This window comes from Chroicocephalus ridibundus, chromosome 9 (assembly GCF_963924245.1).
Source record: "Chroicocephalus ridibundus chromosome 9, bChrRid1.1, whole genome shotgun sequence".
NCBI lineage: Eukaryota > Metazoa > Chordata > Aves > Charadriiformes > Laridae > Chroicocephalus > Chroicocephalus ridibundus.
Genome location: NC_086292.1, coordinates 48,238,261 through 48,382,439, shown reverse-complemented (window position 1 = coordinate 48,382,439; position 144,179 = coordinate 48,238,261). Strand labels below are relative to the sequence as shown.

At 44.4% G+C, this 144,179-nt stretch overlaps 2 protein-coding genes across 2 annotated transcripts in view; one reads left to right on the top strand and one right to left on the bottom strand.

Annotated features, from left to right (window-relative positions):
• AAGAB (alpha and gamma adaptin binding protein) overlaps positions 1-21,540 on the top strand; it is a 22,034-nt gene extending 494 nt beyond the window's left edge. The window contains exons 2-10 of the mRNA XM_063345716.1: positions 7,948-8,138; positions 9,097-9,193; positions 9,969-10,058; positions 12,450-12,533; positions 17,297-17,379; positions 18,070-18,163; positions 18,954-19,058; positions 19,575-19,624; positions 20,146-21,540. Coding sequence (XP_063201786.1) covers positions 7,948-8,138; positions 9,097-9,193; positions 9,969-10,058; positions 12,450-12,533; positions 17,297-17,379; positions 18,070-18,163; positions 18,954-19,058; positions 19,575-19,624; positions 20,146-20,223 — 872 coding nt within the window. The 3' untranslated portion in view covers positions 20,224-21,540. The remainder of the gene's footprint in view (positions 1-7,947; positions 8,139-9,096; positions 9,194-9,968; positions 10,059-12,449; positions 12,534-17,296; positions 17,380-18,069; positions 18,164-18,953; positions 19,059-19,574; positions 19,625-20,145) is intronic.
• A 7,627-nt stretch (positions 21,541-29,167) lies between these two features.
• On the bottom strand, positions 29,168-106,687 carry SMAD3 (SMAD family member 3). The gene is made up of 9 exons (XM_063346210.1): positions 106,159-106,687; positions 48,966-49,159; positions 47,953-48,087; positions 47,171-47,245; positions 45,295-45,345; positions 38,265-38,477; positions 36,782-36,919; positions 34,305-34,449; positions 29,168-30,705 (listed from the first exon to the last, which is right to left on the bottom strand). Exons 1-9 carry the CDS (start codon positions 106,362-106,364, stop codon positions 30,582-30,584), a joined length of 1,281 nt encoding a protein of 426 aa, XP_063202280.1. The 5' UTR covers positions 106,365-106,687; the 3' UTR covers positions 29,168-30,581.
• Positions 106,688-144,179: the final 37,492 nt, after the last annotated feature.

Genomic DNA, 144,179 nt, shown 5'->3' with positions numbered 1-144,179 from the left:
ACCACAACCCACAGAGGGAAAAAAGGAAGCCCCACATCCCAAAACGCGTTATTACCCACCAACCACTTGCCATGTCTTAAGTGTGAATAAACTGTCATAAGTTATACCTGGACTAATTTCAGAATTGCCTTGAGACTGAATAAAAATAATACTTTGTTCAATAAGAAACAAAGAACAGATTCACAAGACCATAAGTTTTGCTGCTGGCCATTCTGGTCATTCACACAGAGTGCAAAAATGGCCTTGTTTCACTGGGACATGTCAGTGGCCCAGACAGCCCCTAGAACAAGAGGGGGGACACCAGAGCAACCGTAGTGGGTCAGGAGTACAGGCAAGGGGAAAACAAAAGGAGACTAAATACTGTCCCCTCTGACTTCATCTTTCCATTTTTGAAGTGAACAGACTATCTTGGACCCTGCGGATGGTAGAATTTCTGAAATTCCTGGTGGGTCTGAACTCTTGCTTTACTCAGGCTTGCTTTCATGCATTTTACTCAGGCTTGCTTTCATGCATTAGACTATTTGTTGTCCCAATGCAGAAGCACAAAAGAGGGAAAGCTAAAAAAATTCTTCCTTTCTGCAGTTGTCAGAATTGTAGATCACTATCTCAAGTACATAGGATTCATTCTGTAGGAAGTGGTTTTCTTGGAACCCAGTTCCCCTTTTTATGGCTTGAAAAAGGGAACGTGAGAGTAAGACCTGACAGCAGAGAAAACTTTGGTGGAATTTTTAGTAGTTCTAAAATCAGGGGAATTCCAGGCAGAAGCTGTTTAGATCTTGCTGGTTTTGCCATTACAGCTTCTTAGTACAGCCTTGCTTTTTAGGGAACTGTCATTCACTGTTTGATGTGTATACTACAATGTGTAACTTAAACGCCCCCACCCCCTTTTCTGGATTTGTTTTCAGCTGTTTCCGAGTAAGAAACTTAAAGACCTCTTAAAGCAGAGGGCTGCCCCCGGGGACTGGCTCACTCCATCTCATTAAACCACATTTTGAAACAAGAATAACAGTACAAGGTCTGCAGTCAAAGGCTACTCTGTCAAAGCAGCTGGGTTGATATTGAATTATTTAAATGATTCCACACCAAAGAATATTATTATTGGTTGTTGCTTATTTTTGAGGAAGATATAAGCAAGTTGGAAAGAATTATTCAAGGTTCCCGTAGGTTTTCTTTGATTATTTTTCATAGTGAAATTAAGCAAGTAAAAAAGGAAGGTGAGCAAAAAGCTTCACAGAAATGCTATTTAATCTTAAAAAAAAGTCTTTAAACTTAACTTCATATATATATATTTTTAAATAGTACTTACATTGAAATGTATAGTATTCCGCTATTTTCCAGTACCAAAATTGGAGTCTTATAGATAGTCTGTGTGTCCTCTAATTGGGTTGCTTTACAATAGACATTAAAATCTTCCTGAAAGAATCAAGATCATTTACTAAAATAAATACCATGAGAATTTTAAGTTCCTGCTTTGTATAACAAATGAAATGACACCAGATCCAGAAGCATAAGCAGAACAAACATTGTAAAACACTGAAGAACATACTGATAAGGACAAGGCAGCTGTGGCTGGGCTGAAGGCTTTTGGTGGGTTGAAACAAAATGCTGGTACAAGTCTCAGAACTTGTGTTTTTACAGCACGAAAGTGTCACGCCAGATTAAAGGCATTATTCGATAATGGTTTAGCTCAATGCTGAGAACAAGACCATTATATTAACACCTTGTTGCGTGAAATGGGGCCAAGTGGTTTTGGCAGAAGATAAACCCCCTTGTGTTCTAACACTCCTCACTGAGGTGGGAGGCTAGGTGCGGCTAGGTTTAAATTCTGAGTGATGCCCAATTCAGCACTATCAGTCCAATCGCGTTTAATATGTATTAAACTATTACGATTTGGATACGCTAATAGTGGACTGCACCTTCAGTCTAGTCGTGCTCCTGAACTAGCACGGCCTCTCTCAAGTTTTGGTCGTGTTCAGTGAGAATGCTAAACGACTAGCTACTTAAACAGTGCAGTTTATTTAAACAACAGATATACAGGTTCTTTAGGATTGCTGGTGATAAATACACTGTCTGCAAAGCACGTGCAAATAAAGATATTGCTAAGTATACAAACGCGCGACAAAATTATAAATGATACAGCCTGGCTATAAATGTAGGGTAGAGATTCTCTAGAGAAATTTCTAAGTCCCCAAGAAAGCGCTCGGTGTAATCGAAGTCTTACCCAAAGGCGTCCCTATGGGGGGGAAGAAAGGCTCAGCCCGTCGACTGATCCCGGAAATCAGCGGTGGAATTCTTTGCGGTGGTGTCTTCCCTGACATCCCCTCTCTCTTGGGCTATTTTTATATTTTTTTTTTATCTTCAAAGTGGAGTTTGAGTGACTTTAGTCATACGTACTTTTATTATGATTAATGTATTCAAGGAGGAGTGTTCACACCTCGGGGGCGGATAGCCTCCGGGATGGAAGTGTGTTTTGGTACATTGTGGTGAGCAAAGTTCGCACAAAAGGACAGCATTTCATCAACATTTGACGAAATGTTGGCTCGGGTAGCGTGTAGGCCGCTTATCAGTTCCGTAGTACCATCTCGTCCCCATATCTGCTATTCGTCACAAGGGAAGGCCACGGAACAAGCGTGTTCCCTTCCATCCCCCGTGTAGTTTCGCAAACAACCTTGTACAGGGAATCACAGATGTTGCATTCTTCGTGTGCTAGCTGTGGCTGTATTCTACCTCAGAAGCCTCTTGATTTTATGACTTTCGTTAATGTGTGAACAATGCTGTATTTTTGTATTCTTGGCCAATTTAGTAATTATTCCACACACCTCTGAGGCAGTACAGTGTTTTCGATACAATATATGTATGGTTAAATATGTTCTTAAATACCATGTTGGTTGGTAGGATCCATATAGCAATTGGGTTTTGAGTCTACAACAGACATATGAAATAAAGCCCTTACCAATATTATCACTGCTTTTGCCATTGTGTTGCCACATTTCCCTGATACATGCTCTTCCTAGGCAAGCCAATTTTACAAGTAGAAGTTTGGAGGTGTATGAGAACCCATTTCTCCTGCTGCCTGCCATAACCTTCCAGGCTAATTACAAGGCATTTTCCAGCGTTTTCATCCTGTTAAGTAGGAAATGGCTTGAGGATGAGAAGAATATTGTGGTACATTTGCTAGATATATTTTTATTGTTTCACGTTTCTGTGGGATGCCCCGAATGCTTAATTTCATTAGATACTCTGGCAAAACAAAGCTATTTAGAATGCATAGAATAGGATTGGCTTTTCATAGATATATTTATCACAAATTAAAACAGCAAATTAGATTGTTTTAGTTTTTAAAATGCCAGCCAACAGAAAAAATACTGTCTGATGTGATTATTTTATATTTTTTTTTGCCTCTTGTTTTGACTATTTACCACTCCCCTCCTCCCCCACGGCATATTTCTGAGTTCTCTTTAGTCCTTGTGTAATTTACAGGAGTATTTTTTATGGTGTATTCCACCAGGTGGCTCTCAAGGCCCAGAATGTGAGAACTACTTGGTGTACCTACCAACTAAGAGGATCTGGGATCATTTAGGGCATTGCAGAAAACTGAATTACAGTCCTATGGCATGTATTCGGTCTGAAAAACACCGGAAAGAGTGATCAATACCTTAATCCCTTTGGAAAAAAAACCCAACTTGCATAGAGGAGTTGTAATGATTCTGAAGAAATATTACTGTTAAACACAGAAAATAGTAGAAATGATTAAATAACAGTTGGGTATCAGAACAGGGAACACTGCTGCAAGAAATCTACATCTGGTTCTTTGATTATTATTTAGCTCTTTTCTGAAATATTATTTCTCATCTACAGTTCTTTTGAAAAAGTATTTGCTGCCTTGCATTTACAGAATACTTACTAAGCCTCTGTATTACAAAAAGGGATGCATGTTAGGTTTTACAGTTTTGACATGTCTTCTTCCTTGTCTCCTGAACCGTTGTTTGTTTTATCTTGTCTATATTAAATTAAAAGTCAACAAGTTTAAATCAGTAAAATGAGCAAAAATTTATGTAAATGGATATCTGAAATTAATTTCCAAAAGTATTGGTCAGAATTTTGTCCAATTTATTAACATTTATAGATACTTGTGAGTAAAGAAAGGACACAACTATAGAATTTGCTGAAAAACATAAGTTACTGACTGAAAGTAAAAAAAAAAAAAACCCGTTTCATCTGGACAGATTCCACAGAAGTTTGGAAGTTCATTGAGCTGTATGATACCAGTCACTATCAGTTACTGGATCGAGCCATGAACCAGTCTCGTGTGTCAGTTGCTGTTGTGTTCTTAAATGGTTTTCTGATAGAAAATGGGCAAAGCGAGTCATGAACTGGGATAAACTAGAGAAAGGTAATTGTCCATGTCCAACAAATGTGGTCATCTTAGTGTAGGCTGGCATTAGTGCGGGGGCTTTGGAGGTGGCATAGGTGAAGAGTGCCGCTGTATGCAGGAGGTAGCGTCCTGAGGATGATACTGGGACTGGCTCGGAAATGGTCTGTTTGGTCCCTAGCCTCAAACAATGCACTGTAGATGAAGAAACTTCTGTTGCTCCCAAGTGCTTCCATACAGAAGCGTTAAGACGCTGAAATACAGCGTGTCTTAGTATTCAGCAGTTATCGGTAAGATTGTTAAAGTTACTTCAGTAAGTGTCCAGCATTAGCAGTTGCAGTATTTCTGAGAGGATCTTGAACTCTAAATCATGTTTTTGAATGACACCAAGCAATGTTCTTTTGTGGCATGAACTTTTCCATACATGTTTTTAGTACTCTTTAATGGTGATGCATTTGGAATCTGTTTGCATTCCTGTCATCCAAACAAGCCACTTCTGCTCTATGAAAAGGCAAGCTAATTAAGTCAGCCCAGTAGGCCTGCCTACTGTTGTGGTCAAAGAGTGAGTCAGTTGGTTTTCCAGGCTCTTTGGATGGCAAACCACTGACACTTTCAATGGCTGGGGAGTTTAAAATTAAAAATGAGTAACTCACTAGAGGTAAGTTTGACAAGCCACCTCCTTTTGCCATACTAATTTTCTAGAAATTTATCCTTGTATCCAAAGAAAACTTAATGGGGTTTATGCAGATGAATATTCTCTAAATTAGATATGAAACTATTCTGGCTGAATTTACTGTTTTCATTAAAATACAGGCTGTCTTGGAAAGAAATTTCTGGAGACCACAGGTAGCATATGTAATCCTTAAAACTAGTTCCATCATGGAATATATCCTTGACAACTCAGTTTGAGTTGCAGCGTGTATTTCTTTTGTAGTCTCTGCTTGTTTACTCTGAAGGCCAAAAGCTAATTGGTCTAAGTGACTTTTGTGGAAGAGAACTATTCACAAGATACCCAAACTGCATTTAGTTTCCTGCCATGAGTAATCAGGCTGTTTTGCAGTAATTTGTTACAACCCTACATGCAGGCTGAGCCATAGCAAGTCTGAAACCTTTCAGAAAGTTCCTGCAGTCCTTTGAATTTAGTGTGCAACGTCCATTTTTACTGGGAGAGAAATTTCACAGGGGATTGGCAAAATCTCTTTGGGTGAATGCTGGGTAATCAGAAGCACAATGGGATGAAAGAAGACTGCTTAAAATACAGGAACAGTAGCATATAATGGGAAGTGGGACACATCCTCATTCTTCTAGCAGTACTTTGAGGCCTAAATTTATCCATGAACTCTTTTGTAAGGAAAAAAAAAAATCACTTACAAAGCAAACGTGAAAGTTCTCTCATATCAGCTTTTGAAAATCTTTTCTACGAAATTCTTTCCTTTTGTATTCTTGCTCAGGTGGCTAACTTCAGAGTCACTTTTGAACTGAATTCCTTTTCCTTCCCTGTTTTCCTCCCTTTGGCTTTGAGTCTTATTGCCGATTTTCTGTGTTTCAATAATTTCTATGGGCTCCTTTATTCTTAGCTTCTTATGGCATTGACTTGCAATTCTATTAGCTTAGAACTGATTTTTATTTAGTTATTTGACTGTCAAAACACTAGTGAAGGGAAATTTATACCACATTTTATTGAGCATTCAAAACCTCCAAACAAAACATCTGGTTTCCAGGGCAGAAAATTAAGATTATTCCTGCATTTGAAAAGCTAGGCAGAGGTAATTCCAGAAAGAAAAGGCATCCCTGTGTTTTGGACATGCAGAGTGGCATTGTCTGCCTTACTTGGTTCCTCTCCTGGTTACTGTAATTTTGTCCCATTATATGTAAGCAGAGTAAAAGCTACCTCCATTGGCCCTAATACACATTTAAAAGAAACCTAGTCTAGTAGCAATTTGCACATATTAGAGTCCTGTTTACCAAAGATACCAAACTAAATTATACCACATATAGCACTTACCAGGTAGTCATTCTTAAAGCTCCTGTTCCATAGCAGAAAAAACCCCCAAACTTGTCATCTGCCAAAATGCCTTTATTATAATAGAATATGTACATGAAAGCTATAGATTTTGTGAAGTGATGTGCTGCTATTTGATGATCTTTTTTACTCTTTTTTAGTAATTACACGTGTTTGTTTTGTTTGGGGTTTGGGTGTTGTTTTTTTTTTTTTTTTTAAATGAGTAGACTTGATGTATTTGTGCAGCCTCAATTGAAAAGCTTGGGTTTAAAGCTAACTGGAAAGCTATTCTTGTGTTTCCTTGGAAGACGGGTGCACAGGTGTTTGCTTTGTGTCAGTAGAGCGTAATACCAGCTAATACAGACAGGATAGAGATACCTGCTGCAAAGTGACTGTCCCCCCCCGCCCCCCCCCCCCCCCTTTTTTTTGTTTCCTCTCTTTTCCAGAAACCCTGACAGGAGATTCCCTCCCAGGTTTCTGTTTCCAAGGTCAAATTTCTCCCTCAGATTCCCTGTGTCCTCTCCTCGCTGTTGCAAATAATCCTTCTGGTTTAGAGCTCTCCTCTGTGCTGCCTTGTTACTAGTTAGATTTCTCAGACTTTGCAGTTAGTTGCAAAAATCATTGGACCTTTCTATGGCAATCTTGGCAATGAGTTTTTCCTGCCTTTTCATTGATAAGATACACATAATTTCAAATTACAACTATTTGGGGATGTTCCAGCATCTCCAGGGGCTGTGTCTCAATACCTTTAAAATATGACCCTTAAGACCTTTGAAAACCCTTATAGTTTAATTCTTCTTTTTCAGTAACTCTTCTTATGCTCAAATACATTCTAGGTGACTCAGTCGATTTAGTGTATAATTGACCTGTGTTACAGAGTGTCCAAGATAAAGTGTCCCTTTCCAGTGAGGTATAGGTTGGCTGCTGTGCTACTAACTATAATTCAACTCCACCAGGTGGCTGTCATGCTATGGCAGTGTGTGCTGTGAAGGTTGCTACCAGCACATGAAGGGGCAGTGTTTAACATTATATTATCAAATTACTGCCTTGGATTTTAATTGTCGAACTCCTGCATGGAGTTTAATGGGATTTACAACTGAATTGTAGTAACTTGGTTTATTTTTTCATTAGTTACCTTCAGGTTTCGGTCACAGTCAAACACTTCTTCACATCTGAACGAACACGCAAGGTTTGTTTCTGCTGTGATAAAGTCTAGGTATTCTCTCCATAATCCTGTTTACAGGTAGTGAGTTGAGGCTAAACCTTTAAAAGGCATTTCAAGCCAGGAAAAAAGCCTTGCTTTCTGACGCATTTCTGTACTGTATTTTACTTTGAAAGCTAGAAAATAAACTCTTTTGCAACTAAACTCTTGAAAAAACTCTTTTGAAAGCTTAATAATAAACTCTGGGACAGAGTAACAAATTGAGTTGAATTTTTAAAGATCTTAAATATGTACTGTTTTGTTATAGGAAGTAAAGATGGCTCTGTATTGGCATTGTACTAAGCTTCTCTAGACAAATTATTTTCTTGGTGCTAGTTTTATCATCAGTCTCATTCATTTTCTTTTATGCAGGTATCACAGGAAGAGATGACCTTACTGTGGGTGCAACTACAAGCGGAAGAGTGAATTTTTACCCCTGGACAATAGATAATAAATACTATTCTGCAGATATTCACCTCTGTGTAGTACCAAACACATTTCTTGTTACTGGAGATATTGCTGAATCTGTGCAAGCATTTGTTGTGTACTTCGACAGCACAATAGTAAGACTCTTCTGTTTCATCATATTGCTTTATGTGTATGACAGTTGCCGTATCACAGTGATAACCAAAAATTACATTGTTTTCATCTTGTGCCATCCATTCCTTTTAGGTTGTCCTATTAATTGTCAGTATATCAATGTTAAATTATGCCTGCTATCAATGGAAGCAGTTTCCTTCCCTTTTACTATCATACTCCAGTTGGAAGAGAGGTTTTCAGGATGCCAGTATGCCACTAAGTTAGGCAAATCCTCCTCCAGTTCACCACCTCCGGCTTTACTCCTAGCTGATGCTAGTTCAGAAAGGCTGCTTTCGGATAGCCAAGAATGAAGGCGATAATGTGAGATTCAATGCTATCATTTTACCCAAAATTGTTTCTACCAAGCTGGCAGCCGTGAAAACAGTGCTTTAGCAAAAGCCAGAAAGATTCCAAGATAAAAAAAAAAATCTCTAAATAAGGAACTGTTTTTCAGCACAGATGGGAAAGGGCGCATACCACACATTCTGCAAAGATACCTTTAACTAGACATCTCAGGGCTGTCTCAGAATAAACCAGAGCAATGGGAGTAGTTCACCAGCCCCCGTAACATCCACTTTAGCATAGAAGATAGAGTAGCTGCACCTTAAACCCAAGATACGCTTAAAATCAAATACTCACAACTAGCCTTAAGTAAAAATCTTTCCTAATCTTCACTAGGATTGCATAATTAATATTAAACATGAAAGGGAGGTCCAAGGCAGTAGGATCAACTCATCTGTAAGGTAAGTCAAGAATCAGAAGGAAGTTGTGTATAAGTCAGCTTCTCTGATTGGAACACAAGTGTATTAAACAGACTTGATATGCAGCCTAGCGTATTTTCTTACTTCATTGTATTCTAATAATAAATCTAATGATTTAAAACTAGTTTAAAGTATTTGAGGATGTATTCCAAAGAACTTTTGGGTTTTTTCCTCCATTTAGAAATCTGGACTTGATAGTGTCTCTGAATGGCTTCCCCTGACAGAAGAGTGGTTACCAGAAGTCATGATCCTGGTTTGTAACAGAGTATCTGAAAATGGTATGAAACCCAAAATTCCAAACTGACTTAGAATTATTAACCTTGCATAATAATTTATTTTCTAGTTAAATAAACACAATTGTTTCTCAAAATATCAGTGTGAGACTGGGCTTGAGATTTGATTGAGAACCAGCTTACTCTCGTGACTAGGATCAGAAGTCTTAAGCTAGTCATGTTTAAAACTGAATCAGAATTTTACAAGCTTGCTTAAAATGAGCTCTGTGTATCCCATTCCTAGTATACCAGCATGCGCTGCAAAGTGGCTATTCGTATTAATGAATGTACATCATCCTCTCTGGTGAAGAGTGAGGATGACTGTTGGTTGCTTGACTACAGTGGAAAATACATTCATCTTTTTTTGACCATTTGGACACTAAATATGCATGCTAGCTTTGGTTCTAGATTAGTATACGCAATGCAACAGCAAGCAGATATATCCCCATAACTTAATTCAGATTCAGACCTGGAGTTAACAGAAGTCTTCATTCACTGTGGCACTTCAGTTACGTTTCCCTTTGAGTACCTACTGCAAAGCCATTTGATTTTATGGTATTTGAAAAAAAAAAAACAATTCAAAGGAGAGATTTGTTTAACTGGAGTTTTTGGAATCAAATACAAAGTGAATGGAGGACCCATGCCAGCTACTATACGCTCCCACCCCATACAATCCAGAATAAGGAAGCAACTTTGAGGGAATAAAACGTAGCTAAAGATTCAACTGCTGGTATGTCTCAAATGTGTATATTTAGTACGCGTTTTTGTTTCCCAACTTTAGGTGTTAACAGACAGAAAGCTCAAGAATGGTGCATCAAGCATGGCTTTGAACTGGTAGAACTTAGCCCCGAGGAACTGCCTGATGAAGATGGTAGGACTGCTGCTTCTGTTTTAATTTTTAGAATGGAAAAGCAGACCAAAATATCTTCTAAACAATTGCAAGGGGCACAGCTTTATTTATGTGCTACGTTATTACTGCATGGAATGCTCCCAGTTGGTGAGGCTTAGTCCCAGCCATAAAAGGTCAGGAGGAGGTGGTTATTTCCTCCAAGAAATTCCATTTTCCTCCTCCCAAATACAGCTGCTGTTTATGTAGCACCTACATAAAAATAATATCTGCTCCTTTTTCTGGCACTAAACCAGGACTGTACTGATAGAATAGAAGCATTTATGTTACACTTTGGAAATAAATCTGAAAAACAAGAACCAGAGAGATGCACAAGGGCAGGAAAATTCTTTGTCTTTTTAAAAAAAGACTTTAAAAACTATTGTACATCCCAAGAGAAGATAGGCATTATTCAAATGGTGACATGATAGGCTGAAAAGGGGAGATTGTTGAAAACATTTTAGAATAGCATGCACTGTTACACAGGAAATAAACCAGTTTCAAAATCACTAGCTGACCACATGTTTATAACTTGAAAAAACCCATCGAGCAAAGCCAGGAGTGTGAGGCGTGATGTTCCACTCTTGAAAAGTGACTGTGCACTTCCGGACAGCCTTATCGGCATCAGCCTTATCTCCTTATTCCAGTGATACCAAAAAAAAAAAAAGAGAGTTTACATCTTACCTCTATAGACCCAACATGAGATGACCAACTCCACTTCCAGGCTTGAGTGGAATTAGTCACTAACATTTGCTCTATTTCAGGTTCACCAAGTACATAGCTGTCACCAAAAATAATTTAGTCTAAAGGTCTTCTAAGCTAGAACTCATGTTCCTCCCCCCTCACCCCTTTTAAAGGCCTAGATTAAAATTCTATCTTGACTAGCTAAGAACCCCCTTCTTCCCCCCACCATATTTTTAAAGATGCATTTCTTTTTGGCACTTCGTTAGTCAGGGAGGGAGGGATACACGTATTTCTTGATTTATAGAAACCAGAACAATTGGAAGTTGCTACCCTGTAGTCTAAAGTTTTCTTAGGAAGTGCTTTAAAAGGAAATACTAGTAACATGAAGTCAAGGGTTTGGTTTTTTTCCCCTATTGAATAATTGTTGTAAAGAACAAGCTATTTACTATTTAAATAATATAAGTAATGGGAATAATAAGAACTCAGTATGTTAATCTTTGGAGTATTAAGATACATGTTCTTTCCTGGATTTTTAATATGGTAGTTGATTCACTGTGACTCATGCACAGGAAGAAATGTATTCCAGTAAGTAATATATTTACCCTGTAAACGTGCTGTATGAATTACTTACAAAAGATAAAATGGACACAGTAAACATACTGGGCCAATAGCTGTTTAAAAATTATGACATTTCTGGCAGCTTATCACAAATGAACTGGAGCTCTTGCTACGCCGTCAGTCAGTTGTTTGTGCAGCAAGGACAGGAACTCTAAACTGAGACTCTGGATAATGACTCTGATACAAAACCAAATAGCAGTGTTATAGAGGGCAAAATATTCGATCTAAGGGGTCAGAGAGAGCTTGAAATTCATTTTTAAAGGCAGTTTCAATTATAGCACCTGTCCCGAGTCATCCTAAAAGAGTCTGGTTTTTAAGCAGTCACATTTTTGTATCCAAAGGGGTTTTGTTTTTTTCCCTATTGCTTTGTGAGACCTGCACAAATGTGGGAAGTTGACTAAACTGAGGAAATGGGAAAACTGACTTTATACAAAGTGGTGTCAGACCCATTCAGCAAATAAGTTGAAATCCAAATAATGCTTTTTCCTAGTCTTTCAAGTTACTGTAATTCACAGGATTACTGGAACATTTAGAGTTAGATGTTATGGAAATAGCTTTACAATGATCACTTTAATTTTTAACAGGCATCACACCTTTTTTAAATATTTGTCTGAAGTTCTTTACTTTCTAGAGGAAGAAAAAGTAATTCTAGCATGTATTTTTATGCCATGCAGCATTCTGAAAGATCTTGGGGTAAAAGATGCCTTGCTTTTAACAGCAGCTTAAAAATTGTTTATTACTATTAAATTTACTTGTATGTTATTTAGCAATGTAGGCTTCATGCTAAATATTTAACAAAACCCCACTCAGAATTTAGATCTCTCTCAAAAAAGCTGAGAGCTCACAGTTCATAATACCTGGAAGCATAGACCAAGAAGTGAGGCATTAATTGAGATTTGTTTGGCCTCTCATGAAGCAAAGGCAGAAAAATCGGTGTTTCCTAACAAAACAAGTCATTTCTATTTATTGTTATAAGATAGGGCAGGCATTCAGACACACACCTCCTCACTTTCAGGCACATAGTGGTTCTTGATCTAATTGTTAGGAATACAATGTCTTTGTCTTTTGGTCTAGATGATTTTCCGGAGTCTACCGGAGTGAAACGAATTGTACAAGCCTTGAACGCCAATGTGTGGTCCAACGTAGTCATGAAAAGCGGTATGTAACACAGGTTCCTCTTCCATGAATTCAGGAGAATGCAGGCCTAGAGGGCTTAGTATTTTTAGCAAAAGTTCAAACCAAGCAGCTGCAGTGCTAGTGCCACTGCATCAGTACAGAGAACTACAGCGCTCTTCAGCCTTTTACACGAAAGCCTACAATAGTAGGGTTTCAGGTCTTGCTTTCATTGTCCCTTGATGCATAGAGAAATTTACAGGCAATGGGTGAGATTGATCCCCATTTCAGCATCTGTTCCTGTTCCCTCTGTACTTTGTCTTGGTCTCTACCAATAACTTGAATTGAAATATTCCACTAATTCTTCAAATTTCCATGAGACATTAAAGCTTATTCCATCAAGCTCTAGCAGCAAATAGTTAGTCATTATCAGCTTGGTCTAAAAACTTATACATGGTTTAGTGTAGAAGTAGTAAGTGTTAAATTCCAAATTTGTTATATTTTTTTGAAAACAGTATTTGAAATAGGGATGAGAACAGCAAGTGCAGAGATAAGATTTGTCAAAGAAGTGATTTCAAATGTCTGCTGAAGGACATTTGCAAGAAGGACTGTCTTCCTACAGAAAACCCCACCTGAGCACATGGAAACCACAGAATTTATTGAAAACAGTGCAAAAACCAGGCAACCCCAGGTAACTTCCTGCAGACAGTTGATTATCAGCTAGAGCTAGAATTTTGGAAAAGCCACTTTAGGATTAGAGTCATTAGAAAGGGAAATGCTGTTGCTAGCCCAGAGTTACTGCAAGTGTAGATGCTTCCATTTACTTGAAAACCTTTAATTACCTTTCTAATAACACAAGCTGTTGCAGGAAATGGAGGAAGATTAAGCTCTTGTGGAGTGCTTGGCCTTACATTTCTTATTTCAGAAAGTCTCATCCCACGAGCTAGCAACCTTCCAATGTCTGTCTACTCCCTGATGTAGAATTTTCCACTGTTACGGCTTCTTCCTTCCTACGTCTTTCAACTGTGTAACGATATCAAGTGCTGAGAGGCTTCAGCTAGTTCCTGTAACTGCAAGATGGTTACCGGGACTCAGCGGAACTAGGATGAGAATTACTAAACCGATAAGCTTTTTCAATTTTATTTTTTTTAACGTAGCCTATTGAGTAATTCTCATACCACATCAGAATGAGGTTAAGGTGGCTTCTAACTTAATGTAGTCATTCTAGAGAAATAGGTAGCCATTTGAGATGGTGTAAAGTTATATCAGTGGTGCTAAAATGGTTTTCTTAACAGTATATTTCCTGCATTTGACTGATGCCACATTACAGAAGAACAGAACTTAGTCACATGTTCAGTTCTTCTTCAGGGGAAGTTCCTGTGCATCATTAATGTGTTCTCTAAAGGTCAGACTCCTTGAAAATCCAGATTTTCTATCACCACAGTACAGAAAGCACACAGCATTGATGCACGTTACTACAGACTCCTCAGGAAGTGAACTATATTTGGAAGCTGTTGCAGCCTGACTGTGCCTTCAAAGGGAGATTGTTGAGCTCATTTAACTTAAAATAAAACTTTTTACAACCTGGAATGTATCTTTTGTTTCAACTTCCCCCTGATCCTGGAAACTGGCCACCACGTAAATCAAACTCTAGTTTTTCTACTGAATTACCTGCTGGCCATTTAGAAACCACGCAGTCGTACTTCATGGGAAGATTTTTCATAGAGTATATTTGTGTAGTGGTAAATGCTTATAACGGTTTTAAGTGTAGCCATCCAAACAGCCAGCATTACAGCCTTGCCTTATTTCAGCTATTTGTTTGTATGAGAATTTAAGTTTACAGACAGAGCAGAAATGACATTTTTCAAGTACAAGCATTAAACCCATGTTATTTTAAGGTGTTTTACCTTAAACCCCAAACACTTCTCCTTAAGTTGTGTAGTAGTTTTGTCACACGCCTATTAAGAAAATTCTTGACCTTTTAATTTTTTTCTGTAATCATTAAATACATTCATTCTCACACCAGTTCCTAAAAATAGGTGTTAAATATAACCTAGTCAAGTTATAAATCTTTCTACATAAAGTAATACCACGTGCTTTGTGAGTAAATAAAGCAGCATTGTCTCCATGAGAAGAAAAACAAGCAGTGTTACCTGAGAGTCTCCGGAGGGCAGTTCCCTTTGGTAGGTGGTACGAAGCTGTTGTTTCTCCAGGCCTCGGAGCTCTCTTCAATCTGAGAATCGGGTGTTTTTCTTCCCCCTGTGCAGGAGGGCACAAGTGGTTCCTCAGCTAACATCTTCCCCGCAAAGGCAGCACACTGCGCTTCTCCTTATCTGTCCCCTGGAGAGCAGAGCTAGCTGACTGAGGTGACAAGAAGGGGAACAATTTCCTGCCCTCTGAGAGAGGCTGCTTAGCTACTGTCCTGCTTAAATACCTGCTTAGTGATCCCAGCTGAAGCTGGTTCCCAAGGGTGGGGCTCCTAATTAGCCTGGCTTTCTTTACAAACAATTTAACCTGATGTAGGGGGACTACTGAAACTTAGCTATTCAAACAAATTCTGAATTTTGACTTTTTAATTCCAATTTTATATGGAAGTCAGGATCACCACGTGTCAGCTAGCCAGACTATGGCGGGATAGTGGATAAAGACAGCAGAAAACATTTTGCTGTGAACCGAGCATATATGAATCTCAAAGCCATGCTCAGAGCCCAGCGTAGGAGAGCTCCCCAACTATTGATGGGTGACACCTGTGAAACCGTAGGGACTCCAGTGTAATGGAGCCACCAACTGTTACAATAAGTGGAGTGAGATAATTTTTGGCTTTGATGCTGTAAGAACACTGTGTAAGGCATCACCCACTTCCTGAATTGCACCCAGAAGTTGAAGTAACTTTTGCATCCAATAAAAAGAGTTTATAGGAAGGCTCTTTCAAGGGTGTGCCTGCAACCAAGTGTTATGTCTGCCACCTCCCTAACCACGGATCCAGAAACAAATAGCTGCTTTTCAGAGATCCCTGCTGTAGATTACAGTTTCTCTCTAACTGGGACAACGTTTTGTAATTACGCTGGCTGAGGTGATGTGTATGTGGCAGTGGCAGGGATGGAGCCACCGTCATTTCTCTTACAGGAGGAACTCTAATCATAGATAAGACAGAGGTACATGATTAGGTCACTTCATCCGCCCCTCTGCCAGTGTGGGAATGTTCTCTCTCAAGTACATTCTGGACTGCAGTGGCCAATCTGGCTTCAGATGACTCAGAAGCTGGCTAAATGTCGATCTGCACAGTTTCCCAAAAGACAGCTCTTCGCTCAGCCTGCTGAAACTTGGGGAAGCTACTTTGTTTTGGGTTGCAAGTCCCGATCTTTTATCACTCAATTGCCCATTAGTTTAGCTGGCCGACTTCACGGGCTTTCGCATGTCTTGCAACTGAACATTTCTAAGGCAATTCACTCGGCCAGACTGATTCACTTCTTCCCAAACCGTTGGCGACTGATCTGTTAAAGCAGTAAAACTGTAGGAACGAGCCAGTTGAAACAAATACCTGCTGGGGGGGAGCAGGAGGGGAGAAGAGGGCTGGGACAGGACACGCGTTGGCCTGAGTACACAGTGACGGTTATTAAACAGGAAATGAGGTCTTAGTAATTCCCTAATGAAGACATGTTTACATGTTTTCTAGATAGCCGATGGCTTTAGTTACACGTTCAACTCTTCAAAATGAAATTTTGTATAAATGGCAAGTAAATTTGGCCAGAGCATAAAAATTACATCATCTCAACATTTGAGTCTAGAGCTTAGTCATTAGTGTAATAATTTAGAACACTTTTTTTTTTAAAAAATGTAATATTAATCTTTCTTCTGGCACAAGTCATTGTTTCCTGGCTATTTGTAGTACAAAACTTAACGTTATTTCTTTTTTACTTGACTAAAATACTAAGACTTTCAGAAGAATCTCCTGAGCCCCTTTTGTAACTGCAAATATTTACTACTCAGCGCCAGGCCAGCTGAAAACATGGCTTAGAAAACAAACCACCTCATAATATTATGCATATATTTTTATTTAAAAAAATAAAGTTTTAAAAATACTGTTAGTTTAATTTAAAAATACTGTATGGCATCTATTGTCTTAGACGGTTGTTTAGTTTTAGGTTTGAATTTACTTTTTTTTTTAGGTTGGCTTTTTAAAATAGCATTGAAATACACAGCAGGTTAGCAGATGTGGAAAGCCCAAAGCACTTTGGAGTGTGAAGAAACGTTGGATTTGATGGCTGGGTCCTTCTGTGAATTCCGGACTAGGTATTTAAAATTGCCTTTGCCACGAGTGTAGTGCTCAACCTATTTAGACAATACGTGTTTAAGCAAAGGCACTTGTTGCATTTCCTTTACCTAACCACAAACGCAGCGCTGCTTCCCATGGACGGTGAAACCAGGTCCGCTGAGCGTCTGTAGCAGCAAATGCTGCATCTGCGTTTTGAAAACTGCCTTGTTTGGAATCAGAAGACATTCGCCAGACCAAATCTTAACCGAGTAGTGACTTCAAATAAGAAGAAAAAAGAGCTCACGTCTCTTGTGGCTCACACAGCTATTCCCTGTTGGTAATATTTAGCAGAAAAAAATGTTATTAATATAGTTTCAAAAAAGCTTAGAGAATATGAAAAATTTCTGCTTGAAAAATATTTTCAAGTGCACTGACACAGTTTTACAGGGCACTGTGCGTCTTCCCCGGCATATTCTCTATCCCATCTGGTCAGTTACAACTGTTTGCGATGATATTGCATCTTCTCTCAACCTAACAGCTGTTTTGTTTTCAGACAGGACCCAGGGCTTTGGTCTTCTCAGTACATTAGCAGGTGCGAACTGTAGCACTGGGTCAGAAGAGAACCAAGATACAGAAGTAAACAGTAATTCCTATTTCTTGTTCTTTGCTCGTACTGTTTCTCACGTTGCTCTTTCCTGTTGTGACACTTGGTGTGGTGGTGGTGGCAGCTGGCTTTTTTTTCCTTCTTTCTCAAGGGATGCTTCACAGCCTGTTGGAATGTATTTTAAAGGAAATATTTCTGCAGCCTGAAAAGCTGTCTGCCTTTTTTTCTTACAAGTCCTCCTGAGACAGTTGTTCCTAGGAGCTGTCGCTTGCTGTTTTTCGGGACATTGCCTCAGAACTCACCATTTTACCTGGAGATGTCCACTTGTGCGCTCAGTGTTGGGTGTCGATCACACTGACTTCCACACTGTGTAAATATTTTACCCCAGACAATATTTTACCCCCACTGGACCCAAGGAAAGAGAAAAGCTCCATTCAAGATGTTGTTTTTCAGTAACATCCAAGAGCAATATTTTGTGCTAAACAAAAACTGTCGCTTGATAGTGTTATTTAAAAAACAACAACAAAACTATTATAGAAAACGTTCATGTAGGACCTATGTAGAGCGTTGCTTTTCATAATACACGTGGTACAGGTTTGGCACAAGGAACAGTTTAAGATAAATAGTCAGTTTTTGAAGTCAAAACAGGAAGCACCTGATTTGCTGCTGATGCTTTTCAGGTGCATTATTGGATACTCTAATGTCTGTCTGTTTTCTGACAGGCCAATCCATCATCAGCGGACAGAGAAGAATCCCTTTTAGACAACAGAGAAGATGGAGCTAGCACAAACAGCCTTGATGTTGACAACATCGTAGGTAAGCTCTTTCTCCTCTTGGCAGATGCGTTGGAGTAGGCACCCTTGGCTGGGTTGGTCCCAGAAAACCACTGGATTTTTCGCAATGAAAAGTACGGCATAAACGTGCTTGCCAGAGCCAGTAGAGGCTGATTCTTTTGTCTTTAGGTGTTCTCCTTCTTGAAAAAACGGGCCCAGGTTTGGATAGAAACTGGAAACATTCAGATCTGATTTTGTGAAATCTTGATGCGTGTGTTGTGTATATTGTGTATATCTAGAAACATCTTTATAAGAATAAAGTTTGAAGCTTTGTGGTTGCAGAGAAAAATCATTACCATTTGAGCCAGCAGGAGGTGAGTGAAGTGCACGCTGCTTGAGTCAGTCCCAAGCTGTTTGGGTGTTTTAAGCTACAGGTCCTTAAATAATTGCACCATTCCAGGAGATGGGACTTTCTTACACGTTGTACGTAGAGACCTTCCAAAGGTTGGGTAGCGTAGTCTCATTACTCCTTAATTTACTCCGTGGCTGTTCCTAGACAGATCATTCTACAATAAGCAAGAAACCTTAAATATTGGATGAACTCAAACCCATTCTTGCAATGTAATGTATCAAAATTAATTACCCCTGTAATGATGCCATGAGTTGTATGATGAACAAGCAGCAAATCGAATGTTTCTTTCCCTCCTATGGGGGGGTGGAATTTGCAAACGGGATTTGCAGGTGTTAAAATACTTTTTTATCAGAAAGGCTTTCGTACCTGCTGATGCAACAGAGTAATTTACCCTAAACCAACCTATATGCATTTATTTCAGATCCCGTGTTAGATATGGACATTCAAGAGTTAGCCAGCCTAACCACGAGAGATGGTAACCTGGAGAACTTTGAAAGGCTTTTTTCAAAGCTGAAAGAGATGAAAGGTAACGGACCGGGGAGAGCGGTACTGAGCTGTATCACCTGTTCTCATCACTCGAAGGCACGAAAGCCAGCCTGGGAGTTGGGAAGTTTGTACAAATTCCTATTCTCCCGTCTGAGGTTCTTTATAAGTAGCTGATCTTTTCATTCATTTGCCCTTCATCTTGGTAGTGCTCTTGAAAGAAGTAGATAATTGCTCAGCTGGCTGCGGTCACACTGATTTTGTCACCTAACGCTACAGTTTTCTATAAACAAACCTGCAGACTTTTATTTTTTAAAAATTTCTACAACTGTGTGCCAATCTTGCAGTTTAAAGCTACAAATGTTTGGGATGAAATCCAGCGTGCTCAGAAGCATCGGCTTTCTGGTGTTTGAGAATTGCAATTGCTCTTACTAAATAAGATTCCTTCTTTATGATCTTAAACTAGTTTCTTGCTAGTCCCCAAAAACCAGCTGCAATAGGCGTTGCTCTCCCTGCTCACTCCTGAGGTTGATGACCTAAATCTTGTTCTTTTCCACAGATAAAGCTGCAACGTTGCCTCACGAACAGAGAAAACTACACGCGGAAAAGGTGAGGTTTTGAAATTGGCATTGAAATTATTAAAAATGGGGTTTTCCTGTCTAAGCCATAGTTACTTCTCCTGTAGAGTTCCATTGTTAAGAGTAACGAGAACAAAGCGCCCAGTCCCTGGGGAGACTGTCTGGTATCTCCCAAGGACTGAATAACAAACCTGGAATTTTGAAACACCAGAAAAAGCTTTCCCTTGCAAAATTTGTGAAATGAAGGCCCTGCCGTCAGTGAGGCTGTGAGCCAGCTTCCGCGTAAGTCAGTGGAAGAGCCTTGATCTCAAGGAAAAATGAATCGTGCCTTAATTAGCTCAAGTTCTGTATCACGTATGCCTCCCGTGAATTCGAAATTATTGTCTCCGGGTTGAAATTGCTTAACTTCAGAGAGGATTAGCACTGTACCTAGAAACACGGTTGCTAGATTTAGCTGCTGCTCCGTTTCTGGTTTTTGGATGGTAAATGCAAAATCTTCAGTCACTTGAGGGGAATTTTTCTCCCTTTCCTATCTTGTTTGTCTATTGTTAGGTGGCCAAAGCCTTCTGGATGGCAATCGGAGGAGACAGAGATGAAATTGAAGGTCTCTCCTCGGATGAAGAAAACTAAGTTCTTTTCGTAGCTGTAAGCGACAGAGCAGCCCTAAAAGAGCGATCTTTTCCTGCAATGAGCGTTTATTGCGAAAAGCCCCATTTAGCGTTAGTTGCTTACTTTGGTTAACGGATTCCTGGCATCACTGTAGTAACACATTCCACAACGCCCCCCGGTTACAGCGGTTTGGTCTGAGTGTTCATTTATTCTCTGATCTCAGAGAATTTTGGAAGGTGATGCATGCAGTTAGAGGAAATAATAATTAGTCTACATTTTTCAAATTAGCATTTTTGTTATTTCCTCTTTTGAGTTTAAATAAACAAATTTACTACCAGTTATCTTTCTACATATGGCTGGTGCTTGTTACGTGACTACTGAATTCTAAACTCAACATTTTAGATGTAGGCCTGTTTGATGGTTTTATGGAGCTTTAGAGCTGACTTACTAGTTAGAACAAACCAGATTTATATGAGCCATGAAGAGAAAGTTGCTGAATTGTACCCTGTTGTGGGCTGCTGTGCCAAGGCTGCAAGGTTAATCCTGCTGAGTGCCAAAGCTATTAAAAATGGCCCACAGGCTTTGAATGCGGTTCGCGTCTGTAAGTACAGGGTCCTTCCCGGGAAAGTCAGGTGTTCTGCCACACTCCGTGGGTTTCCATTAGAAACTAAATTTGGGATTAAACGCAAGACAGCTTTTTGCAAGACAGCTTTGTTCCAGGGGTGAAGTTCTCCGCCCAAACCTTCCGCAAGGCTTGGCCTCCGGGGCCCAGCAGAACGCACAGACCTGCTGCTGCGGAATTCTGTCCCAAATACCTAAAAGCTGTGATTTCAGAAACCCCACGCCGTCACCTGGTGCGTTTATTACAGGCTTGTGCTCCTGTATGTTCATGAGAAGGCACCAGAGTACAAGTCTCAAATTGATGCTTGGTGGTATCAAGGGTTAGAAGAAACTCCCTTGTCCTTAGATTTAGTACGTTGTCACCTTCTGCGCAGGCACGCAGCCGTGGGCTCACTGGAGAGCGTAAACAGGCGCGGCGCTAGGAAAACAGGGAGGAAGGCGTAGGCTGGTGAGGGAGAGAGGAGAAAAGGTAAATGCCGCCCTGTCTCCGTTTCTGCGACAGTCACCCGTCAGACAGGGTCAGCAGATCAACGGGAAGCGGTGGCCCCTGCTGGGTCCTTCCCGCCCGCTGTACCCTGGGAGACAGCACGTAGTTTCCCCAAGAGCATGTCCTTATCAATCTGAAAATAGGCCGTGTTAAGCAATCTTATTGGGAAATTTTGAAATTGACTTTGCCAATGTCTGTTTTTTCGTGTCAATAAATTTTGTGAGTCTTGAGACAGTGGCTTTCCATAAATTATTTGACGGTTTTAAATTCCGAAGGCACTTTCTCAGTGGTTCTTGACGTTTGCTGCCTCTTCTTTTAAGATTAAGCAAAGCTAAAATAATAGGCTTCTGGGAACGCAGTAAGTCATTTCCTGGGTGAAAACTGCAGCGTTTTCAACTCTTTAAGAAATAGAACTGGAGCTTTGTTAGTAGTTTGAAAAGCATTTCTCATACAAAGACTGAGTAGTAGCTCCGCCATAGTAAAATACCTATTTTTAAGAAGAAATGTTCCTTTTACAGGGATATAATCAAGGCAACACACCTGCCAGGGCCATCTCTTCCGAACTGAGCGACACAAAACAGCTGCCGGGCCTTGACGCGACTTTGCCGTCTCCTCCCATTCGCTCCTTCTTGTTCCCCAGCACAGAGGGCTGTAATAGGGAACTGAAGGTGGTTCCTTCCAAGTAGGGAACAGTTTTCCATGTTTGCGTCTTGGTAGCTAAAGACGACTTTTTTTTTTCCCCCCCTTTCTAAATATTTATTGTGCAATAGCGATAAATGGCAAAAGTGCAGAGTAAATTAATTGAATACAGTGAAGAAAATAATGCACTTGAATACTTTATAAAACCAATTCTTTATACGTGTGATATACATATGACAGTTTATTACAATTTAAGAAAATTATGTGAATAAAAAATGAAGTTCTTTGCTGCCTTTTTACGAAGTGGCAGCAGCTAAATTTCCATAAATATGCCTTATCCCAGGAATCGCAATTACCAGTTGGGGAAACACTCACTTCTTCAACCTGCTACAAGTAGGAGGAGATTTGGACTAGAGGAAATACATCCTGGAAAGAGTCACAGCTCTGGGTGTAGAGAGTGAGGAGAACAAGTCTCGGGAAGCGCCGAGCGAGTTCTGCCGGGACAAACGAGTGGGATTTGAGCAGAAGAACGAGGAGTCCGGTGCAGTCGGAGGTGGGCCTGGCAGCGCCATCCCGCAGGGACGGCAGCCGGGTTGCTGCTGCCTAAGATTGGCAAAACATTGGCGCAGATAATATTTTGGTGCAAATCTTCCTGACGTATGAAGAACTCTTTCAAACACGTTTTTTTTTGTCGTAAATGTGGGTCTTGTTCGTAGGCGCGATCTGTGCTTTGAAAAAGCACCCTTCACCGCGGTAGGAAACGGGGCTGGGGGATACTAGGAAAGAGCTTTAATGATCCTTAAAGAGTATTGTATTGTATTTTTAAAACCAAAGTTTACTTTGCTGGCAGCTTGGTTTTTGTTCTGTGAGTTGGTTGGTTTTTTCTCTGGAAAAGCTTTGGTTTTGGCTCCAGAATTTCTTTACAAAATAGATGTTACAGAAATGAATAAAAGGGGCATTAGTGGAAAAGGAAACCTGAAAGCTGTTCTGTCTTTCACTTAGTTTCTCCTTGTATGCCACGGCGTTGTTCAGCAACAACAAAGGAATTCCCATCTGGGTTTTAAATCTTTGTAACGGTTTTGAAGTTGTTGGCTTTCCCTGGGCCTGGCACTCCTGGTACCCCAGTGCTGAACTGGAACCGCTCTGCATCAGCTCCGCAGTTAAGTTAATGCACTGCGGGTAGACGTGGCGGCTCTTCCAGGTACAAACGGTCCCAAGAGCATCCAGCTAGACAGTAAATGAGTTCTGAGAGGCGATTCTGAAGGAAAACATGACAGTGCTTCAGTGAAAACCGGAAGGACCAGTTTCCGGCTGTAATATTTGCAAGAAAGCGCAAAGGAAAGCGCATCGCGTTAGCAAAGAGCATCCAAAAAGGCTCCCAGCAAACACTCCAAAGGCTGCAAAAGACCTTTAAAGTAAACAGAACTGAAGAAATCACAATTCCAGTGTCAGCCACGGCACAACGGAGTCGGCTACGATGCCGTATCTGGTGAAACACGGCTCAGGCACCTTTTACGTTCAGCTTGGGTAGTTTTTACTAATCCATCCTTAAATACAGCCAAAACATGCTACGATTTTCCTGGTCTTACAAGGCTTTTCATTGCAATAGCACTGCTCTTCTGAACTGGAGAGAAGATGTTGTTGTTACGCTCTCTGGTATGGATTTTGTTACCTATATGAAACAGTCCGTACGGCTTCTGAGGCCTGTCGTTCCTGTCTTGCTCTGTAGCCAGCTCGGTTTGCATTTCTTTTTGTGATTAAACTAGTTGTTAGGTCACTAGATATGTAAGAAATCGAGTGTTAAATTAAACTGCCAAACTCCAAGCAAGCCACGGTTGGCTTGTGACATTCCAACTCTAACTAAGGGCTACATAAATGTTGTGTTCAGTTAATTATTAAAAGGAGAAAATGTTGCTTGCGTACAATAACAGCAATGTGTATCTCAAACAGAACCAGATACTCTGATGGCGTTTTGGACTCATGGAAACTTTGTCCCGAACACCCACAATTAGAGTCACAGAGTCACCTGGGTTGGAAGGGACCTTTCCGATCGTGGAGTCCAACCATCAACCCAACTCTGACAAAACCCATCACCAAACCGTACCTCTAAGCACCACGTTCTGCCCGGCTTTTAAATCCCTGCGGGGATGGCGACTCCACCACCGCCCTGGGCAGCCTGTTCCAAGGCTTAATTAGCGGCTTTGAGATTTTTATTAGCAAACCTGTATTTTGCTTCAGCTTCCCATCTTCAGTGCAGACGAGAAGACTGCGATACTGAAATCCACGATGGATTCGGGTGACACCAGCAGAACCCGCAGCCCAGAGCTGATTTACTCCATCCCACTTGAGTTTTGGCAACCCCAGTACAAAACCTGGACGAGACCCTTTTTATTACCACAGTGTTGGAAAACTGAGTGGAAAAAGTATTCTCGTAAATCCTCCGTCAGGAAAAACAACACACACACAAAAAATATCTGAATTTCAGTGAAACCCGAGGAGGAACGTTAGGAGTTCACAGAATTAGATCATAGTGTGCCTTGGCTCAGTGAGCGATGCTATTTGGAGAATGCCCTCGCGGAGGCCAGCTGAACGCCGGCGGGTACGTATTTTTACCCCCCAGTAACAGCACCTGACCCGACTACCTGCCTCCTGCTGAAACGGCTGCTTCGCTGGACATTTCGGTCGCCTCCAGGCGCAGCCCCAGTGAGGACAACAGCAGCGGGGACACATCCAGGGCAGCCAGTTCTCTACGGCTGACCAGGGCGGGTGTGAAGGGCTCCATCTCCCGCCGCCGCCGCCGTTCCCGCTCGGTGCTGCTTGATTCCTGGCGACGGCGATTGCCCCCTCGAGCGCGCGGGGAGGAGTGGTGCCATCGCTGCAAGGAGAGGCCATAGGCTCGATAAACCCCTTGTAACAGGGGGCAATAACCTGGGAGATTAAGACGGGGAAACTTTTCCACTAGGAAGACAAGGCAGCCATGGAACAGCTTATCTGGGGAGAAGGGGGGTGGAATCTCTGTTCTTTAAGATTTTTCTTCAAGATTTCTCCAGACAAAAGCCCAGCTGACCTGATCTAGTGTTGGCAACAGTCTTGGATCAAGCACGAGGTTCAGTCAGAGACCTCCACTAGTCTCTTCCAACCCTCGTTTCTCTGATTTGATGAAAGTGGGGCACTTCTAAACCAGATCTGAGAGAGGCCCTGGTTCTCAGTAAGGTAACGCGTTGACTGGGGGATGCTGCCGAGCGGGACCACAACACGCGTCGTGCCGGGGCCATTCCCTGAACGCCTCGTCACCGGCGCCCCGCGGACTGGAGAGCACATTCGCGCCCATCCCCCTGCCTGACGTTGTTCTGCAGCAGCGGGCAACTGAGAGGCCAAACCCACGGCTTCGATTCCTCGACACAGAGACACCGGAGGTATCTGAGGGTCTGCCCCACAGCCAGATGCTGAGGACAAAGCAGTAAATACTCCACGGCAGCTCCCACGCTCCTGATAATGGAGTTTCCCAATTCGCAGCCGTAAGGTGAAAGTACGGCTACGGTTCAGTCCAGCGGGCAGACAGGGAATGTTCAGCTACGTCCGACTTTTCCAGCAGTTCGACAATAAATCCTTTGAGCCACAGTGCCCCACTTCGACTCGCCTCTGAATCCTGGTAGTTAAAAGAACTAGTTGCACTTTTTAAACTATTTTTTATATCTGGCTTTAAATTCTTCAGCAAAACTGTAAAAAGAATAAAGATCTTACCTGTAACCGAGATCTCGTGCGAATCACTGGGAACAACCTTCGTTACACATGCCTAAGGGTGCAGCTGTCTCTCAGTTATTTCTGGTTTCAAATCTCCAAATGCTGGCAGTTTATGTCCTTAAATATATTTTTACAATAATCCTTATTTTCTCATGAGCCTCAGTTTTCAAATCAAAGTTTATTAAAATGTCAAAAATAGAACTTACAGTTTCACATATGAAATAAGAGAGCATACATGGCACAGGCCTTTAGTAACAAAATAGGTGAATAATGCTTAACGAGCTAAAGCGGGTAGGTGACATCACCGGTCATTAACATACAATCTCGGGTTAAGAAAATCTAAACACTAACGCGAACATGCTCATACGTATCTATGGAAGGGGGAGCGGTTCAGTCCGGAGCGGAGGAAGTCGGCTGCCTCCATTGGGAGAGGACGAGACGCATCTCGGCAGCAGCGACTGGCGCAGACTCCTCTGGTCCCCACGGACTGGAGGAAACGCAGGATGAACCGAAACACTTACGGAGTAATACGTTACTGTCTTTTTAAAGCCTCGTAAATCTGAAAAGACCCGAAGAGCACAATTCGAGGCCCCGTCTGAAGGAGGAAACAGCAGCTCGGGCAAAGGCTCCTGCTGGAGAAGTCCCTGTTCCGTTTTATTGGCCGGGGTTTGTCGCTCAGGTCTGAGGCCAGTCTCTTGTTCTCACATCAGTAACCGCCTCATTTCTGGCAGCTGCCAGAAAGCAACGTACGAAACTTAATACTCTGAATCCTTAATTGCCCTTTCTGTTAAAAATTAAATATTTGATTCATCTGAATATTTGAGAAAGACAACATAAATACAAAGCATGTACATAATAAAAACCATATACTGAATTTCTTAACCATACCGCTCAATCAGCTACTATATAGTGACTAAATATCTCTCCTTCTAGCCTACCAGCTTATTTTGTGAAATTCCATTCCTCCTACCTATCCGGTACCTTGGCGACTGGGAGAGCTCTCGGATGTTGTGTGACGCGGCTGAAGTCCTTCGCTGAGCTGTGTTCTTCTCGCTCCTTGCGCTTGTTCCCGTCAGTAAGCAGCACGAGGCGCGGGTGTCAGTCCTTGCTGCTTGGGATGGAGTCCTGAATATTCTTCACCCCGCAAAGGAGTCCTCTGCGTGATTCAAACTATGCTGATCCTTAAGGGGAGAGGAAACTGATTTGTTTAACTCTTTCTCAAAGGTTCCCCCCAACCTTTCCACGGTTGGAGCCAGAGCTTTGGGGAAACGCGTTATGATTCGATTTCTCCATCGTTGTACATACGCGTGCTGGTTCCCGGCGATTAAATCAAATCCAGCACTGGATTACTTCTAAGACAAGCTTAACACCAAATACAAACTGCAATTCAATTCAATACATTAATAATAATAATAATAAAAAAAAACAACAAACAAAACCAAAAAACAAGTCACCACAGTCATTTAAAACCACAAGGCCATCAATATCATCTGCCAGCAGCCGGGCCCTTGTGTACGGCTACGCCAATTAAAAAGAGTCAAAGTTCCCGCTAGTGACTCTCTACTAGTAACAAAAATGTATGAAATCCTGGTAAAACTAGCCGAGACTACCATTAAATGAGAAGATATTCCAGTACAGACCTGTAATCTAAGCTAGGGCATGGCCGATCGCATACATTTGTGCTACATATCAAAGCTACTTTAATAAAGTTTTAGAGAAAAGTAAAACCAAGGCGCAGCCCCGTGCACCCCCGGGGCACCGCTGCCTGCGACGCCCCGCGGCCCCGGGCTGCCTCCTCCCTGGCCTGGGCGTCCAGAGGGACGGCGTGATTCAGGACGTGTCCCGCCGGAGGGGGAAGTCGCGTTCAGCTGCACAATCCACCGCAGCCGGGCACCGCTGAAGGCAGCTCGGCCCTCACGCCCCCCGCGTGGCGCCCCTTCCCCGGCCGCCAGCTTTTCGCGGGTACAGGACTTCCCAGTTGACTTCACAAGGCGACTTTAGAAACCCCGAAGCTTTTACGAATTAGCGAGAAGGCAAGCAAAGGGGAGGAGAGGAAATGGATACTTTAGCGAGATAATCTTCTCCATTTTATCTCCCTGCTGCTAGACCAGCTTACGTTTCCCATTTGAAGTCATTTACTTAAGGGACGATGAGGTGAGAGTAACCAAGTATTTTATGCATCACCTGAATCCTCTTATTCCAAAGGCATCTATTAAGAACGGTTAGCAATTAATTATCCGTTATCAAGCGGAAGATATAAATCTGGTTCCTAGCGGAAATCCAGGTCGAATTCCTAGTTTGGCTGAGGAGGTGATTCTGTGGGCAAACTTCGCATTAGAGTTCGGGTTTATCCCAGCTCGGAGCCTCCGGGTCAGGCCGGGTTCCCGCACACGCCGTCAAGTGGGATGAACTCTCCGAAAGTGGAATTTACGATGTCATTTTTGTGGCTGATGCACAAGGCACCACAGAGTGCAACTTCCTCCGCGATTATGTGGACAATGAAAACAGTTTGTTCACTAAAACAAGCAAATGCGACTTAAAGGCACTGGGGGGGGAAACCTGGGGCCACTGAACGTCGCAGGATTTCTTCTCCTCTCTCACTAAAACAGCAAGTCAAATACTTCCACAAAAGCCAGGATAAATTTTTGTTTGCAACTATGTTAGAAACCTGTATCTGAAAGTATTTCCCAATCCACAACGACAGACAGACCTGCTTCTTAAGTGGTTAGAAAATCCTGGTTTATACAGATGCTCCTATTGCAGGGGTCCGTGCCACCAGATCTAACTCAAATCAGACGCGCTGCCAGGAACTAAAGGAAACTACGACGGTCCCAGCCAGCCCCCAGCGCCGCGACGGACACCGCGTTGCACAGTGAAAGCTCCAGTCAAACTGCTGCAAGAGGACATTCACAGGCGCCTGTGTCATTCGGGAGCGCATCCACCCCCCAGAGTCTTCTTCGGAATTTCAATGTCATGCGCAAACGGTCACTGCTTGTTTCTGGAAGAAAACTCGCCTCTAAAGCTTCTCTTCCTTTGCCTGGGAAAACAAAGCACCAGCAACGAGCCTTTGTGTCCACGGAGCAAGGGGCACCTCGGACCCTGCCTGGCTGATGCCTTGGGTCCAAAACTGTGGGGTTTTTGCAAACCGGGTGGTGTGGGGCGAGAAATGGGGTGGCCTCAAGGGAACAAGCACGTGGGAAAAGCCTCTCCCTACACGGCGATTCCCGCTAAGTGTCCGAAGTGCCGTTCCAAGTCAGTACCCCGGGATGGGACCAGGACTCTCTGCAGCTCCAACCCTCAACGGGACACGCAGGAAAACTTCCGCCGGACTCGGTGGGGGCCGCGGGCATTCGCAGCTGGGAGCACAAGAGTTTGCAGGACTAAAGCCTTAACACAAACCATCGTAAAGTCCATCCGCGTCTCTCCTTCCCAGAGCCGGACCGAGCTTGTGTGTTTGTCTTTTGTATATTTAAAAAAAAAAAAAAAAAAAAAGACAAAAAGATTTCCATAGGAAACTGATTATCGTTTTCTCCCCTCCCCCTTCTAATATTTTGGCACAAATGCATATGATACTCAAAGCAGATATAAAGAAACAGGTAATTAGACAGCACTGACAAAGTTATGGGACTTATTTGGCAAATTTGAATTGTAAAAACAAGTGCTAAGGTTTTTTTCCAGTTGTGGAAGTTGTTTGCCATGACAGTTGCTGCAGGGAAAAAAAAAAAAATATTAAACAGTCTGGAGCATGTATATTTAAAACGAATGCTTTATAATACAAGTAAATACACACTCTCCCAATTTCTCCAGGCAAAACCACATCTCAGAGCATTTTAATCAGCTGAAAGAAGTTTTAAACAGAGGGGGTTTGTGTCTGAGATGTCCTGGTTCATGCGCAGCCACGTGTGGCAGCAGGGGATAACCTGTTCGACCCGTTCGCTTCCATCGCTGGAGCAGACCCGGACACTGAACCCGCTGAGCCCCTAAGACTTCAGAAGTGGCAGATACCGTTCAACGTACTGAGAAAACAGAATAGAAACTCTCCGTAGTTAATGCAAATAGACTGCACAATAACGACGGCTTAACGTATCCAGCAAGAGTTCCCCGCGTGGCAAAAGTCTGCCTGCGAGCAGCTCAGGCCGAAAGTCGCTGCAGCAATATCAAAAGGAGCCTTAAGTTTGGGCTTTCACTTCACGGCAGTCCGGTCTGAGACCCTCGGGGTGTCAGCTGCATCCCTCAGGCATGAAGCAAGACCCTGCCTCCTCCACAGCAGTCCAGCGTGGGAAATTCATTCCTTTTTGGGAACATCACTGGGGGAATTAGTTCTTGGGTGTGCTTTAAACGCCTCCTTTTCCCCCTGCTGCTGCAAACCCAGGGAGGATGGGCATGGATCAGGTGGCTGGAGACAGGAACGCACGAGCAAGAGTCATCCCAAAGTCTCACGGCGCCTGGCTTTTCAAAGATGCCCCGTGACACGAGCCCGGAATTGTGCGAGGCAAACGGGAAGTTTCCTCTGAGCCGTCGGTGGCGGCCGCACGCTCAGCACAGCGCGGAGCCAGGCGCAGGCAGGCGCGACACGGTGGGAGGGAGAGCGCTGGCTTCTCGCCGCTGAAACACAGTCCGGTTTTTTCGTCGGGATGAACTTCAGCTTCAGATTCCAACTGCATCGTAACCAAAGTGCTAACAGTTTCAGTGGAAGTGGCTTAAATGGGCATTTAGGTTAAAAACAAAACAACAAAAAAAGGAAAACCCACTTTTTTCTTTTTAGCAGATTTTTTTCCGCCTCGCTTCGATAACTGGGAATTTGTTTACTACGCATTTTGCTAAGGGTTAAGCCAATTCCATTTTCCAGAGTCTTTCTTTCCCCCCCACACCCCCAGGAGACGTTTCCTTAGGAGACGCTGGAACAACGAATACTCGGGGAGCCCATTTGCGTAAGGACCTTGTCCAGCCACTGCAGAGGACCATTAAGATGCAGTTCAATCCAGCAGGGAGTGCTGGTCACAGTCTGCCGCCTGCAAGAGAGGAGGGGTTGGGGGGGAGAGAAGAGCTTAGAAAAAAGAACAACATAAATATGACTTACAAAACCTCACAAATGTGAGAAGGTTTTACAGCTACTGAAGCATTCTTTCCTGCTTAGACAATAGTCTTGCACGTGGGGCCAAAGGAATGTCTCTCCCCTCTATAACACGCGTTTGGCCTATGCTGCCAACTTCTTTGAAAAACCCTATCTTCTCTCTTTACGTTTCTTACGATCCCAAGGGAGCAACTCACTCTGTAACCTACTCACTCCTCAGATTCCTGAAAGCAGGCGGCATCTTATTCCCTGAAAGGAAGGTGTTCATCTAAGCGAAATTCTTCACTTTTATTTTGCAAGACCTTGCCTCTCCCAACTAGATAGCAATGGAAGCAGTTTACCAAATCTGTTATAGTTCTCTATGTATAAGACGAGGATATTCTCTTTTTACCGTATCTTTGGATTTTAGCAGAGTGCGGAGGCGATGGAGAGAGATCACCACTCGGGCACTCGCTCAGGCTCCCCGCCGCAGCCGCGGGGCCCGCTCCCTCCTGCGGCCAGAGCTGCCGCCGAGCATCCTTTCCGCCCCGCGCGGGAGGACGCGCTGGAGGTCTGAGCCCTGCACCGCACACGCTGCGTACGGGGCACTGCCGACAGGCTGGCATTTCATCAGCAGCTGCCTCGAAAGAAGCAGAAATGCTGCGGGGTGTAAAAAAGTTGCAAAACCCATCAGAAAAGCAGGGACATGGTATTAAGCCGTGTGCTTCAAAATCCCCCAAGAGCTGGCGGCTGTGGCCAGAGAGCGGAGGCGATGCCTTGCTGGGTCAGCGCACACCGCGCTTTTACTTTCCCTGGCCACAAAGCACCTTCTCCCTCTCCTGTCTGCCTCGCGGTTATTCCCCTGGAGGCCAGACCCCGTGGAGCGTCTCCAGACAGTAAAGCAGAGAGAGAAGGGAGGAAAGGAGGGGAAGGGAGACCAAGGCACAGGCAAGGGGCTCTCCCTCCTCTGCCAAGCGATGGCCTAAGTCTTATTCCAGGCAGAGAGGCAGGGACAGCTGCTGTGGAGGAGGAGGATTACGAAGAGAGAGAAATAGCCTGGAAACAGCCTTGTTTTACACCCTCATTTCCCACAGAAGCTGTCCTTGGAATCTGTTTGTGGGAGGGAGAAGCCAAAGCCTGCGGGGCCCAGGGAGAAACCGCTGCTGAAGAAGGGACCTGCTGCTCCGTGGCGCCCTGCGCTCCCACAGCCCCCCCGGCCCCTTCCCGGCAGCGTGGAGGCTGCGGGGTACGGCCCTGCAAGGCCCGGGCCAAGGGCTGTAACCCCTTCTGTTGATGCACCTGCATCTCTCATCCTTTGAGCTGAAAACGGCAGCAGCTCCCTGCAGGCACCTTCCCATTCCCAGCCCCGGTGCGGCTGCCCGGAGCTGCCGGGGTCAGGCCATGCCCCAGGAGCGGGCGGACGGGCCGGGGTCACCCTGTACAGCGACCTCAGGGTGAGCATTTTGCATTGAAGGGTGTCCCGTGAGCCCTTTGGGGCAGGACAGGGAGAGGACACCACTCGCCCTGTCAGCTTCAGTCAAGAGCACAAACCTCTCGCGTCCCAGGAAAAGCTTAACACGGAGCGTTCCCTTTCGCTGCCTGAAACCAGCCCAACTCTGAGCCGCCCAACAACGGTCCCGGCAACACCGTGCAGAAACCCACTACCCGTGGGGGCTGCCGCGCTTCTGCCCTCTGCAAATCCGTCACGGCAAACCTCACTCTGCCTTCCCACCTCGACAGCCGACACGTTGGCTCCAGCCCTTCAGGAAGGCGAACCCTCAAAGCTCTCCGTGACTTCAGCTTGCTCCACCAGGCTGGGCAGGGGAGAACCTTTGTATCACAGGCTGCTTATGCAATCGGCTTCTCCCCCCTTCCCTCGGCCAAATCCCGGGCACACAAGAGCACTAAACACCCCTCCAATTAGACGGCTCAAAAGGCGAAGCAGCTGAACCAGAAATCACTGGAACAGAGCTCTGGATACAGCTCCCACAGTAACGTTTTCATATATGAATCAGTTCAACAAATAAACGTGCTCTGACAAAGGCAATCAGATGTAGTATTTTGTGGCAAGGAAATGAAGGAGCAAGAGAGCAGCTTGGCGCGGTCAGCGTGAGCATAGGGTTTCACTGACTACAATGCTCTAATGAGATAGTTGACTTTCCGTAAGTCATGCTCATCTGGATTTCATTACGAGCCGTGGCTGCAAGCCAGGGCTGAAATGCTCTGGCCCGGGTGCAGGACAGTTTCAAAACAAAATGGACTCCAAACATCTGGAGAAATGAAGAAAGTGGGAGAGCAACGCGCAGGGCCCAGGCTCCAGCTGATGCTGTGGCATCTCCCCCGCCGGCGGCAGGCGGCCGTGCAAGGGAGCCGCGGAGGCAGCCTGGCTGCTCCGGGAGGCACGGACTGCACCCGGGTCTTCACATCAGGCCACGGATTTAAGGGGTAGACACGTCAAGTAAGTATTTCAAAATCACATTTGGCTTAAATCCTTGCCAGCCTTCTCTCTCATAAAACGGCATTAATTTTCCAACGAATTTCGTCTCCCCGACTTGTACTATTAAACATTGATTTCACTCCCTTTGCAGCTTAGGGCCCTTTGCTGCTAATACAGCGGAGCAACAGCAGCACAAGCTACGGAGTCCTCCATCCCTCACACCGCCTGTCCCCGTGTTGTCAGAATAACCACATCCCCGACACCAAACATCAGACCCTGCTGCATCTCCTGTTTTATCTCCAGTATTCCCAGAGATCCAATTGCCCGGAGGAGCTGTGGCTGCCCCATCCCTGGAGGGGTTCAAGGCCAGGTTGGACGGGGCTTGGAGCAGCCTGGGCTGGTGGGAGGTGTCCCTGCCCAGGGCAGGGGGTGGAATGAGATGATCTTTAAAGTCCCTTCCAACCCAAACCGTTCTGTGATTCATATCGTTCTGGGAAAAATAGTAAACCTGTTTCTCCCACTGCCTCCGGTCACATTTAAGCAGCTGCCCTATGACAAGCACTAAGGAAAGGACAAGGAGATTTAACTATAATTTTGCAGCAACTCTAACAGTTCTTCCAAATATAAATTTTCAAGCCAGTCTGCTTTTATTTTAATCCCATTAGTCCCTGATAAAAGAAGCATCAAACCCAACCCATATCTATTAGGAAGCACTCACATCGATCCTGTCCTGATAACAGTGTAGTCATAAGACACTCAAACTATCAAACACACATCTAATTTCAAGGAAAAAAAAATAAAATAGTTCCTACACAGGCCATCTGGATTTATCTACTGTGCTTCAGGTAAAGCTTTTGGTTTGTACAACGCTGGGACCAAATACAGGTGGTCTTCCAGGTACATCACAAGATCTGTGTTTGCCACAAATAGGAGGGGAAAACCGAGAGACAAGATCAACACAGCCTCCACAACTCCGCATTACTGAAGAGACGCTGCGCTCATTTCCCCTGTCTTAAAAGCTGAGTAAAGCAGCTGCGCAGAATCCGACGCTAGGCTGCGGAATACCGGAGTGGCACTGGCAAGCAGAAGCACACGGCAAAGTTCCGTTCAAAAGGCCTGACCTGTATTCTGCTCCCCATCCCTTGACAAAGCTCATTCGAATCGTGCACATTCGGGTCAGCTGATACACGGCTTCGAAGCCCTGATTTACAGACTGAGCCAAGAGAGCGGCGAATTCCTGGTTGTTAAAAATCTTCAAGTTACATCCTGTGAAAAAAGAACACAAGAACAAGGCATTAGCTTAACCGGATTAAGGATGGAAAGAACCTCAATGCTGCCTTCCCGTTCCCTCAGCCCCTGTGACACTACACACAGATTGCTTAAACACGGCATTTCAGAAAAAGGAATCAAGGTGGCCGCATTTCCACAGCTCATATGCTGAAAAAGAAGAAAACCATGTTACAGGACAGGCAATGATGAATTCTAGTGCCCACACAGCAGACTGCGATCTCCGAGACCAGACCTGGGATCCCTACGTGGAACCTCCTTCTACGCCCTTCACAATCATTTCCTTCATATTGTAATTTAAAAGCCTAACTATGACCAAAACACTCAACAACGGCACTCGCTACGGGGCCTGAAAGAAAGGAACGCACGGGCTAAAAACAGGAACTTACTGGTGTTGGATTCACATGGTGTCCATCAGCAGAAGTAATGGAGAAGTTCTAAAGTGAAACCGCTCTGGCAAGCCAGAAACCAGTTATCAGGGTTAAAAAGGCTGGTAGCAGAGCTGTTTCGGCTACAATCCTCTCTTACATTTACCTATCACGTGCCAAAGAATTTTCCTTTAATACTGGAGTTTTCCCCCAGTGTTTAGTCCCAGCTAAAAGACTGAGAACAGATTATTTAACTGTTTTTAAAGGTGAAATTTAACAACATCCTTCACAGTTTAACTAGCTAACTAAGTACACAACTCTCTAAAAAAGTGTTGCTCTGCTTGCTTTCTCCCAGATAACCATAAACAAGTTAAACTCTGAAACCTGGCACGCAGCGAATGCTCAGTTGGGATTACATGGGCCAAGTCTGAAAAACAGCCCTTTGGACTGTGATGAATTGTACTTTTCTAAAATCACTTCTGAGCCTACTCTCTTGGGCTGGACTCATACTGTCATCTGTTTTGGGTCGAACTGAATATAGCACAGCGTAACCGCATGCAACAGCTCAGCAGCTGCAGAAACAACTACCCATTTTTGTGGCCGTAAAAGAAAGCAGAGCCCAAGAGCCGTGTATCTCGCAGGGAGGTTGAAGGGAAGCTGTGTCAGGCATGTTGCAGTCCGAGGAGGGAAAATAAGGCGGGTGAGAGCATCAGGGCCAGGCTGAGCGGAGAGAAAGAGCTATGGCAAGGGAAGAAAAAACTTGTTCACGATCAGATTGCCAAACTCTTCAGACTTCTGGGTTGGATGGGAACAGGTCTGCCCAGGACTGCGCCTGGGAGGAGCGGGTACGACTCGATCTCATCCACAAGGGAACGCAGAAACTGCTTCAAACCCAGCAAAGATCTGAAGATGAGTCTGAGAAGGCGGCCAAAGACTGCGGCAAAAGTGGGGAGAGCGGGAGTCCAAAAAATGTGCCTTAGATGAATCTACAGCGGAAATGTGGGTTGTTTATATCTTCAGATATTGACTCCAGCCGGGGTGGACTCTTGTGATGTGGCTGGAGAATTAAGTCATGTTTGCAACACTGGCAGCTGCTTCCTAAGCGTCCGAGAAATGAAACCCGCTAAGATGGGCCGGAGCTTGCAGCGTATGGATCTCTTCTCAAAAGACAGACAATCTTTATTCCAATATTTCTAAACAAAAAAGTTTGGTTTTTAAATATATACATACTTTTATCTGTAAAAAAATTAGCTTTTGTAAGCCTAGCTAAATAGGTACATTCCCTTTTGAATGGCATCCTCTCTTTGGCATTTATCTAACAAAAAAGTATTTTCTTCCCAGACAGAGGTAATAAATTCCCTTCTAATCTTTCAGCATGCTTTAGACACGTATTTGCTGTACTCAGAACAACAAGGTGCCTGCAGATGCAATTTCCCTAGAATAATGCTAATTCACAAGGGGGGGGGGATTTTATTACAGAACAGAAAAAAGTAACAATTTAAATCTATTATGGGTGAGTCTAAATTAAGAAAAATTTTCCTACATTCTATTCTTTTACTTAAAGACGCAAACAAAATTATAAACGTGACTATCAGATAATTACAATACAATAATGGACTGATAAAACACTGCACGAACAAGCGGCAGGTTCTGCTCTTAGTTCTGCTTCGACACTGAAGTACCGTTTCTTCCTCCTTGTCTGAATGTCGTGCCAGCAATCGTTGGAGCATACACAGCAGCCTCGTCTATCCTTCGTTCTACAACAAACGCCCTGCTCAAGTTATCAAGTTGCTTATAATAAGGCTCAAGTTTCTGATGATTGCCAAGAAGGGAGGTCCGCAAACCCATGCCTACCTTGACAAAGAGCCTGCTTCCCACAGCAAGTCCCCGTTTGGGAAAGGCAAAGCCTGTGTGGGATCACAGATCAGGCATTGCTTCCTTACCTGGTGGGATCTTGCAAACTGTTGCTGGGTGCCAGCCGTAGCGCTGATTGCAGTTGGGAGACTGGACAAAAATGGCACTGTCGCTAAGGCACTCGGCAAACACCTCGCCGCCAATGTAGTAGAGTCTTACTCCTCTTCCTAGGAAAACACACGGCACAGGTTTGCTTTAGCTTAGAACAACCATCTGCAAAATCTGCAAGAAGAGCTGGCAGAGACGCAGAGAACCTCTGCGCGAGACAGCTCTCAAAAAGCAGCTAAACTACGAATGATGGAAAATGAAAACCGTCTCTTTTGGCCTGCCGGGTGCTCCCGCTAGGGAGCAAGAAGCTTGCTCGGTGAGCAACTGGACCAATTTATAAAGTCAGAATCGCGCTCCCCAGCCCCAGCATCAACCACAGCCTGGACCGCATAAATTCACCACCTCACAGCCTGCTCACTCCCAACACATGTCGCTGATATTTTCCACACGAACGTTCTATCAGTTAACATATGGTTTTCAACCTTTTCTGAAAGTCACCGCAGCTGGATACAACTGTTTGTTTATTCGCTTAGTGATTTGGAATTAAATTATACAACGTTTTCAAATCATTGCCTTTTGCTTGAGATTACACTGTACACAAGGACAAACATACACTTCAAGTACAAGTTTGCACAAGCTATTAAAATCTCAGTTAATAAAGAAACAAATTTCAAGAATACATCTTTGTTGCTCAAATAAACATTTGCTGTGGTCTTACAGTCCTATCGGAAGAGCTTGCTTTCGTTCTTCCACAGAGCATAAGGAGCCTGCTGAATCTAAAGAGTGATTTCTGAATCTTGGTGGGTTTTGTGGTGCTAGAAATCATTTTAGAAACAAGTAAGGAAAGATTCTCCTGGGTGAAGTTGACTGCTCACGGAAAGGGTATAAAGGGGAGCAAAATCAGGACAAAAAGCGGTTCATTTTTGATAGAACTCAGCAGAAAACGCAGCAAAGCCTTTTATTAAAATTGTGTAAATTTGGGATATTCTATTTAGCACAGGCTTAACTGGAAATTAAATTGAATACTACCTTGCAGTATAAGTGGGAAAAGTGGAAATTGAGACGAAAATCAAGGAACTAGGTTTCCATTTAAAAAAGAACAGTTAGAAAATGAAATAGTGCAGGGGGAAAAGGAACAAACATGATTATCACTAACATCCATCCAAATAAAGAATAGTGCACGTAGAAGTTTAAATTCCATCTCTATTACACGCAGCAATTTCAGTGATGCTCAGGGCATTTTTTAAATTATATTTTTATGAAAAAAATACAAATTTATGAAAAAATACAGTTAGTGTTCCTTGATGGAAGATTAACCTGCGAGAACACCATGGATCTTCAAACATCGCAGTGTTCTAAAACTGCCCAAGCCGCATGCCGGTTAGCTAACTAAAAAAGCTTGACGGGCAGGTCTCTACCTGCCACCTTGAAAGACACCGATTAAAACACGGAAACAGAAATTACCAATGTGTCGTCTCGTGAGTTCCACTGCCGCGTTTCTGTTGACGTTGGAGAGCAGACCAAGGCAGAAGCGTTCCGAATTAGACGGGTCAGTGAAACCATCCACGGTCATAGAGGGCTGAGAGGCGTGGAAAGTCTCTCCCACTCGCTGGTTGAGTTCATAGTAGGATATCGAGCACCAGAAAGCTGGCTCGCAGTAGGTAACAGGCTGCAGATCTGCACAGAATAAAAAGCAAAATGAATCGCAGGCCAGCGGGGGGGGGGGATGAAAAAAAGCGACCGATTTGAAATATTGTTCTGCTTCATTCCTTGGCCTCACTTTCACCACCAAACTTTAATTACTTGACAGGTTTTAATGGACCGCAGCTAGAAAGTTACATCACCCCTGAAGCTTTTGGCACATGGAACAATTACAAATAGTCAAAGATATTAGTCACTTAACAAGTGAGGTGTCACTTAACCATCTTCATACCTGGAGAAAATTAAAAAAAACAACGCTTAACCTTACTACGAAATGTGGGATCACTTTTAGGGAGCCAGTGCCCTAAAAAGAGAAAAGAAAAGGAGAGAAAAGGAAGAAACACAAAACCTTAGAAAGAGGAGACCACAAAGCTGCTGTCAATAACGCAGGTCTCCGGAACCCGAATGCTCTGCGCTCACACCAAGCAGGCAGCAAGGCCAACTTTCATTTTTACTGGCTCTGTTACGATCTCTCTAGCACTGACGAAGCCAGTAGAGTTGTCTGCAATATGCACCAAATTAAAACCCAGAAAATTGTACAGAATCGTATTGGCATCAAAAGTGATTTAAAAATTAGATACTTTCTTCCAGTGCACTTGATCTCAGATTTTCAAAAGAAAATCCATTTCTCCAGTAGAAGATGGCACATCTCTCTACAAGTACTTGAAAGAACACTGTAGAAAGGCTGGTGCCAGTCTCTTCTCACAGGTGATTAGCGACAGAACAAGAGCAAATGGCTTCAAGCTGCAACAGGGTAGGTTTAGACTGGACATTAGGAAAAAATTCTTCACTGAAAGAGCGGTCAGACACTGGAATAGGCTGCCCAGGGAGGTGGTGGAGTCACCATCCCTGAACGTATTTAAGAGTCGTTTAGATGTGGTGTTGGGGGATATGGTGTAGGGGAGAACTTGGTAGAGTGGGGTTGATGGTTGGACTCGATGAGCCCAAGGGTCTTTTCCAACCTAAACGATTCTATGATCTCTTTTATTGGGCTTATGGTTTTGACTCAGCCTGTGGACCCAAGTAAAAGGCCCAAAGTTCTTGAGGACACTGAGGCGGAGGAAGCCTCGGGAAGACAATACTTCATAGGCACGAAAGGTGGGACATTCAAAGGGCACCGAATGACTTAACTGCTCCCACTGAGGCCAATGAGATTTCAGTAGAGGAAGGCTCAAGTCAAATATTCTTGGAAATACTGCACTAGACGGAGCCCAGTCCTGCTGCAAGCCAAGAATCTGCAGAGCAGAGGAGGTGGGAAGCAGTCTAAGCTAACTGATAAGTGCTCTATTCCCCACGCCCAATGCAAGAAATAAAAGCAAGAGGAGAATTCCCTCCCATCCTCCCCCCAGTTTACCACTTCATCCCCATTCAAATGGTGCTTAAAAGCAGAACAAAACAGCTTCCCATCTGGCCAAAGAGTTAACATCAAGAAGCAAAAACCAGCTTTTTCCATAGTTTTTCCCATCTGTTGCTCCTGCAAGGCTTAGGCAAATTCGGGGCTTAAAAGACCAGGTCAAAAAAAAAAAAAAAAAAAAAAAATCAAAGACAGGTTTTTAGCATCCCAGCCTCTTCTCCCACCAAAGAGGGTGTCTCTACAGAGGTTTGAGAGTCGTTTCTCATGTGGTACCTGCTGTTACTCCATAACCTCTAGAAACAGGTTGAAGCAGCCTGGCTTCAGCCAAAAGACATGCTGGTTTCCTCTCCAGTACTGTGGCGTCTGAGTTCCCAAAGTAGCTGATAATCAGAAAAAAATCTCTGGTTTCTGCTTTGTTCCAAGCTTTGCTGACAGCAAATAAGGCATTGAATAATCTGGGGAACTCTGTAATCCTTAGCAGATCTTCAAAGTCTGTGAATTTTGGAGCATATACCCATTCCCGGCTTCTTTCACAGTCTCTCTTTTCCTTAAGTATATCATCCAGAAGAAAAATCCTCTATCACAAGCAAAGCCTGATGTTCCTGCTCTCCTCGACACGCACCGACAAAAGAAAAAGCTTATCTTCCTCTTACAGAGAAGGACATAATGCTCACAGCGAAAGCTAACCGAAGGCAGCTCAAGAGAACAGAGGTCACCGCATCAATTTAACAATTTTATAGCTTAAGGCAAGCCCCTCTCCTGATATGCACTGCTGATACTGAACACATCCAGGAGTCACACCAGTTTACTGTCCCTGCCTTTTCCTCTTGTGTGACATATTGGGTTGTCCCACTGGAAACTGCCACATCAGGCAGATTTCTCCAACACCAGCCCCACTTCATCAGTTACCGGCACACACCGTACGTGACTGCGGCCTTCGCAGGTCTCCAGTGCAATTTGTACAGAGGTACAGTGAACACCAGCACTAAGCACAGCCTCTCAAGGTGTGTCCGCCCACTTCAGAAAACAGACTGTGCTCCACACGACTGTGCTTATTCCACAGCAAGCGCCTTTCTAATTGAAAGGCTGCTCAGCTCCAGAAAAATCAAATCAACTTTTGTTGATCCTTAAGTCATGTCCTCAGATCGGTGCTACTCAAGTTACAAAAACACCGAAGCCTGTGTTGCTCTCTCTGGTTTTGTGGTCCTTTCCTTCAGAAACCACCTCCGCTTGGTTGCGACTCAAGGGAACTGCGGATTCCCCACTGAAGGACGTACAGAAATTTTATTTTCAGCTTATTTGCAACTTGAGGAAAGACACAAACCAACGAATCTTATTTTGAAGAAAAACTTGTCTCTAAAAAATGCAACCAAGCTTTTAATGATGCTGCTTCCTCCTGTGATTTGTGGTCTTAGGCTTCAGCTTAAGCTGTCATGGGATGGGCGAGTTACCTCTTGTGTTAGAGCTGTCCTGAATATTCATTTTCAATTCATGGATTTACTGTTTGTGGAAAAGCAAGAGAATGTAGCTCTGCTAAAGCCAAAGAATCCGGAGGGGGTGCACAATCAACAAAACCACGATGCATTAAACCCAAGCAAATCCTGCCGGTATCGTCTCCATACAAGTTCAACCGTGACTCCCTCCAGCTTTGCTTTCACAAGTGTCCGCTGAGTCTTGGGATGCCGCCCATGTTGCATCTTCCCTACAAGATGAAAGTACTATCTGTTCAGCTGCAGAGGAAAAGAAATCTGCTAGCTGCTTTGCACGCTCTACAGTGTGTGCTCTAAGCGTAAGTGCGGTTGTTATCCTAGTTCCAGTTCATGCATTTGCTATCGGAAGTTACTGATATAACGTGTATCAGAAGTTACCGATATATGTCATCCAACTGCATTAGTTGCAGCCGCATTAATTCTAACTCCCTCCTCCAAAAGGTAAAGATAAACCGGTGTGCACACACCCCTCCCCGCTGCGCTCTGGGAAGGGCTGTCTTTTCCCTGCTTTGGGAAGTCGTGTTTCAACCCCGAGAGTAACCGAGGCTTATGGTACTGCTGGATTTGACCATAGGGTATGTACTTAGTCCACTTCCAGCTCTTGCGTCAAGTCTTCTGTGGGGGGCAAACACTGACAATGGATTTCCTGTACACCAAGGGACTGCCTCGCTCCAAAATAACAATACACATGCGACCTCAGGCCTGGCCCTTGGCCAGCGTAAACTCCCTGACTTCATTCCGAGTGTCCACATAATGCTGGCAACTCTCCTTTCTTTTTGGTTGTTTTCTGTATTTTCCCCAGTTCATATTTCAGTCAGAGAGGAGAGATTATTGGATATCTATAACTTCCATAGAAAGCTTGTGTTTGACAACTGAAAATTTGACAACTCGAAGTATGGACCAAAACTAGAATGCTACCAATTCAAATGCATGAGCTGAAAGGAGGAAAAAAAAAAATCCCACTACGTTACCTTGCAACACTTTTGTGCCTGTGAATGGAAAGATGAAACTCCTTCAATTCCTTTAATCCTGCACTACAGTCGTACACCTTTATGCTGAAATACATACATTGCACCTCAAACAAACCTTGCCTCTATTGCCCTAGTCGGTTTGCCTCATGCTAGTTTATTCCCTTTGTAGTTCTCTGGAATACGGCCATGGGATTTAAGTCCAAAGCTCAGCCTACACAAAGTAAACTGTCTGAGAAGTTTCAGGTAGTTCTGGTCACGTAAACGATCATCAATACTGTGACGTTACTTTCCTGATAGCAAAACTGCAAAACTCCACCACATTCCACTGCTGAGAGCTGGCTGAGAGTTTTCCTCATAACACACTGGTGTGTTTTTTAAATTTCTATTCTATTTTCTTAACAAACATACAGAGAAAGTCTGACAAAACTTCTGCAGATCCAAGTACAGCCCTAGACAATGGAGTGTTCTTGTTTATCCACAGAATCGTAGAGCACAGCAAAAGCAGGAGCTCTGCAGGTCAGCGGCTACCAATGAACTTCTGTCCAACTGGAGAGAGAACCTGCAAAGCTGAGAAGAAGTTCTGCTCTCACAGCCTTCTGTGCAACCCTTCTGGGCGGCAGAGACCATAGAATCACAGAATGGTTCGTGCTGGAAGGGACCTTAAAGATCACCTAATTCCACCCCCTGCCCTGGGCAGGGACACCTCCCACTAGACCAGGCTGCTCCAAGCTCTGTCCAGCCTGGCCTTGGAGACCATCAGGCTGAAGGTCTGCTGCTGCTTTCACCTACACTGCTATCAGCAGCTCCTTACTTTAGATATGCCATCTACACGGCACAATTTTGTCATTTGACAGTTTTAAGAGTTGCCCAGCTACAGGCCATCTCATTTATTATTTTGCAGCTTCCTCACAGGCAAAAATTTACAATAAATTTCCTAAGAGACAAGAAGTTCTTAATTTGTGTAACCTCTTGCCTAAGAGCAATAAATATTTGGTTTGCAAAACTTAAAGGTATCTTTTAATGCCGGTAAGTTAAAATGCTTTTCTGATGTCTGCTCCTTGGACTACAAAGAGATTCCTTGTGGTTACCCAGCTCCACCTGCCCCTACTTAGTTTTTGTCACCAGACAGCACATTAGACATCTGACAGGCCCATCAGCTACGCAGCATCTGGTAACATCCAGTGTCCTTGTTAGAAAGGATACGAACTGGGGCCTCTTTCCTAGAAACTCTTTTCTTCCTTATGTAAGGCAGATGCCACAGTCAACTTGCCAGGTTGGTTTTGTTACATGTAATTGGCTTTTTATTTTTAGGTTGAAAAAAAAAAAAAAGCTACAAATTCTCATCAACTCCTAGGCAGCACACTGGAGCGTAACGGATTCAAATAAAAAAAAAGGAAAGAAGGAAATAAATGTAAGTCAGCCATGTATTCTCTTCTTAGGCTTTAACAGCCTCTTCTTGGGCTTTAAAATTTAGTGGCACTGTGGCAATATATTCCATGCTTTTAAAAAAAAAAAAAAAAAAGGCAAAAACCCAGAAGAGACAAGAAATCCCCCCCTTCAGCAGCCCCAAGATATCCACAAGTCAGCCAATGACTGACAAATTTTGGAGCAGTGTCAAAGTACCCTGTGCCAGGATTAAAAGCATATGTAAACTTTATGGCTATGGTTATTCAAGAGTAATCTCAAGTGGCCTCTGTCTGCTGGCTTAATGAACATTCAGAGAACTGATCCTGCAGCTAGCCAGAGCTATGAGTGCTTTTTATGACAGACCGTTGAGAGCAATTTCAAACAGGGTAAGAGCTCAGACTGATGAGGATCAGACTTTTTATGTCTGCAGGTATGAGAATAAAAGGTAGACCAATTTGAGAAGATAACAGAGGTTCAGAGATAGCCACAAAACCTCTAACAGGTAAGGTAAAGGCAAAGGTCCAACTGCTATTCTTTCTTCTCCAGCATTCCTCCTATTTACTGTCTACAGGTTATGGAATGAATCAGTGACAGCTGTGGCCTGTTAGGACTGGATTATGCTCTCGTCCCCCAGGACGGAGCACCAACCAACTCACCTCCTCCCCTTTGCTCTGCTCAGACCATGCCCGATTCTTCATGCTATAATAACTTACACGCCTGGGCCATCAGTTGTTCCAGTGGTTTAGGGCACTGGGACTTGAGGGCTCTGAGCTGCTTTATCCCTGTGCGGTCTAGGGATGCCCCAGGCAGACCTTCCCTGGGGTCTGACACCATCCCAGCACTCGTAGTTTCGTTAGGAGTCCCCAGCCACTGCCACCCTCGAGGCCATGCCTGTCTGTGCTGTGACAGTGCACACTCGCTCTGCTGGGGACGTGGATTTGCTCCTGAGCTGGGTTTACGTGAGGATGTCATGCATTTGCTGCCCTGCAATGAGGCAGAGGATTGCCTGAGCTGGCGAAGCAGAGCAGGCAAATCCATTCTGTGAGCCTCAGCCCCCTGCCCACAACATGTGGATAGCAGCGCTTGCCCAATTATGAATGTAACACCAAGTTAATAAAAATAAAAAAATTGCAGGGCATTCTGGTACCTTGTAAAAGACACCAGCAAGCACTACAAATTTACAAAGTAACTTTCCGAGAGACAAAATTTAACCTCAAGCTGTTTCCTTTAAAAATGTAAGAACACCAGCAAAACAGGCAGACGTATTCCTTGCAAACTCATGTAATAAAAAAAAGCGCATTTTTGCTGCAGTCCTTCACTCTTTTTTTCTGGTATTTGTCTGCCAACATTTCTCATTTTTTTCTTGACCTCTCTGATGTAAGTTCAGATTTCTTTACTTCATATAAAGTTCCTGTGAACCACTGTTATCACAGTAAAGAGGATTAGCGGAAAGGAACATCAACAGTGATCACAACCCCATCAAAAGCCCGCAACCTCAAGAAATATCATCATCATTAAAATGTCGCTATCTTGCCTGTAATTACACACGGTTCTCAAGATCACATGCTTACCCAGATTATTATGTGCTGGAGACATAGGGTTTGGTGATAAGTTTGGAGAACCTGAAAAGCAAGACATTAAAATGATTAGTACGGCATCTGTACAAGGAAAAGCGCTTGCAGAAAAATCTTCAGTGCTGCCCAGGCTTGTTGGAGGGATAACCCACTTCTCACGTAAGTCTCTTTTGTGACACCAGCAGCTTCTCTGATGTTGATTACTCTTTACATAAGCTTCCAAATGCTATTACTTATGATATCAACTTCCTCCATCTGCAATAATGCCTAGCATCCTCATAATGCATTCACTTAAGCTTAACCCATTCATTTTCAAAACCGAGCATGCAGTTTTCTGTTTTACTTCCACTTGCAGTTATCAAAACTCCATGTACCCTCATGACAGCAACAATCAAACCGAATTAGATGGACGTTTACGAGCTTGATTTTACATTGCTAAGCATAAAACATAACAGTTGAAAACATACCACTTGATATCAACAAATCCTACTGGTTTTGGGACAATGGAGCATTGGATCAAGCTAAACAGAGCTGACCAAACAACTGTCAGTATTTTATCCCCAATCATTTCAATTTGGTCCACAAATTTTGCGCATATATTTAAAACATCTGCACTTGGATGTCCAGGGCAATTTCCACAGTCTCTGGAGGCTACCTGGATGCAGACAGGTGGTATAGCCCATTTTTACTTTTCCTCTCAAACTGAGTCTGGCTTGTTTCTTTAAAATTTGGGGGTTTTCTATAAAGAGAGAAGTCCATGAGAACTGAAGGGATACAGCATTTAAACCTAAACTGGGTATTTATAGCATCTTCCAGGCGAATCCTATTCCCGCCCACTTTCCAAAAAGCCATACATACATTCCACACGTCAACCACATTACCAATAATTGTATGCACTAAAATGGTTTGTGTCAATGGGCTTACGTTTGATGTAGACAAACAAACCCACACTGCCTTCCTCCATCTGTATAACTGCGGTGAAAGACTGCAAATCAGTCATCCCTCTTTTAGAATCCCACGTAAGCTCTACGGCTGAAGACATGCACAGAAACCAAGATATCTGTGTGCAGTATTTGCATCAATTAGGTTCCGCATATTTATCTTTATTTAAGTGTAATGTATTTGCATATCCCTCTTGTAAAGCCTCAGCACTTCTAACCAAGGACATGATTTTGCTTTTCAAGCAAAAGTTTTATGAATTTGGAAGTGTGATTCAGAGGTTCTTACTCACAAGCAGTGACACCACTCAGATCGACAAGATGCCTTAAACTCCCTGAGAGTCTGCCAAGTTACTCCCAGAAAGACGAGACCTGCATGTTATATTTTAAAGTGCTGGTACAGGTTATACTACGGCTTCTCATTCTAAACCTGATTACTTGTTTTCTTGGCAACGAGAGAGAACCCAGACGTGCCACTTTCTTTGGGATGTATCCACTAAACCCATTTAAAAGCAAATCTCCAAGTGATCATTTCAAATATAGTTAAACTGGACATTTCAGTATGCAAACAACAAAACGACCAGAAAAACGCCTCTGTATAAAAGTGCCAGCTACGTGCAAAATTTTCACATGGATACAGATGCATGGATGCAAATACAACACAAACTATCATCCTTAGATGTGTCTCCGCTCTTTCAGGCTCCTTAGAAGTATTTAAATTGATGTTGGGAAGAAAAGGAACACGTCGTACCTTTCACCAGCAGCTCTAAAACATACGGCCCTGTGCTTTACATGAGATGTCAGGCTCCATTTGCACTCCTACAGGGATAAAGTACCTCAAACCACCGTCTGATCTTCAGCGCCCCAAAGAAAAACTTAAAAAGAGTCTCTGATATGACCTAGAAAACTGCAGCAAATGGCAAAAAAGGACTTACCTGCATCCATGCTGGGGTTCATCTGGTGGTCACTGGTTTCTCCATCCTCACTCAAATAGCCTGGAGGAGGTGTCTCTAGAAGCATAAAATGATCATACTGTCATTGTGATGGGATGAAAAGTCTGGATTTTAGACACCAAAAACATTTACTTTGTTATTCGCAAGGAGCTAAATTTCTTTTTTATTACTTTTCTTCCTCAGGCTGCTGAGAGGAGGAGCTGGCACAACCAGGACTATAGGCACATCATATTTGTGAATAACAGAGGAGGGGGAAACAAAAAAAATCCGGATTTTCAGTCCCATAAAACTTTAAGCCATGTGGATGGTTTTCTGTCCACATATTTTTCCTTTCCTGGTGTGCAGCTGCATAGCTCGTCCATGCAAATAAGGTGTAAATTGCTTGTAAAAGAGATACATAAATAGAAGAGCTCAATTCCATCAGAAATTTAGAGAGTTTTACTCAAATTAAAATGGCTGAATGTCATTCAAATCTAAAGTTGTTAATGGAACATTCAGCTTTAGATTCCACAATAAACTGAGGATGTACTACTGAAGGGAAGAGGTGAGTTTAAAGACAATAAAACAAAACAAAACTATAAACAGCACTCTGTGTGTCTACGTTTACAGCTCTCAGCTATTTTTGTATAGGTTCCCACTCCTTAACTTCATAGTAATGATGGAAAGAAAGACTTCTCAGTCATCCAGTCCGGCATACATAGACACGATTCACTGTGCAATATGACCCTTTTCCCTCCGCTTGCTGTACGGAAGATATACAGTACCTGGAATGTAGTTGCTCTGTGGCTCGATACCTGCTGGGAAGTTAGTGTTCTCTGGAATAGAGTGGCTATAATCGTCTAACGGTGGGAACTCAGCTGGGATCTCTGTGTGCCGAGGCACCAGCACTGGAGGTAACACTGCACAAATGGGAAGGGAAAAAAATAGAACACCAATGTTAATAGCTTTAAAATAAAATGACTGAAACCCTAGAAAATGAAGAGAAACCAGTTTGGAGTAACACCCTTAAATACACGCAACACCAAAGTCGCTAATTAAGGGACACAATTTGATACTTGCTTCTGAAATAACAGCAGCAGTTAAAGATGCTATTCTTAACATATCTCAGCTGGGGACGGGATACGTGCTTATCTGAACACACCTCGTCTGTCTGCCCCTTCTAAGGCAAAGAAACAGGTCTTCTAGAAAAACGATGTAGGAGAAATTACACCACATAATTCAAAAGGAATAAATTTCACATAAAATGAACCAGCAAGGAAAGATTAGCATAAACATCCAGACTGGTTCTGCAGATTTGTACTGACACGCAGCAGAACTATCTGCAGTTCCAGATGAAAGTCTCTCTGAGAGGCAGGAGGAGACTTCAGAACAGGAAGCTCACTTGCGTTGGGAGCTATTCTTAGATCCGCTTCAACTTCACAGTAAGTTTATCCTTAATTTAATACCAACAATTAGGGATGCACAGAACACTGCCGTAGTTCATACTTGTATCTACTACATGTGTGAGTTGTTTACGTGCACACAACGCCGCATTAGGAACCTGGCAACAATGCAGCCTGCTCGACTTGGATTTTATCCATTTAAAATGGTAGTTCCCCCTTGAGTGCAGATTCATAAATTATTCTACTGCGTACAGTAAGAGATTACCATCAATAATAGATACACTTTGGTTTTAAAACCCTACGCCTGCTGCTTTATTCAAGTTTGAAATGCACTTACAAATCCCTACCCTTCCCTACCGAGCAGCTGAGGTACCCACACGCAGGCCCAGCAGTACCTGGGGTTTCCACTCTTTGGTAATGGTAAGGATTCACACAGACTTCATCCTTCTTCATGTTAAAGGCGTACTCGCACATCTCCATGGCACGCAGCTCATGGTGGCTATGAAGGTCCGGCCACCGCCACAGCCGGCAGTAGATCACATGGGGAAGACCCTTCCGGTGAGATACTTGCAGCCGGCCATCTAATGATCTGCACTCAGAACACAAGGACGATAGCAATTTAGACTGGCGTTAACACACGTGCAGCACTGACCACATCCCACCTGACGCCACGCAGGGGAACCTATCGTGAAGACTGCCGATGTCAGCAGGAGGCTCAACGCACGGGCTGCCCAGCGAACATAGCGTCCTGACGCAGTCCCTGAAGGTGCCAGTCACCAAAGCCCGCTGAGACAGCGCTGCAAGGAGGCATCCCGGTTCCGGGCTTCAGGCCAAGAAGTTATCCCTGAAAACTGTAAAGCGTTTCTTTTATATAACAGCCCTGCTCTGGATTTATTAATTTTCTGAAGAGAGGTTAATTTGGAGGCAACGACAAGAGCTCCGGCAAGGAGGACTACATCAACTTAGCGGTACTTCTGAAGCATCTATGTGCGTCCTAACGAACAGGCCATTCGCGCAGCTCTCTACAATTCATGCTGTGCACATGAAGGGATTACATCTTAAAATACGGGCTAATAAAACGGGACTTTTAAAATACAGAGAGACATGACTCATCCAAAAATTTACTAGAGATACCTTTTCTTTAAACGGTCTTCACAAACATGACAAACAAGCAAGGCTGCCGGTTTCATTTTCCAAACTGCAGCTTGAAAGCAAAAAATAGTTTTTTTCAGCATTGCTTACTTTTGTCTCCTCCAACTCATTTTTCACCTAATCTTATCCTCCGCCCAGAACAGCCTGTTCCTAGCAAACCTTCCTGGGAAGCAAGACAAACGTGTTCTGATCCTCCCCAGCAGAAGAAAGAGTTGGAGCAGGGTCTCCTCCATCCCGAATGAGGGCTCCACTCCCTCAGCCCCTAAACGGGAACTGCCCCCCAGGCACTTTCTTTCAAGTCTAACCCTTCATTTCCCTTGCTTTTCTTAATGACCGAAATGAAACACTTCAGGAGTTTGGTGACATGAAATATATCTATTTTTTCAATTTGTCAAAGAAAAAAAAAAAAAAAGAAAATTGAAATTTTACTTGGAATTATTTTCCTTGGTTCTTTGTATTGGCAGCCAATCTCGAAAAACCAAACCAAACCAAACCACACAAACAATTATTCAAACGGCGGTTGCGCTAGTCTTGCCTGCCCTAAGAGAGTTTTCCCAAAAGCTTCTCTGGCAGAGCTTGGTAACACGCGCACCTCTTGAAAACACTGCTACCACAGAGGAAGGCAAAACCCAACCAACTCGAGCTATTGCTGACGAGCGCTTGATTCAGGGGAGCAGGAAAACATGTCGCATAACTGTTACGTATGAAGCATATGAGGAGTCTCTGCCACCACTGAGGGACTTGGTGGTCCAGGTTACAAAACATCTAAAACCTGCAAGTTTATTACAGCCCTCAAAAATGCACAACGCCTACAGTTATTATCTATAGTGTGTATTTATAGTATGTATTTCTTCGTATTATGCCTGTTATTTACGGGTCACGCATTCTCTTCAGACTTCACTCTTCAGACTGCTCTGTGACAGGGTGACCAACCAGCTGAGTATCTGGCACATTCTCCAAGTGAGTTGTTATGCCAAGCTCCTTCCAAGGACAGGAAAGCAGAAATCAGTCTTCCCAGCTGGAAGACTCACGAGGAGGGTGCCAGTGCCTAGAACTGATCTTCTGTGGAAGGTGGGAATCTTGGTATTGATTTCAATGGGGTCAAGACCTGACTTACGTGACCCCTAAACTTGTCAGGGTGGAAAATTTTTGAAAATATCTATCAAAAGCGCGAAAATATTCACTAGATTTAACAAAAAGAGACTATGTTGAAACAAGTGAGGGTAAAGGAAAAAGAAGAAGCCTCAGAGAGATGATTCCGAGCACCCCACAGGAGACATAAACCGTGGCAAATGTTCTTACTCTTCCCAGTTCCCATCAGCAGCGGGTTACACCATGGATGGCTACATGGATGTACACATGGATACATGCACGGATGGACATCCCAGCAGCACAGACACTTGGGCTGAGGTTAGCAGCTGAGAGCGGGGCACTAACACAAAGTGTGTATGACTTTGGGATTACTCGCAAGGATGCTTCTCTCCCTCTTATAAGGGAAGAAACCCTTTATACCTACAACAAACTTCCCAGTCAGCCGGAAGGTAAAGCGCACTTCTTCCCATCACCCTGGGGTTCTTGGTAAAAGCTATGAAGTCTTTACAAAAGCTGAGCCAGTCCATCTACATTCCTGACTCACTCTCTGGATGGAGGGGCCCTCGTCACCCAGCTTAACAGAGCCCTTCTGCTGACAAAGTTCTCACAGGAGACAGTGGAGAGAGACATCAAGCCGCTCTTGTCTGAGCAGCCCCCAAATCCTGGACAGCCTCAGTGGGTATCTAAAACAAAAACAGCCTAAAAGCATAACATAGCTCAACCACTAGTATCAAAGCTGCTCATTTTTGTCAGGAGAGACCGCACGCTGCAGAAAACATGTTGCGCTTGCTGCCTACCACTGCTCATGGCACGAATGCCATCTATAAGGCAGAAGAGATAGACTTCTCTACAATCTTATCTAAAAAGACTTCCCAAAAGTGACAGAGCCATATGCTTTATTTTCAAATATAATAGCCTTCCCCACTCCCCCAGTAAGAAGATAAGGTAAAAGAAATTGTATTTCCCCAAAGCCCTGGGAGCTAATTATATTTTTATGATTGTGAAATCTCTCCTCCGGCTCTCTGTTACGGGACTTAGGACAAAACAACATCATCTGCATGTTCTTGGGAGGAACGTGGGTAAGCAACAGGGCAGCTTTATTTCTTTCTGCTGTCCTGCCTCAACCCTCAAGGAATATTTTTCTCCAAATCAACAAATAACTGGCATGGCTGAGATGGGACACAAGATCAGATGAGCAAACACTGTGCTCTACTAAAGGCAGCCTTCTGTGCAGATACAGAACTCCAATTCCCAGTCCATTGCAACATCTTTGTTAGCTAACTGAATGCCCATTCGTAGATGCAAACGCTTGATCAAGCACAAGAACCTGCTGGAGTAGCCAGTCACCTCACAAATGATGCAGGCTGACGTCTTAAAGGCAGCTGTGCCAAGCCGTGGGCCCAGCACGGCCTTGGTGAGATGGTCTTCCTCCTGTCCAACACATTCCCATTCCCACAGTCCTGCCCTATCTCATCTTCTTCCTTCCTTCGTTGGCTCCTGCCCCCCAGTATCAATCCACAAACTGGCTCAGGTCTCTAATTTGGCAGAAGACTATCGCCTTTTTCAGGGTTTAGCAGGCCATAACAGTTCTTGAAGGAACCTAATGAAAGCCAGAAGCTGGTGCAAGATGCTTTAGTGTACAATTTTGTTAGCACGCACCACAGCTGAGGATGCATTTTGACTGGCACACCACCTCTGGAGTCCACAGTCCTCCAGAGTGACCCAAGCAGGTGTCTCTCTTTCACATCCATACACAGAATAATCGGATAATAAACTCCATGGTGCACAACTTCTACCCTTTCTTACTCCTGTTCTGAAGGACAGTCTGATCCTGAAGGCTGAAGTATTCCAAAAACCACCCAAGAGCTCAGCACATCCAGGCTTCATTAAAATTAGCAGAATCTAAGCACCAAAATTTCTATTAGGCTACTGAATTCTTCCTCCCTCTTACCTTTCTTTTAACCAGATTCTCCCTGTACAATTGACTCGATACATTTATTATTCCATACTACCTAACAGGAGTTCTTCTAAAAATACCAAAGCTTCTTTGGCCAAAAGTTCAGTACTGGATGGTTCTCTCCAAAAGCAGCACCATTTATTTCGGTGGGACGCTATGTCTTCAAAGTGTCTCTATACTGTATGGCGGGATTAAACAGCAAAGGCTGTAAAGAGCCCTTCTTTTCACAGCGTCGATGTTTAGACCGAGCGGGTGATGTAGGCTCTCAGTGCCAGAGGGTGTTCTGGTACATCGTATCCTGAACTTGCAGGATAAGAATGAGAAAATATTATGATCCACAAGCCTTTTTACTAAGGGAAATATGATGAGCTGTAGTTATCACCGCCCGCGAGTGTGAGAGGATGTAGGTTATGAGAGCCTGCAAGATAAAAAACAAAGCCAGAACACAGCGAGATTGCGGAGCTGATACCAGTTCGCAGGGGTTTATACCAAAGAAACAAATTCAAGAGTGATTCAGGAAAACAAAATCCTGATGTGACAAGACAAAGAAGAAGCAGAGAGGAGGATGACAGCGGCTCAGCAATGTCAAGGATCAGCCCATTGTGAAGAACGGCAGACACCAGCACTTCCCCACCCGAGTGACGACTAGGTGGCCAGCAGAGCTGCTGGGTGGCTGTGCTGGGGCCGGAGAGCAGACTGATGCCTCACAGCGTGTTTGTCCCAGCCCGTGTTGCGGGTGTTAGCTATAAAGATAATGACTGTGCACCCATATCCTGCATGTAGGGTACAGCTCAGAAGGCTCAGAGCTTGGCAAAAGATGCCAAAGGAAAAGTTAGCCAAAGGCTTGAGGTTTACAATATGGTGCATTCAAACCTGATCAAGAGGTATCTAGTGGAGAGGTTATTCCACCTGGAGTACCACGTGCAGCTCGAGTCCTCAGCACAAGAAGGACATGGACCTGTTGGAACGGGTCCAGTGGAGGCCACGAAGATGGTCAGAGGGCTGGAGCCCCTCTGCTGTGAGGACAGGCTGAGAGAGCTGGAGGGGTTCAGCCTGGAGAAGAGAAGGCTCCGGGGAGACCTCAGAGCCCCTTCCAGTCCCTAAAGGGGGCCTACAGGAAAGCTGGGAAGGGACTCTTTATGAGGGAGAGGAGCAATAGGATGATGGGGAACAGTTTTAAATGGAAAGAGGAGAGATTTAGATGAGATCCGAGGAAGAAATTCTTTGCTGTGAGGGCGCTGAGCCCCTGGCCCAGGTTGCCCAGAGAAGCTGGGGCTGCCCCATCCCTGGAGGGGTTCAAGGCCAGGTTGGACGGGGCTTGGAGCAACCTGGGCTGGTGGGAGGTGTCCCTGCCTGGGGCAGGGGGTGCCACTGGGTGGGCTTTAAGGTCCCTTCCAACCCAAACCATTCTGTGATTCTGTGATTCTGTCCCTACGTCAGTTATAACCAGAGATAAAATAATACTGAATGAGGAAAGACAGACGGAGACTCCAGGAATGCAGTCAGGTAATTGAATTGCTTGCACAACAGCACAAGGCACGGTCAGCACAACATTGCAGCGTCCGTAAGAAACAAACAAAAAAAACCCTCAGGCTGAACACCTTTAGGATTGATCCATCCTCGTATGCTGTTACAAGGAAAGTTAAACACATGAAACTGCTGCTCCGAACTGTCCAGAACACTGCTGCTCAAAGAACAAAGGGCAATAGTGACTCTTAATAGCAAAAACAGAGAAGGGAGGAAAAAAAGATGATAGAAACACTGAAACCTTTTTTTTTTTTTTAAACAATCCTCTGTAACTCTCTGAAAAAGAGTGAGGAGTAAATAGGAGAGCATTACATTGCAATACAGGAATTTGATTTCCAGGCCTGATTGGGGTTTTTTGTTATTGATGTTTTGGGGTTGGGGTTTTTGTTGTTTTTGGTGGTGGTGGCGGTGTGTGGGGTTTTTGGGGTTTTGTTGTTGTTGGGTTTTTTGGTTTTGTTTTGTTTTTGTTCTAACCTGATGAATTTGCAAGATCCTGAATCAGAAAAGAAAAAAAACAATCCCCACACTTCAAAACATGCACTTGTTATTTATTTTTGTCTTTGAGCTTTTTGCAGATATCTTTCCTGTAGATGGATAATAAAACTCTTCCCTGCACCCGTTCTCCCTCTTTAAAAGTAAAGTTGAAATCAGTGGAACGCGGTAGTGCAAATTAAGCAGAGAGATATGAGCTGTAAGGTATTACAGGTATTTTTGTCAAAGTTGGAAATCTTCGGATTTACTCTGAGACCCATGCCCTCCCCTTACCTACTTACGCTCCTGTTTGCAAAGCCCATCAGTTTTATATCCCTGTCATTAATCCTCCAGGAGAGCAAAATGCCTGAAAGCTCAAGTAACACCAGCACGTGCAAAAAAAGGGGTAAGGAAAAGAGAAAAATAATCAGGAAGAAAAAGTTTAAGTTATGAATTTCCAAGGGGTTCTTATTAAAAAACCACAAGCAGAAGCTGGTTTTTAAAACCATACAGTTGCCAGCGTGTTCTAAAATGCACCAAGAACTATGGCCACAGGCTGTGATTTTCTCTTAGGCACAAAACACGTTAAGTAGTTCCTTACTGGCCCTGCAGCTGGTCTACCCCAGGAAAGTAAGCATTTATTCTTGTAGCAGAATCTGGCTTTTGCACGCAGAGCACTGCAATATCCACAGGGCTTCACTGAAAAGTTGGATAAAATCTCAACTTTCCCTGAATACTGGCCAACTGAACAACACTGAATAAAAAAAAAAAAATGACCTATGCAGCACATTTGTAATTCAAAAGCTGATCCCCTGCCATTTCTTTCCCCTCAATTTGCTCAGCATCACTAAATTTTCCAATTTCTGGTGCAGTTTTAACAGGACTGTCATTCAAGTTCTAGAAATAGAAGTAACTGCGTCGAATGGAGGTTTGCAATGCACATTATCACACCGCCGCGGAGGAAACTAATAATTAATACTTTCTACTTAGCACTTAAATTTATAGAAGATTAAAAGAATTCACAGACATCTGATTGGCAACACATCTCTATGGAGAGGGTAAGTTTTTACTACCCCTAAAGCAATGAAGTTAAATGATTCTCTCAAAGTAAAATAAAAGTTTGTGTCAGAGCCAACACCAGGAATAAGGAGCTCATCATCCCCTTAATGCTACCAAAGATCACGGCTTTTGTGCTGGTAACTCTCTCATTTGGACTAAAGTCCTCCTCTGGATTTAGAAGAAAACCCCATCTCCCCGACAGCTGTAGACGGCAGATGACTTCAGATGCTTCTGACCTTCGTGAGGAGCTGCTAACGGGAGTAGAAGCACCGCGGCAAAGGCACGAAGAGGAAGCAATGGGCAAAGCCTGGGAACCCGTGCAAAGGTTATCAGCGCCTTTGGGGAGAGCGCTGCGTGTGTACTTACAGGTAAGAACAGGATGACAGCCAGCGGGTGGCACAGCTCCCTGCATCTGCTGGCCATGAGGTCTGGAACAGAGACTGCTACAACCTACCACCCACAGCATCAGGTAAAGATTTTAAAGGTAAAGAGCAATTCCCATTTCTTCTGATGCTGCAAAATTCTTCTACTCGAGTCTCATTTGCTCTGGGTTTGAAAAGTAGCTGACAATGCAGAAATTACCAATGTACCTTGTGTGGGCTTCCTACTGCCTATTTACATCTCTCAGTCTTTACCAAGGCTTTGCAGACTCCCCCTTCCCCCACTCGAAAGCTGAAGAAATACAGCACGAAGAGTTGATGTCAGGATCAGATTATGACAGCATGAGTCATTTATTAAGATTCCAGTAATGCTAAGCTCTTTAGCAGGTGCCTTGAGACCGTATTTTTCAGAGTCTAATTTCAGATTCAGACATAAGTACGTTTTATTGGTTTACCATAAACTGTCTGTCCATTGTTGCTTCTCTAAAGCCGTCTTCTGCTTGTCCTGTACTCCACAGCTCTCTTCTCCGAGCTGTGTCCACTTCTACTCCCTGCTGGCACGCAAATAACAGCTTAGTTTAAACAAGATTTCTTTAAAGCTACAGATAGATCTTGTTTTGTCATGTAGTATTACGATCTAACTATTTTTTCCTCTGTAGTTTTTAGTGATCTCTGTTATTTACACCACTTCTGCTTATGCCACAGCTACAGGATATTGACTCCTGGCTATCAAACCCAGCTCCCTTTCCTCTATTTTTAGCCGGTTTGTAATTATATGCCCCTACATCTCTTTCACCTCCTTCTTTTTCTGATAGCCAGTAGCACAGAAGATAGCTACTTCAGAGGCCCAACCACGCACGTCCTTCACCCTGCCACCCCAGAAAGCATAGAATATATCCTAATGCTTAACTAAGGCTTAATCACAAAACCAGTTCTAACTTCCTAATAAACATCCCAATATTTCTGCCAGCTACACTTGTCCAACTGCACATGGACTTGCAAGGTGGATGGCAGTTCTCAGAAAACGTACACTCTCCTACTACTGACATTTCAAAGGAAAAGCAATGAATTCCCCAGCAAGGCATAAAACTGAAGACAGACCGTTTTAGTAAGTGCTGCAGAAATCATTCAGTTAAGATGTCTCCGATGGTACGCCTCTGCCCGGGGGAAGCCCACAGCTGTCAGCAAAGCAAGGTGAAAAAACCACCCTAACTATCCTGGTTATTACTGCAAGAGGGTGGTAGGCTAAGCTTTATTTTGCCAAGAATGTGGTAATTCACGACTACTAATTTACCATGAATAAAAATCGGTAGTGAATAAGGGATGTGAGCGGAATCTGAGGCCAGAAGTGCTTCTGAAGGTACCACATCCAAACCCTTTCCCAGCTACCTTTTGTGGAACAAACATGACTTTTTGTATGATTTTTATAACTCCTTTGAATTTTAAATCCTTTTTTTCTAAGGAGTTCTTTTATTTATTTCAGCAAAGTTTATTTGCCCAAATCTGTGTCAGACTCATCTAAATTTCCTTGTGCTTGAGCCTTAAGGAGACTGGGGGTGGAGAAAACAGACACAGTAAGAAGCTCAGCCTCTCAAGAGGAGTGTGCCTTTTTGAAAAGTCATTTCTCATATGAGCTCGTCATTTCTTCCCAGAATCCCGTGTTTAACTTCAATCATGAAATCCAAAACCCAACACACTTTCATCCAACTGAACCAGCAACTTCCTCTCTCCGAGGAGATTCCAGGCATACTGATGGGTCTGTGTGTTTGTGTGTTCAGAGGAGTTTCATAAGGAGAAAATGGATGGATGGAAATGCCGAAGAGATCCAGATAATCTTCCATAACACCGACTGCATTCAAAACAAAAGTATTTCAAGAAAGACTAAAAAACTGGAGGACACAGTCCTGCTAGCAATGGAAAAAGAAAACTAAGAGCTGCCCTAAAACTCAGTTATTCTGTTAGCTTCCATGGTACTTATACTGATTTAGATTTACTATCTAGCTTCAACATGCATCTTCTTGATACTGTAAGGAAAACATCTTCATAGTTTCACTGCAAATTAGCATCAGCTGTCGGTATAGCCCAAATAAAACACGAGCAAAAGAACCAAGGACACATGTCTTAATGGCTGAAAGAGAAAAGAAACTAATGTACTGCAGGATGTTTAGATAGAGGTCTCACACCAAGAACTGTTGCCCCAAATATATATGTCTGCTAACAAAAGCAAAAGTGATTATCATAGCGAGTGCTGAAAAATGACAGTTTTAAGAGCTCGGACTCTCCTTCACAATATATACAATCGCCAGTGCCTTCAACAGAAACTTCATATAAATACCAGGAGTCGGAACTGACTTCTCAGACAAATGTTTGTGCATTCTATCAAGTTGGGACAAAGCCAACATTTCTTATGGAAACATTTTTGGTGGTCCTGGGCAAAGAACATGTTTACTTTATAGCAGATACAACTAAAAATACACAGTGCTACAGCCTCCAATTATCTTGTTTGGAATAGTTTGAGGCTACTCGAGGTTCATTGCTGTTATTTTCTTTATTATATAGTGAAAATGTTGCTGCTTTTCCTGTAATTTGAAAAGCAGCTATTTCAAGATTTGACATCTGTGTTTGTACCTCCCCCGCATGGATAACAAGATCCAGGGTGGGGTGAAATTTTCCAGAGTGCCCATCTCCCATTTTCAAAAGCAACTTGCTTACTTCAGACATAGATCGATACTTTCCTTGAATTACACAGGCCTTTTAAGTCTTCCATTAATTCCACAGGCTCTACATTGTATTGCTTTTCAAGCTGGTTTAACTGCAACTCAGACACATAATTATTTGCACAACGAGTACTAATTAGCAGCACGCCACAAACAAGGGCACCTGGTCCCACAAACGCTCACGCTTCCGTCCCGCATCCGACCCGACCCGAGCCCCTCGGCAGGGACGTCCTTTGGGACCCATTCCACAGCAGAGCTACACATGTGCTCAGCGGGCTCCGTGATGAGGACCTGTTCTTCATTAAGACTGATCAACTTGAAACAGAACGCAGCTTGCTTACAAAAACTTTCGTCTGCGTTCCTTAGCCTTCAGTCTCTCCCGTTCTCCCCAACAATTAACCACCTCTCTTTTCCGATCGAGCTTTCCCAGCCTCCGACCCGCTCTGGCATCCTGCGAGTTGTTAATGAATCAGTTCTGCATGAATCATTTCCCATGTGCAGACTGCGGATTTCATCACAGAGCAGATTCTCACAGACTTTCCTCCTTGGTCCCGATGACAAAGAACTACCTCCGCTACCAAAACAAGCCTTGAAGTTTCCACAAGGAGTTAACAGAAGGTGTGTGCCGTGTGAGAGAGGTGAAAAGGGTAGTGGAAGAAGGCTGTGTTAATTTTACAACTCCGACTTCCTTAATTATGAGTCACCAGCAACGCAGGAGAAATCCAGCTTAAAAAGTAAACCTAAAAGAGTGTGATGTCTTAGGGGAATGCTGCAGATTTAAGATGAAACGCCTCATTAAAAGCCCACAGAAGTTAATATTTTACAGTCTCTTATGTCTGTAATTACTAGTGAAATCAGAGACTCAAGACTCTGCAAGAGATCGTGTGTATTTGGAGGAACAACTTTGTAAACTTCTCTGTCTCATAATCAGGTTTTACAACACATCTGAGGAGGGTGAGGGAAGAGAAGAGGTAGTGTTACGGCTTTTGGTTTGTTAGTTTTATTTTGGAGGACTGTTTCTAAACAATAAGAGAAGAGGGTGATTTGTACCAGAGAGGGGAAAAATGCTTCAGCTGAAATATTTTTTTTTCCCCCACCAAAAACTCGTAACAGCAAAAAAGGAAGCTGTGTATGTGGCCTACCTGAAAGCTTCCTTTCTTCTAGTAAATCTACAGATCGGTTGAAAGGGTTTTTTTTTCAGGCTACCACTCACAGCCTACCGACGTGCCATGCAGCAAGAGAAAGTCACTCCCTCAGCCATCCCCTCCAGCCAGGATAATTCTCTTATTCATGCAAACCCAATTCTGCTTTCCTAAACTACAGATTATGTTAAAAAAAGCACACTGAAAAACTTTGAGAAAACGCTGGGGCGAGGCGGGGCGGGGGCGGGCAGGGGGCAAGAGTATTCTCCCCGTGCTGCAAGGCACGGGGAACTCCCTTGCTCACCAAAAATCAAACTTTTTCGTATTGTTGCTCCCTCTATCAGGATGCGCCATTTTCCCCACCAAGATCTGCAGCGCTCGCTATCTGTTTGAAGGAAAGCAGCACTAAGACAAGCACAGATGTTTTCCCTCTATCCTTCACTCTTCCCTGCCCTAAACTGGACCAGCTCGGCACTGGTGATACGGCTGGGAGCAAGGATGTATAATTTCAATGCTTAACTCTGACTAATGCAGGATGTGTGGGAGAGCAGCACAGTGGCATGAATAACAAACAGTTCTCTAAGGCACGTATCAGCATCACGCTAAGTCATTCTTATCATCCAAACAGGATCTCAAGCATGTGCGTGCACAGTACCTTTCCTGTAAAGGTTTTATTATTACCATTGCTTGCATGAAAATCCAGCTGGTAGGACATAAAAAGGAGCAGGAAAAAGCAAGTAGCCGAAATCAACATAAACAAATACCTTCTTTTTATGTAAATGTCAGTAGTAATAAAAACCTGAAGAAAGACGTGATTAAAGAACAGTCCAGAAAAAAAAACAACACGAAAACAAGTCACCCTTCAACCACCACAGGAGACAGAACTCTTCCCAAATGAGATGTTTTTCAAAAGTTTTCCATGAGGTGTCCATAACGGACAGCTGAAAATATCAACTGCATCAAAACTCACATTTAAGTAACAGAGACACACTTCAAGTAGCTTTCCTGTTGTCATCTCCCCTTTCCCTCTCTCCAAATTAAAAAGAATATTTAATATTCACATCCTGGGAACCTCGCTGGATAAATGCTTAAACTAGAAGCAGATCTAGAGCTTGCCAAGGGGAGGGGAACAAGGAGGGAAGCAGACTCGCAGGTAAATATTAGTTTGTACTTGAAAAAGCCAGAGCATATTTTAAAATTGCTTTTGATTTTCACGCCAACTTCACATCGTCCTCTGTCCAACGTCATTAGGGCAGGGTGACGCAGGGGGAACGAGAACCTGGTGTCTTTGGCAGCTGGTCCAGGGTGACAGTGACACTGCCGGGCATTATCAGCCAAATTATGGAAAATGATGAGCAGAATTCCAGAAACAAGGGATGTTTTTCTTCCTCGTTTTCTTTTTGGCCCCTCTTGGCCAGTGCCTTTAACGCCAGCCACACAGGAGTCTGGCTGGACTGCTGCGCGTGGTTTTGGCACTCACAAAAGGGGCAAGGAATGCTGTTTGGGAGCACAACTCTTCCTTCTTTGCTCCCATCCTGTAACCACACAGGCCTCTCTTCCCCTCACATCCTTGCCATCTGGCAACCTTCTCGAGTACTGGCCTGAGCAGTAACGCTAGATAAAGACTGGAAGCTCTTTAAAGCCACAGGAGAGACCCCTCCTGGCCTGCAGCAGCAGACCAGTATCCCTCTGCTGTGACCTGAACGGGGAATCCACAGAAGACAAAACCATTTTCAGTTCGTCAAATCCTAAAGTGTTTTCAAAAACCGTACAAGTAGATCTGTCCATCTTTGTGGTATAGCCAAGATGAGAATAACACTAAAAGGTTGCTTAACAGCTCACAGCGACACTACAGCACTTTCATGGTCAACATGAAGACCACCACCACTCACTCCAAATCAAAGCTTGAGGGAAACTTTAGAAGCAAACCATAATAACTACTCAAGATGAAATGCAGACAGGAGACCCAGGAACACCACCCAGCCTCTCTAAAACAACACGATGAGGCATATAGAGGTAACAGTCAATTATGGCCTTCTTTTTATGTCTCCTCTTTAGCAGCATAATGCGCTTGCTAGGTCCCTGGGTCAGCAGTGACTCAGAACAGAGGGCCTTCCAGTGAATCATCCACACATTTTTTAAGCACCCTCCAGGTTTTGTTGATTGGGAGATGTCTCACTACCTACACCTTCCCTAAATACTTACTGGGCTGTCCAAGGCATGAGTGAGAGTGAGAGAAAGCACGCAAGGGTGCAAAAGAGCAGGCAATCCTCTCCGAATACCTGAACGCTACAAAAAGGAACAGAAGCCACACACAGATCTAGCAGCACTGCGCGCTCCTACAGCACGTAAATACGGGCATAAGCTACGCAAAGATAGGGAAACAATGGGATAAGTCACAAATATTTGATTTCACAAGTCAAGACAGTTTTCTTTCCCCTCCCCTTGTGACTAAGCCTTTGGTCCACACACCCACTCCATCCTCAAAAAACAACTCCATGAAATAAATTTGATTGCTCTAAAATACACACAGGCAGTGACCACTCATACCTCCTCCTCACTGCACTAAGTCTATTTACTAAGAGTCTGCACCGACTGTTTGCTTTGTATGTAACAGGATCCATCTCCCCCTCTCAACGAGACATTAAACTCCAACTCCTCTCCATTTTCCTTATCCCATTCCCAAACCTCTGAATCCAAAGACAACATCATTCACCCAGATAAACTTTCAAACTTCCTGAAATCACTCCTAGCTGCTTCCAGGGAAAGGACACTGCAGTGCCCAGCGTGCCACGGACCAGAATGGTTCCCAAACCAGCGCTCAAAAGTATGGCGAGGAAGCGAGAGCAGTGGGCTGTGCCACAGGGGTTCCTGCCCTTCGGTCAGGGAGAGCACCGGCAGCACTCCGGGCCTCCCAACATCCCACTGAGCTTATTAACTTAGGCTTTGTGCCATGCCTTACCTTTAACGCACTGCTGCTGTGCCGGCTAAGCTCTGCTGGTTTAACAGCAAGGACGCTGCCCGCAACTGGAGGCAGAAAACCCAGATTTCATCCCCATCCTGGCACAGACCTGCTGTGCAACAACGATGTTAAACCTTACTCTAGGAATCTACCCCCCACCTGGAACCGCTGCTCCACACCACCTCTACCAGCCTTCCCAATCCATCTTCTGTTTTATTCACTACTTGCACCTTGATACATTTTTCCTGCACAAAATTCAAGAAGAAACAAAAAAAACCCCAACCCCCCAAAGCAAATGAAGATCTACCCCTTCTTTTCACTTTTAGCAACCAAAACAACTTTAGTGTCCTTATGTCATCCCAGTTAATCTCTTCCTCCTCTCTGGCACATCAGATAAATATCTAGTTCCTCCAACCCATCAAAAAACACAGCTGCTAAAATTATCATTCTGACCCATCAATCACACTCCTCTCTTAATCTGTCCGGTATCTTCTATGAGGTATTAAATTCAAGCAGCCTAGAGCTTGTCCTCAAGGCACTCCAGCCCTCTTTATATCCCACGTCTGAGAGCTCATCCCAACTGCAGCTTCCCCCCTCCTCCCAAATTCCTTGCCCAGGCTGGACATCCACCACTCGCTTCCCCTTGGCTTCTGCCTCCCTCCCCGCTTTGCCCCTCTCCCTGCCTTGCGCAGCTTTCAGCATTACGCTGGGGCGTACAAAAACCTTCCAGATGGAAGGATGATCCTTCGCTGTCTCCTTTCTTTGGAAAGGCCAGTTAAACTGAGTGGGCCATATACTATCAACATGATGCAAGCAGACAGAAAGGTTTACAGGGAGGAGATGGTGCAAAAATATTAAAGTAATTAATATAGTTCATGGTTACAGTTTTCTCTGGATGTTCCCATGAGTGCTGTCTTGCATCTTTTAGACTGCCAACTATTCAGTACAGGGACAGTCTGTATTTCTCCCCCCTTCTAAAGCAATAAGCACATTCTTGGCAGCTAAATTATTAATAAGGAACAAATGGTAATTGATTTATAGATGAGCCCGAAAGAGAGGATTTGTCTTCTTCAGTCATCTAAGTCATCATGCCCACAGCTTCGTCCTGGTTCTGTCTCCAGCAAAATCTCAGTCTCTCACCCAGAGCAGTAACGCAGCATATCCAGCTCCAAATTATCTGTGTTTACGTGACCTCTTTACCTCTGTTGTATCTGACCACTGACCAGATATTGCAAAAGAGGAACAAAGCGTTTATTGTTCTTTCTGTCCCTCTTTCTTCTCAGCCGGCAAGGAAAAGCTTAACTGAGTAAGTTATTAAGATTTTATTTTTATCCATTGTGAGCTTGTGAAAAAAAAAAGAAAAAATACTCAAGGAAAAGATGAGTTTTGCATTCAGGCTTTGAATGTGCTGAGCTTGGGGAATTAGCTCTCTCTCTGCTGGTGGAAAGTTCCACGGTTCTGGCCCAGCCCTTCACACCAGAAGTATCTGTCCTCCTCCTCCGAAAGCTACTTTCTCACATTTCAGCTCCCATACTTGCAACAAGAATCTTTGCTCCTGCTTTGCTGAATGAACTGAGGATCTCTGGGTAGGTCTTCCCCCTACTACGAATATGGGCTTGCTTGTAAGACAAGCTTGAGGAGCAGCCCCTGAGAGCAGCTACTCCACAGGCTGTTATGTTTATTATAATTAACAGCACCGCACACACATCCTATTGCTTTCATAACACTCGCCACAATTTGTTTGGCATGAAGAACCGATCAGCAGTCAGCTTGCCACAACCTCAACCTTTTTAAGGCGGGACCCGTGGCTTTATTGAAAGCAACGCAAAGTTTGTTTCTAGAAACATTATGGAGATGACATGTAAAACACAGCGCTGCTGCCTCAGTGCTGGCTGAATCCCAAACAATGGGAACTCTTGCATGAGGCAAAAACAGACCTTCAAAGGCTTGTAGGCAAATATACTGTCACTGAATATTTTGTCATGGATGCAAGAGCCTAAAAATATAACACGAGCAGATAATGCACTGAGACAGGCCGGCGCACATCCTGTCTTTACTCTGTAAACACCACAGTGCGAACTGGCACTATTGTACAAATCAGGCCACCCATATAAAAAAATAGGACAGTAGTTCGTAACAAACTGCAGCCTCCATCCCAGAGTCACTACCTTCCTCATCCCAGATATCTTGCTCTGTATTGGAAGAACAAGAAACCTGGTGGGAGCATGGCTGGGCTGCCTCGGCTTCCAGCATGGGTGGGCTTCACGTGCCTGCTGGGGGCATGGGGAGGAGGTGTGAAAGGAAGAAATGGTGTTACCATCCATCTTCTGATAAGGCCAGCACCTGTAGGAGCTGCCCGCAGCAGGAAGCCCAGCCTTGAGATGTGCTGACTCACCGCAGTGTGGTTCCTTGCAGTTGGCAGTGGTTTTTAAGTCTTCTCCCCTGCAAGCAAAGGGCCGTTGCTATCTCCTTTCTCTACACAGAAATCAAAGAGAAAACAGAAGTGCCCTGGGAAACTAGAAGACACTACATTCTGCATTCCTCCGTCCCTATTTGCAAAATTTGTGCTTGAAGGGGAAAATATTTGGTTTAGCGTAAACGAGAGAATGGTAAAAGCCATACCAGAGTGAAAAAAAGTGAAGCACTGGGGGCACAGTTCTCTCCACCAAAGGAAAATAAGATTCGTTCCTTGTTCTGGTAGATGTAGTTTAGCTAGATTTGGGTGAATTAGACCCAAGTTCTTAAAAACTTCAGATACCTTTTAGGTCTTTTCTTCATATCAAAATCATCCCTGTTGGTCTCAATGCTCTTCTATAAAATACGTGTGATAGGTCTCTCCTTGTGGAAGTATGTAAGGACACTGGAAACACTCCAGAGTTTCCATACCACAAGAATGGAAGTCAAACTTTAAAAGCATTCAATGCAGTTATGCGTAACAGTCCCTAAAGCAAAAAACCATAAACACCCCTTAGGTATAACAATACACATGATCATTCAGACAGTCTAATCTTTCCTCGGAACCTCCAACATGCCCAGAGCTACGTAAAGTAAAGTTCTAAGGCGTAAAAGAGTATTCAGAAAGGCAAACAAAAACAGGTTCCCAAAACCTGCAAGGTTAGTTACCTTCCAGGAAGGGAATGAGCAGAGCCCTCCAGCTGAACGGTGTGCGCTCATTTGCACACGGAATGAATTCAGTAAATTCCATTCCAGACCTCTAGATCACTGACTTTTGAGGATGCTAATTGCTTTATGGTAGTACTTGCTAATCCCCACTAAACCCCAATCAACTATCAAGGCTAACACACAACCAGCATAAAAGAGAAAGTCCCTGACCCAAAGAGAACGTGATTTCCATTTACAACAGGATGCAACAGGTAAATGAAACGGACAAACAGGAAGGAGCAGTTATTACATACCACAAGTGTGAAGTGGCTTCATGGGGAAAAGAATCTAAAAACATCACCACCACATCTTTCTTCCAGCAATTAATCAGATTTTACTTTCAAAACATGTGTCCAGGTGGGCAAATCTGGGAAACACTTTATTTCTTTTTACACGCAGGGGAAGAAAAGAGGGGAAAAGACATGCACAGAACTAAAAATATACATTTTTCTGAAAATCAGAGTGTCATCAGGAGGAGGAGGCTGTGGAGAAATATGTGTATCAGTAAAGCACAGAGCACCAACCCTTTTTGCTTTCCTCTGCAGATCACCCTTGATAAATTATCATGACTCTCTTAGGGATTTTTAAAATCTGTTTTGTGTTATTACTCCTCTTTTTAAGGAAGATAAGGTTGTCTCTGGTTTTGAAACTTCGACAAGGGCTACACACTCCCACACAGAAGAATTTCACCACTATAAAAGCTCTGGCTGCTCAGCCAGCTACTACTTAGTAGCGCTGGTGCAATAAAAAAGCAGCACGGGCCGCTACAAGGGGTGCCGACACCCTGCAACGTTCCTGGATGCGTGCTGCAGAGAAGGCAAAAACCTAACTTAGAAATGACTTGCCCCCAGAAGCCGCTGAGGGCTGAGCGGTACGCCTGCATACCACACTGCACACATTTGCTTAGAGAAAAACCTCGGCGCCTTTGCCACGGGTGGGTGGGAGGAGCGGGAGCGCCGCGCGCGGCCGCGGGGGCAGGCCCAGCACTGGAGACTCCGCCGCACTGCAAACAAACACAGCTCAGGCATGAATAACTGTATGGAGTTTTAAGGCATTTCTTTCTCAACAAACAGCGATAATATGGAAACTGTGCAAAAAGGTGGCACTGGATTTTCTTGAGCCAAATCCTTAAAAAAAAAAATATATATAATTAATAAAATAACGGAAGACAAGAGAAGGGCTGGAGAAGGGCCAGAGTGCCTTGCAGCAGCAGGGGAATCCTCACGCCACCAAGGCCGTGGCTGATGCATTCCTGACTAATAAGCTAAGGTGCATCCGGTGGCTGCGTCAGGTGCCGGATTGGCAAAAGCATTCCCTCGTAATGGCTTCTTAATTGTTTTCTGACAGCCGTGACACATTCTCCAGAGGGCTGTGAAGCCAGAAATTTGGAAGACAGTGTGCCATTTGTCACGAGCGGGAGTAGAGCAAACCAACCACCTGCTTCCCGTCTGCGCCTCTGCCGGTCTCACCTGCTGACGTGTTTAGAAAGCTCTAAGTGTGGTCCCCAGTGAACAATTCCTCATTACCCAAGCTGGCACTCCAGAAACGCCCTGTTGATGCTACGCTTAAGCGTTTGCTAAGACTTCGTGCATCAGCTCCATTAATTTAACTGCTTAAATCTAAGCATACACTTAGAGGGCTCTGCAGAAAGGAGATGGATTAAGGAAGCCCTTAAATGCTCAGTTAGGATGAAAGAGACTTTGAAATCTCAAAACACTACTGTTATCTTAGATAATGAAGTGTTTAAAAAAATATAAAAGTAAAGGCCTTCAATATTTTCTTTTGCAAGCACCTATTATTTCAACCCCAGCAGGCAATACTCTCTAAAGTACCTCAAGGCAACAACTATCTGTGCTTATTTAAAGACACTATTCGCCCCTCCTCTGTTCTAAGCTCCTACCTGAATAAAAGCCAACATATTTAGCATTTTGCTTCCTGCTGTAAAGATTCGACAACTGGGGGCCTCGCCTGTGAGATGAGAAGAAAACAACACGGAATATCATGTGTCACTTCCTTTTCATTGCATGCAAACCTGGGATAAGCCTTTTACCTAAGCTTTCGTGCACAATAAATTAAGAAGGGTGGGCCTTTACTCGAAGCGGCTTTTCTTTAAAGCTCTATATTAATCAAATCCCTTTGGAATGAGTTCATTTGAATGTATTTAATTTTACTTTGAGACTGATAATAGCACAAGTGTATTGCATCATCTTCACTAGAACAGTAATGCCTTTTAAGTTTCCTTTTAGTAGCTGCCTCAGACATGCCTTAGATAATTTTGTTGGCCAACTGAGGACTAATGCAAGACATATTCTGTGAATAAATGCATTTCCAGAGCCTCAGTCTCAGAAGGTGATTTTGCGAATGGCCAATGAGAAGTGCCTGCTTTGAAGGGTTCCTGGAATCAGTTACAGTCGCTTAAACCGCTGATCAAATTCTACCAAAAAAGGCTTAAAGAAATGTTACTTCAGACTAGGTTTATCTTTCCTATAAATGCAAAGTACTGCATTAAAAACAGAACTTTCCCCTACAAAACGTGCACTTTCACAGCTTCAGAGTATTTAACAGAGGTGCTTAAAGTCAACATTTAATTTTCTTTCTTGGAACAGCTGAAAAAATTTAAAGCCAAACTTCCCTGAATGGAAAAGGTAACTTCAAAAGTCTTTCCCCTAAAAATAAACGATGAAGTCCCACCAGCCTATGCAAAGGACCAGTTCTGTTACTTGTAGTGACACAGGGTTAACACCACTCCAGCCTACTGTCCCCTGTAGGACTTCTTAGCCAGTAGGTCTCCTGCTTTTCCCTTTGTCCAAAAGACTCATTCTCTTTGGGCCAAATCCAAAAAGGTTTTGTCAGTGAGAGCTCCCTTGGCTTTGCACTGCCCAGCACCATGTGCAGCCACCACGCAAAGCAGGCGAGATGCTCAGCCCCATCCTGCGCTCTCTCTGGCGCAGCTCAGCCAAGAGAAGATGTAAAGCAATTTTAGGAAGGTATAGCTAACAATTCCTCTGCCTGGCATTTCCCACGGAAGGACAGCTGGCCCCCTCCCACCAGCACACGGGACAAACCTGGGCACGTGGGCAGCTGGCAGAGGCCTGTCCTCACCTCTCAGCACCCAGCTCCAGCCCCTGTGGGGACTGCAGTGCTGCCTCGAGGACTACGGCTTCTTCATGCTTCCTCCACAGCTGAGGATCTGGGCCAGCGAGTGAAAGAGTGGGTGTGAAACACTGCTGCTGAATGAGTGCGGATTTCTGCCTTGGTAGTGGAAATCATTACCAAAGGTCTATGGTAAATGTATATTTTTTATGAAGCCTCATAAAAAATGAGGCTTCTTGTGCTCTGTGGGAGTTGCTGGATGCACAAGAAACCCCCCATTGGGCCACTTATTCTCATGCTTCAACAGACTTAATTTGATTGCACACCTATTTAAGCAGTCCTGGCCGAAGCTTCCCAAACCCATCTGGATTCGTACTTCAGCTTCGCTGGTGAAATCCCGAAGTGTACTCTGCCCAAAATTCAGCACAGCAGACCACGGGAAATACACAAGGTTATTTCTAGCGTAACATTCTAAAAATGGTCTGCCTGATATTCTGGGGAGGGAACAAAGGAACAGAGACTGCTACATAGAAGGATTCATTACGTTTCTTCTTTAAGATTATTTTGTTCTACTTTGTTATTTGTCGCAACATTAAACCACTTTGACTTACATTTTACACAGAATGTTTACAAGACGTGTGGGCAAATGTAGCGATATGTATTTTTTAAACTTGATTACTTTCCCCCACACACACAGAGTCTGAGTTGCTCTGTACATAAGGTTCCTTTCACAGTAAAAATGCCAGGACTTTCCATATGCACCACTGCTCAAGTACAGCATTCCTGGCAGGTCTTAGTGCATCTGAAGTGATCGCATTTAGCTCCCAGTATTGCCTGAAGTCCTATCTGAGGAGAACGTGCCCCTGAAAAACACACCAAGGGAAGCCATGAAAGAACATACACTGAAGGAGCTCCCAGACAAGGCAAATCGTAAGTACCTTCCTTACTTTAAGTCAGTAGACATTTCAAAGAAAGCACACAATGGTGCTGCCAACTTGCTCTCACTGGAACATTTTGTTTTAAAAGGCTGTTTTACAACAAGGCTGTTTTCTTCTTGTCAGGATCACAGGAATCCTCAAGACGCCCTTCCTGAAAAGTGTCAGAGTTGCATAAATGGGCTTCAAGAAGGAAGGGAGATTTTCAAATACCTCCTTAGCGAAACGCTGCCTGAGCCCTTTCCAGTCGGTGGTGCAGGAGCAGTGCTGTTACTCCGCCTTTGATGGCATTATTGCTTGGGCACATGCCTTTGCTTCTCTCATTTTGCTGTGGTTTTCCTAACATTATGCTTTTATAAGAGACTTTTGCAGCAAGTTTGAGGGAAATGACATCACCAGCCCTCACTTCAATCAGCTTAATACAGAAAGCTACCTTCAAAGAAGCTTTTAAAAATACGTTTTTGGTGGCTTTTTAGCATTTAAAAAAAAAAAAAAAAAAACACGCTTGTGCATCCAAGCCTATAAAGTCATATAAAGAACTTCCAATTCAAACATCTGAACACTGATACATATTCATTCTCTGTGCTGCTAATTAACCACAAGCTGATTTCCTTCAGCAGCGTGTTTATTTTAGCAGTATGGCTGTCCAGAATCCACCGCCCAGAACATAGCAATAATCAGGCTTCATAAAACAAATAGCTATGTTCACTGCTATACTGGAAAAAAATTCCCATTGAATCAGTGTTTTGCCTTCTATAAAGAGCACAAAAGGTAACAAGGCTCTGATCAGGCCTGGAAGTCTCCACTTACCAAGAAGGAAATATTTCTCAAGAAGCTGATAACAACCATTTTTGCCTCTTAGCAGATAAATGAGGCCAAGAGTGACATGATATGGCAGAGGCAAAGTTAAAAGCCCAAATACTTGGTTGTCCAGCCACAGATTCCCAGTGTGCTCCCAGATCTCCAGTATGCTCCTCTTCTTCAATAAAGAGCAGTAAGGGGCTAGACGAATTGATACTGAGGAACCATGGGGACAACCAGGAGAGAGCAAGGGTTCAGCAGCGCAGGGCACCCCAGAGGCCCTGGAAGAAGGGAGGCTGCAGCTTTCCTATGCCATCGGTGGCAGCAGCTCCAGAAAAAATGGCAGCACATCACAATCTGTCCCCAGAAAAAGAAACTAAACCCCAAGGGAGTATGCAATTCCCTGAAATAAACCAAACAAACCCTCTAATATGAAATCTAGAAACCAAAAAAGCACAAAGAAGCAGAGACAGGAAGGCGGGAGGCACAATAGGCTCTTTTTAAAGGCGGCGATAAACCACTTGTGCCGGCACAAAAGGAGCGAGGAAGAACGAACCCACCTATCAGCACTGGGGAAGCAGGTTCTAGTGAAGACGTAAGTTTTAGAGATGATCAGAACAAACTGCCCAGGAAGAAGCACTGGCATGGCGGCTCACCCCTGGCTGCGTGATGCCAAGTAGGGCTCAGCTGCCTTGCTGCTGGCATCGTGAAATTAATTGTACCTTTGAACCACTGCTTAGCCCCCTCCTCACTTGTGTTATTTATAGCTTGAACCTCAAGTTTTTCAGAATAATTAAAACAAAAAACTCTAAGCCATGTTTTGTGGGGTACTTTTAAAGCCAGTAATAAGCAACTGGCACCACAGGGCTGTATTACGAGAGCTGACTGTCAGCTTTATGGAGGTGGCTTAATAACATGGTGGATGTGGGCTTCAGAAACCCCAAGCTGCAGACCAGAGCCTTCCCAGCACAGCGACCGAAGTGCCTAACGGGAAATTAGCCCCCATCTGGCTGTGGCACTGCAGGAGATACCTTAATACTTCATATTCTTTATTTCTGTAGCAAACAGGACACTCCCTCTGACCCAGGACCCTCCTGAACACAGTCCCCTTAATGAAAAGCTGGTCTGCTGAGGCACACCTACTATGGCATGAACAACCACAGCACAAAGCCAAAAGCACTAATGGGTATGCTATAGAGAAACTATGTTGGCATTATATATAAACTCTTCCTTCTTTACTCTTTAGGTTTCTCGATTATCAATTCTGTCACTAAGCATGAAATGAACAATGCAACTGTGGGGTCATGACTCACTTAAAGAAAAGCAGAATTAAAACTCACAGGGCTCAATTCTGACTTTACAACCCTCCATGCTCAAATAGCTCCATTAACTTGAGAAGGACTAAGCAGAGAAGGTACAGCTACTGGTGGCAGCCACGTGTTAGGCACAGGGAAAGCCACCTTGGCACTGACTCTCTGTGAAAGGATTGGGCTGCAAACGCAGGAGGCAGCTGGTCCCACTCGACTCTGCTGTCATTGCACTCCATATTGTCTGTCTGTACGTTCTCCTAATACTTGACTTTATTTTTCCAGGTAATGCCTGACATTCTTTCGTGGGAAGAGCTTCCACACGCTGTGCAGAAATACATCACCCTTTTTAAATAACCATTGCTGGGCTTTGTTTCATTTACATTATGAAATGCTTTTTGATGGCATTTCAGGATAGATTGCCTGAAAATCTTGTGATTTCTTAATGACAGTGAAATCTTAATGATTGAGTACGAAGGGTGACAAATGAAGGTCAATATCACCATTAGCTGAACTGGTACTAATAGTGGCACAATGCCAAAAATATCCAAGTGTATGTTGTTCACTGATGAAAAATGCACAAGATCACAAAATAAAAGCAACTTGCATTGCCAAAAAAAAAACCCAGAACAAAAAATAATCCTAAACGCTCAAGCCCCCAAAATAAAAAGAAAAGAAGAAGCCTTGCTAAAAATGGTTGCTTTGTCCTCGTCAAATTTGTGAGCTGCATGTATTCACCACTCCTTGTGGGACTGCATTCCCAAAGAACAAGCCCTCCTTCATGTGGGGTGTTACTGGTTAAAGCAATTTAGGAAGACATTTTTTATTCTCCTTGTTGTTTCTACCACCAATTGTTACTCATGTTCTGTTTCTGTTTATGCAATCAAGTCCTTTCACTCTTAACCATGATCTAACTACAGTTCTAACCAACATAAGGGCTTCACGTTATACGCTGGTAGGCAAGCAAGCACAAGACTGTATTTCAAATTGGCAGTAATCCCACACAGAACTTTGTGACTTTCTTCTTTTTCCCCCAGCAGCAAGGTATTTCTGCTGACAAGGCACACATGCAGAGACACATTTCAGCCCCGCATGTGGTAGAACATCTCATCATCACACAGTTCTGGTTTGGCTATGGCCTGGTTTTGCACAGCTCTAACTCTTGGATGAAAACCCTCAACTCCTTTATCTTCTGTTTACACCAAACCAGGCCTGAAATCTTCATTGGCACAGCAATGTAAATTAAAGTGTGATTCTTGTAACTATTTTTTCACCAAAAGCCCTACTGTTGATGCAGCGGTATCAGTAAGAGACATCTTCTTTTACCATTATAAATTATTTCACATTTATAATGGAGGTAAAATTCTACTGGCAGACTGTTTAGCTACCTTGGAGAATACTACTAAAGCACAATACTCCACAGGAAAACTTAGCTTTTTTTGTGAAATGTAGGATTTCCAACCTAGGTTAAGTTCTTAAGGCTGGCTGGATTGCTCTGTTGCCCAGAAGTAAGAGCAACACAGGACTTAAGTACCAGCTTTGTAGGGAACATTCTTGCTTCCATTAATCTCCCTTTCAGTAGGGACTGAGACCTAGAGCTAGCAGCGATGTGATCAAGACCCGATATCCACCTTCTCTCCCCCAGGTTGCTGAGCAAGAGCCTCTCCTCTCCTGTCAGGTGCCCCTTAAGGATCTTTCTTCTCTCATTCACCTTTCTGACAGAGGGAAAAGGGATGAAGAGCAAGGCTTCTGCTGGATGGAGCCTCTGGCTCTGCAAGGAGTGAGCACTCTCCCTGGTTTCTTCACTGGCCCAGCACTAGGTATGGCCACATATAGTCTTAGTGGTAACCAGCCAGCAGAGACATTTTGAGTCTCCATCACTGTCAACTCAAGGAAGAACACGCTCCAGGAGGGGCTGCAAAATGCTCAAATTTAGCGGGGTCCTTCTTTTTAAACGTTACCATGTTCCATCACCTTTTGCTGTCACAATGCGGTCCTATCCCTGTGAGCAAGACTAAAAGCCATGTGAAATGCCAGATCTTCAGTAGCAGGAGGTACACAGTCAAAATGTCTTTGCTGCCCACGGCTCTGTTGAAACTCTCAGAAAATTTAGTGGCAAGTCAGGATACGTACTCATACAAGATCCTCTGTACTGTGAGGGCATCCTCCCCTGAGACAGTGTAATATACAAAGTAATTGACCAAAATTAACCGCATGAAGTCATTGAGAGACCAAATGTTTCACCGATAAAATTTAAAAAATATTCACGATTCCAAAATATAACTCATTGGCTGTATTTATTTGCCTTAAAAATACTTAATCCAATGAACATGTTTACTCACTGCTCTTTTCCTCCTACTAATCTGCTCATGACTCTTGGCAAGTCAAGTTTTGATTCCACTTCTCCTGAAAATTGACTTTAGTTAATTTAAAAAAAAAAATAAATCTAAGTAATTTAGAAGCTGAAGTTGAAAATCCTGCTTCACCATCCTCATGTGACCTGCAAGGTATCTAATGCTTTTCTGACTGCTAGCCTCCTGGCACATACTGGCCCTTTATGACTTTGTATGGCACCAGGAGATATTTTGCACCAGAACAATCCTAACCTAGCCACTTTAGGAACCAGTTCAGGTTTTATGTCAGCTTCTTCTGTGACATAAGCAGTCCACTCCCTTCCGTGCCTAACTGAGGCAGGGATCCATTTTATTATTCCCCAAGGGAGGGCAGGAAAGGAGAAGGGGGGACATATGAGGCAACTTTCAAAAATGCCTTACCTTGTCACAGAAATCCAGTTCAAGCAGAACTACTGTTGAATAAGAAGTTAGGCCTGCCCACGACTACCTCTTCTCTTTCCCTAAAAAAAGCAAAGCTATGAGAATGGGCAAGCAGAGAAGACGACTGTGCCCACTGCCCTGCAGAGCTCAGAAGTCCCCAGAAAGGGCATTTGAGTGCTACATCAACTGCATTTCACGCATGGCAGTGTTGGTAGGCAACTTGATTCCCCTTCCTGGCTGTGGTCACATAGCAGGCGAGGGTTACAAAGACCCACACTTTGTTGCTTGCCTGATACTGTGGCATCTGTCTTCTCCTGCAGCACTGGGGCAAAACCTGAGGGCTACACAAATTATCTTTACTCATTAATAAAAGGATGCTGCAATGCAGCCTTTGCATCACACTCTATCCCCAAGTAGAAACATTGCTCATGATGCTGAAATTCTACATGGTGTTTTCAAGAGCATTAAGTTTTCCCTCCTTCCATGATTACACAACAAAGTGTCTATGATAACCTGAAAAAGAAAACTGCCTGATGCACTTTTGCGTACCTGTCTCAGTGCCCAAAAGAATTATTTGCTCCATTTCGAAGAAAGGAAGATGAGGCAAAGGGAGATGAACTGATCTAATGTTATGATGAGAAACAGAGTGCAAGTCCACCAGTTCTCTGTTGTGCCTAATGTTTAATGACATCTCCATATCACACGTGTGTGTAAACATTCTTTGCAGAAAGTAACTGCAACAAGAAATAATAAACTTTACCTTATATCTCACTGTGGCAAGACAGGAAATTCTTTATAATAATTTACCATAGTAAAGAGTAATATTTACTATACATATATATGCTATTCTAATATAGACATTTCTAATAGCTTCCCTGCTTCTTGCGGTCCTCCTGCCTAAAAACTTCTAAAAGCATGTGTGTGTAGAGGGGGGAAGCGATGGTGCTAACCTCCTCGCTATCACACGCACCCTTCTCACAGTCTTTGTCTTTACAGAACGGCCACCCCGGCTGGATCAGGCAGAGCCCAGGACAGATGCAGGCACACGCTCCCAATAAGCAACTCCTTTGTTCCTCTTTAGAGAGTTAGGACTTAATCCAAAGCTCTGTAACAGTTTGTAAAATGCACATGGGCTTTGGATCAGGCCAGTCATGTCTGTGTATACATTTGCTTAGTATAACCTTAAAAAAAAAAAAATTTAAAAAAATCTCACAGTTCAGGGCTTACATGTCATTCCCTTGTTGCCTCCCTCGACTGAATTCTGTGGATTGCCCTTTACCAGTCGGCCTCTCCAGATCTCCCACAGGTCACTCTAAAAATGAAATACCAACATTCCTCCCCCTCCTCCCCCTGCCCCGTCCTTGCAAATTATAATGTCTTTGTCTCATCTACACTATGTGGTTTGGTATAATCAAATACATTTTGAATGTGTATGGAGTGAATATACACAGCAGCAGTCTTTTATTAATTGGCTGTTATTTTGAAAAAAATTTTTTGGAGCGTCTCTTGTGGGAAATCCATTTGCTCAGACTGCGCAGGAGGCCTCCGGCGTTTCTCAGAAGAGAGCTTCACTGGAGCTTCTCAAAAAAAGTAAATACAAAACCAAATTCAAGTACCCACATTGCAAACTTCACACTTCACTGAAAAACCCTCCCCCTCACGCTGACAAACAGCAAAATTTACCCTCTAAGGAATCAATAAAGTACACATGTGAAGTACACACACAGTAAAACCGCAGGGGTTTGACAACCCACTCCAAATGGCATTACTGAAACTGAGGAGTACGCAGATCTGCACAGCCAACACTAAAGCGGACAGACGAGGGAAAAACCTCTACTCACCAACCTTTTCACCCCACCTGAGCAGAGTCGCTTACACAAAGGCCACATGCGCGGTGACACACCACGCAGGACTGGGTACTCGCTGCAAACCTCAGTCTTCAAATGCACCCGTGGCAGTCACCCAGCTGGCAGACAGGGAGGCTCTGCGCTGCGCTTTCGCTTGCCACGGCTTCCCCAGCAAAAGCGGGGATCTTCTGGGGACTTCCCTCCCCTCAAGATTCAGTTGCTCTAAACTACTCAGCCACAACATCAGGGGTCCATAAGAGCAGCTTCACGCTACTTCTGCACACCATATTACTCATTCGCAAACTCCAACCTCGGCCACAAACACCTCTACATCTTCTGGGCTACTCTGGGGTTTGGGGTTTTTTTGGCCAGCCAAGCACGCAAGGCTGTACGCACAACTTGCTGGCCTTTCTCTAAAAAGTGCTTGGCTGTAATACAGTAACTTTCAAGAGCATTAGCAAGAAACCCCCCTATCGATTCTTGTGAAAGCCAAAATACCCACTGGAAGTGACAGGAGATACCAAAAGCAGAAGGCATCTTGCCTACAGCTTAAAGGAGATCGGTAACAATCTGAAGATCACAGTGCGAGCTGCCAGCACGCCACCACGTTACACTGAAACATCCACACACGTTGGTTCTGTCTGCAGGTCCAGCACATGGTACCCTCGTAGTGAAGTGGAAAAGAAAAAGCGTAAGATGATGAGGCAGAGGGAAATGGAAACATATAGACTGCCCCCGACATGGGCAAGGGGGAATGTCACAGTGAGCATCCGGCACACGGCAGTAAGAAACAGATCGGATGTGGGCTCACTGGTGAGGTACAAAACTAGCCAAGAAAGAAAAAATGACAGACATGCGCATCCAGGGGAAATGGAAAACTGGTGACAGAGAACTGCAGAGAGCTCCAGAGGCAGATGGGAGTGGAAACCATTACAGTAGGAAGGAGGGAAGGCGACAGGAGGCTTTAGGCCTGATGAGCAGAACAAAGGATATATCGAGCCCCCAGTGTCAAGCTGCTGCCACAGAGAAGGGTCTTTGATGGGGACGCACCACCTCGGCTCAGAGCTCAAGGGTGAGCACAACAAAGAGCAGAGAGCAAGCTCCTATCGTTAGCTCAAACAGCCTCATCTCATTAGACTGGTATAAAACTGAAGTTACAGCATAAAGCTAATCTCTCCTTTGCAATAACAGTTTATAGCAGCACGTTGTGAAGAAGGGAGCTGGCAGACGTCTCTTCTGCAGGTTGCCAAGGCACAAGCAAACACTCAAACCTCTGATTAAAAACTCCTCTCGAAGCCAAAAGTGAAACAGCTGTGACACCTGTGAGAAAGGCAGCACTATTTAACTCAAGAATTTCCCAGCTTGTTAAGTGTTACATTTCATGACAGTATTTCAAGTACAGGGCCAAAAACTACCAACATCTGTAACAAAACTCCAAACTAGCAAAAAAATCACTAAAAAAGGTCACCACACAGAAATGCATACCAAAACCAAGATATCTGTAGTACAAGAAAAAAAAAATATAACCAAAAAAAAAAAAACCAGCCAGGGAGGTACAGCAGAAAAGTTTAATGTTTTTTCATAAGAAGCATATATCAAGTGAAATGATTTAGAAGTGTTTAGTTTAGAAGTGGCTCTTGTCAGGGTAGGCTAAAGGTTGGACTCGATGATCTTAAAGGTCCCTTCCAACCTCAACAATTCTATGATTCTATGATTCTATGATTTACAACTTAAAAGTCTTTAAAGACTGTTTAGAGGAATAACAGAGTATTAATCTCAAGGGGAAGAAATTTTGCTCATTTACCTTCTCCGGGAAAAAAATAAAATGGAAAACTAGTATGTTTAAGGAGATTTCTACTTTTCTGATAGATATCATATAGACAGACACGCATACATAATCATTTGATAGCTTGGATGCATTAAGTCGCAATTTTAAAGCCTGTCTTTTTAGCGTTGTACGACCTGCACATGGAACAACTTCAAGTTTAAACAGGGTGCCACTGACCTTCCTCTTCTTGCTCTGGTAAAGACTCTAAAAATTGGATAGTATTACAGAGAAACTGTGTTGCAATTCCTAGGCACATCAGGGTCAGATAAAGTTCAGTCTTCCCTTTGAACTTTCTTGCCTCTGTGGGCCATAGTCAAATCCTCAGTGTTATTTTAACATGGTTTTTAAAGTTTAATTTCCTTTTTGTGGCTTCGCATTATTAACATTATTGACGTTAAAAGTGATATGCAGTCCCCTTTTCATCTTTCAGAAAGCATGGGAATATTTGTGGATTCCTCCCCCCTCCATTAATTAAAAACTTGCCTCAGCAACCCTCTTTAGTTGCTGCACAAGGCCTTTGCCACACAGAAGTCAATAGGAGAAATCCTTTTTCCTTCAGCGGAACCAGGATTTCTATAATCCACTCTTCCCAGGAAGGGCTTTGCAGTTTAGCAGAGCAAGAAGCCAGCATTCAGCTTCGTCAAGAGTGTTTTGAATTAGTTCCTTTCGGGTCCGAGACTCAGCGCTTGACACACAGTAATTTAAAATAAGCAAAGCGAAGAAGAGTTTGAAACAAGTCTCAATGTTAACCCCAGAAGCAGAGCAGTGACAAACCGGACCAGCAAAGCTTTGCAGCATTTTGCTTTAAATCAAATCAATTTTTTTAGGTACCCACCTAAACCACTCCATAGCTTTCTGGGAGCTGCTATTATAGTGATCTAGTTTGTTTTGAGCCTATTTTTTTTCCTAAAGGCAAGGTCCGTTATTGGATTCTACGTCCTAGGATCTGCCATGGGGTATGTCCTTTGGGGATCTGACACCAAGTTAAGACAGGCACTACAGCTGGGAAATCCAGGCACCTGGCTGAGAATGGGACCAATATAGAGGAGTGCAAAAATATGGAATCCAGAAGGGCATTTCTCAGGAAGTATCACTGCAGCCCACGCACCGAGATTAACCTCAGCCAAACGAGGAGCACTGAGCTCTGCTTTTTCAAAATAAGCAACAGCAGCAAATAAGCAATAAGTGAATAAAGTGTTGAAAAACCAAAGTCAGCTGGAAAATAAAATTCCGTTCTCAAACGAGTTTTATGCCTAACCTGTTCTTTTTTTTCAGGTAGAACTCCATCCTCATTCCATATGAATGCACTCAAGTAACCTGAAAAATCAGGTCAGCAAAGCACGGCTCAGAGAGGGGCTGGTTAGCCTCCAGCACTTGGGGGAAAAAAAAAAATAAATAGCAAGGTGCTCACTTAGAAATACTTTTAAAAATCTAAAAATACAGCTTCGGGGATCTAATTTTGATTCTCGAATGGAAAAAAAACCAACCCAAACCAAACCCGAACCACCACATAAATCCAGTTAAGATCCTATAAGCTTTTCTGTAGCAGCCACTACTTGCCATAGGAAAGCAGAAATGATTCATCTAACTCTGAAGCACTGAAAAGTCACTTAACAGAAACAAGTTAGCAAGGACAGTTTGATGACAGTTCTTCCGCAATGACAGGCTTCTAAAAGATATGCCAGTTACAATAAATATTTCCAAATTAGATATCTGGCGTTAAGTTGAGAGCGCCAAAGGCTTATAGATGTCACATAACATAAATGCAGCTCTGTTTAACTTTGCAGATTCTGAAGCAGCGAAACCCCAGGCTTGCTCTCTTTTTTTTCTTCCCCACCCCTCTCCCTTTTCTGATATGCCAAATCCATGACCAACACAAGAAGCTTCTTTTGCTCTGCTGTGACTAACATTTATCATTTGTATATAAAGTAGCCATTATTCAACCAAATGCGAATTCAGCAAGTGCTTTTAAAAATCACCCACCCCCTAGCAAGAACCGCAAACCAAACAGCCGCCCACACCCCGGCTGGAGCATGCCTCTGCATTCCTGAGCGCTGAATAACAGGAGGCTCTTTGAGTCCGTGCTGTGCTTTCTTACTGCTCCTCAAAGCCTTAAGAGAGACCTTCCTCTATTGCAGAATCAGTGCTGGAATTGCAGCTTGTGTCACACCTCACGTATTTAGTTTAACTCCTTTCCATGTGTAGCTTAAATACAAGATGCCCTCAGACTTCCTTTTCTTACTTAAAAAAAAAGCAAAAAAGAAAAAAAGTGTCAAATTTGAAAAAGACAAGAAATAGACTATAAAAGAACAAATCCCTCAGCTGCGTGTGTCCTAGCTCTGCTTTGGAATCACTGAAAGTAAGAAGATATCTGAGATGCAACTCCTGGGTGATTCTGTTTGAAAATGATGCCAAAGATGATGGCATCCTCATGCATCCTCACTGATTCAGGCATGGAAGCCAAACATGAAACCAGTGTGATCAAAGAGCGAAAGACCTACCCAGAACTCACTTATTTCTTCACTCAGGAGAAAAAGGCCCGTTACTCTAGAGGGTATGCAAACCCCAGACAGGCCGGCTTTGGGCTGCCAGAGCAGGAGAAACCTCAGGCTGCTGCGCCAGGCTTGGGTCCCTGCTCGTGCAGGAGGGAACGGGACCTATCCCCCAGGTCCAGAGCAGTTTTCTTGCAGCACTGATCCCACTTCTCACTTCTTTGCCCATCTACCCCAGCGAGGCCTCCTTGCTCTGCTGGATATAATATGGCTCTAGGGAATGGGGGCAGCACATGCAGCTGCTCCAGGCTAAAACTGGAGAAACGTCCTGAGAAAGGAATAGCATCGTCTCTGGCTGGAGAGCGGAGAAGGCTCACACAGCCCCTGGCAGCTGCAGAAGTGATTTTGGACAGTGGAACCACAGAAAGCAAAGGCACCCCCCAGGAAGCAGTCCCCTCGGTGTAAAACAAGAAATATTTCCAAATGATGAAATCAGACCACAGATAAATTCTTAACAAAATGCAGATAAATTGCTTATGTTTAAAACCACTACTTTACCTAACATGAAGCTCAGAGTCAGTTCTCAACTTTCATTCGCTCCATTCGGCTGCAAGCCAGTCAAACAGCCATTGAACCCGTGACACGGGACAGGGATGGTAACAAAAGCCCCACCTCAGTGTCTTGTAGATGTAGATACTCTGCACAACGCTTACCCTCCACACTTCCCAGGCTTGGTGAGGGAGCACCTGGGAGAGAAGTTTTGCACCACACAACAGTAATTCCCAGACCGGTCACCTATCCGGCAGCAGCTGGATTTGAAGATCTCCAACAGGAAGCCAGATATCTGTCTGGAACTTAAGCCCTGTATTTTCCTTTTGTCCAGTGTTAACGTAAGATTTCCACGCTATGGAACAGTCACGGAACAGCCATCACCATCCAAACACTGTTGTACCACAAGCTGCATGTCTATTTATTTATTAGGCTGGGGAAAGAGTCCAATGCTTTGGGTTTGCTGCTCTACTCACTTCATTCATGTCATGCCTTATCTTGATTGGACTTTATATAATTCTTTGAGGCAAAAAAAACCAAAAACCAACAAATCAAATACTAAAGACAGATTTAAAAATGGGATTGCCATTCTGAGTAATTGAGTAAAACTGAGTAAAAAATGAGTAATTTTTTTGCTGTAGAAGGTAGTCAATCATCCTATGCTGTGTGCTGTATCAAGGCACAGAGACTTGACTTTCTTTTGCTGCTAGCTTTGCCAAGATCTTTACAGGAAGGACTGGAAACTCCTATGATGCATCACACACCAGCTATGATCCAAGGCAGGTACCCAAGTTAGTGAGCCAATATGATAATCCTGTATTGCTAAATCCATTGTTTCCCTGAAAAACCTTGAATCACATTCAGTACTCTGCTGGCCAAGGAAACCGGATGTTCCTTTCTGCAAAACCTGTCACCACCACTCCCAAGTCAGCGAGAAATTGCTCGAGAGAAACAAAGATTCCCCCAGGCTCTTCGGATGGGAATGTCTGGCCCACTCTCCTCCTTTCCTCTCACCTTTGTGTGCCTGAATGTGAACGGTCCAGGAAATAGGGACAAAATATTTAAATATAACAATCTTTGCTACTGTAAAGCCTAGGAATTTTTGCCCATTGAGAATCAGAGTCCAGGTTTCAAAGCAACAAGTTATTTGGGGGAAAAAAAAAAAAAAAACCACCAGAAAAAAGTTCCATTGCGTAACTGGATAAAAGTAAGAACTCTTGATGGGTTAACTTAATGAAATGATTCCAAGTAAGTTCTATTCTCCCATTATTGATTGACTGAATATCTAGCACTTATTCTCATATAATGGTATCAACACAATCAATAGCTCTCCAAGTAATGTCAGCTGCTAGCTAATTTACACTTCCATAGTTGCCATCTGCTATTCAACCCATTGTAACACAAGCTATCAGCCTAGGATCTTTAACTAGCAGGGTCAAAACAAAACTACTGAAAGATAGAAATTTTATCCATATTCCCAAAGGGTAAAGGAAGACATTTAATCCAATTATGGTTTCAACACTCTTAAGTTTTTCAAGTTTTGTGCACACAGCCAGGAAATTGTGTTACAGTATCTGTTTATTTAAATTCAGCGACCAGCCCTGCATTTCAGAGAGAAATGAAAGATGCTCATTGATGTCTTAGATAAATTAAGACCTGAGAATTCCAAATAAAAAAAGCTAAATGATCCCCATCTGCGTGATCTCCTGAATGCTTCATATAATTGTCAAACTAAATTTTATCTAGCCTCATGGAAGAAAAATATGTCTAGCTTACATTAAAAGCAAGTGTCACTCAGGGGGATCTCTCGATACTTTTTTAACAGAGTAGTCAGAATATTATTTTTAAATGCATGCTGTTGGTCTGCCATTAGAAATATTTTTTTAAAGATCTGCATATTATTTCCCTCTAAAACCACCGCTGATAAAATGCATCACCGGGAAAACCTATGACAGAAATACACAGAATTAACTAAATGCTTATACCTAACAGTTCAAGCACCTAGTTGGTGCGCCCTGGTGGGATTTACTCCTTCAGAACTGCTTCATAAAACCATGCGGTTAATACAGCACAGGATGCAAATTCCAGATTTGATCAGAAAAGAAGGGAAGAGATCACAGATTCAATAAACTGGATGACAAATCTTCAACTCTATGAGTCGCTCTAAACAGAATCAGCATGATAATGCTGAACTCTGTAGCCAGGATTATACCCATGATGGAAACAATGGGACATATGGGCACAAGTAATATTCCTCTTTCTTTAAAACTGTCTATTGTTTAAGAACAAAGCAAACCACATCCAAATACATCTGGCATCAACATCTACTGTTTTGCAAGCTGATCCTGCTTTCCAAAAGACAAAAAAACCTGACGTCTGAGTAGCCCATAAATTTTGCTACAGCCCAGGATGAGCCTGGATGGTTTCTGGCGGAGGAAGTTCACACACACATTGTGCTGCCCACCTCGGGGGCTGCTCCACCAAGAGCCAACTGGCCCCATCCTCACCACCCTCCTTCCCTTTCATGCGGCGGAGGGCAAACTTTCTCTAGGAAAGATGGTGGCTGGAAATGGCCTATTGCTACCACAAAGGCAATTCATCCAGTTTGCATCCTGTCCCCTGCTTAGATCTGAAGAGTGTCTGGGAAAGAGGGCAGCTGGGAGCTGGCTGAATGTTGCCCTGGAATGCAATGGCGGGCTGCTTTTAAACCACATCTTTTCCCTGCGGGGAACAGGCTGCCGACAGGAAACAGGCTCATGTGCTGTACAGAGAATTAATATTAAGGAATACGGTCCCACAAAGCACTGGAGCTACCACAAGCTACTGCATGTGTACACCCAGGAAATTCTGAGCTCCAGAAAACGCTTGAGCTCTTCCTCATTAATCATGTGCTATATAGCCTGGATGTGCTATCATTTCTGACCAAGGGATCCTGAACAGAAACAAGACAACACCCAAATTTCCCCAGAGAAATGAAAGATGACTAAATGCACATCACGCTACAGGTTTACCTAGGAGCAGGCTTTAACAGTCCCCCTACTGCTAAGACAAAGAACAGGGCTCACTTAGGGCCCAGTTAGCAGAAGTTGGGCACTAATTTCCATTTGTATGTGCAGTTTTGAGCAGAAACAAACCAAAAGGTATGCACCCAATCTCCTTTTTTCAGCACCTGCTTTTGAATGCTTGGTTCCCAGGGTGCAACTCTTGTCCTCGTACTGACTCTAGCTGAAGAAATGTAGTGGAAATTAATCACCCTGCCATTTTAAACAGCCTTCCTCCAGCTAACATGTTTCCAGGCTTCCCCAGGCATATCAGCCAAAATAAAAAAAAAAAAAAAGAAAGAAAAAAAAAAAAAGGTGTCCAGGCAGACCTTGAAGATTTTCTACATTTCTTCATGCTTTCCAGACTTACTGAAGCCTGGTCAAAGCTCGGGCAGAGGTATGTCCAGCAAGTCCAGAGAGGTTCATTGCACATGCACAACCAAACTGCAAACGTGTGCAGCAAGTCGGACACTCTGAAGAGGCATCTCAGCTCCCAAACGTTCTCTAGAGGCGATTCCCACACTGTGAGACCATCCGGGCAGCCCAATACAACGGCTCTAACACCTCGCCGAAACAGCAAACTTGATCCGTGTGTGTAATACTACGGACGCACACATGTATCTGTCCCAGAAACCCTGAATAGAAATACAACAGCCTTAAGCTTTGCCAACCGAGTTTGCATCACAACAATTAATAATGCAGCTCTGCATTGGAGACTGTCCATGCAATTTTAAAAAAAAAAAAAAAAAAGCTTCTAATATTAATCACCTTTTGACAATTCTCACCACAACGATTTATAATCCTATCTAGTTTGAATCCCCAGAAGTGCGAAAGTGCATTCTGCACTGGAATAAAACCAAGAATGAAGCAAAGAAAAAAATTCCACAAAATGGCAATCATCCTTCATCGCACAGCTCCCGAAGTAAGAGTCCTTTTTCTCTAATCAAACTGGTAATACTGGAGAGGGACCCTTTAGTTTTTATAAAAACTAAAGAAATAACAGGCACAGGAAGCTTCTATTGGACCTCTGAACCCCTCAGATTAATGCTAAATTACTCATCCTTTTGCTTACAGACAAACAGCCCCCCATCATCCCATCAGGTCTCTAAGCTTTGCAAGAGCACCAGACTATCAATCAGTCAAAACACATCTTCCTGATTATTCCCTGGAATTGCAGTTTTTCAGGCATGGGAAGCTCAGGGTACCAGTCTCAGCGCTGCGCCATTCTGCTGACAGTCAATGCTCGACTGGTCTTCAGCAACTTTGGGTTCCTAAGCCACCTGAAGATCAGCCTGCCATCACAAGACCCAATTCAGGCAAGTATTTAAATACATCTTTCAGTCTTACTGCAATGAGCACTACAGAGCCCTTGCAAAGTAGCTGACTGCCAAAAAAGAGGCAGATGTCTTCTGCTGGTTTAAACCACATGGGGTGAATGAAAATTCCTTGCATCTCCTTAGAGCGTGTGCTCCTGACTGAGACTACAAACTAGTTTGCTTTGCTAAGCACTTGTAAGGCATATTTCAAATAATTATAATCTTGAGGTCTTCTCTAACATTACCACAATGTATATTTATTAAGTTAAAAGCACGCGCGCTGCTACCAAACAGTTATTTAACATTCATTACAACTTGTCCAAGCAAGCCTTATATGCTGTGTAATCATATTCTTCTCCTCAGGGCAGAAATGCTAAGTGTAGCTTGAAAAAACAAGATACTGTTTTGTCCTGAGTTTACCCATAAAAGAAATACTTAAAGTACTGTTAATACATGCCTTTCCCACACCCCTCCTGAAACTGTAAAATCACACTAGCGTCTTAAATAAAAACAAAGATAAATTGGAAAGAATACAGGAGATCTTAAATTTCCATTTTTCACAAAATTACGGAAATCACACTCAAATCCAAACTCTGACTTGCTTCACTGTTGGTGATAAGCATAGCACACGTGAGCTTGTCCAGCACCCAGCATTGTTCTACTCCAACACAGGTGACAGGTTTTTTAATGAAACCTCTTCAGATACCTTCCCGGGCAATTGGCCCGCCTTCTTACAATAGTCCATACTATTCAAAACTAATTCTAAGCAGAATCAGAAGGACTAAAAATAATCCCAGGACTTCTCCAGGTAGAAAGAATCAAGCCTCTTGAGTCAGATGTCAGGTCCGTGGCAAGCTGCCTCACCTCCCACTGCCTCTACACAGAGGAATTTCTGAAGTTTTGTTTCCACAGACTCAGAAGTGTCAGGCCATGGGGACACCCATGTTCCAACATGCTCTCTCCCATCCCTCTCAAATCCTGAGGCAAACCACAGACTTTAATTCAGACTAAGTCAGCAACACAGTATGCTACTTAAGCGCCTTTACCCTCTTGAAGCCAGCAGACCCAAAAGTTGTGCTTCTGGGGACAACTGCTCTTCAGAAAGCTCCACTGAAGAACTGCACAAGCTACAAGGGCACACAAACCAAAACATTAAAAAAAAAAAACCACGCACTGAACATGAGACAAAATTTAACATCAGCTGAGGGGTAAGGGAATTCTAGAGGCAGGTAGACGGTAAATTTTATCTCCAGTAAAAAAAGTTAGAAGACCACAGCAGAATTATAGACCGCCACAACTGTGGGCAATCTGGTTTTAAGGTCTTCTCATAATTACTTTCATTGTTAGAGAATAAATTTGGTTGATAAAAGGTAATTGTCTAGACATAGTACGTTTAGAATTTTGTAAGGAAATTGGCTGTCTACAGCTTGCTAAAATATATCCACAAATACAATTCAGGGCTAAAGAAAGTGTATTAAAATGAAAGATAGAAGAATTTCAATCCATTGTTTTTATTAAGCCAATAACCGAATGATGACTGAATCACAGCAATGTAAGAGTATGTTTACTGGAGGGGAAAAAGTGAATACTGAAGGACTCTTCAGTCTAGCCAAGAGAGGTATAATGAAGCAATGCTGTAAGCTGACACCAGGCCAATTGCAGCTGAAATATGGTACTTGTTTTGTTTTTTTTTAATGTGAGGAGATTATTAGCTGTTGAAAAAAAATGGAGAACATAGTGGAATCTCTGTCTTGGTATCTTTAAATGGCTATGGGATGCATTTCTAGAAGACACACTTGTACAGGTTACTGATTTCAATACACAGGTCAAAACTCTACCCCCAAGACTGATTTAAAAGTGCACAACTTACAAGATATCAAGCCGGGTGATCTTGTTGCCATAAAGATAAAAAGCCACTCTAAGAACAAGAGTAAACTCCGCACAAGCAGGCAGCAAACTCAGACAGACAGAAATGGGATTATGCCTTTTAATGGCAATCTACTATTAGACTAAATCAGATGTGTAACATGAAGCTGCATCCTCATGCAGTCCCAGAACACTTCCTTCTGTTTTACATTTGCTTGCCAGGAGAGATGTGATTTCTAGAAACAAAAAGCTAAACTAATTATCTGATGTTCCATTTTCTTTAAAATCCCAAAGAATAATATAAAATATATATTTAGTAAGCAGACTGCAGTCACTGCAAGCTAAGAAGTCACTCCACAAGCAATCTTCTCCAAAATGCTTTTAGAGTCCAAAGTAGCAACAACCCCGTTGTTAAAAAGACCTGCTACGAAAAGTGAAAAATAAAATTTAAAAAATATTACTGCAGGCAAAGCAGCTCCCTCAGAAACACATGTATCTGACACCACCTCAGGCAACACCACAGCCATGCATGAGCAGCTGCAGGTTTTAGGAGGGGAATTGTATGGTTAGACTTAGATGAGTGATTAGTTCCACTGACTTCTATGAGACTCAATCTGGCAAGACTTTTCAGAACGCGTCTGACTTCAAGCGCATGTGAACTTGGTGGGACCATTATTACTCATCTTAAGTGTTCACAGGGCAAAAGGGCTTCCTGCAGCTCTACACGGACACAGGGCTGACCATGGGAAGCTCACTGCAGGACTAAGACCATGGAAATCTTAATTTGAAGAAAGCAGTTCTTAAAGGAAGGGAAGATGATTAAAAAAAAAAAAAAAAAAAGCCCAACAAACAGTATGCACAAACCCCAACAGAATTTCAGTGTTGATGCTTAGAGATAAATCTTCCCCACTCACACCCTCCCCCATATCAAAAATAAAGACAAAAATAAACCACGAAGGGAAGGAAGGAAAAACCTCAAATTTTTATGTTTGTTTTAGGCCTACTGCAGCAACAGCTTCACTTAGCTTTTATCGGCTTTTGTGGTGTTTCCTAGCCCTTGACTGTAAAAGCAAAGTACTCTATACACAAACAGCAAAGGGTTTCATCCAGCAGGCAAAGTCCTTTGTTACTAATGGAAATTAGAGACAGGTGTTGATTGCAGAAGGGACAGTAATTGCTATGCACAGGGAACCTGGGAAGCAGAAATACCAGAGTCCCTGACACCTTATTACAGAGATAGCTGGAAGCTCCTTACCCCAGGCGGTTACTAGACCAGTCTGTGAGAAAATAAGTTCTGGTGATGACTATGGTTCACACACATACTGTAATAAACACTTCCAGATTTCATGTCTCCCAGCATACTATTACTGTTATTCATTATTTGCTAAGAGATGACAGAAAGCAAAGTATAATAAACAAAAGAATAGAAAACTCCACAGCTCCCACCCCAGAAACCTTAGACTGGTTTTGCATAGCGTCCCTCCAGGGTGCAAGTCAAGGCTGTTTTTCCCCCTCTGCCTTTCCAACAGAATAAATGAACAAGCTGAACAGCTTGCAATATTTGCATGACTGGGGAGAGATCATCTGAACAGTTTGAACAGCCAAAGTCTAAATAGTTTGCAGGTAGTAAAAACCAGTTAGTGGCAAAGTCCTCTGAAGACCCTCACCTTGCTGATTATTGTACTGAAAGTTACTACACGTATTACGAAATGAATCAGTAACGACAAGCAAACCCTGTAATTTCCACAGTAGGCTCTTTCTACTTATTTTCAGCTTAGAGATAATCCTGCTTTTATTAGGTGCTGATCTATCACTTTAAGCATTGCTAGTGCAGAGGAAGAGACCAAATGCCAGACAATGAGAGGTTTTAGCTGAAATAATCTCATGAAGGGCTTCAACTAAGGCAAAAAGACGAGGAAAAGTAATGCCACATTGATTAGAGATGCATATGAATACCACCACCTGATGGTAAAATGTTATGTTAAAATATGTTATGTTAAAAATAAAAATATGTTAAAATTATACAAGATTCTTTTGATGTAACTTAAAGGAAAAAGATTTTAAGAAGCTTATTTTCACTCAGTACACTCCAGACACAATTCCTGTCATTGACAGTTCCACATCCATGTTCTGAAATATTCTCATCTCTGACAAAATGCACTGTGTCTATCTAATTTTCAATGAAGAAAAGAGTTCCATAAAGTTATAACACTTCACATCTGCGTTTTTCCAACATATCTGGGTAGCAGATTATTGCACGTGAGAAGACTAAGCAATTGCCAGGTAATGCTGTCTCTTGTACAATTAGCTTATCTGCGTACTAACAAATGCTCAAATTGCAGAAAGCCAGACTCTGTTAAGAAGAGAGGAATATTTCAAAGGCTGCTCATTTACTTGTTGCACAAGGGCCACAAGGTTACTCACGTTCCACACGAAGAACACCAAATCCCTGCAGAGTCCAGCAACGCCCAGACAGTTTTGCACCCACACTTCACTTTGTTGTAACACCTTGCTCTGGGATGCAAAATGGTTTCAACCCTCATGAAAAGTGCTAGACTAAGGATATCTCAAGAGCTCAAGTTCTTTATTGGAGGACATGACCACTAACAGGCTACTTACCTTACACAATGAGACATCATTTAGTCTTTTCTTTGAAGGGGACATCAAAAGGCATAAAGGAATCTGCATCTTCACTGCTAGTCACTTCAGAGGCACCTTGTAAGGACAGTTACCAAATGGCCAACAGTAATGGCTTTGCATGTGGTTAGATGCCTGTTCACCAGGGAATCAGGACATACCTATTTGCTAGTAAAGCCACAAACTTGTATTGAACAGTCCCCGGTAGCAACAACGACAAGAAACTACCAGTCACTGGCGTAGGAGGTGAGAAAACATAACACTTCATCATAGTCACATTCTTCAAAGTCAAGTGGTTGGCCCAGTGAGTAATATTCCTGCAGTGGTTTGTAGGTAACAAGAACTATGCTTGTAGAAGCTGAAACCATAAATAAAATTATGTTACTGATGTATCATTATCATAATATGTAGAGATATGACAGCATAAAAGTACATGGAAATGAGATAATTCGGAAATTGTCATTTCTGTTATAATGAACTTGGCTTCCAAAAAACATTTATGAGACACAGAATCACGGGACCATAGAGTATCTCAAGTTGGAAGGGACCCATAAAGGTCACTGAATCCAACTCCCAAAAGTGCAGCCCGAGATGCCTACTCTGTCCAAATCCACTCTGCCATTTATTGGCATATTAAGAAAATATTTGGGGCTAAAGTCCAAGATGAAGAATTACTGACAAAAAAAGTGGGGGTTATTGCTATCACAACGTCCACCAACATAACACCGCTTGCTGTGACGAGCTGACTTGGATGCATCTGCCAGCCAACTGCATGCATTCACGATGGCTTTCAACTTCTTCAGCCTGTGGAAAACTTATTTAAAATTTCCCAAAATAAAAGACTGCAGGAACTGTTTCATCCCTGTTGTGCTGCACAACACACATGAACGTAGTTTTCTTAATCACCTCCCGTTCAATCCCTGAAAACTATTGCAGTAGATATAAACATATGCAAATTTTAAACACTTCACTTGCTTACTCCTCCTCCAGTCTTTTGTGCCAGTAGATAACACCACAAAATAAAACCGGAGAAAGGTTATCCTCTGAGCAAGCCTGTACACTGCATTCCCAAAGGATCGCCCATTTCAGATAAAGCAGCAGACCTCAGTCCCCATGATAGCTACAAAACAAACTACGCATATCAGTTTTTGTGAACCAAGAGACATGTTTGTCTCCTGTTTATTCTAAAGACATATTTATTCTAAAGAAGCTAAGTACCTTTGAATAACAACCTCACTTGCTGTACAAAAAAAGTAAATTAAAAAAATCCTGCAAGCCAGCATTAGATCCAACTCAACGTGAGGTGCAATTTTTAGCCGACAGGAATACTTTACTGAATCGCTGTTGGAAAAGCTATGGCCTGTGTTTTGAAATAATCCTTGCCTTCTAAAAATACTTCTTCAGTGATTTAATTTATAGCAATACATTAGATATGCAGTTACACTGCACCAACTTTCAGCCAGCTTTTGAAAACACCCAACCCTCAAATGAACCTAGAAAAATATTTTTCATAGCTCTAAGTAGCACAGTGACTGCAAACCAAAATTAAGGATGAAATACGATATGATCTGTAAAACCAAGATGTGATTCTAAAGCAAAAGTGCGACAGTCTTTTACGCCTCCCCAGTTATTCTCTCATAGCGATGTAAATTCAAAGCTACTCTGCATATGCAAAAATGACAGCCCTGAAGTCACACAGATGAAAAAAATGTGTGATTTACTGCACTAATAAGAAAAATCAAATCCCACTCAGGCTTCAAAACCAAGAATACCTATGCCTGGACTGTTTTAAACATTGTCACACTTTTGTTTTCATAATAAAGAACAATTTTGTTCATTTCCTTTCCCTCCAAGTAACCATCTTTCCCTGTTGTTTAAGGTTCTCAGACACAGCACAAGATAGAAAAATAATATTTAAACAAAAAAAGCCACCACACACACACAGAGGAGAATGCAAGTCACAAAGGCACAAATTAGGAAAGAGTCTATGGTCAGCTGCACCTCACAAAACAGTTTTAGCAGGGCCACACAGCACCATGGCCCCTTCCCCAGGAGGGATGAAGGAATTCCATATCCACATGCAATCCACAATTCAATCCCTGTGGAATTCCCTCTCCCTGCTTTTATGCCCTTGAAGCAACTCAAATCTCTGATCAGCATTAGAGCTGACTGGAAAACCACTATCCCATTATTTCATTTTTGTAGGCACATGTACATTCTAAACAAGGGCTGTTCGCATTTTGTTCAACTGTTAATAGACCGTTAACTTTTTTTTTTAAATGAAGTTACAATACTTTCTTTTTTTTGTTTCCTCCATAGAATGGTTAATTAAAATACCAGTTTCTACTTGAAGTAATTCTACTGGACACAAGTTTTTATTTATTTATATACACATTGAAAAAAATAATATATGTGCACATACGTAAAAAAATATAAAATGCACAAAGAACTTCTAATGGCCTCTCTCCAGTCCTAAACTTCCTACTTTTCCTCTCTTCTACCAAAGTGCACAAAGACTGTTAAAATGCATGTAATCAATGGCTTCAAGTGCAAGCAGATCTTTCATCAACTACCAGATAAATTGGAGACATATAAACTTTGAATGTAAGCACTCAAAAGCCAAATTAATAACAGACTATTAGTGCTCATTAGCTCTACCTCCCACCTTTCTTCTTTATTTTTCTTCTGGAATAGTTGGCCTGCCAGTACAGCAGAAACACTGAAATGCCATCCTAAAAACACAAAGCAAGAAAAGAGGAAAAAAAAGAAAAAAAGAAAAAGAGAGGGGGGAAGAACGGGAACTGAGAGAATAAGCAGAGTGAGAAGCTCTGTAACATAAAACTGTCTCCAGCTTCAAAGTCGCCAGCCAATCATAATCCAATAAATGCCTTTTTTTTTTTCTAAAATCAGAACATTCAAATGTCTATTTTTATTCCTGTTTAGAAGCAGCTATCTCAACAGGGCTTTCAAGCCAGTAGAGCCTGGCATGCAAAGCAGTGACTTACAAAACTCAACTTCAAGCCACGATTTCCAAGGCCTTCACTTGCTTATATGCGTTCACGTGTCTCACACACCAAATATTTCACAGCACAGCCACCATTAGCAAAAAACGGAAAACTGAAGGGAGGAAAAAAACCCGAGGGGTTCTTTACATGAAACTGTTATTTTAACCCAGAACACTATTTAAGAGTTCTCCCTTTATGACTAAACACCTTTCCACGTATATAAATGGCTATACAGTTCTTCTGATATCCTATGACAGTGTTCTCCAAGCGCAATCATTAGTAACTACGATACTTACAGACAGGTTTTAACGAAAGCTTGTTCTTCTGGCCCTCAAGCATATCAATAAGAATTGCTAGGTACACTTAAGGTACTGAAAAATCAAGACAATAGGGACCTGTACCCATTTTAAGTCTGGAAAATAATCTGTGCCCATTTTAAGTCTGCATGCAGAACGAAATACCATCTCTCGAGTATCCAAGGAGGTACATCCTCAGCACTTTCATACTTTCTTTGTATGTAGGTTGCCCAGAGAAGCTGTGAATGCCCCATCATTGGAAGTGCGTCAAAGTCATGTGGGACGGAGCTTTGAGTAACTGGATGTAGTGAAAGATGTCCCTGACTATGGCAGGGAGCTGGACCAGATCATCTTCGAAGCTCCCTTCCAATCCAAACCATTCGATGATTCTGTGATTCTAAAATTCTAGAGACCTCTTCCTGTATTTAAATGAAAATTAGTTTTATGAATACATTTATCAGTGCTACATTATGAATATGTTACAAATTATTGGTGCAATGCAAAAAGAGCAGCTTTCAAACCGACTCCTGTTTTCCATCCAGAGAATGGGAAGACACACTCTCAAGAGTAATGTCACTTCTGTCTTGTATATGGAACACTGCAGCAGGCCTTAGGATGTCTGCACCCTAAACATTCCTTTGCCTCTGTCCCCCATGAACCTCGGGTGAGTCAACCAAGTTCTTGGGACTTCACTCTCCGCATCAGCAAAAGGGGGTAAAAAACCTTCTGCTATAAAGGACTTTTAAGATCCATGATATAAAATGAGAGGTCACTTTGAAGGCTCCCCGTTCAACAGGTTGTGGAATGGCCATAATGAAAAGGTCTTTAAAGGAACTCAGTGAACATTGTATAGTAAAGATAATTTTTTAATAATTTTTAAATGTGAGTAGCTGACAGCATCAGAGCTTAACTGTTGTCCTTCAAAGAAAGTAACCATTTAAAACACACAAGGACTAATCCGGAGGTTGTTTTGCTCTTAGGAAATCTAAGTACCCATGATCTCAAGCGTTAATTCTAAATCCTTCATTTTAGTGAGGAGATACACTAAATACACTGTTTCCCACAGCAAGCATCCAAATTCAACTTGCTTCAATACCTTTCAAAAGAGCATTTATTTCAAACTTGTTAATGATTTAAAAGACAAAGCTTAATTAATAATGTTTTTTCCAGCCAGATGGCCAGCTATTAGTTTTCAGTCATCTCTTTCGGAACAATTCACCAGAAGTCTTCAGATGCAAAGGAGTTTTAAAGCAAATAGATGTGACTGCCCACTACTCTCAGTGGCTGCCAAAATATTCAGTAAAAGACAAAGCTTTAGGTAAAGAAATGCTTAGTTTTTCCAACTCATGTTGCTGTGGGTCATGGTTGTAAAAGTCCACTAACAACAGCACAATCACTTGACAGACGCACATTTATTTCATTTAACATTTTGTATTTGGATGGCATTAAATTTACATATGGTTATACAATATTACTTAAATGAAAACATGAGACTACACGTATAGCATTTCCCCTGGACTTGTGCTAACAGACTTCAAGCTTCAGCTCAGTAGCAGACCACTGTGGTATGACGTGTATCAACCAGTCAAAATATTCCATGTGTACAGGAGGCACTAGCAGAGAGATAAATAGATAAACATTATGCAAACCCAGTTAAGGTTTACCACTAAACATCTACAGAATTCTAACATTCTCACTGACGTAGCACCTATGTATTTTCAAAGACCGTTTCCAACAAAAATTAAAACTGCTTTCTTAGTACAAACAAGATGCTGAACAGCAACAGAAAGCTTTTTAAAGTAGCAAGGTGTTGGGTTTTGCAAAAGAATCTCTCTCTTGAGATTTTAAGAGATTTTCACAACTGTTATTAAATTCCCTGACATCCTTGTGAGACAAGTACTGTATTTGCTAGGTAGTTAAGAGTAAGGTACGAGCAGGTTAAACGTTTTGCTCAATGTTTCATAGTGGTATGGAACAAAACCTGATGTTTTCAGGCTTCCCTAACCACAATGTACATTCATTATGCAGTAATCCACAACTGAAAACCTATCTTAATTCACTTATGACTGAGAAAAACAAATATGCAATTGCAACTCTACACATGAACTTTCAGCCTACAGTTCTACCAAACAAGCAAAACCAGATTTGGGGAAAAGCTTCAATGATCAGCTGTCTACCTACACGCAAGTAATTTATGGCATCTAATTCAGAGCAAAGCTCTAAACAGTTTGCAGGCTGCCCCCAGACTTGTACTGGTGACAGAAATCAGCTATAAAGTAGTAGTAGCTTTGATAATCAGACAGCGATTATCTACTTTTAAAAAAAGAAATTACATTTAGTTATTTTATAAAGCTTCTTTCTAATGCAATGGTTTCAAATCAGCTGGTTTTCACTTTCCACCATTCTAAGAGTCATCTTCTGCAAAAACTCCACTGGCCATAAAAAAATAAATTAAAAAAAACCCTAAAGCCACAAGATTTTGAAAACAAACCAGTCACATTAAACAGGTCAAAAAGACAGTTTTGACTTATGGTGAAGCTTATGTTCAGTAAGTCAGGGAAATTTAGGTCCAAGAAGCTGATATGGAGAAAGATTAGGCAAATAATAGGCAATTTCACCATTCCAAAACAGTGAAACTCTTACAAGGTAATTAATCTGGGGTCTCCAGAGTTCACTGGAGTTTTGCTTGGAGTTTTCAAGCCAACATCAATAACCATTCTAGACCTTTCCTCTAACAGGCTGCTGACGGTGGAGGAAGAAAGAAAGGATAGATGTTATTAGCAGGCCTTGTGCTCTTCTGAGTTCAAGGCCTGGAATTGTGGGTGGACTTTTATCTAGGCCACGCAAGAGGAAACCCTACTCCTTCCTGTATTTGTGTAGCTGTGGAGCAGGGGAGGTGGGAAGGGGGCTCAAGGAGAAGCACGCTATAAGGCCTTCACCATTGGTATGCAAGCTGGTTAAAAATGGCTTAAAAAAAAAATAAAAAAATGAAAGAAAACCACCACAGTGAGAACAGCCAAATGCCGCCTTCTGCCACTACCTGCCACCAGTGGTATCTCAGCTACAAAATGTGGAGGGATCAATGCCAGAGCCACACTAGTGTCCATCAGAAAACCCTCAATGAAACATGAGCGAGAAGTTCCTCCAAAAATCATACTTTGCAGAGAAGTATCGTTTTCAACAAACTTCCAGCTAATCCAGCCTGGCTTGCTGCCACATTTCCAGCCCAGGGCTGACAGGTCCAGTCTTCGTGGGACTGGAACCCTCAGGCCTCACAGCCTCTGCTGGGCAGGCTTCAAGTCCTGCAAAGAAGAACCTACAGGACCCTCAAAAGCCCTGAATTTAAAAGAGAAAAATGTATAATATTCAACCTACAAACACCTCTCTCCTTTTTCAGTTCACTGCTTTTGTGTGCTGGCCTGGCTTTCCTTTCACTTGCATGTAAATCAGAAGTAAATTTACTGAAATACATATAATTACACAAATGCAAAACGAGTGGGAAAAGACTCAGACTCCATCTGCTTATTAGCCTTTCTCTTAAGCAGAGTGCTTTTTACACACTGATATAATTTTTCCAGGTACTGTTACATGTGTGCTACAAATTGGCTATGCATCTAACTCAAGGGGAGCAACAATTTGTTCAACAAATAACAATAAGAAAAGGACCTTTCTGTACAGTTCCACATGTATGGAAACCACAGACTTTGTATCTCTATGAAAAAAACCACATCTGGTCTTTCCCAGTATTAACAAAATTAAAGGTGCTTATAGTTGGGTCTTCCCACACAGCAACGCTTAAAATCCAGTTATGGAGGGAAGAGAAACTTTGGGGAAAAAGTGTTCTCTAGTTGTCAAGTAGGTAAAGCAGCAACAGGTGCACATTCAACACAAAAACAAACAGGCATTCTCATGTTCCACAGATGTAGATGTCTTCTACTAAGCCCAATATTTTTGTGAACTTTAACTGTTCTACATCTGTGAAGAGTAAGTGAATTTCTCTTTTCATGTTCAAGCAACTAGAACAGGAAGGACAGTTTTTCCTCTTGTATTGTGAAAAGGGAGAGTCAGTATGAGCATCCATCACTCAAACATTGCTGGTTGCAACTTCACCACAAAAGAGGAAATTTCTGTTTTGACTTCCTTTTTTAAAAAGATTGCATTATGGTTAACAAACATCACCAATTCAAAGATAATCTCTGACCTTTCCTATGACACAACTTGTAAGTAAAAGTTTAACAAGATTTTCAGATTAGATAACTACTAATTATGAAGTGAGTTAAGGACGGTCCACCTACTATCTCATCCCTGAGACTCTCCTTCCTGAGGACCCCAAAGCCTGCAGGAAGCAAGGGCCCCAGGCAGACAGACTCTCCTGACACCTTGTGTCCTGCAGTCTTCTCTCCAGAATTCACAGACCTCACCTTTTGTAAACTGATGCACGTTCCTCCCGAGATCAAAAAGCAGATGCTCCCGTTCACAGGGTCAGGCACACAGCCCACCTGCGGTGGTGCAGGTGCCCTAGGACAAGGCAGGCACACACAGACCCCAGTCACACAACTACCTGAAACGTGCAGCTTCTTTGCCCTCATAACCTCAGTGCTGAACAGAATGGGAGCTGTAAAGGTATTTCTAGTGACAAATAAAAGTTATCAAGATCACCTATTCACCCTTCCTAAACTTACACAGGTTACATTTCTAACAAGTTGGTTTTACTGGATTTTTAAGTATGTTCTTTCATGAGGCTCACCAGTAAGATTTATAATTTCATCATGACTTCCACATCAACAGCAGCTCCTAACGCTTTAAAAATGCAGTCAAATTGACTCCTCATGGGGTAGCACGATTCTGAACACAAGCAGGTTGAAGAATCAAACTCACAAGGAAAAACTACCATTTTCTCCCCGTGTTTCCCCATGTCCTTTCCCCAGTGCTGCTCCCACCCACTGACAGCCGCCACTTCAGCAGTGTGTTCCTGATGCAAGCAAGGCCAGTATCAGCAATCATGGCTCACGCTGAGTAACGCCTGTTCACCTGGAAATTCTCCACTGTAAATGAAGAAACGGTGGTTCAAGACTTGGAGAAATTGCTGTGGCACACAATCCCACAGATTTCCTGTCCTGCTCATTTTGAATAGCCTCAAGTCTGTCTGCACCACGCACAGCCATGTAGGATAGAGAAAACCACCTTGTCGCTAAATGAGCAAATTTGGGTACCCAAAACAGTGTGGCTACAGCAGATTGGCTTTAACAGGCTTCTTAGTTGTCAGTGAAGATTTCCTATTCTGGAGCTCACACAATTCCTGGGTGATCCTCTAAAAAGTGGGGCATTATTATTTCTTACCTGGCTGGGCTTTTTTTTTAATAGGGCTCCTATTACTACGCACAACTAGTTTATTCCTGCTCACATTCGTGACCTATGCTTCTGAAGGATCAAGCCTTTAACACAGAAAGAAAAGAGCTTGGGCTCTTTATTCTGTTTCTACAGAGCCACAGTACCAGTGGCAATGAAACATTCCTGCTTGCCTAAGGGCAAGTCTGACAGTGATGGTAAAGAGATGTGGGAGCAAATGAGGATCAGGTCTAAAAGGCTTCAAAACATCCTTAAAAGCAGTGTTAACTGCAACAATTGACACATTATTGTCTCTTCAGTTACACGGAAAGTTGTGCTACCAGTGAAATCTGCAAGAGTCCAATTATTACCAACTTCCTTGTCTTTATGTTTGGACTGAAGTCACGTGTAACAAAATGTAATTAGCAAACATTTGCTAAGCTTGGTGGAGTCAGCCTACTAGAACTGGAGTGTCTGGACAAGAACCTCTGCCCTGTCTTTATTCCCCTCGCTCCTGCCTGCTCTCTTTGCTGCCAATCAACACAATCAGCTTTGGACTGGAAAAAGCGTTTTACACAGCACATCAAGGCAGACAAGGACAAAAGTTAATTAGGACTATTCATAAGCCTTACTGGAAGAGAGTGCTGCATCCCATCCCTGAAAATTTAATTGCACTCAATACAGGAAAGCTAGAAAAAAAAAATAATATAAAAATAAAAACCAGGAAAAGATAATTTGGGAATAAAATCTGATTTCAATTTAATTCAAGCACCGTTTGGCCCTATTTATTTAATAAAGTAGTTCACGCAGGATAATGGCATTATTGTGCATCTAACAGCATTAGAAGCTCCTAATAAATTAACAAGTGAAAATTAATAGCTGCTCAGTCCATTAAATCTTGTTAATTTTATTTTTGTTGCAATAATATAGCGATCACAAGTTTACATTATTAAACCAATATTTATTAGAAGAACTCATTTTAATTGGATCCCTGATGTGATAATCCCATACAGTGTGTATTTCTTGATTTCATCAATTTTTTGCATTTATTTCTCATTATATTTAAATGACTGCAATGTTCAGGGTTTTTCCTAATACTATAAAAGTTAAGCAACCATTTTAAACATTTTATTTCACAAAGATTCAACACTTACTACACAATATAATGAGAATCTTATGAGTCCTTTCAGAAGCTATTTTAAATATTTTAGTCTCTTGAGAAAGGGGAGGTGAAAAAAAGGCAGAGAGAGGAATATTTGAAAACATCTCAACAAATGGTAAAATACATTTTTTCCCCTTAGCCCATCAACGTTCTATATAAGCATTGCTGTGCTGTCTTTCAAGTCAAGAGGAGTTTTACCACTGGTTTTAATGCATAATGTTAGATGGCCTGCACATCTCAGAAAAAAAAACAACAAACCAACAACAGAAGGTTCTGCATTGTATTGGCTGCTGACGGAGAGATTACAACTTTGAGAAGACATTTTACCACGGGCTGTGCCCAAGACATGCTATTCCAGCATCCATGACTTTGAGGGAAGGGGCTGTGATGCTGGACAATCCTTTCTCCCCTGTCCTCCCTCCTTTCTCCAGTTCCTTCGTCTCTGCCAATAGAGCTGAATGCGGAGTTGCTTCCCAACTCGTTCTATCAACAGCTTTAGCTTAACAGTAGCATTTTGTTTTTTAAAATGGCATAGCATGGACTAGAAGTCAGCCACAGGTGCTATTATCCAGGCTAATATAAGAGGCAGAGAGTCCGACGCAAGGGTGGCAAGAAGAAGCTGGGGGGGCTGTGCGGAGCAGAAACCTCCCTGTGCCCAGAGAGGCGGGTTTGACCTTTGGGGAGATGACAAGGAGGAAGTTGAGAAAGGTACTGATGGACAAGTGGGACTGCAGGCAGAAAGTACACCAGACTAAAGGCCTATGCACACTTACTTAGCAGTTTATCACCTTTAGATCTGATCTGCAAAGTCACATTAATGCCACAAAAGCTAGTTACAAATAGATTTTTCAAGCGGTGTCCACCCTGCAGCTATCACTGCCGCAGCTAAACTCGCTCACGCGGGTACTGCTAGCTGCACAGTTGTGGCAGCACAAAGGTTAGGATAGGGCTGTAAAATCCTGCCCATAAAGCCAGGTCAGTACATAGGTTAGTGCACACAGCTCTATAGCAGTAAAATTACTGGCAACAGGGAGCTAATAATCATAAGGGCAGTGAGACTGTGTTTGTGCACAGGGACTGTACTGTAATGATCTCCAGCACATCACCGTCACACCAATCTAACCTGAAGCACAGACACTCTGGAACAAATCTATGCAATATTAAAGCCCCTTACATACAGGGACGGGCCAAACTGAAAACAAGGTAGTTTAAAATTGGCATTAAAAAAAAAATAAAATACAAATTGTGTGTGTGGACACACACAAAACTATGACTGGCCCTTTGCTTATTACTGAAACCAGACAGGCAGCACTCTCAAAAGAAGAACATACTTCACGGTCTTGCAGACAGCCTCTGCCACTTACTATATTTACAGTTTTCATATTTTCCTGGTATCACGGCAATCCTAAGAACACGGTCAATTCTTGTAAATATTGTGTGGTCAACTACCAACACAACAGAAGGTACGCTTACACCCAAGATGTTCCTAAAATCACTTACACATATTATCCCTGGTTTTCCCCACCAAAATTCAAATCGTTTAAGGAACACCTTGTTCAGCTGCTTTTAAAAAGCAAATGCACCATGTTTTCATTTCAGTTGGTACATTCTATCCTTATCAGATGAGTTGCACAAGAAATAACACCCACCTCTCTTCCAAACTACTTTCTAAATTAAAAAAAAACACCACTTAAAAGAAGGTGTTCCTCACATACAAGAATCCTGGCTCCCCTAAAACCACTGGTGATACAAAAAAAACTAAATACAGTAATAGGTTCAAAAGAAAAATATGCATATGAAAATATACTACAAAATGTCATGAGATTTATGTCTTAATATGTGTAGTACCACTAAAAAAGCACTGACACAAAGTATTTACTATCTTGCCCCATATCAGTAAGACTATATACACTGCACAGCTTTTAGAAATTACTAAGCATTCATCACACGTTCCTGGCTTCTGCAGTTCAGACCCCTATATAGGTTATGAGTTAAAAACTCATCACAGTTCAGCCTAATGCACTTTATTTCTAGGGCAAAATGCTAACGGTTTGTCAGGTGCACGGTATGGCCCCTCTTCAGATCAGGAACAGTATCAGAAACTCACCCCTGGGACAAGAGCAATGAAGTCCATAGGGTTCTGCAGGTATGTCAGCTGTAGACTTTGCTGCCACCAGATTCCATGCTGACCACACTCTTTGGTCTTAGAAGCAAATAGAGCCATCAAAAATTCAAAAAATCCAGTACCAGCTGGAGCAGACCTAAGCTTGTTCACGGAGCAAATCAGAGAGGCCACAAACTCAAACACCTGGCTGTGCTGGGGTACATGCTAATGGCACACTATCCTCAAGCTTGTCTGAAAAGTGATAAAAACGCCCATCCTGAAAGCTAGGCTTTCAATGTCAATGCAACTACCACAATGGACATATTTTAATCGACAAAAGAATGTGTATTTTCAACTTCATCACCCCATACAGTACGAAAAAGCATCTTACTGCTATGCAGACCCAGCTTGCTACAACTCACCAGGTCAGCTCCTGACACCAAAGCCCACCATCTTAGTGCACAGAGGTTTAAAGGCAGCTCCCTTCTGGAGAAGGATGGGCTTGGGCAGCAGTGCACCAGATGAGGGAGCGAGGAAGGTCCTCTAAACCAGCCATTCTGCCGAGCACCAGTAACTGTGGCAAAAGAAACAATCAGATGGTCTGAGACTGGTAGGTTTGTCAGGTGAAAACTACTTCCTGTTGCAGCAGAAAAAAGGAGGAAAAATCCTGCCAGCAGAGCATTACACTGAAATCCCTGAAAGCCTCTCCAGCCTTTTGCTACCTGCCACAGGTCCTTCCAACAGAAAACCTGGGGCCTGGGGTGTCTGCCACATCATCTTACAAATGGAGCACTTGGAAAAGTAATACATGCTGAACAAACATACAAACAAATTAACTATTCATTATTTAATAATCTGCCAGCAGATAAAGTGTAGCATGTATATTTCCAGTTCCAAGCAGATAAAAATGACAGCAGGAATAAATTTGGTATTCCAGTTCCTTAGCCCTATAACAAAAATTATTTTTTTTTTTGGTTCTTTCTTCAAACAATCCCACCTGATCACTACAGGAATTTGCTGTGTAGCCTTTATTCCCATGAGCAACATTTCTGCAAAGCTCAAGCACTTTTACATCTGAAACTTGCTTCGTCTCATGGATACAATAGCTAATTTTGGACTTACCCTACTCCTGCTGGGCCGGAGTCATCACTGGCATAGCTCCACTGTAATTCAGTCTACTGATGCATTACAGACAATGCACAACATGATCTAATCCCTAATGATGTTTTTTCCCCCTCTTTTTCCCCCCAACATACTTACTTGACTACATAGTAAAGTGACATATGTAGGATTATTTAAAAAAAAAACCAAACACCAACAAAACAAACAACAAAAACGAACAACAAACTAAAACCATACTAAAATTGTCCTGCAAACGCTAATTTCAAATGACACAATAATCAGATTCACAGATACATTAGGACAAACAGTGCAGTCCAGAGGAGAAGACACAGCTCTTAACATCACAAGGCCTAGTTACAGTTCCAGCTCTGCCACTGACTTCTAGACAAGTTGTTTCACATTTCCACACCATTCCCCAATCTCTGACATACAGATACTGAACCCTTGGTATGCTGCTACAGAGGGTCCAGCACAGACTAACCTAACCATGCTTATCTGGATCTCTGTAATATACATACGAAACAATAATAAAAGTACATATGAAGTGTAGTGTTTAAAAACTAGTGCCAAGGCATAAGGAGCTACCATCAAAATATGCTGACACTTCCGTCTTGATCGGAGGACACGCTTTCCCCCATACCAAGGTTTACGATCTGCAGAATCCAGGCTCTGCGTCATAGGTGAACATGAAATGTTTAAATTTTTGTACAGATTTCCTTTAACAGAGCAAGGTCTTGAAGAAACAGACATTCACTTCTGCACAGCAGGAACAGCCAGGACAATCTCTGGACATGATAACATTTATGACTCGGGACATCTGCTTATGCTGTTATTTTCAAGATTTAACATTATTTTTCTAAATTAAAGCATCCTACTCCACCCATCTTTTTGCTTCCTTGGAATCATAAAATATCAAAACCTTCCTCCCTTATCTAAACCACCTTGTTACTAGTAAGAGTACCACCAAGAGGCTTCATGCTCTGCTCCCTAATAGGTCAGCATCAGCTAGACACAACACTCAGGTCACATCAGCAGGGCTACTCAAGTCATTTTCTTCTTTTGAAATGGTAAGTATTTCAGGGAAATGGTTTATATAGGATATTATCTATGTGGGAAGCACACTGCTTACCAAGAATTTAAAAACATAGCTTTTAAGGCCACATGTACAGGTGGTAGCTCTACATGTTTTGATCTCTGGTCCAACTAGGCGAACCCAGAGTAGCTCTAACAAAGGCTGAGGTCTGTTTGCATAACTGGCCAAAATCTTAGCCACAGTCATTCAGCAACAAAAAGATAAGGAGACTTTATTTTTCCCTTAAAAAAAAAAACCACTATAGTCGCTGGAAGAAAATTTTAGGAGTTCCAAATATCCACATTTCTAAGCTACTTGCTTCACTTCTTCATGCAACAGATGCTGCTTTGTATTAGCTACTGCATATTAAATCATTCTGACAACCAAGAAAGCATACATTTGTTTGTGCGAGAGAGAAGCATGAATACACACACACACACAGATATCTTCTCACACAGAAGCACACAATTATGCAGCATTCAAATATTTGGGATGAACTTTGGCCTTTGTTTAAAAAAAAAAAAAGTACCCTCAAACAACAATCAGTAACAGAATCAGCAGTCATCCGGCTGAGCCCACAGAAATCAACAACTCTTCAGCATTAAAACACCACTCATGGCCAGCTATTCGAAAGTTACTCGGAAAATTTTTCTTAGATGGGATACTTATCTACACATCCTTTATGATTTATAATGGTCTTATGGGATCGATCTCAGACTTGAGGCTAAAAATAAAACCTATGTTAACTCAAAAAAATAAAAAAACCCAGTTATATTCACCCTCACATGCTTTCTTTTGCACCCCAAACAATCCCCTTCAGCTATGCCATTTGCATTCCCGATTTAAAAAGTAATTTGAAAACATATGCACAGTAATATCTGTCTAGCTAATATGGAAGAAACCAAGCAACGCAAACAAAACCATTTTCTGATCCATTAATCAAAAGAAAATCTGAACGTAACTGTACTGGGGAACACGCCGAAACTTTTGACAATGAGAGTATCCACAATAACTGTAATCCAGAGCGCTTCCAACTTTTTTTTTCATCTCAGCTGGAGACATATTTTCTCCCTTACATTCCCCTCTTACTTTCTTCCTCTCTTGTTACTAGATAGCAATCAAATTCTGTAGGCAGTTATTTATTTTATTATTTTTTTTTTTAATTTAAACTATATATAGAGCCAGGATGGGGCACGCAGGAGAGGACTAACGCCGCATCGAAGCGCGGCGGGGCTGGAAAGCAAAACAATCCCTCTCCCAGGCTGTGCCAGAGCACGCCGAGTCCCCCGGGAGAACGCTGCTACCGAAGGGCCCCCGAGCCCCCCCCGGGGGGACCGGCGGCTGCCGGGGGCGCCCCTCGGTTTGCGTGCTCGCCACCGCACCCCCCCTCACCTGGGGATGGTGATGCACTTGGTGTTGATGTTCTGCGTGGTGATCGCCTTCTCCAGCTCGTCCAGCTGCCCCGTCTTCTTCAGCTTCTTCACCAGGCTCTTCACCGCCTTCTCGCACCATTTCTCCTCCTGCCCGTTCTGCTCCCCTTTCTTCCAGCCCAGGAGCCGCTTGACGATGGGAGGAGTGAAAGGCAGGATGGAGGACATGCTGGCTCGCCCGGCAGGGCCGGCAGCGCCCCGCTGCTGGCTCCGCGCTCTCCCCGCCGCCCCCCGCCGCTCCGCTCCGCGCAGGCCCCGCCGCGCCGCGGGCAGCACAAAGCCCGGCCCCGGGGCGGCGGTGGCCTGGCCTGGCCCGGCGCCGCGCCGCTCCGTTCGCCCGCCCCGCCGGTGCCTCAGCGCCTCGGGCCCGCGGCACCAAACTTTGCCCGGAGTTCGCCGGCTCTCCCCGACTGCGGCGGCGGCGGCGGCAGCTCCCTCCTCCCCCTCCTGCCCCGCTCTGTGTGCGCGGAGAGGCGCCCACTCCAGCTCATTCCCAGTCTGTCTCTCATGCAAATTGCCTGCTGGCCGCCCCGGCCCGGCTTCCACCCCCTCCTTCCCTCCCAAACACGCTCACTCACGCCGCCGAGGGAGGGCGGGGAGGCGGCCGGCCCGCCGGGAACTCCGCTCCCCCACTACTCCTCCCCGCCGCCGCCAGCCCCCGCGCTCCCGGCAGAGGCCCCCGCTCTCCGGGCGGGACGGGGCTCTCCCTCCCTCAGTCCCGCTCCGGCGCGGCGCCCCCTCAGCGGCGCCGGGCGCCCGCGGCCTTCCCGCCGCCAGCCCCCTCAGAGCGCAGGGCGGGAAGCTCCCCTCAGGGCCGCCGCGGCGGGAAGGAGCGTCCACAGCCCGCCCCGGGAGACCCCCGGGGGCTCTGCCCGTCCCAGCCGCGTCCCCTCGGCTCCCCCACGGCCCGGAGACCCGCCGAGGCGGCGGATCCCCGCAGGGAGGCCGGCGGTGCGGGTTCACCCTCCTCGGGGCCGGCCGGGACCGTGGGCTCACAGGGATGGTCAGCGCGGCCGTAAAAGCCCACAGGGGAGTTAAGGAGCGGTGCCAGGGAGAAAGCCCAGTGAGGGAGGGAGGCAGCAAAAATAAACACAAGCGACAAAGTCCCCCTCGGTGAGAGGAAGGGACGGAGGGTCCTTGGGCAGGGTGGGATGGATGCAGCCCCCACCACGGCTCTTTCCTCCGTGGAAAGGTGTTTCCACACAGAGATAGCTGAACACGACTTGGTCAGCTGTGCTCAGACAATCAGCAGGGTTTTTTTTCAACCCCTTAAATTTACTATTCCATTCCCTCATCTTTCCACTCCGAGCACCAGGTACCCAAATAATTTTTACCCTGTATCAGGCACAAATGACACCCTGGAGATGTTTACTACCAGACCTGGTCAGAAATTCTCAGACGGAATATTTTTGTCAGAGGACGACAGTTTGTTCAGATCTAGGTGTTTGGTAGAGATACGTCGGTTTTGGCTGACTCAGGGTGGCATCCAGGTAAATTTCCAGTTTCGCACTTTCCATTGCTGGATAGACTGGGCTGTCACACTCCCCAGCCTCAAGCATCGCCCCCTCCATGCTGAAAGGGAGCCTAAGCCCGAAAAAAACCACAAACCATAGCTCCTCAGGGCTCCAGTTCTCTGATAAACCACCCCGAAATTGCGCCAAGCAGCACGCACAGCAGCCTGGCAAGCACCAAGGAGGCTGGGGGCCACCTGCAGAGGCACCAGGTGCCTCCACCGAGGCTAGTTCGCGTTTCTGAACTCCAGCTGCTTCACGGCTCCTCACAACAGCTGCCCAGGAACACAGGGGGAAAAGTTTCAGGGGACCCAGCTCCCAGATTGTGAGGTTTCGAGCTGAGAGTTGCTTCCCAATTTTCCCCATCCTATCAGAAGGGATGATGGTGAGCCCAAATTCGGGAAGCCTCTGGCGCTGCTCGGCAGCTCCCAGACACGCAGATTCTTGCCAACCCACATTCTCATATTCCAGGTTCCAGCACAACACAGTGGGGAGACTCCTCGAAAGCCAGCATCCAAAAACTTCCCCTGCCTGCGGATTCGAATCAGGCAGCCGTTCGGATTGCCTTGGGGCAAGTTAGGAACCTCTGGGTTCAGACAGCATCTGAGGCTCAGAGGCAACTGGCTTGGCTTTCACAGGGGTTTAAAACAGACAGAGTGTTTTATTCCAAATTGACAGTAACAAATTTTGAAATATCAATATTGGGTACAAATTAAATACTCCCTTCTCTTTATTTTTTTTTTTCTCCAGCATTCTTATATTATTCCCCAGCATGCATTCCCTGAGTGTCTTGAATTTTGGAGGCTCACCGCTAAAATTTTGGAACGTTGCCCTGACCCAGTTTTTGGCTGCCTCGGTTGAGATGCCTGAAGTACGGAGATGTGGAACCCCTGTAGATGATCCCAACATCATTTGAGGAAATAGTCCCACGATGCCTCTAAAACAATGCAAAAAAATTTTGACGCTAATTACACTAAAAGCAGGATGCCTAAATTACTGACTGCTGCTAGTGCCATTGACTTGCTGCATGTTTGTGTTTTTCTGAAAAGGCCTAGTGATTAGTTAAGAATCTAAACTTTCATTTTAAATTTTTTCCCCCCAACTTTAGACAATAACGTGAACATGTGAACCAAGTGAAACACAGATGGTGAAGTTAAGTGCATTTTTAATGTAGAAATAAGTACTTACTACAATTTTAAACATGGTGAAGTTTAAAGTGATCTTTTTCTGTTTTCCTAGTTCTTGGTCCAGTGCATTTTGCAACTAAAAGAAGCCCAGAAGACGACTGAGCCTGAGGGACCGGTGTCAGACCTGGCAAGGCAATGCAGCATCAGGGCCATCTCGGTGCAGATTTCTGCTGGGGACCATATCCGTTTCGTTCTAGCTATTCTGTCTAGAAAATCGTGGGCACTGTTCTATACTTTTTTTATCCAGAAAATTTGCAATAATACTCAAATCTCACCTCCACACTCAGAATTCACGCTGCGACCTCAGTTCAGCAGGGGTTCCAGAATTTTCTGTGCATATTCATGGGCTAATCTTCACTCCGTTACAGTCATATCGCAAGCGATCGACTGGGTAAATTTGAATAAGGGGAAGGAGAGGAAGAGCTGAGTGGTTTGCTCACGCTTGTACAGTGATTTAGTGGCAAAAGGGTGAATAGAATTTGCTAAACACTAAACCGAATTGGGTCTCCCTGGCTTACAGTATCATAAACGAGGCGTAGGCAGCTAAATCACTGATCTAAACTCTAGGCCACAGCAGTGAACACTACTGAAAACAAACATTTGTTTTTGGGATGTAGAATTAATTTTTAAGATTAGGGACACTACATTTTGCAGAACAGCTTGTGTGCTTGCCAAGGTTACCTGTCAGAATGAACTGCTCTATGAAAATATGACTTTCTGAACCCCTAGACAGTAATCCTTTATTTCAGAGCGTTTTGGACACTCTCAGAGTGGAAAAATTAACAGACAGGAAAAGACAGGACCGTCCCAATTTTGCATGGTCTGGATCGGTTTGCTGGTTTACAAACTGTCTGATGCCTTGGAAGCCACCTTTAGGCCAGATAAGTTTATGCATTTATTTGTGATATAATTTTGTCTTTGCTTTAAAAAAGAATCTTTATCTTTGTATGTTTGTGGCATAGTACAGGTTCAGGGACTTCACTTATTGCAGTTTGCTCTTACTGAAAAATAAAGATATATATACGGTCTGCAACAATGTGACAGAGCCATTTACTTGGTTCGTATACTCGAAGAAAAAACCCATATGGCTATCTTGCATTTCTTAACCTTTTACTGATACACCAGTGCCTTAACAATTACTAAAATATAACATCGACAAAACCTTGTTCATGAATAGGATCAATCAATGAATAGGAACAGAATTTAAACTTTACTTTCACAAAGAGAAAAACTGGGCTTTGATTCAGGAACAATACAAAATTACCACGAGAAACAAGAAGGTGTCCTCTGAAGCCCACACACGCGTATACGTACCTTTATTAGAAATATTTTTAACAACTTTTGAGACCAAAGAATAGCTTCACTCTAGGTTCCCTTTATATCCTTCAAGTAGTGAGAAGGGAGCGAGGGATTTTTAGGCAGACACGAAGGTGCCTAAAGCAGATACATCTGCTCCCGCCGCCCTCCCCAGCACCCCTTGTGCCGCAGCGTGCTGGAACAGGCAGGCTGGAGGAAGCGTGGCCAGAGCACGCTGTTCCCTGGCTACGCTCAGCCGACAGACGGTTCTTAGGGGAGCCTGGTGCCTGCTGAAACAGCTCCCAGGCTGTCTTAACATGCAATTGTGGCTAGTTTGAAAATCAGGGAGTGGTTGAGAACCAGCTTCTAATGTGCTGCCCCCATCTCTCTTTCCCTCACTGACTGAAATATTAAGTATAATTTCCTCTGTGGGCATTACCTGTACGTGGAAGGGAATTTTACAATGGCACTGACCAAGACAGCTGAGAAGCAGGTGGACAACCCGTGAGGTTCACAGCAGATAGGGATTTACTAAAGCAGCTAAAGAGGGCTGTGACCTCCTCAGCTCCATTTGTGCCATGTTACTTAAGTAGCCACACTGAAGGGTGAGATAGGCAGCAGGGAAAATGAGGAGATAGTTTTAAATTGGGTTATATTCGTATGTTAACTTGGAAATAAGGGCTATGACATTTAACTTTGAACCTATGTTACATATAATATGAATAAACAAGGGAAAGTGTGGGAGCTTTTCTTGGTTAAGGTAATATATATATGTAGAACAGCATTTATATGCCAGCAAACCTATCTTAATCACTCAGAACAAACCTACAGGAAAATAACTTTTGGGGTGAGTCATGAAAAAAGCAAGGTCATTTGAAGTTAATGTCTTCAGAGTTAGCTTCAACGTTGTGAAACACACAGACAAATCCTTTCAGGGTACAGCAATTATTCTTCTGTACATATGAGAAAACATATATGTATACAACAAAAAGTTGCTTTATTGAAATTCATAATATTTAATACACACAGGCTAATTCACCTGGACATTCCAAGAGGCTCAGTAGTGTAAAGATCATGCAACCACCTCTGACCAAAGGTCTAGTTAGGCCAGAATCCTGTCTGTGACCGTAGCAGAACCTCTTGCCTGAGGAAAAAATATGAGGTTGCAACAGGTCCAGAGTGATCCTTCTTCTAATATACTCCCCCAATTTTTGTCAATTACTGGTGTAGGCACTCTTGAACTGGAGGTGATCTCCTCAGAGAGACACGGATTGGCCATTCCTACACTCCAAGACCTCTTTGCTTCTGACTCACAAGTTTACAGGTGGCCTTCGCTAGACCCCCAATGTCCCATCTGGGACACAGAAGAGAGCTACTCTAAAGATGACCTGAAATTGTCCAATGGAAATGTATTGCTTGTAAGATTCCCTCAGTACTTATTTTACGAACTGGACAGTACTTGGTGACCACGCAGGAAGAGAAAGCCCAGTGTTGTGGTTAGGGCAGGTGAGTGCTTTCCTGGGAAACTGGAGTTTTCCCCTCTCTGTTGCTGCTCCCATGTGATACGAGGCAACTTCAGCCAAACCGGTGCATGTTTGTGGTGTGCACCGCGCTCTCGGGAGGTCTGGCTGCTCCCCTGGGGTCAGGTCTGCAGCAGGGCACACACAGCTGCACGGGAAGCTGCTGAGAGCTCTGCTTCAGTAAAGCGGGACGTCCTGGTGGTCAGGGTCCTTACAGACCTCCTTAAAAACACACATCTAGCAGAGTTTTGAAAATAGCAATCGTAATTCTGGTTTTACCTGGCTTTGAAACCTTAATATACCTTATATGATAACTCTTAACACTGTTTACACATGTCCAGTAAGTGACAGGAGATGGCAGGCGATAGTATGGAGGATAGTTCTTTGGTTTACTGTTTTTTTGGTTTCATGAGAGACAATAGAGCATCTTGCTGGGAGCACCACAGCATCTTCCCCTGCGCGGCTCTCAGAGGACAGGAGAGGTGCATGCAGGGACATGAAAGCCTCCTGAGGCTGAGCCCTTGGTTGAACCACAATCCCTTGGATAAGACCTCATCTAATCTTTACAGATGTGTTAACAGCCTGAAATTAATATGCTTTCAGTTAACCTAGAGATAAAACTGCCTACTAGTATAGACATCCAGTAGGCCGTGCAGATATCCTGACGACACGGAGGGGAGTGTTTTCAACTCCCGGCTTTGCGAGGTGGCAACACCTGCAAACGCTCAGCGTTGCTGAGACTTTGCATACAAGTAGCTGCCGTCAGGCTGTTCTTGGGTGGGAATGCATACACACACACAAACATTTGCCTGTTCCAAGTCTTGCAACCTGAAATTTCGTATTTTTTTAGTATGCCACGTGGTTCAAATAAGATCCAAGTTTTCAGTTACAGGGAATTTTCTCCTTATAAGACATTTCCCTCCTCTGGTTGCTAGAGTGACCAGGGTCCACGTAAAATTACACAGATAGTCTCTTGTGGTACAAAAAAGCACCAGTAAAAAAGCTGCAGCCAGAAAAAAGAAAGGAATAGGCCAGGGCCCAAAGCCTCAAACACAGAGGCTCGTTACAGGTAACACAAAAACTCCAGCTCCCAGCCACAAGCATTTTATTTGAGATTCTTTTCCTATGTCCATATATGACTGTCTGTCCCTTCTGAATTCCTTGCTGTGTCTACACCCTTTTCTTTGCCAGGGCACATCTGTTAAAGTCTTCATTTTGGCTTTTGAAGTGGGCATTTTATATCCAGCTGAACTTTAAAAAAGATCCTGAGCAAAGACCTTTAACAAGTAAATATAAATATATTATTTTTATGAATAGGCCCCTGTTTTCACATGTTCCACTTGCAATGGCCTCTTGTCCGCAGCTGCTGGCATGTCAAACTCTCTATGGGAAGAATACACTTCTGGAGAAATACTCTTTCCTGTGCTGTGCACAGGGGAGATTCTCAAGGAACATTTTAACGGAAGAATTCACCCATACTGCAGGGGGAAATCCCACTGTCCTCCTGGAGCCTCGGGTAGCAGAAACCACACTGGCCAACATGCTGGAACTGACCTCCCCCAGCACTACAGAGACATCCCGATCCAAACTGCGTGGCTCAGACGCGGTCCGCTTGCTGTAGCATTTGTGCTGAACCTGAGCAGAGCTCGAGGCTGCTTGTAGCACACCTCCACGCACACCAGAGAACAAACGCTTTGGAGCTCAGCCCTGGCTCACCCAAGTCACATGGGAGTTTACTAATTTCAATGACTATAGAGTTTAGCCAGTAGTTTTTACGCGGTGGCTCCTCTATGTTAAAACCAACAGTTACAGTCTGCTGACTTTTTCATTTTTGAGGTTTGCTTAATTAAAAAGTGCCATTGCCCTCTTTTTTGTTTTAATTCTTTTAACCTGAAATGCAGTTGAGGCCCCACAAAGGGACTGTCATTCTCATCTGAAGCAAGAATCCTCTGTAAGGCAGCAGCTGTAAGGAAGGAGTGGCATGGAATTATTTGCCCATGAATAATAAGTTAATATTTAGACATAGCTTGCTTAGATAAGAAAAACAACTTGAAGATTTATGGGAGAAGCTCTGTATGGCCATGCTTTGTGGAGCAACTTTTCGAGCTCCATGTAGAATCCCAAGTGTTGATTTTGCCTCCTGACAGTTTAATGTGTAACTCAAGAAAGTGCATTCTTCAGAATCAAATAAAAAAAAAAAAAAAAGGGGGGGTGAAAAAGGAAAATCAAACCACTACAACCTGCCTGCTCTTCTTGTTTGCTAGGGATTTCACTACATTTTGAAGAGAGCACGATCACATTAATATGGGGATCCTCAAACACAGCTGACCTGGAGACAGTCCACGAGCTGTGCACATACATATACAAAAACCTTGGCTTTACTTTTTTCTTTAGTCTTCTTCTGGGTGCTCACTATTGCAAAAATGCAGCTTTGCTTTTTCATAAAATTTTCATAAAGCTCAAGTCCTACTTGGGCTATAGGCACAGAAGGGGAAGAGCACTGCAAAGAAATGCTCCTGCTCTGCGTGTGTGAGAGAGGAGGGATGTTTACTCCTTGTTTATTTGTTCTGGGGGGAAATAAAGTGCTTTGCGTGAGGGCTCTTTGCTAGTGAAGCTGAAACACTCTCAGGGCCCTGCTAAAGCATTGCCAAGTCTGTCAGGAGAGGGGAAAGCAATCTGGGCAGACTGCCCTACATTAAAACTAAACTCAAATCGAATTCAGTTCAAGCACACAGCCCAATACTCGATATGGAGGCTAAAGGCAGAATTGCCAACTCAGGCACTCAGAACTCCTGAGTCAAGACCCCAGCATATCATCAAATGGGCTTAAAATTGGAGCAATTAAATTAAAATAATAATGCTGTTTCCTTTTTTCCCCCCTCTTTTTGCATCTCAAAGGGTTCACATTCCCTACCTTGTCTTGGCCCACGCAGGAGATGAAATGAAGGCTGAGGTTCTGATGCAATTATATGTTTCCGGGAGCTAAGGGCTTTAAGAAACATCACCTGTGTGAGGCTTGCAGTAAACTTGTGAGAGGGAGGAACAGTGCAAAGGAAAGCAGAGCTGTGGAGAAAATGCACTTAATTATAAATTTACCCGAGATACTGAACAAATTAAGGAAACCTCAAATGCTGATTTATTGTAACACGTTGGGATTTATTCTTTCTTTTAGGATGAACTAGGCAGCAAAACTGGGATCTGTATCAAGATTTCAGACCAAAGCTCAAGGCTGCCTACGTAATGCTGCTTGTTGGTTTTGATATGAGATTTTGGGATTTATTTTTTTTTTTATGATAATACCACATCACTGGTTATAAGGCTTTTTGTAATGTATCAAAGAGCAATTTTTTCAATATTGATGGTTCTTCCCCCCCTCATGGAGTTAGGAGTAGAATTGAAAATCATGTGCGTCAGCACTCAGAGACTTCCTGGGAAGTTAATGGAAGCCAATTTTGGCACCTGGGTACAGCCTTGATAGAGATGTTCAAAGGCACATGTGATTTTTATGACCCTACTACCATTTTTAACCTTTAGAAATCTCTTTCGTAGCTTAACTTCAGATATCTCTTCATGAAAGTTCTGTCCTCTGTTTACTTATCAGCACTTCTAGATGTCCTTTATAGATTTACCTGTTTTAAAATCACTGAAACAAATGCTGTGGGTACTGGAGGGGGGAGTGAAAAGTAAGGAGGCTAGAGATAATTTCGGTTACCTAACATTCATTTGATTTAGTCACGCAGAACTGGATCAGTGCAGCTGATACGGAACGATGATTAAACTAAACCCTGAATCTATATTCCCATGTGATCACCCTCATTATCTCCGCTATCAAGGTTGATCTGACAAGTAACTTTTATTTAGAATCAGCCATACTTCTTTTCCCCGCCTACCCCAAAGGCACCAGAGTTGTTTGCAGCTCCCCACTTAGAGAAAGTAAAGTGTAATTTACGCCCACAGTGCAAAGGAGGAGCTGGGTAAAAGAGAAATGGCTTCTTTATTTTGGGAGGCCTGATCCATAACCCATTACAGGCAAGAAATCAGGGTTTGTAAAGAGCTCTGGGTTAAAAAAGACAGAATGCTATAACTCAGTTATTAAATGTCCATTGATTCCTTGCTTTCTCATATACGTTCACATAAAAAAAAGCATATGCATTTCGTATCACTTGTAATGCTACCTAAATTGTTGACTTGACCTTTAGTCATGTAGACAAGCTGCTGGAAGTAAGAATATTTGTATAACAAGAGGGTACAGAAAATATTAGTAACAATCTTTTTAGGCAGAAATTGCACTATGCTATATGCTTACAGGATATTGGATGTGCTGCTAGATAAAGCATGTGTTTAGTAAATGGGTCCGTATCTCTGCTCTGGTCTACGGGGACTGACCTCCTGCCCGACCCCTCTTTTAGTGAGGCTGACTCAGTAAATGAGAAATGGTTAACTCGTCTCCTGTACCATCACTCTTTCTGACCAGACACACTAATGACAAACCAGAGGTACAAAGGTTCACAGAACTGACCGTTTCCAAAGATACGCACTATTCCTAAAGGAAAGGAAGCCAGGCTAGAAACTAAATTTGCAATGAAAGGATACAAACATGGTCTTTTTCAACTCCGATTTCTGGTTTTGGTTTCGCTTGTGTTTTCTGGCTTGTTCTTTAAAGACTTAACCAAGCTTGCCGAGGTGGAGATTGAGGCACATTTGAAATTAGTCAGCTCATTTTTGATTTCTGGCAATTCTGAGAGTTGTGAGTTTTCCTCAAACATTATTGAGTTGTAAACTGAGGATCTCTTGGGTCCGGAGCCCGGCGTCCTGTGGAGGGTGTTTTCTATGCCAGTGTTCCCACTGGCTATTAAAACGGGGCCCGGGGAGCAAGGGGAAGGAGGCTATGAGGGTGCTGTGAGCAGGGAAAAGGAGGAGAATCCTAAAAAGGGCCATTGCTACTGGGGTTATGCGTGCTCTGCAAGGCAGGATGAACACAAAGCTGCTGCGGTGCAAGGCAGGGTTGGGATGGATTCAGGTAAGCTGAGAATTTGGCCTTTGCTCTGTGTTGGGTTGGTACTTGGTAACCTGAGTGACTGTGCTACGTAGCAATTTGTTTTGATATTCTGGGCCCTTTGTTTTATGAAATATTGGCTTCATTTTATAAAATACCTCTGAGGCAAGAAGGGAAACCAGGCAAGTTGCAAAATAATTCTCTGATCATCCACTCAAAGCCCCATGAGATCTATTATTCCGACAGCAAATCTCCCCATGATGCATGCAAACTCAATTCCCACTTTTGCACTGTCATGTCAAAACTTGCATCCATCACGCTCTCGCAGTGTGCTTCAGGCCTTGGCCCATTTTGGTGCTACCTGAGGTATGTCAAACAATGTTCTTTCTCCCGCTGTTTGAATACAGAGAGGCCTCAAGTAGGGGGAGAAATTTGAAGGCAGCCACCCAGATGTGGCGGCCGCAATGTGGGAGACAGAGCCTTTTGTCTCTGCTGTCACTAAAGCTTGAGAACAATTTATCTGATTTGTTCATGGAACAACGTTATGTCTTTCCATTGTGTGTGAACAGTTCTGTTGCTTAAAATGTTACACTTAACGGAGCAGTTAGTCCTTAAAGCGACAACGTTTTGTTTTTCTTCACTGTAATTAAATCTGGAAGAGACCAAGTCAACAGTTTGCCAGCACAGAGGATTAGACTTCCTGTTGCTACTTGTATAGCTGAATAGATTATGTGCAGTTCTTTGCACAAATACAGTAAGACCTAAATACCTTACCATCTATTCATCTATATCAGATATAACTCCCTTTCGCAGCCTAAATAATTAATACATGTTGCCTGAGTCATTAGCACACCAGAACTGTTGAACACTGGACAGTTAAGAGATAAGCTTAAGGAGTAGAGAGTTGACAGTGAGCTCTCTCATTCCCGTCCACCCATTCTCACTCCAAAGAAGAAAAAGAAAAAGAAAAGGCAATTGTTCAAATTACAATGGAGTGAAGCTGAAGGCATAAAGCCATTTGAGAGAGAAGAAATGGCAATTTGAATAGACAGGAAAAGTTTGAATTCTGAAAAGGGAGAAGGGCAGGGCGGAGATGCAGCTGAGTGCTGAGCTACGTGAAGAGTCAGAGGTGAGGAGAAAGGGAAGGACAAGGGAAGTCAGGGCCTGACAACGCAGGGCCAGTGGTAAGGCGTGGGGAGGGGTAAATGGTGCTCTTCCCCACCCAGGGGATGGTGCAAGCCTCGGGCAGGAGCGAAGGAAAGAGTCACCATGGTGGAGGAGAAGAACAAAGTCAACAGAGTCACCTGGTAGCAGCAGGGCAGGGAAGGAGAAGCTTCTCGGGGAAAAAAAAGTAAAAATAGAACAGTGTATAGATACAGAGGAAAAGCGATGCTGAGTTTTTCCAGGGCTAACGTGTATAAGGGATCTTCATTGGACTGGGGAAAGGGGAAGATGGACTGACAGGAGAGTTGGAAAATAGGAGTTCAACAAAAGAGATAGACCAACCTCAGGGTCCTCGTACTTAAACAGAAAGGCGGGCGGCAGGGCCGAAAAGAAGAGGACACGGAAAGGCAAAGGTGAAGCTGAGGAGGGGCTGGAATTCTTTGTCTTTACGAGATTTTATAGCGAATGCTACGTTAATTTTGTGTAGTGCCAAAGACAATATAAACTGTAGAGAAAATCAGATCTGTAGTGGTCGAGGATGTAGAGAAACAGTCGATCGTATATTTAACAGGAAGTCAGGGAGATCAAAGAGTTTTCAAAATGGTTTTGTTTTTAAATGATACCCTGGCTTTATTTTGTTTAGATTAAGCTGGGGGCCTCTCTGAAGAGGATAAAAGGAGAACAGAAATGTGTAACAAAGACATTTCCCCTCTCCTTAATAGTCAAGGGAACTTGACATCCCCGCCGAGCAATAGCACCATTATATGTACTGCTGCAAGAAAGGAAGCTATTTTATCCTTGCAAGGAAAGAGAGATGTTATCTTCTAGAAAAGAGGTAAAGTTTTGCAGAAATTCGGTGCTGTTAATAGACTGTTATGACAGCGTGCAATTTCATTTCCAGTGAACAATGCATGTCAAAGGCCTGAATGCTACAGCATTTAACACAGATAAAATAGAAAACAAGCGCTGCAGAGCCTACACTCTCCGGTAACATATACTTCCAAACATTCTTTTCATTTTAAGAGTTAAATTAGATTTTTACTTCTAGCTATTTTCAGCTCAACGTGAAGGGATGGTTTTGCATTAATGGAAGTGGCAAAGTCTAGCCTGTAATGAATTAAGATAGAATAATAACATTAGACTCTGGAAAGAGAATTCTCTAAAAGATCTTCTGTAAAAGGGAACATCTCATAACACTTCTGGAGCGTGCCTTGGGCACAAATTTTGCAAATGAATTAGGTGTATGTTTAAATCTGCTTTTGCTCATCAAAACACTGAAATGTCTTTGTATTTTTTTCCTCATTTAGAACGGATTTGAGTGAATACTTAAATGTGTATTTGTTTTGCCGTAATTAGAACTTAATGTGCAGTCAACGCCATGCTTCAGTTTCATACTCCTAGTATGCAGGCAGCATTATGAAGCTAAAATCTTAACTTCCAGTTAAAACAGGATATAAAAGATTACAAATTAGAGGATACAAGAGGAAGAAGGGGCTCTCCACGGGAGGCACATATGCCCTCCCTGCTTCAGAATGAGGAACAAACAAGAGGCTGTTTCCCATTTCTGCAGCCATGGCTGATGTTAGTATGAGAGCCATAGCAGCCCCTGCCAGTCTCACTACAGTTAAGGTGGTGCCAGCCTTTCCGTTAGAAACCTTATAGACACCGTTTAATAACTTGGCCCCAAAATACTGGCTTCAAGCTGAGAACTGGCATCAGAGATTCTCAGTCCTTCAGCAATGCTGAAGACATTTCCCTCCTCCCGAATACTGAAAATTCCACAAGTATTTTAATGCAGAATATCTATGATTCTTTATAAAGTTTCCTTTTGGGTAGGTATTCCCGTCATTTCAAAACAACTTCATACCTCTGAGTGAACTCATCAGTGCAAGGGAAAGCTGCGCTCTTCAGGTGAAATCTTCACTGTACAGAGCATGACGTACGAATCGTTTATGGTATGAATTATGGCCTCTCCAGTAGCTTCTAAATACACGCATATTTGTGTTTTCCCTGTTGCTGTATCATGCAGCTGAGGACCTCAGGGTGATCTGTAAACCCTGTGTGCTCTTATCATCTTTACCAACGCAGGCCTAGCTTATCTCTTTTCAGGCTATCAACTAAGACCTGTATTTCCACCAGTGCACCCAGTTTATTCTTTTTCTGCTTACCTCTCCTGGGTGACTTTCCATTTCATGTAACAGTTTTAGGGATGCAGGAGGCACCTACACCTTGACGTCTTTGCCTGCTGGCAGGGCTCTTCATCCCCATCCTCATCCAAACAACACAACCGTTTGGCTACATTGCTGCCAAAGGCGGTGGTCGGAGCAGAACGGAGGATCACGCTGCAGGGCTCTAGCTCCCAGCCACAGAGAGGCGATGCCTGGGTGGGAGCAATGTGGGTTACCCCTCCTTCCCTATGGTATGCAGTCCTGATGTGAGAGGAGAGAGGCTGTGAAACCCCATCTTCCCTTCTCTAGCCACAGCTGTGGTTGAGTTGATGAGTTTTTGTTCCCTTTTTGGCACATGCTCCTACTTCAGCTTCACCCTAGCTCGTAGGGATAAAGCTCCACTTCAGCTCTCATCCCATGGTGGCACGAAGTGCTCACGGGCGGTGAGTCAGGCAGCCCTTTCTCACCCACAGGCAGCTGCCTGTTGGGTTTGTGGTCTCCACCAGCAAAACGCAAGGAACCTTCGTTTCACTAACCTTGACACAAGGCTTACAGTGTTCTCCATTTGACTGAGGTTGCCCTCAGTCCGTCCTTTTATTTTCGAACCCTAAAGCCTCTTAGTTTCAGGATTGCCCACAGCAGCTGTTGCTGATCAATTGGGGATCACCCACTTTCCTCCTCAAGGCCGGGCCCATGGATGCTTTAGATACAGCCTCAGACGCAGACGGTGTGCCCAGACCTGGCGAGAGGGCAGAGAGCCAGGAGAATTTCCCTGCTGCAGGGAAGAGACAGCTCTGCCTCATCAGTCAGGGCCATGCACCTGCGGAGCCAAGGCTGTGCTGAAGAGCACCCATCCCTACCGAAAAGGGCATTTGTTTGACACAAATGCTCAGAAAATGTCTTAACTGCCCTGCAAACTGGCAAGTGGTAGCTCGTTTTGACCATGCTGCCTATCAGTTGGAAGGAGGGGATGTGAAATACAGCAGCATGGGAATCCCACAGAAGCAGAGATGCTGAGAAAAACAGCCACCCCCAGAACGCTTAGCTTTTTTTTTTTTTTTCCTCTGAATAAAGGAAAATTTTCTACTGTCAACAGCGAGGGGAAGAAATTACATCGCCTGTAGTAATGCTGCCCTGAAGGAGGAACTAACCTGGTTCAGTCTGGTGTAACAGAGAGCAGAAAGTTGCTGAGGTGCGGAGGGCTCGTGTGCTGCTCACACTGGCTCTTCTGAAACAGTATTCACCAAATCAGCACAGAAAAATGCCTGGCACCCAGTCACTAACCCAAGATAACTTAGCCTAACAAGAATGTACAGTCTTCAGCCTGACATTCCTTTGAAGATGTGCAGCATTCACTAATTCACTCAACTGGATTTTAAGAAATCAAATGGTAGATTTGGCCCCTAAAACACATAGTTGTATATATACGACACCTCCCAGAGGCTCTGAAGTAGTGATCCTTGCTGCCTGCTGCTTTCTTGCTCCCTTCTCCCCACTCTCTCCGGCAAGTGGCTGCCTGGGTGGAATTTCCCCAGTGACTACACAGGCAGTTTGGCAGCTGTGCTTACGCCCGGGGCTCCCTGAAAGCCTGGGAGATCCTGCGGGCGTGCAGCAAGCCTGGTGCTTTTGGAAAGGGTTGGACCTACCGTGTGCACGATGCTCAGGCAGAGCAAACACGTGCCTGGAGTTTCCAGACCTCCTGCTGCTGCTGAAAGGTCTGTGGAGGGGGAGCCCCGCGGTACCTGCCACCCCGATAACCAAGCTTTGGGGGACCCTGGCATGGTTTATCTGGAGGGGCTTTACAGCTCACAGGGTCCAGCTGCAGTCGATCTCCCTGGGACCAGGCAGACTGAACAGGCCAGGGTGTCATCACCCTGAGACCCGTGTGAAAGTCAGGAAAGGCAAATGAAGTCTGTGGTCTGGCTCGGGTTTTACGCTGGGCCAAGGGAGATGACAATCTGGTACACTCAGTAGTTTATCATTTCTGAAACAACACCTTACTATATCAGTTCCCCCTCCTTTGTCATCAGAGAAAAACTCACACTTTCCTAACTGAAAGTTCAGTCTAAACATAAATGTCACTGAAAGCCCAGTGAGACCTTTGGTTTTCTAGTTTCACTCTCCTGAGCTGCGGGGAAGATTATGCAACAGGAACACTGGGGTGAATCATCTTGTGGCATCGCAGTAAATTAGGAAATGTTTGCTGCGATGTTGTATGGGTTTCTACTGTCTATTTGTGGTCTGCTTTTTTCTTTTCCAGTGGATCTCAGTGTCTTCGAATATCGAGTGGTTGCCTGTTGCCCTCGTCTGAGCTAGGAAAAGGCTCATCGTTAGGTACTGTAGCTCAGCTTTGGAGAGGAGGGTAACGATGGCAGCTGTTGTAAGGAAATGATGCTAAAGAAATTCTGAATGTCCTTGCTCAGCATTTTTTCCCCCTAGCAAGTCTTTGAATTGCTCTCTTTGTTTTCTCTATTGTAACGCTGAACAACGTACTAACCCATTAGGCACCACAGCACTAAGGGGGTCAAGGAGATTTTCCTCAAATGTTTGCTCTTGAAGCACAAAGCTTGGCAAGATCACAGAGACTGTTCTAAGAAAGTCTGAGTGCGTCAGAGGAAGGGCAAATCGAATGTAAGAAAAATCGCGAGTCAGGCTCATCCCTCCTTCCTTTCAGCTTCTTTTTATTTATGGTTCAAAAAAATGTATACTCGTCTTGAAGCACGAGAATTCTCAAGTTCAGTCTTTTCTTTCCAAATCTGAGGATAGAAATGATTTTTGGAAGGAAATGGAAAGGTTAAGGGAGAAGTTAATATTGTGAGATTCAAAGTAAAACCATTAGAACTGGAAACACTACAAAGGACACTTACCAGACACTTGGTTAAGATGTGTGATGCCATAAATAACTTCTACGTAAAGATGTGAGCCTTAGTTGCAATTTCATTTCTGGTTACTCCTTGTACCACTGCACATTTTTTTAGTAAAGGATTAGAAGGTGGAAAGTCCTGCAAACATCTAAAGCTAGATCAGAAATTCCACAAATGAAACCCCCTGTCATTAAACATTACGGTCTTGACTTAGGACATTTCTGAGCTACACAATCTGTTATGCTTGATATAAACTTAAACTCCAGGCAAATAAAAAGGGGCATGAGCTTATTAGCTTGCTCTGTATAGCACTTCATGTTCATTTCTTCCAAATAAGAAAATATGAACTTATTTTGCCATGGAAATCAAATAAGGCATCAAAGCCCAATTTCCTAAAGACAGTATCTATCAGTTTCTTTGAAGCAGACATTTTTATGACTAGCTATGTTAACAAATCCAAACTAAGTATCCAATCTGTCAAGGAGAAAAATAAGTTTAGAATGAAAGTAAGTATTGCTCATTAAACTTTAACGGCAAGGCATTTAAAAGAAGAAACCCATCCATTATAATGTTGGTGGAATAGTATGTTGTCAGATTCTCCAGAGAGGATTTTTATCATGATGTTTAAATATATTATATTAAGGGATGGTTGTTACTCTGTTCTCTAAACAGAAAACTTTTTAGAGGAAAAGTTTATGAGCCATATATATCTGCTTGTGAGAATTTCCTTAACCGCACGGCAATGAAAAAGAACGGCTGGGCACTAATGCTACCTATCCTAAAGCACGTGCGTGGGGGAAGAGTTGTGCTGATGCAAGGCTGAACTAAGCAGTGTGTATTAACATCAAGAGGAGAGTACAGCATAGCCTTGAAGGATTTATTCCTTTTTTTTTTCTTCGGAACCTGCAGGATCAAGGAGTTCTGTGATTAGTATCTGCCACTAGAAAGAGAGCCGTTGCTTTAGGCCTTGGTAATGAATTTAGGCCCATGCTGACAAATCCTGAAGCTAGAGACCGTTTGCCTACTTATCACATCTCAATTTTGTGGCCCTGCTGATCTCTGTTTTTTGTAGATTCACACAGCCAAAGCGCGATGCCAGCAGCCTCTTAAACAGTAAGTAGGGCACTGTGAGCGTTTTAAGGAAGGCAAGCACCCCTCCCCTCCTGACAGCTGAGACTAGCTTCAGAAAGGGTCTCTCGGATAAGCCAGATGATAGATTCTACTTCATTGGAACGCTTCCCTTGCCATGGTTCCATCCACCGGGTTAAAACTTCAGATAAAACGTACCCTCTTCCTTGACTTCTGTGGCCTTTTTCAAGACAGAACTTGTTCTACACTTCCTTTACTAACCCCTCGCTTTGATCATCACATCACATGGCTTCTCGACCCAAGTCAGCCTTGCTTTTGCAAAAGAAGAGCTTTCCCCTTTAAAGCCTGTTTATTTTTAAAAGATACATGGGAGTGATAGTTTTTGTTATAAGCTACTTCCACACCCAGGAATCCATAAGGAATGAAAGAGCTACAAAGACTTGGTGTAGGCTCTCTGGGAATCTCAGCACAGCCACTGCACAGGACAGAGCTCCAGGCAGAGAATCACAGAATCATGGAATGATAGGGGTTGGAAGGGACCCCTGGAGATCGTCTAGTCCAACCCCCTGCCAGAGCACGGGGGTGTCCCTGCTGACGGATGCAGTGCTCAGCCCTATCTTCAGCCATCTCTACCTGGCAGCACAAGAGTGCGCAAACTCTTTGAACCAAAGATTACCACCTCTGCAATCTTTAATGATTTAATACCTTTAATATCACTGTCTCGTCTCACTTTTCTTTAGTTGCAAAACAGTATGAGGTCACTACTGTCTTCTTGAGTAAAACACAGCTATTATAGTTGATGCTATAGCTCTGCCTCGATGCTAAGGCTTGCTGAAATCTTTGCCAAACTTTCATCACTTGGGTTGAAACTTTTCATGTCAAAGGCCTGCCATGGTCTGGTTTGCCTTGAGGTTTTATTCGTTCTTTTCATTTAAATTAAATCAAGTGAAACCATTCAGCCATTTCTGAAATGAGGACAGAGTAAAATAGGTTATTTTGCCACTTTTACAACAACTCTGTCGACCTTCCCTCTGAGAAACATCCTTACTCTTCAGAACAGAAACCTGAAATCTGGCAAGGGAAGGGGAGCATTTTTGGAAAAAAATTGCTCAAGTTTGCCTAAGTTACAAACCTTGGCAGAACTGCAGTTTGGAAGTGCTCGGAAGGGACGTGCTGGATGCTCACGTGTCCTCTGTGGATGGCCTGGTGTGGCAACCAGGTGTCAGCCCAGCACCCAGGGAGGCTGAGCAGAGCTGGCCTTGTCACCGCAGCTCATGGGTGCTGCAGGCAGTGTGGGTCCGACAGCCACGTGTACTACACACGGAGAGGAACTGGAAGCTGTGGCAGTCTCGCAGAATAAAGTTTGGGCAATGAAACTGGAAATGGATGCCAGTGCAAGAGAGGAGAGAGGGCAGAAATATGGGCATGGGCTACGCGTTAGAGGACGGAACAGGAGACACGTGCGGAAGGGGAGTGGGGAGAAAGACTAGAACTGGAAATGAGTAGGAGTTGTGGAAGGAACCAGAGAAGACACAGACCTGATGATCTGTCTATATCATCCCACTGTGGCTCCCACAAATCCATTTATCACAAATTATATAACCACGTCCTTATTTTCCCCGCCGTTTCTATGACTGTGTAGGCAAGAGCCTCTTAAGGGGTGAATTAGGACTGCAAGATGATGGAGGCTATAGCCTGATGGGCTCCTGCTCCATTTGTTGCAGAAGGTGGGAAGCACGTAGTGAATTAAGGAGGAAATTAAAGAGAACCAGTTAATGCAGCTGAAAACTGACCTGGAAGAATGTCTGTAAAATCCTTGCCTTTGCCACAGAATTGTGGAGCAGAATTAGGCAAGTCACTTAAATAAAATATTCCCAGATGGTCACTAAATATACATTCTTCATTTGCCAAGTTCCTGGCTCCCAACTGGATCTGAAGACAGTGGCGGTGAGAAGTGGCGGTGCTGCATGGGACTACGATTGCGGACACATCGTGTCCAAAACCAGAATTGGTGAATACTTTTGAATTTGATTTCTCTCTGCCTCAAATGTCATCTATAAACCAAGCACAATACCACCCCCACATCTCACAGGGGAACGGTGCAAAATAAATTCTCTAACGCTTGTCATCAGTGCCCTAAGAGAGCTCATGAGGAAATGAATAATTCTGTCTTCATAGCAGGATTTGAATAGTGTGCAGTAAATAAGGCATGGGGCCACACATTGCACAACAAGGAAGAACAAGGGGCTGAATAATGGTTCATCAAGCAAGTTTGTACACGGAAAGAGACAGGAGCACTACGAGGGAAATTGTGCATAGTCATATAGTAGAAAATAACATCATAACACCTATACGTTCAAACAGAGTCAGTGAGCACCTTAGTGGCAATTCCTACTTTTTGAGTGCTTGACTTCATCACCGTTTGAGTACTTGATTTTGACACCCGAGTACCAAAATAAGTCTTCCTGTGAAAAAGAAGCGTTGTTCAAGTCAGAGGGAAGGTAGATACCTTGTGCGCAGTGAAAAGGGTTAGGGGTCACTTTGGGCTGGAAAAGATTTCTTGCTTTTCGGTCTCTGCCCACAAATAGTTCCCTGCCTACACCTCTCCAAACAGTTGTCTAGAGAGTTTCCTGTTCTCAGAGCTGCCACAAACCTGGGAAGAAGCTGCTATGTTTGTCGGCACTCATGTCACCTTTCCTCGGACACCAGCAGGTCGACCCCCATGGTGCTTTGGGGAAGGCCGCAGGGAGCTGCTCGGTCTCAGCCCTTGCTAGAACATGCCCATAAATCTTAGGAGAGCGTCTGCCAGGTGCTGCAGCTCTCCCAGCGACCTGCTAAGCACCATTCACTGATCTCTTCCATCACATACCCCATGGCGGTGGCTCAGGCTTTGCCCAGTGGTGCTGGGGTTTTCCTTCTGTGCCACGGTCCTGTATGCTGGGGAGAGCAGGTGGTGGGTTGGTTGTGGCTGGCACAGGGTTCACAAGCAGAAGATGAACAGCAGCCCTGCATGGACAGCACGAATGTGCATCCGCACTGAGCATAACCCTAGGATGGACTTTGGCTGGAGTCCTTGCTCTACCATGCCAGCCAGACCCAAGTAGCACAATGCTGCCCACCAGACGTGTGCCAGACATATGAATGAGAGAGAAAAGACCCACAGCTTCTCAATCAGCAATGCAGCGCCACGGATTGGAGCTTACTAGCAGCACATTTGATCTTTTCTGCTTGAGATTTGAGTAGCTCTGTTCCACCTCCAGCAAAAATAGCCTTGATTGTGCCCATGGCAAACGGCAATCCTCCCACGCGTTGCAGAGGGAGCAGTGTTGGAGCAGTAGATTTTTTTTCAGCTGGGTTGTGCAGAGACTTTTTGTCAGGCTTAGCAAGAGCATTGGGAATATATAGTCTTATGTGTGAGTCCACGAGCAGACCCACTGTGAGGCTGCGGACTTTGCCTTTGAAGCAGAGAGTGATGCCTCCCTTAGAGCACCATCCACTATAACTCTGTGAGTTTCTTCTGCAGCTCCCATCGTTTCGAATGGATTTCAAAGTGCTCATCACTTGCTAGACTTGGACTGCTGGTACGATTCATCTGAATAAAACAGAAGGATGAAAAATGGCATAAATCGGAACTATTATTTGTCACATATCTGGCAGCACAAGGGCTGTCTTTTGGGATTCGGGTCCCTGGAGAATATGCTTTCCAGCCCCACTTTCCCTGGAGATGTACACACTTAGATAAAAAATGTTGACTGTGGAAGTAAGTAATTTTTAAAACAAGTGACTTTAATCCAGGGAGACCTGTCAACCTTGGATCAATCTCAAGTTTCCCTTTTGAGGCTGCTGTAGTAATCTCTAGTTTATAAAGCTGAAGGCCAGGGGAATCAGACAGGCTTGTGATCCTTGTGCATGGCCTCCGCACAACTGCATAGTTAGCCTTTCCCTCCTGGGTCAGTCTTTTAAAGGACTTAATCAAGGCTGATAAACCTAAAATTAGATTTACCAGCTCCGGGAGAGTGTGAGCGTATCTCCCCGACTCTCCTCTGGCTTGCGGCTGCATCTTTATGCAGCCAGTGGTGGCTGGAAACCAGAATTCTTGCATATTTAGGAGCTGTGTGGACAGACATGCAGGAAGGCAGCATAATAAATGTGTTGGCTTGTGCTGTGCTCAACTCCACGTTTCCTCTGACTCCACCAGGTTTTGGATCAGGCCCTGGATGGCAACGAGGGTAGTGGGAGACAGTCTCATTAGCACAGAAGTGCTGTTATACTTACAATGAATGCCAGTAAATGATAATTTCCTGTCCTCTGCAGCCCTCTGTGTGTCTTCTCTGCCAGCAAATCCCGTGGGGAAGGGAGTGTCTCTTATTCTGGGTTTGTTTAGTGCCTAGTACAATGAGGCTCTCTTCCAGTTGGGGCCACTTGATGCTACCACAATACAAATAATAATGATTCTAATAATAAAATGCAGACTTCAATGGGATGTGGGTCAAGCTGCTCAGAAGCGTTGGCCTTTCTTGCTGACTTACTTCCTCCCACTTCCTCGCTTCCTCCTCCGGTAGAAGAGCACTTCTACATCATCAATTCCCAAAGGTGGTTGTCCTCACTGTTGTTTGGCTCTGCAGGAAGCACCATTGCTTAAGACACTTGGCCTTCATTTTCTTTTTCTTTTTCTTTTTTTTTTTTTAATTTTTTTTTCCACTGACGTGGTGCAGAAATTCTCTTTCCACACCCTTCACTTCCCGGGAACATCTGCTGGTTCGGATCATCCTCCCGAGCGCAGCACCGCTTGCACGCTCTGCGCAGGCATGGCGTTTGCACCGGCTGCGGCTTTCTCCAGCCCTGAAGACAGGGAAGGAGTGGAGATGCCACCCAGGGGGACAAGCTGGCAGGAGGCTGGCAGAGCCTGCACCACCTCCAGCTGTGCCACGGGGTTTCTCGGCAGAGAACCTGCATAACAGCCCTGGGTTATAGGGTTAGGGAGCAGTGGGTGGGTGAGCGCTGGGGTAACGTCTTCCCACAGCACTTTGTGGATGCGGTGGCAGCCAGTTTAGCTTTGTGTCCAGGGCTGGTTTCAATTTTGTTTTTTGCGGAGCACTTCATTGACAAAAATGGCTCTTGGCTAAAATACTTCTTTGGTTTGGTTGGAATTTTCCAAGTTTTTGGACGAAAGTGCACATGGGGGTTTTGATTTTCTGTCACTTAATCTGCTCCTCTATTGGAAAAACGGAAGCTAAGTGAAAAAAATAGACGACTAAATATATGTGAGGCCTCAGTAAAAAGATACAATGATCAAGGAATGAAATCTGTCAAAATATTTTAACTGAACAACCATTTTTGCAGAGAATATATATAGCATTTTTCCAACCAGCTTTACCAGTGACCTGTAATTAAAGAGGAGTCCAAGCCACAGAGTTCAGAACCAGACTTTCAGAGAGCTTATGGGTGTCCCTGTCTGGGTTTGGTTCAGCCCAGTATGAAGCATGCCAAGAGCTGAGATCCAGCTCCCACCTCTCCTGAGGCTGGGCAGGGTTGGAAGCACCTCTTCGCGCAGAGCACCAGCTCTGGCAGGCAGGGTGAGCATCCCGCTCCGGCTCCGAGAGGCTGCCTTGCCTCCACCTTGCCCAAGCCCTGGGTAGGGAAAGCAGGACAGACGGAGTTGTCCGTACAGCTCCCAGCATCGTGCTGGGGAGCACTCGCGCTATGATACAATTACCGAATCACAATTGCAAATCACAACGCTTTGGAAATTCAAGCCAACTATGACCAAGAGCGAAAGAAAAGACGTAAGGAGAGAAGGCAAAAGGAAGGGAACTGCATGGATTTTATTCGAGAAACAGCAGTATTTTCTCTTTCAAGCCACAAGCTGCCAGATCACCCACAGGGATTCCTCATTCACCTCTGAATGGCAGTAGGAGAAGTAGTCAGCACTTCTGTGTCCACGGGTCTGGAGAAGGGTCTTAGGTCTCCTTCCACTTGGTGCAGTGGGGAAACATTCGTGACACCCCCAGGGTATGTATTTCTCTGCTAGATATTATGGGACAGGTTTTCAAGCAAGCTCCCCATCTTGGACACTGACCTCCTTAGAAAATCTGGCCTTGTCAGTTGTTGCCAAGTTCCTGAAACACTGGCCCTGGGCAATTTTGAAAATATGGCCACACCTGTCCTCGTTTTGCATCGCTATTAACTTCAGAAAAATCTTTAGATTGGCGCGATTTCAGCATTGTTTTTAATTCCTTCTGCCAGGTGTTGTTTGTGGAAACATGCTGTCCTCGCCACAGCACATTATGTCTTAGAACAACTTAATCTCATGTTTTGGACCCAAACCAATGTGCCATTCGTACAGGCTAATAAAAAATGCGTATTTGATTTTCTTGGTGTGAATGCGCTGGGGTGGTTTGAAAGGGATTCCAGGGTCTGAGGAAGGCAGGCTACCTGTCTTGCTCCTTGTTGAGACTGGTCGGGGCAGACTGCCAGCAACAGCTGTTTCTTAATTGCACAGACACTTATCTTGTCCTGACACCACACGCAAACATTAATGTTTTTCTGCAAACAGGAATTTGGAGATTGACTCTACGGGCTTTCAAAAGCCATAGGTATTTTTTGGTGCATCAGAAGAGGCAGATGGAAGGGCAAAGTCTTGGGGACACCAGAGCCTGGTGTTACCTATTAAGGTACTGACACAAAGTGGTCTTGTAGCACCAGACATTTGCAAGCATAGGTGACAAAGGCCAGAAGCCAAAGCCAAACTAATATGTATCAGTATCAATAACGTGGAAACTATCTTTGAAGAAAAGAAGTTGGCCCTAGTCGGGCTACACGCTGGACCTGCCTACCTGAGGCTATGGCAGATGTTTGGGCCAGCAGGTGGAACAGGGCTTTGCAGTTGCCAGAAGATTCTCCCTAGGAAAGACCTCAAAATATTAAAAAGCAGCTCAGCCAACACAGTGGCGGTGTCCTCGGGATCAGTACCTGCCTGGAGACACAGTAGTTGTTGAGCACACGGTACACCCATCCTTGTTGCAGGCACGTCGCTGAATCACGAGTGGAAAAACCACCTCCTGGCTGTGCTGGAGCTGCCCCGATGAGGTCCTGCTGCTCGTGCAAGGTTAATGTAAGCGATTCACTGATTTCAGAGAAGTAGTTTTGCAAGATCAGGAGATTTTTAGATCTGTGGGGCTTAGAGTTTCTGGCAAAAGGGTTCCAGCATGAGCAGACGGCTGCTTGGCTGCTGGACCTGGCTGAGAAGCCTTTCTTCCATGGTTTCAATCTCAATCTGTACAAACACACCTCTAGTTTACTCCTTGATCTGCCACTCAGTCCTCTAAAAGTCCAGCTGCATTTTGTACAGGAACAGGTCACTGAACTAGGATTAATAATTGAGGTTAAAAAATTAATTGGATGTATTCAGCAGTACGAGATGAAATCGGATTCATTTTATGCAAAAATATTCAGACAGGATGTTTTAGAGGAGAGGAAATAAACAGATAACTTCCCAGAAGTGATTCCTTTCTTGCGTTTACCAAACCCCAGCTATCGTCAGCTGAACCTCCTCGAATGTAGACCTCACCCGTTAAACACGTGCTCCGGGCGGTAAGACGTGGCACTGCTGAAGGGCTGCTTTGTCAGACGCTTTGCCACGATGGTGCCAGGACGAAGATGTCACTACTCAGGTTGGTTAGTGACGTGTGCTTGGCAGCGATCTGGCATTTTAAGTCTTTTCACGCAATTGGTCCTGTGCTGGGGTGGCTCAGGGCTTATCTTGGAAATGATGAGTGCACCAAGTAGGACCACCAAGAAGACAGGGCCTGCGCCAGCTAATCATTAACTTCAGGGGACTCTCTCCTTTCTTAGACCAGTTCAAGAGCGAGCAGAATCAAACCTTTTGCTTTGAAGACATCTGAGCTAACTTAGTCTGAAAATCAAACGCTGGTGGGAATCTTAACCTGAGCAGCACTCAGCTTCCTCACCCACATGGTTATCCCTGATGACTTCAGGGCTTCCATCTGAACTACCCGGGCTTGGACGGTCCGTCAGGATCTGCTGTTGCTTACACCAATGCAAGTCACTGGTTATTTGAGCCCTGGAGACGTCTCTGTCAAGACAGCATCGGTTTCTGCAAATTCTATATAAGCGACCTGCCTCCCACGCCTGCTCCAATACCCATCTCTAATTTTCCACCCAAGGAAGCCTGTCTGTGTGTTTGGGCGGGAGCGTTTCTCAAGATTCCCAGCGCTGCGTGGCTTTCAGCAGAGGGTTTTATTTTTGGTCCTAATCCCTAAAGCCAAAACCCCGCTCCTCCCTTTGCTCCGACCGCCAGTGCTGGGAGGCTGCCGTAAACAGCGTCCGAGGCGGGAGCAGATAGGGAGGACGAGCTGGGAACGGAGCTCCTGCTGCAAGGAGGGGCTGCAGGGATGGGGATGATACATCCTCGTTGGTGTTACTACGATTTATAATTAAGGTTTCCCTGGTAAAGACATGAGATCACCAGGAAAGGGGACCTTGAAATATCTCTGTTTCTTGCTCAAGGCATGACATTTAAGCTTGCCCCCACTAAAGTGAGTCCTTGAACAGAAAACAGCAGCTGGAATACTCAGTGTTGGTCATCAGCTGTCTGTCTACCTCTCGCTCATCCCCAATCCCATGAGAAATCCTATGGAATTTAACAGGCTTAAACACTAGCTTCCAGAAAGATTAAATTGAGTCACCGCTCTAAAAAAACCCTACAATGTATGAGAGTGATCTTTCTAAAGCTTCCTTTAAAAAATCTGTAGCGGGTTAATCCTTCTGCATCGCATTAAAGGGATGATTCATGAACAAAGGCCAGGTCTGCTCTGGAAACTTTCCCTTGCACAGCTTCGCCGCGTAGGCATACGGGTTTTCACCACATTTCTGGACCAACCAGAGCCCCACACGTACTCTCGCCACCAGGCCAAGAAAGACTTTTGCTGCCATGCCTTACGGTATTCTTGTACCATAGAGAAAAAAGAGAGAAAAAAAGGCAAAGGAGCTGATAAACTCATTCCCCGTCCAGACCCCGGCACGCGGTGTGTAACACTGGTGAGCCCGAAACGCATCTTCACTCAAATTATTTCCCCCTTCAGTTTTCCGAGTTGCGCAGGGCTCTTTTGCTTTTTCTTTCTTTCTTTTAAACGAATGAACCTCTCGCACCGCACATGCACGCTCCATTTGCAGAATTTACAACTTCCTAATTTTTCTTAAAAGCAGGAGTGAAACTTCACAGCTGAGGCAGAATGGGGATGAGCGAGCATTTGCCGCCCAAATGATACCAAAAGGAAAGCAGTCCGGAAAGGGAATAAGCACATACAGCAAATGTATCTGGTATCTGAGCCACATCTAGGCACTGAAAGAAGTAAACGTGCTTAATTGAATCTTGAATGGGCTCGACATTAAGCATACACGGAAGGGCTTTGCTGCCTCAGTGCCCTGGATGACACAGAGAAGCAGCGATTGGCCTTATCCCTGCCCAAAATGGCATTTGGTGGGTGCCTGGGAGCCCGCTGCCGTCCGTACGCCGAGGGTGACCTCCTCGGGAACGCGCTTTTCCATTGCACCGGGACTGTGTGCGGGGAGATGGGGGGAGAGGAGCAGATCTGAGCCCCCCTTTTCCCCAGGCACAGGGCTTTGCGGGGGGTGTCTCCGAACAGCTCCATTGACCAGCTGCAGTGCGCATGGAAATCTAATGGGTTGCCCAAAAGCATGGTGTTTTTTTTTCCCTAGACCCAAATTTCCAGCACTGGTAAAAGCTGGGGTGTGAAGTTCAGGTGTTTTTAACCACCCACAAGGCAGGCTGTGATGGAAAAATACCTGGGCACTGCCTGCAGCGCAGTTTCAGCATGGCACTCGCATCCTGCTCGCTCCTCCCAGTCCGGGCGAGGTGTAAATCTCCAGGGGCAACCCCGCTTGCTAAGGGCTCGCCTTGGAAAGCGTCCTGCTGTGCTTCGAAGCCCTTCGTCGGGGCCAGAAATCGGCGTCAGGGCATCCCTGGCGGTGCCAGCAAAGCCTCTGTTTACCTGGCGGCCTTACCCGCTTAAAGGGAATATTATTGTTCTGTCAGTCAAATAGTGGGGCTCCACTGAGGAACATTTTCCGTCTGCAAGGGAAAAAAAGTCTCTGTGAGCTCCAGCCAGCCTGCTCAGACGGAGGGGAGTGATCCAAGGTGCCGGCTTTCCACACGCGCAGACGTCCCTCCGCAATACCCTGGAAGCGCCATGAATAACCTCAGGTGCTGGAGCTGCCCTCCGCCGCGCGTGGGATGGGCGGGCGAGGATCGCGCGGGCAGGGCACGAAGGGGATGCGAAACAGCTCTTCTTTTGTATCCAGCCTTTCCTATAAAGCATTTTTTGGTTTTTACTCTGATGGAGCAGTAAATCTGCCCCTCTTTCTCATGCATTCCCAGCATTGCACAGACGTGGGCTATATGGCTTACTGGAACTGGTTTGCCCAAAAGTTTTTCATTAACATATTACCATGAAAAAAATATACACACCAGCCACACAAGCATGTGGTTTCAATCCATTAAAACACTGATTCATAACGTGTTTAGCAAACATTTTCTCCCGCATCTGCAAACAACAGCTACTTCCAGACTTTCACTGGCCCGTGATGGCTGCTGCTAAACGCGTTAGTCTCCCTGAAACCAAAAAGGTGACGTTTCTTTCTGAGCGACAGCTGCTCCTCTGCGCAGTTCTGCCTCCCGCCTGCTTCCCAGCCATCCCACCGGCTCAGAGGGGCCGAGATTTAACCCTCTGTCCTGATGTCCTCAGAAAATGTGAAAGTCACGACTGTCTTTGGGACATCCTTTGGCAGCACACCCTGGGGCTGCAGCAGGTGAGAGGCTCCAGGAGCTCTGCAAAGGGCCTCGGTCCACCCGAGCTGCTTTAAAAATGGAGTAGAGGAAAATAAAAGGGAGCCTATGGCCAGGGTCGGGCACGCACCTCTGCCTGTTTGGGGTAACTGAGCACCGCCAGCAACCACGAGCAGGTCAGCCTTTCATCCTTGGCATCCCGGAGCAGGTCTGTGTTTTGTCCTTGGCAGCGGAGATGACTCACTGGCAGTGCCTCCGTACCGGCTGAAATACCAGTTCCTAACTGAACCGCTCATGACAGCTGTTAAAATAACCTGAGGTGAACAGACCCGTCAACTGCCTGAAAAACAACAGCAGCCTCTTGTTCGGGGCTGGTTTCCTGCAGAAGCGAGGTGGCTGAGGTGGCACGGCTGGTGGCACAGGGACCCGGGCAACCCCTGAGCCGCAACAGGGAGCAGAGACAGTGACGTTCCTACAGGGTCCGTAAAAGCCTGAAGCCCCCCTTCCCTGCGCCGTGCACACACACCGAAGCGGATTCTGCTTGCTACTCTGAGGAGGCAGAATTACTCACAGGTGGTTCTTTTCAAAAATACATATGGGCTGAGGCTGAGAACATATGGTCCCGTGGCATATTAATAACAGAGAGCCGAGGTTCCCTGTTACTCACACAGCGACGAAGCAGATTGAGGGAAAGACACCTTTAACGAGGAATGCCTACTGCCCCGGCGAGCGTGAATCACCCCTAACCAGGGCACCCTCTTCCCGCCGCCCTGCCAAATAAAATTAGCCATTCATGGGGCTGCGGAGACAGGGGAGATTTTTATCCCTTGCTTAGGTGCTAGGGACGAAACCACAGACTTCCCCCCCGCCATTACTCCAGGATTAAAGCATATTTTTGCAGGATACATATAATGAAGCCCATGTAACGTCTGGAGGAGTTTTGGTCGCTCTTTTCCTATAGCTGTCCCCAATGCTGATGCTTGTGAATGAGGAGGTTCCTCCACTGCATCCCCTACGGGGCTCACAGCGGGGCCAACCTGGTCATTCCGTACTCCGCATTAACCGATCTTCCTCCCCTTGGTGACCTCTTCCTCACTTTTCTTCTTCTTTTCTACCCAGCTGTATTTATTCCAGGTGAAGGCATGATGACTTCATAGGCATTCTTCCTTCTCTGTTCTTAATTGCCAATTATAAATGAAAGTGCCCTGCAGAGCGGCTTGGCTCCCACGCTGGCACGTGTGGCCCCAGACGTGGCCCAAGCTCTGCCTTTCCAGTGCACGCTCATGGCTCTCGGAGGAGATTCAGGATTAAAACCTGCTCCGCTGACGCTCCCCTGCTTTGCACCGGTGACGGAGCAGCCCGTAGTCCTGATGTACAGGACTGCAAGAAAGCCGCCCAGTCCTTTTGGGGCATCACAGCCCCACGCGCCGGGAGGATTTCCTGACTCAGTGATGATCTTGCTCTTATCTCCTCCTTGTCCTGGGAAAAGATCAAACGGGCTGCAGCTGGCAGCGGTGCTGCTTCATCCAAACAAAGCAGCACGGGATGGAGATGCCGCAGCCAGCGCGAGCTTCACGCCTTGTGAACCAGAGCTGCACTCCTTCAAGTGGGATAAATACCCTGCAAATCCAAGGGTGGCCCGTAGCTCTCCCGCAGAAGAAGCGGGTCCCTCTGCAAGGACAGGTAAGGCTTTTACCCACGGACAGGACCCAGCTCACGCCAGCAGCACCCACGTTTGGACCCCACAGCTTTCTGTGCTGAGAGATGCTTCTTGCAAAACATGCCCAGGATTGCGCTGGTGCCAATAAAAATCACCTTTTTTTTTAAAGAAAGATCACCTTTTTTTTTAACGTTAGAAGTGCCCTGAAGTGCATTTGCCGAATTTATAAGGTGGATTTAGCTTCTTTGGAGTGGAGAGAGAGGATGGGGACTGGAGAGGATGCAGGAAACAATACAGACTTTATTTTGTCCTGTGTCGAGAGCAATGACTTGTTTCAGGTTGCAGCCTAAGGCAGGAAGAAAGAATAAACCAGCTGTAAGGCAGTCTGTGCTGTGGAGAGCCCCAGGGACGCTCGGATCAAACTGAACCAGAAAGGAAAGGGGCCACAGCTCCGGAAACAACAGAAATTGGAGGGGCTGAATGACCCCCTCATTGCTGCAACGTTGGACCAAGATGTGCCTGCATGGCAAATTAGATTTTCCTAAAATTAAAGTCAATCAGAAATCACAGACGCTTGCAATTTGCCTAAAAAGAAATACACACACCCCCCTCCCTCACCGCCCCCCAGCATCCTCTTATAAGGTGTTTTCAGGTATTTTCAGGTATTTTCAGGTATTTTCAGGTATTTTCAGGTATTTTCAGGTAACTGGGGTGCTGTGGGGAGGCTGCGGGCTGGGCTGGGTGCTCAGGGGTGAAGCACAGCACCCTCCCTCCCGTTCCATCCGTACCGAGGAAAGCTCAGCGTGCTCAGGGTGAAATGCCAGCTGGACAAAATAAATGTCTAATCTCTTACAACGCATAGTAAAACAAAGGGGCATGGAAGATTGACTTTTATCACGAATTTGCCACAGTTGATTTTTCCAGCTAAGGATGTTCCTTCTCTGCTGGGCCTTAAATTTGTCCGCATGAAAGCACTCCAGAAAGCTGAGGCAAATGAGTGAAGGTGTGAAATCAATATACATAAACCTAATGGCCGTAAGCCCCAAGGCTGAGGCTTTACTTTGCTGCGCTTCACGCAGAATGAGCTGAGACCCCCCTCTATTTGACTCCGGGCGAGCCTGCAGACAGACCTTTCACCTTCCACCTTTGCTAATTCATCTTCTCTTTGTGTTAATGGGACAAAAATAATTCAGTTTTGGGTCTTGTGAATGGATCTAATCATTGCAGGCACGGGAGAGGGAGGGCGCCCTGCCCTGTTCTGCAGTCAGCCCGGGAGGGCAATCTCTGCCCCAAAAGCTCAGAAGGTTTTGGCAGGATATTTTACTTCGATATTAAATTTCCCTCCGGCTCCAGAGATGCCACAGCATGTCCACACGTGTGCTGTGAGCCAGACCTTTAGCTGGAATAAATCAGCGTGGCTCTAACGGCTTTTAAAGATAGTTGTATTCATTAATTCGTACCGATTCGTGGATTTCGCTGTTACAAGTGGCTCAGGTTTAGGTAACTTGTTATGTTACAAGGAATCGTGAGCAGGAAGATGACGGTTAGAGAGGAGCCAGCCCAACAGGACAGCTTCGGCTCTAAAACCAGCCTCTGCACCAGGGAATGGGAAGTCGGAAACCCCGCGAACTTCGCGAAGCGACAACGCAAACCCACAGCCAAAGGCTTCCAAGTCACCGCATCACCCCGTGCCCTCACACCACCCTTATGGTCACAGCCAGAAAATCCCTGACCCCCCCCCAACCACAACAAAACCAGCGAAGTAAAGGCGGCTGGCGGTTCTCCGGAGCCTGGCGGGGGGGTCCTGCCCCCGCCGTGCCCGCCCCGGCGCCGTTCCCGGTGTTGGGGCTCTCTCTTGTGGCCGGCCGCCGGCAGCGCACGGCACGGGCTGCGCGGCCCTCCTGGGCACGTCCTGGCCCCAGGACCACCATGCGGGGGGGGGTCTCTGGCCAGTCTGCGCACGCTTCAGCACCTCGTGGTGTGCTGGTTTCCCCGTGCGGCTGCCTGGGCGTCAGCCAGCAGCGTGCCCAGGTGGCCAAGAAGGCCAATAGCATCCTGGCTTGTATCAGGAATAGCGTGGCCAGCAGGAGTAGGGAAGTCACCGTGCCTCTGTCCTCGGCACTGGTGAGGCCTCACCTCGAGTGCTGTGTTCAGTTTTGGGCCCCTCACTGCAGGAAAGACATTGAGGTGCTGGAGCATGTCCAGAGGAGAGCCACCAAGCTGGTGAGGGGTCTGGAGAACAAGTCCTATGAGCAGAGGCTGAGGGAGCTGGGCATGTTTAGCTTGGAGAAGAGGAGGCTGAGGGGAGACCTCATTGCCCTCTACAGCTACCTGGAAGGAAACTGTAGAGAGGCAGGGGTTGGCCTCTTCTCCCAAGGGCATAACGACAGGGCCAGAGGAAATGGTCTGAAGCTGCGGCAGGGGAGGTTTAGATTAGATATTAGGAAGAATTACTTTACTGCAAGAGTGGTCAGGCACTGGAGCAGCCTGCCCAGGGAGGTGGTGGAGTCACCATCCCTGGAGGTATTGAAGGAACTTGTAGACATGGCTCTTCAGGGCATGCTCTAGTGCCCAAGATTATTGTTTGTGGTGGGGTGTTGTGTGTGGGGTTGTGGGTGTGGAGTTTAGTAGGTGGGTGCTTTTTTTTTATTATTTTTTTTTTTTTGTGGTTGGACTCGATGATCTCAGAGGTCCCTTCCAACCACTACGATTCTGTGATTCTGTGATTCTGTAAGACGAAAGGGGCATCTCCCGCTCCCCGCTTTAACGGGGGCTCCCGCCCCTCCCAGCTGCGGGTCAAGCTGGGGGCTCCTCCAGCACCCACAGCCGCTCAGTCACCCCGCACAGACCCACGGGCGTTGCTTGTGGGGGGTGGGCAGGGGGGCCCTGCGGCTGGGCACCCCCTGGGCTGCACCCCCTGCAGCCCTGACAGCAGAGGGGCTGAGAGCCGCGGGGCAGGGCAGAGGTGTGGGGCTTCTGGCCCTAGTGCGGATGAATGAATGCTCGCTTACAGCTCTTCCCAGCCTCTGCTGCAGCGGGCAGCGGCAGGTTTCCTTCCAGATTGCAGCCGGGGCCATTAACTGCACAAAAATGATGTCGCGGCCTGACGTGCTGTGGCTGGGGCTTCTGCTATTTTCATGGTCTTGGAGGTTTTTTGTGTTCTGCTGCGCTGCCAAATCCGACCACAGGCAGGAGATTATGGTATTGGAAAGACTTTGGAGCACACGGTCCCCCCGCAGACAACACCGTCCTGCTGCCCCCCAGCACCGGGACTGCAGGAAAGGATCCATGTAACTGCCGAACAGAGCCGGTATCTCCAGGTATCTGCGTCAATCTCTACTTCTCACAGCCCGGCAAATAAAAGAGGCCTCATAACACAGTGTGAGTGGCTGGTGGGTACAACAACCTACTGTCGCCAGCTGCTGTTGCTGTTTTGCAGGCAAATCTCTGGAAAACCACGCAGAGCAGCTCAGCCTTCCCCACCTGCAGCTGCCCAGGGCACGGCTCCCCAAGCAAGCAGACGCCATTTAGTACGTACTTGTGGCTGGGTCACTCTCCGCGCACGTGGCGGGGAAATCACCCTGTGCCAGCCAGCAGCGAGCAGCGCCCGAGAGCTCCGTGAGCTCAGCCACCCTCCGGATGGTGGGGCCGGGCTGGTTCCGGATACAAGTGTGGCTGTTACCCGGAGAAGAGCCAGTGGCTGTTCCCTGCAAGCGCTCAGACGGTACATTAATAATCCTGAGTGACAGTGCTCGCAGGAACTGATACACCAAGCTAATAGATATGCTTAGACACGGGAAGGTGTCCATATGCTTTGGTGATTGCATCGCTCTCCCTTATTGCACCACATATGCTGTGCTTTTTGCACCTAATAGATTTCTAAATTGGCTCTTTCTATCTGAGTGGTCGCCTTAAGTGTTTCCATATCACATCTTTTATGACTAATAAGGCTTCCATTTACTTAACCTGCGCTGCAATCAGCGTGGGACACGTTTTCGTACCAGCGCCGTCCAGGTCCTGCTCAGTCCTCCTCCCCTGATGCTGCTGGTGCTGGGCCGTGCCATGGGGTTTGGGCACGCGGGAGCTGCTCCATCCCAGGGATGGGGTGTCCCATGGGGTGTCCCTGGGGCCCTCTCAGCAGCACGCGCCATGCTCTTTCACTCATCCCCTGTTCAGAAGGAGTGCAGAGGTTTGCTCTTTCCATTCAAGACAAGACCAGAGGAAGAAGCAAGGAGTAAAAAAAAAGATTAGCTGCTCTTTTTTTTTCCCTCTGCAGCCCTATAAACATGCCCCATTAGAGAGGAGGACAGCCCAGATCTCAGAGGGGGTTTGGCGCGCCAAGCCGAGGGGATGAAAGACGCTGTTGAAAAATGAATAGCAACAAACCAGCAATGGCAGAACCTTTCAGGACTGGGACCTGCTGACCCCTGAGCTGCAGGCTGGGACTGAGCTAATTAAGTAGAAAATAAACAGTCCTGAAGTGCCACTTGCCCGGGCAGGCTGGCTGCCCTCGCGGAGAAGGGCCCACGTCGCCTCATGTGCCGAAAAATGGGACCAGACGGTGGGAAATGTGGGGTGGGTGCCGATGCCATGCATGGCTGGCCGCAGGGAGGATGAACCTCCCCAGGCTGTGGCTTCGTGGCTTGTATGCCCTTGGTGCGTGCTCCTTGATTGCATTTGGGTGTAAAACACCGTTGTTGCAGAGTTAAGCGGAGCAGGCGTGAGCCCAGAAGCCAAACGCAGGCAGGTGGGGGCATCGCTTTGCTCTGCCCGGGCAGCACCTCGTGCGGTGCTGGGGAGCCGGCGCGATGCAGACAGCGAGACAGCAGCAGCATCGCACCGTAAGGAGCTCCTTCCCTCCCTCCAGACCCGCAGAGCGCAGTCTTGCACCCCAGCTTTTACCTGCACTGGGACAGACAGGACAAGCCGCCTCTCAGGAGATGAACTTCGCAGCTACCCAAGTGTCCCAGCCGCCCTTCCATGCTTCTTTCATTTGTCTTGGGCACGAGCCACCAGAATTGCGCTGGATATGCCAGGCCTCCGCAGCGTCACGTGCGATGCCAACACCATTCCCCGGCCTTCACGGGAACACCCCTCTTGGTCTGTCCTTGCTCTGCATTTCCTCAGCCACAGGCAGGCCCGGAGCACCCTGGAGCCGATGTCTACATGGTTGCCCTTTTTGTCCCACTTCTGGCAGGTCCTTGCAGCAACTCTTATATTCCCTAAGTGCTGCAGTCCCAGCACTAGCGATAGACCATAACAGGCACCGTTCAAGCGCCCTGCCGGGTCCTGAGAGCTCCCTCCCAGCATCCCTGCAAGGGTTAATGGCAGGGTTCGTGCCCCAGCAAGGCAGAAGGTGCCAGGAGCAAAACAAGTGATGTTCCGAGATTGTTTTGTTTGATCAATGCTATTAAACTGATAGATGGTTTGGGGAAGCTTTTTATCTCAGCCCTCACATCTGTTCTGCATTTGGAGGCAGCGGTACGAGGCTGGGGGTGAAGAGCAGGTGCTGCGAGTGTCTGGTGAACATTAGGGAACGTTCACTCGGAGGCTCCGGAGCTGCCAAAAAGTGCACTGATTGGACAGATGTTACTTCATTACTGTCAACTCGTCATCCTGGATGTTTTAAGGGAACATTTGTTTGTTAAGGAAACACAGCTGTTACCAAGAATTTTGTTTTTCCTTTGCTTTTTTTCTGGCTGCAGGGCAGAGAAAAAGCCCGAGGTACCTGGGTACCTGCAAAGCCCCTTTCTGGGCAGCACCCAGAGGAAGGGGCACAGGCGCGGGAGGACCTTGCCCGGTCACCAGCCACCTCCTCGCCCCAGGGCTCAGCTCCACCTGAATTCTCCTGGACATGTTTCTCTGACCTGATCTTCAAAATTTCCACCAGTGAAAGCCGGCCGGCACCAGCGCTCTGGTTGTGGGGTCACTGCTTGAGCCGCACAGCAGAGATGGGTTTTCCACGGCTTCTGGCTGCTAAAACCTTCCTCCTGTTCAGGTTGAGGGCAGATCTTCCAAAAATTATCCCCAACACATCATTTCGTCCCAAGGAACTGCAAGGATGGTGCCATCCAACAGCAGAGTTACCCGGAGGGGAATCAGAGCGCAGTTTGGCCCACAAACCCTGCCATGAAGCTCCCCCCAGAGGGCACACACAGGTGGTGTGTATCTGATTTATCCGATTGCATATCTTCCCAAAAAAACGCGTCCATGGGCTTTCCTCCTGTGTTCGAGCGAAGCTTCATCCAGAAATAGTTACTGGGAATTTCAGATCTGTGCCCTCGAGGGCAGCCTCGGGCAGGAAGGCTCCTGTCACAGAATCACGGAATGGGAGGGTTGGAAAGGACCTCTAGAGATCATCTAGTCCGACCCCTCTGCCAGAGCAGGGCCACCCAGAGTAGGTCACCTAGAGCCATCCCACGACAGCAGTGCCCTCGTGCCCGGGACCACCCTGCAAAAAAACGTGCGACCTACAGGGAACAGCCGTGGTGCACATTTCTCATCTCCTCCCATGGTGGGGCGCAAGAGCAAACAGGTCATCTCCATCCTCTGGCTGAGGCGCTTCACTTTCCCCGCGCCTCCGTTCCCCCTCTGGGGCTTTTGGGCAGAGCCCATGGGGGTGTCGGGGGCATGAGTTAATCCCCGATGTCCTGTGATGCTTTGGTGAAGGCGAAGCTTGCTGTAAGCTTTCAGTGCAGTTTGCAGAGGAGGAGCAGGCTGCGTACGGGTCACGCGCGGGTGCCAGGATCACCTCTGAGTCCGTACAGTGCAAGATGGAGTGAGCAATGAATATCTACTGGAGTAGTGAGAGCACTTATCAGCAAGGCCCTGCTTTATTGGGTATTTAACCCAGGGCAAGTCTCATTTTGCTTTTCCTCTGGGCTATAAATACACCTGCCAATACCCGCAGCTCTGTGGGCTGGTAACTGTGTAGCTAATTCGAGCATCCTTTTGCGAGATCTTCCAGACTCGGACTTCTGGAGCTGCTGAATCGCATCGGTTTAAGCAGCATCTGATCAATTCTGAATTATCATCTTCCCATCTAATAGCACACTAAATGATTGCCCTGCACCTACACATCTGTATCTACATGTCTTACCCTGCCTTGCATAGACTTGTTTTCCTTTATCGATTTTTATCCTCAAGCTTTTCCGCTTTGATTGATTCTGAGAGAAGCGTGCAAATGAGGAGTCAAATATCTTTATGACTTGAGAACTTATCGAAGGAATTCACTCTCCTTAATAACCTCCCTCCCGCCGTTGGGTAAGCATTTAACAGCCGATACGCTTGGTGAGGAGGAGCAGGCTGGTCATCCCGAAGGATGAAATACTTTCTCCTTTCATTGCGTCCCACTGGCTGCAGGCAGTGAAAGAAGGTGGCTGGGTCTCATGCCTCTTTATAACCTGTTTCTGGTTGTCTCCCCCTTGCGGGGGCGTTTAAACGGTCGTAAGTCCAAAGGAGCAAGCTCATTTCAACGGGGTGTCCTGCAAAGCTGCCAGGAACAGGTAGGCTCCTGCTGCTGCCTGAAAACAGCTCGCCGGTGTTGTGTGAGGTTGAAGATGGCATCCTGTATCAGCATCGGTGCTTCAAGCACGGCAGAAATCGGCCTCTGGGATAAGATACTGAAAGAAGAGAGAAAACATCTATAGAAGTGTCGTGCAGCAGGCGTTAAACCTGTAGCATCTACACAGAGGGCAATC

Bases quoted from the DNA above. Each gene is read 5' to 3' on its own strand.
- SMAD3 (XM_063346210.1), bottom strand. From the start codon at position 106,364: ATGTCCTCCATCCTGCCTTTCACTCCTCCCATCGTCAAGCGGCTCCTG. The intron at 49,160-106,158 runs GTGAGGGGGGGT...TTCTGAGTGCAG, and splicing joins AAGTGCATCACCATCCCCAG to ATCATTAGATGGCCGGCTGC. The intron at 45,346-47,170 runs GTAAGTCCTTTT...CTTGCTTTTCAG, and splicing joins GAACCCCAGCATGGATGCAG to GTTCTCCAAACTTATCACCA.